At 43.5% G+C, this 144,179-nt stretch overlaps 1 protein-coding gene across 1 annotated transcript; it reads left to right on the top strand.

Annotated features, from left to right (window-relative positions):
* The first annotated feature begins 53,103 nt into the window (after positions 1-53,103).
* On the top strand, positions 53,104-124,471 carry ZC3H6 (zinc finger CCCH-type containing 6). Its single transcript, XM_073639534.1, has 12 exons — positions 53,104-53,436; positions 71,105-71,291; positions 71,436-71,546; positions 75,543-75,759; positions 87,174-87,316; positions 90,449-90,562; positions 91,037-91,148; positions 100,789-100,898; positions 113,887-113,960; positions 115,147-115,481; positions 117,038-117,133; positions 122,919-124,471. The coding sequence occupies exons 1-12, from the start codon at positions 53,351-53,353 to the stop codon at positions 124,340-124,342; spliced, it is 3,009 nt and encodes a 1,002-aa protein (XP_073495635.1). The 5' UTR covers positions 53,104-53,350; the 3' UTR covers positions 124,343-124,471.
* Positions 124,472-144,179: the final 19,708 nt, after the last annotated feature.

The raw sequence follows: 144,179 nt of genomic DNA, 5'->3' as shown, positions 1-144,179 counted from the left end.
ACTGCAACACTACTCACATACAGAAGATATAACTGCAATACTGTACAAATAATACTGCAACACTGCTCACATACAGGAGATATTACTGCAATACTGTACAAATAATAAGCACACACTGCTCACATACAGGAGATATTACTGCAATACTATACAAATAATACTGCAACACTACTCACATACAGGAGATATTACTGCAATACTGTAAAAATAATACTGCTACACTGCTCACATACAGGAGATATTACTGCAATACTGTACAAATAATGCCGCTACACTGCTCACATACAGGAGATATTACTGCAATACTGTACAAATAATACTGCTACACTGCTCACATACAGGAGATATTACTGCAATACTGTACAAATAATACTGCCACACTGCTCACATACAGGAGATATTACTGCTATCCTATACAAATAATACTGCTACACTGCTCACATACAGGAGATATTACTGCAATACTGTACAAATAATGCCGCTACACTGCTCACATACAAGAGATATTACTGCAATATTAATACTATACAAATAATACTGCTACACTGCTCACATACAGGAGATATTACTGCAATACTATACAAATAATACTGCAAAACTACTCACATACAGGAGATATTACTGCTATACTATACAAATAATACTGCAACACTACTCACATACAGGAGATATTACTGCAATACTGTACAAATAATGCCGCTACACTGCTCACATACAGGAGATATTACTGCAATACTGTACAAATAATACTGCTACACTGCTCACATACAAGAGATATTACTGCAATATTAATACTACACAAATAATACTGCTACACTGCTCACATACTGGAGATATTACTGCAATACTATACAAATAATACTGCAAAACTACTCACATACAGGAGATATTACTGCTATATTATACAAATAATACTGCAACACTAATCACATACAGGAGATATTACTGCAATACTATACAAATAATACTGCAAAACTACTCACATACAGAAGATATTACTGCAATACTATACAAATAATAATGCAACACTGCTCACATACAGGAGATATTACTGCAATACTGTACAAATAATGCCGCTACACTGCTCACATACAGGAGATATTACTGCAATACTGTACAAATAATACTGCTACACTGCTCACATACAAGAGATATTACTGCAATATTAATACTATACAAATAATACTGCTACACTGCTCACATACAGGAGATATTACTGCAATACTATACAAATAATACTGCAAAACTACTCACATACAGAAGATATTACTGCAATACTGTACAAATAATAAGCACACACTGCTCAGATACAGGAGATATTACTGCTATACTATACAAATAATACTGCTACACTGCTCACATACAGAAGATATTACTGCAATACTGGACAAAGAATACTGCTACACTGCTCACATACAGAAGATATTACTACAATACTGGACAAAGAATACTGCTACACTGCTCACATAGAGAAGATATTACTGCAATACTGTACAAATAATACTGCTACACTGCTCACATACAGAAGATATTACTGCAATACTGGACAAAGAATACTGCTACACTGCTCACATACAGAAGATATAACTGCAATACTGTACAAATAATACTGCAACACTGCTCACATACAGGAGATATTACTGCAATACTATACAAATAATACTGCAACACTACTTACATACAGGAGATATTACTGCAATACTATACAAATAATACTGCAACACTGCTCACATACAGGAGATATTACTGCAATACTGTACAAATAATAAGCACACACTGCTCACATACAGGAGATATTACTGCAATACTATACAAATAATACTGCAACACTACTCACATACAGGAGATATTACTGCAATACTGTAAAAATAATACTGCTACACTGCTCACATACAGGAGATATTACTGCAATACTGTACAAATAATGCCGCTACACTGCTCACATACAGGAGATATTACTGCAATACTGTACAAATAATACTGCTCACATACAAGAGATATTACTGCAATATTAATACTATACAAATAATACTGCTACACTGCTCACATACAGGAGATATTACTGCAATATTATACAAATAATACTGCAAAACTACTCACATACAGAAGATATTACTGCAATACTGTACAAATAATAATGCAACACTGCTCACATACAGAAGATATTACTGCTATACTATACAAATAATACTGCCACACTGCTCACATACAGGAGATATTACTGCTATACTATACAAATAATACTGCAACACTGCTCACATACAGGAGATATTACTGCAATACTATACAAATAATACTGCAAAACTACTCACATACAGAAGATATTACTGTAATACTATACAAATAATAATGCAACACTGCTCACATACAGGAGATATTACTGCAATACTGTACAAATAATACTGCCACACTGCTCACATAGAGGAGATATTACTGCTATACTATACAAATAATACTGCCACACTGCTCACATACAGGAGATATTACTGCTATACTATACAAATAATACTGCAACACTGCTCACATACAGGAGATATTACTGCAATACTGTACAAATAATACTGCTACACTGCTCACATACAGAAGATATTACTGCAATACTGGACAAAGAATACTGCTACACTGCTCACATACAGGAGATATTACTGCAATACTATACAAATAATACTGCTACACTGCTCACATACAGAAGATATTACTACAATACTGGACAAAGTATACTGCTACACTGCTCACATAGAGAAGATATTACTACAATACTGTACAAATAATACTGCTACACTGCTCACATACAGAAGATATTACTGCAATACTGGACAAAGAATACTGCTACACTGCTCACATACAGAAGATATAACTGCAATACTGTACAAATAATACTGCAACACTACTCACATACAGAAGATATTACTGCAATACTATACAAATAATACTGCAACACAACTCACATACAGGAGATATTACTGCAATACTATACAAATAATACTGCAACACTACTCACATACAGAAGATATAACTGCAATACTGTACAAATAATACTGCAACACTGCTCACATACAGGAGATATTACTGCAATACTGTACAAATAATAAGCACACACTGCTCACATACAGGAGATATTACTGCAATACTATACAAATAATACTACAACACTACTCACATACAGGAGATATTACTGCAATACTGTAAAAATAATACTGCTACACTGCTCACATACAGGAGATATTACTGCAATACTGTACAAATAATGCCGCTACACTGCTCACATACAGGAGATATTACTGCAATACTGTACAAATAATACTGCTACACTGCTCACATACAAGAGATATTACTGCAATATTAATACTATACAAATAATACTGCTACACTGCTCACATACAGCAGATATTACTGCAATACTATACAAATAATACTGCAAAACTACTCACATACAGAAGATATTACTGCAATACTGTACAAATAATAATGCAACACTGCTCACATACAGAAGATATTACTGCTATACTATACAAATAATACTGCTACACTGCTCAAATACAAAATATATTACTGCAATACTATACAAATAATACTGCTACACTACTCACATACAGGAGATATTACTGCAATACTGTACAAATAATACTGCAACACTACTCACATACAGAAGATATAACTGCAATACTGTACAAATAATACTGCAACACTGCTCACATACAGGAGATATTACTGCAATACTGTACAAATAATAAGCACACACTGCTCACATACAGGAGATATTACTGCAATACTATACAAATAATACTGCAACACTACTCACATACAGGAGATATTACTGCAATACTGTAAAAATAATACTGCTACACTGCTCACATACAGGAGATATTACTGCAATACTGTACAAGTAATGCCGCTACACTGCTCACATACAGGAGATATTACTGCAATACTGTACAAATAATACTGCTACACTGCTCACATACAAGAGATATTACTGCAATATTAATACTATACAAATAATACTGCTACACTGCTCACATACAGGAGATATTACTGCAATACTATACAAATAATACTGCAAAACTACTCACATACAGGAGATATTACTGCTATACTATACAAATAATACTGCAACACTACTCACATACAGGAGATATTACTGCAATACTATACAAATAATACTGCAAAACTACTCACATACAGAAGATATTACTGCAATACTATACAAATAATAATGCAACACTTCTCACATACAGGAGATATTACTGCAATACTGTACAAATAATACTGCCACACTGCTCACATACAGGAGATATTACTGCTATACTATACAAATAATACTGCCACACTGCTCACATACAGGAGATATTACTGCTATACTATACAAATAATACTGCAACACTGCTCACATACAGGAGATATTACTGCAATACTTTACAAATAATACTGCAACACTACTCACATACAGGAGATATTACTGCAATACTGTAAAAATAATACTGCTACACTGCTCACATACAGGAGATATTACTGCAATACTGTACAAATAATGCCGCTACACTGCTCACATACAGGAGATATTACTGCAATACTGTACAAATAATACTGCTACACTGCTCACATACAAGAGATATTACTGCAATATTAATACTATACAAATAATACTGCTACACTGCTCACATACAGCAGATATTACTGCTATACTATACAAATAATACTGCCACACTGCTCACATACAGGAGATATTACTGCTATACTATACAAATAATACTGCAACACTGCTCACATACAGGAGATATTACTGCAATACTTTACAAATAATACTGCTACACTGCTCACATACAGAAGATATTACTGCAATACTGGACAAAGAATACTGCTACACTGCTCACATACAGAAGATATTACTACAATACTGGACAAAGAATACTGCTACACTGCTCACATAGAGAAGATATTACTGCAATACTGTACAAATAATACTGCTACACTGCTCACATACAGAAGATATTACTGCAATACTGGACAAAGAATAATGCTACACTGCTCACATACAGAAGATATAACTGCAATACTGTACAAATAATACTGCAACACTGCTCACATACAGGAGATATTACTGCAATACTATACAAATAATACTGCAACACTACTTACATACAGGAGATACTACTGCAATACTATACAAATAATACTGCAACACTGCTCACATACAGGATATATTACTGCAATACTGTACAAATAATAAGCACACACTGCTCACATACAGGAGATATTACTGCAATACTATACAAATAATTCTGCAACACTACACACATACAGGAGATATTACTGCAATACTGTAAAAATAATACTGCTACACTGCTCACATACAGGAGATATTACTGCAATACTGTACAAATAATGCCGCTACACTGCTCACATACAGGAGATATTACTGCAATACTGTACAAATAATACTGCTACACTGCTCACATACAAGAGATATTACTGCAATATTAATACTATACAAATAATACTGCTACACTGCTCACATATAGGAGATATTACTGCAATACTATACAAATAATACTGCAAAACTACTCACATACAGAAGATATTACTGCAATACTGTACAAATAATAATGCAACACTGCTCACATACAGAAGATATTACTGCTATACTAAACAAATAATACTGCCACACTGCTCACATACAGGAGATATTACTGCTATACTATACAAATAATACTGCAACACTACTCACATACAGGAGATATTACTGCAATACTATACAAATAATACTGCAAAACTACTCACATACAGAAGATATTACTGTAATACTATACAAATAATAATGCAACACTGCTCACATACAGGAGATATTACTGCAATACTGTACAAATAATACTGCCACACTGCTCACATAGAGGAGATATTACTGCTATACTATACAAATAATACTGCCACACTGCTCACATACAGGAGATATTACTGCTATACTATACAAATAATACTGCAACACTGCTCACATACAGGAGATATTACTGCAATACTGTACAAATAATACTGCTACACTGCTCACATACAGAAGATATTACTGCAATACTGGACAAAGAATACTGCTACACTGCTCACATACAGAAGATATTACTACAATACTGGACAAAGTATACTGCTACACTGCTCACATAGAGAAGATATTACTACAATACTGTACAAATAATACTGCTACACTGCTCACATACAGAAGATATTACTGCAATACTGGACAAAGAATACTGCTACACTGCTCACATACAGAAGATATAACTGCAATACTGTACAAATAATACTGCAACACTACTCACATACAGAAGATATTACTGCAATACTATACAAATAATACTGCAACACTACTCACATACAGGAGATATTACTGCAATACTATACAAATAATACTGCAACACTACTCACATACAGAAGATATAACTGCAATACTGTACAAATAATACTGCAACACTGCTCACATACAGGAGATATTACTGCAATACTGTACAAATAATAAGCACACACTGCTCACATACAGGAGATATTACTGCAATACTATACAAATAATACTGCAACACTACTCACATACAGGAGATATTACTGCAATACTGTAAAAATAATACTGCTACACTGCTCACATACAGGAGATATTACTGCAATACTGTACAAATAATGCCGCTACACTGCTCACATACAGGAGATATTACTGCAATACTGTACAAATAATACTGCTACACTGCTCACATACAAGAGATATTACTGCAATATTAATACTATACAAATAATACTGCTACACTGCTCACATACAGCAGATATTACTGCAATACTATACAAATAATACTGCAAAACTACTCACATACAGAAGATATTACTGCAATACTGTACAAATAATAATGCAACACTGCTCACATACAGAAGATATTACTGCTATACTATACAAATAATACTGCTACACTGCTCAAATACAGAAGATATTACTGCAATACTATACAAATAATACTGCTACACTACTCACATACAGGAGATATTACTGCAATACTGTACAAATAATACTGCAACACTACTCACATACAGAAGATATAACTGCAATACTGTACAAATAATACTGCAACACTGCTCACATACAGGAGATATTACTGCAATACTGTACAAATAATAAGCACACACTGCTCACATACAGGAGATATTACTGCAATACTATACAAATAATACTGCAACACTACTCACATACAAGAGATATTACTGCAATACTGTAAAAATAATACTGCTACACTGCTCACATACAGGAGATATTACTGCAATACTGTACAAATAATGCCGCTACACTGCTCACATACAGGAGATATTACTGCAATACTGTACAAATAATACTGCTACACTGCTCACATACAAGAGATATTACTGCAATATTAATACTATACAAATAATACTGCTACACTGCTCACATACAGGAGATATTACTGCAATACTATACAAATAATACTGCAAAACTACTCACATACAGGAGATATTACTGCTATACTATACAAATAATACTGCAACACTACTCACATACAGGAGATATTACTGCAATACTATACAAATAATACTGCAAAACTACTCACATACAGAAGATATTACTGCAATACTATACAAATAATAATGCAACACTGCTCACATACAGGAGATATTACTGCAATACTCTACAAATAATACTGCCACACTGCTCACATACAGGAGATATTACTGCTATACTATACAAATAATACTGCCACACTGCTCACATACAGGAGATATTACTGCTATACTATACAAATAATACTGCAACACTGCTCACATACAGGAGATATTACTGCAATACTTTACAAATAATACTGCTACACTGCTCACATACAGAAGATATTACTGCAATACTGGACAAAGAATACTGCTACACTGCTCACATACAGAAGATATTACTACAATACTGGACAAAGAATACTGCTACACTGCTCACATAGAGAAGATATTACTGCAATACTGTACAAATAATACTGCTACACTGCTCACATACAGAAGATATTACTGCAATACTGGACAAAGAATACTGCTACACTGCTCACATACAGAAGATATAACTGCAATACTGTACAAATAATACTGCAACACTGCTCACATACAGGAGATATTACTGCAATACTATACAAATAATACTGCAACACTACTTACATACAGGAGATATTACTGCAATACTATACAAATAATACTGCAACACTGCTCACATACAGGATATATTACTGCAATACTGTACAAATAATAAGCACACACTGCTCACATACAGGAGATATTACTGCAATACTATACAAATAATACTGCAACACTACACACATACAGGAGATATTACTGCAATACTGTAAAAATAATACTGCTACACTGCTCACATACAGGAGATATTACTGCAATACCGTACAAATAATGCCGCTACACTGCTCACATACAGGAGATATTACTGCAATACTGTACAAATAATACTGCTACACTGCTCACATACAAGAGATATTACTGCAATATTAATACTATACAAATAATACTGCTACACTGCTCACATACAGGAGATATTACTGCAATACTATACAAATAATACTGCAAAACTACTCACATACAGAAGATATTACTGCAATACTGTACAAATAATAATGCAACACTGCTCACATACAGAAGATATTACTGCTATACTATACAAATAATACTGCCACACTGCTCACATACAGGAGATATTACTGCTATACTATACAAATATTACTGCAACACTACTCACATACAGGAGATATTACTGCAATACTATACAAATAATACTGCAAAACTACTCACATACAGAAGATATTACTGCAATACTATACAAATAATAATGCAACACTGCTCACATACAGGAGATATTACTGCAATACTGTACAAATAATACTGCCACACTGCTCACATAGAGGAGATATTACTGCTATACTATACAAATAATACTGCCACACTGCTCACATACAGGAGATATTACTGCTATACTATACAAATAATACTGCAACACTGCTCACAAACTGGAGATATTACTGCAATACTGTACAAATAATGCTGCTACACTGCTCACATACAGGAGATATTACTGCAATACTGTACAAATAATACTGCTACACAGCTCACATACAGGACATATTACTACAATACTGTACAAATAATAATGCAACACTACTCACAAACAGGAGATATTACTGCAATACTGTACAAATAATGCTGCTACACTGCTCACATACAGGAGATATTACTGCAATACTGTACAAATAATACTGCAACACTACTCACGTACAGGAGATATTACTACAATACTGTACAAATAATACTGCAACACTAATCACATACAGAAGATATTACTGCAATACTGTACAAATAATACTGCTACACTGCTCACATACAGAAGATATTACTGCAATATTGTACAAAAAATGCTGCTACACTGCTCACATACAGAAGATATTACTGCAATACTGTTCAAATAATACTGCTACACTGCTCACATACAGGAGATATTACTGCAATATTGTACAAAAATGCTGCTACACTGCTCACATACAGGAGATATTACTGCAATACTGTACAAATAATACTGCTACAATGCTGATACAGAAGATATTACTGCAATACTGTACAAATAATGATGCTACACTGCTCACATACAGGAGATATTACTGCAATATTGTACGAATAATACTGCAACGCTCCTCAAATACAGAAGATATTACTGCAATACTGTACAAATAATACTGCTTCACTGGTCACATACAGGAGATATTACTGCAATACTGTACAAATAATACTGCTACACTGCTGACATACAGGAGATATTCCTGCAATACTGTACAAATAATGCTGCTACACTGCTCACATACAGAAGATATTACTGCAATACTGTACAAATAATACTGCTACACTGCTCACATACAGGAGATATTACTGCAATACTGTACAAATAATACTGCAACACTACTCACATACAGGAGATATTACTGCAATACTGTAAAAATAATACTGCTACACTGCTCACATACAGGAGATATTACTGCAATACTGTACAAATAATGCCGCTACACTGCTCACATACAGGAGATATTACTGCAATACTGTACAAATAATACTGCTACACTGCTCACATACAAGAGATATTACTGCAATATTAATACTATACAAATAATACTGCTACACTGCTCACATACAGCAGATATTACTGCAATACTATACAAATAATACTGCAAAACTACTCACATACAGAAGATATTACTGCAATACTGTACAAATAATAATGCAACACTGCTCACATACAGAAGATATTACTGCTATACTATACAAATAATACTGCTACACTGCTCAAATACAGAAGATATTACTGCAATACTATACAAATAATACTGCTACACTACTCACATACAGGAGATATTACTGCAATACTGTACAAATAATACTGCAACACTACTCACATACAGAAGATATAACTGCAATACTGTACAAATAATACTGCAACACTGCTCACATACAGGAGATATTACTGCAATACTGTACAAATAATAAGCACACACTGCTCACATACAGGAGATATTACTGCAATACTACACAAATAATACTGCAACACTACTCACATACAGGAGATATTAGTGCAATACTGTAAAAATAATACTGCTACACTGCTCACATACAGGAGATATTACTGCAATACTGTACAAATAATGCCGCTACACTGCTCACATACAGGAGATATTACTGCAATACTGTACAAATAATACTGCTACACTGCTCACATACAAGAGATATTACTGCAATATTAATACTACACAAATAATACTGCTACACTGCTCACATACAGGAGATATTACTGCAATACTATACAAATAATACTGCAAAACTACTCACATACAGGAGATATTACTGCTATACTATACAAATAATACTGCAACACTACTCACATACAGGAGATATTACTGCAATACTATACAAATAATACTGCAAAACTACTCACATACAGAAGATATTACTGCAATACTATACAAATAATAATGCAACACTGCTCACATACAGGAGATATTACTGCAATACTGTACAAATAATACTGCCACACTGCTCACATACAGGAGATATTACTGCTATACTATACAAATAATACTGCCACACTGCTCACATACAGGAGATATTACTGCTATACTATACAAATAATACTGCAACACTGCTCACATACAGGAGATATTACTGCAATACTTTACAAATAATACTGCTACACTGCTCACATACAGAAGATATTACTGCAATACTGGACAAAGAATACTGCTACACTGCTCACATACAGAAGATATTACTACAATACTGGACAAAGAATACTGCTACACTGCTCACATAGAGAAGATATTACTGCAATACTGTACAAATAATACTGCTACACTGCTCACATACAGAAGATATTACTGCAATACTGGACAAAGAATACTGCTACACTGCTCACATACAGAAGATATAACTGCAATACTGTACAAATAATACTGCAACACTGCTCACATACAGGAGATATTACTGCAATACTATACAAATAATACTGCAACACTACTTACATACAGGAGATATTACTGCAATACTATACAAATAATACTGCAACACTGCTCACATACAGGAGATATTACTGCAATACTGTACAAATAATAAGCACACACTGCTCACATACAGGAGATATTACTGCAATACTATACAAATAATACTGCAACACTACACACATACAGGAGATATTACTGCAATACTGTACAAATAATACTGCTACACTGCTCACATACAAGAGATATTACTGCAATATTAATACTATACAAATAATACTGCTACACTGCTCACATACAGGAGATATTACTGCAATACTAAACAAATAATACTGCAAAACTACTCACATACAGAAGATATTACTGCAATACTGTACAAATAATACTGCTACACTGCTCACATACAGAAGATATTACTGCAATACTGGACAAAGAATACTGCTACACTGCTCACATACAGAAGATATTACTACAATACTGGACAAAGAATACTGCTACACTGCTCACATAGAGAAGATATTACTGCAATACTGTACAAATAATACTGCTACACTGCTCACATACAGAAGATATTACTGCAATACTGGACAAAGAATACTGCTACACTGCTCACATACAGAAGATATAACTGCAATACTGTACAAATAATACTGCAACACTGCTCACATACAGGAGATATTACTGCAATACTATACAAATAATACTGCAACACTACTTACATACAGGAGATATTCCTGCAATACTATACAAATAATACTGCAACACTGCTCACATACAGGAGATATTACTGCAATACTGCACAAATAATAAGCACACACTGCTCACATACAGGAGATATTACTGCAATACTATACAAATTATACTGCAACACTACTCACATACAGGAGATATTACTGCAATACTGTAAAAATAATACTGCTACACTGCTCACATACAGGAGATATTACTGCAATACTGTACAAATAATGCCGCTACACTGCTCACATACAGGAGATATTACTGCAATACTGTACAAATAATACTGCTCACATACAAGAGATATTACTGCAATATTAATACTATACAAATAATACTGCTACACTGCTCACATACAGGAGATATTACTGCAATATTATACAAATAATACTGCAAAACTACTCACATACAGAAGATATTACTGCAATACTGTACAAATAATAATGCAACACTGCTCACATACAGAAGATATTACTGCTATACTATACAAATAATACTGCCACACTGCTCACATACAGGAGATATTACTGCTATACTATACAAATAATACTGCAACACTGCTCACATACAGGAGATATTACTGCAATACTATACAAATAATACTGCAAAACTACTCACATACAGAAGATATTACTGTAATACTATACAAATAATAATGCAACACTGCTCACATACAGGAGATATTACTGCAATACTGTACAAATAATACTGCCACACTGCTCACATAGAGGAGATATTACTGCTATACTATACAAATAATACTGCCACACTGCTCACATACAGGAGATATTACTGCTATACTATACAAATAATACTGCAACACTGCTCACATACAGGAGATATTACTGCAATACTGTACAAATAATACTGCTACACTGCTCACATACAGAAGATATTACTGCAATACTGGACAAAGAATACTGCTACACTGCTCACATACAGGAGATATTACTGCAATACTATACAAATAATACTGCTACACTGCTCGCATACAGAAGATATTACTACAATACTGGACAAAGTATACTGCTACACTGCTCACATAGAGAAGATATTACTACAATACTGTACAAATAATACTGCTACACTGCTCACATACAGAAGATATTACTGCAATACTGGACAAAGAATACTGCTACACTGCTCACATACAGAAGATATAACTGCAATACTGTACAAATAATACTGCAACACTACTCACATACAGAAGATATTACTGCAATACTATACAAATAATACTGCAACACTACTCACATACAGGAGATATTACTGCAATACTATACAAATAATACTGCAACACTACTCACATACAGAAGATATAACTGCAATACTGTACAAATAATACTGCAACACTGCTCACATACAGGAGATATTACTGCAATACTGTACAAATAATAAGCACACACTGCTCACATACAGGAGATATTACTGCAATACTATACAAATAATACTGCAACACTACTCACATACAGGAGATATTACTGCAATACTGTAAAAATAATACTGCTACACTGCTCACATACAGGAGATATTACTGCAATACTGTACAAATAATGCCGCTACACTGCTCACATACAGGAGATATTACTGCAATACTGTACAAATAATACTGCTACACTGCTCACATACAAGAGATATTACTGCAATATTAATACTATACAAATAATACTGCTACACTGCTCACATACAGCAGATATTACTGCAATACTATACAAATAATACTGCAAAACTACTCACATACAGAAGATATTACTGCAATACTGTACAAATAATAATGCAACACTGCTCACATACAGAAGATATTACTGCTATACTATACAAATAATACTGCTACACTGCTCAAATACAAAAGATATTACTGCAATACTATACAAATAATACTGCTACACTACTCACATACAGGAGATATTACTGCAATACTGTACAAATAATACTGCAACACTACTCACATACAGAAGATATAACTGCAATACTGTACAATTATACTGCAACACTGCTCACATACAGGAGATATTACTGCAATACTGTACAAATAATAAGCACATACTGCTCACATACAGGAGATATTACTGCAATACTATACAAATAATACTGCAACACTACTCACATACAGGAGATATTACTGCAATACTGTAAAAATAATACTGCTACACTGCTCACATACAGGAGATATTACTGAAATACTGTACAAGTAATGCCGCTACACTGCTCACATACAGGAGATATTACTGCAATACTGTACAAATAATACTGCTACACTGCTCACATACAAGAGATATTACTGCAATATTAATACTATACAAATAATACTGCTACACTGCTCACATACAGGAGATATTACTGCAATACTATACAAATAATACTGCAAAACTACTCACATACAGGAGATATTACTGCTATACTATACAAATAATACTGCAACACTACTCACATACAGGAGATATTACTGCAATACTATACAAATAATACTGCAAAACTACTCACATACAGAAGATATTACTGCAATACTATACAAATAATAATGCAACACTTCTCACATAGAGGAGATATTACTGCAATACTGTACAAATAATACTGCCACACTGCTCACATACAGGAGATATTACTGCTATACTATACAAATAATACTGCCACACTGCTCACATACAGGAGATATTACTGCTATACTATACAAATAATACTGCAACACTGCTCACATACAGGAGATATTACTGCAATACTTTACAAATAATACTGCAACACTACTCACATACAGGAGATATTACTGCAATACTGTAAAAATAATACTGCTACACTGCTCACATACAGGAGATATTACTGCAATACTGTACAAATAATGCCGCTACACTGCTCACATACAGGAGATATTACTGCAATACTGTACAAATAATACTGCTACACTGCTCACATACAAGAGATATTACTGCAATATTAATACTATACAAATAATACTGCTACACTGCTCACATACAGCAGATATTACTGCAATACTATACAAATAATACTGCAAAACTACTCACATACAGAAGATATTACTGCAATACTGTACAAATAATAATGCAACACTGCTCACATACAGAAGATATTACTGCTATACTATACAAATAATACTGCTACACTGCTCAAATACAGAAGATATTACTGCAATACTATACAAATAATACTGCTACACTACTCACATACAGGAGATATTACTGCAATACTGTACAAATAATACTGCAACACTACTCACATACAGAAGATATAACTGCAATACTGTACAAATAATACTGCAACACTGCTCACATACAGGAGATATTACTGCAATACTGTACAAATAATAAGCACACACTGCTCACATACAGGAGATATTACTGCAATACTATACAAATAATACTGCAACACTACTCACATACAGGAGATATTACTGCAATACTGTAAAAATAATACTGCTACACTGCTCACATACAGGAGATATTACTGCAATACTGTACAAATAATGCCGCTACACTGCTCACATACAGGAGATATTACTGCAATACTGTACAAATAATACTGCTACACTGCTCACATACAAGAGATATTACTGCAATATTAATACTATACAAATAATACTGCTACACTGCTCACATACAGGAGATATTACTGCAATACTATACAAATAATACTGCAAAACTACTCACATACAGGAGATATTACTGCTATACTATAAAAATAATACTGCAACACTACTCACATACAGGAGATATTACTGCAATACTATACAAACAATACTGCAAAACTACTCACATACAGAAGATATTACTGCAATACTATACAAATAATAATGCAACACTGCTCACATACAGGAGATATTACTGCAATACTGTACAAATAATACTGCCACACTGCTCACATACAGGAGATATTACTGCTATACTATACAAATAATACTGCCACACTGCTCACATACAGGAGATATTACTGCTATACTATACAAATAATACTGCAACACTGCTCACATACAGAAGATATTACTGCAATACTGGACAAAGAATACTGCTACACTGCTCACATACAGAAGATATTACTACAATACTGGACAAAGAATACTGCTACACTGCTCACATAGAGAAGATATTACTGCAATACTGTACAAATAATACTGCTACACTGCTCACATACAGAAGATATTACTGCAATACTGGACAAAGAATACTGCTACACTGCTCACATACAGAAGATATAACTGCAATACTGTACAAATAATACTGCAACACTGCTCACATACAGGAGATATTACTGCAATACTATACAAATAATACTGCAACACTACTTACATACAGGAGATACTACTGCAATACTATACAAATAATACTGCAACACTGCTCACATACAGGATATATTACTGCAATACTGTACAAATAATAAGCACACACTGCTCACATACAGGAGATATTACTGCAATACTATACAAATAATTCTGCAACACTACACACATACAGGAGATATTACTGCAATACTGTAAAAATAATACTGCTACACTGCTCACATACAGGAGATATTACTGCAATACTGTACAAATAATGCCGCTACACTGCTCACATACAGGAGATATTACTGCAATACTGTACAAATAATACTGCTACACTGCTCACATACAAGAGATATTACTGCAATATTAATACTATACAAATAATACTGCTACACTGCTCACATACAGGAGATATTACTGCAATACTATACAAATAATACTGCAAAACTACTCACATACAGAAGATATTACTGCAATACTGTACAAATAATAATGCAACACTGCTCACATACAGAAGATATTACTGCTATACTGAACAAATAATACTGCCACACTGCTCACATACAGGAGATATTACTGCTATACTATACAAATAATACTGCAACACTACTCACATACAGGAGATATTACTGCAATACTATACAAATAATACTGCAAAACTACTCACATACAGAAGATATTACTGTAATACTATACAAATAATAATGCAACACTGCTCACATACAGGAGATATTACTGCAATACTGTACAAATAATACTGCCACACTGCTCACATAGAGGAGATATTACTGCTATACTATACAAATAATACTGCCACACTGCTCACATACAGGAGATATTACTGCTATACTATACAAATAATACTGCAACACTGCTCACATACAGGAGATATTACTGCAATACTGTGCAAATAATACTGCTACACTGCTCACATACAGAAGATATTACTGCAATACTGGACAAAGAATACTGCTACACTGCTCACATACAGAAGATATTACTACAATACTGGACAAAATATACTGCTACACTGCTCACATAGAGAAGATATTACTACAATACTGTACAAATAATACTGCTACACTGCTCACATACAGAAGATATTACTGCAATACTGGACAAAGAATACTGCTACACTGCTCACATACAGAAGATATAACTGCAATACTGTACAAATAATACTGCAACACTACTCACATACAGAAGATATTACTGCAATACTATACAAATAATACTGCAACACTACTCACATACAGGAGATATTACTGCAATACTATACAAATAATACTGCAACACTACTCACATACAGAAGATATAACTGCAATACTGTAAAAATAATACTGCAACACTGCTCACATACAGGAGATATTACTGCAATACTGTACAAATAATAAGCACACACTGCTCACATACAGGAGATATTACTGCAATACTATACAAATAATACTGCAACACTACTCACATACAGGAGATATTACTGCAATACTGTAAAAATAATACTGCTACACTGCTCACATACAGGAGATATTACTGCAATACTGTACAAATAATGCCGCTACACTGCTCACATACAGGAGATATTACTGCAATACTGTACAAATAATACTGCTACACTGCTCACATACAAGAGATATTACTGCAATATTAATACTATACAAATAATACTGCTACACTGCTCACATACAGCAGATATTACTGCAATACTATACAAATAATACTGCAAAACTACTCACATACAGAAGATATTACTGCAATACTGTACAAATAATAATGCAACACTGCTCACATACAGAAGATATTACTGCTATACTATACAAATAATACTGCTACACTGCTCAAATACAGAAGATATTACTGCAATACTATACAAATAATACTGCTACACTACTCACATACAGGAGATATTACTGCAATACTGTACAAATAATACTGCAACACTACTCACATACAGAAGATATAACTGCAATACTGTACAAATAATACTGCAACACTGCTCACATACAGGAGATATTACTGCAATACTGTACAAATAATAAGCACACACTGCTCACATACAGGAGATATTACTGCAATACTATACAAATAATACTGCAACACTACTCACATACAGGAGATATTACTGCAATACTGTAAAAATAATACTGCTACACTGCTCACATACAGGAGATATTACTGCAATACTGTACAAATAATGCCGCTACACTGCTCACATACAGGAGATATTACTGCAATACTGTACAAATAATACTGCTACACTGCTCACATACAAGAGATATTACTGCAATATTAATACTATACAAATAATACTGCTACACTGCTCACATACAGGAGATATTACTGCAATACTATACAAATAATACTGCAAAACTACTCACATACAGGAGATATTACTGCTATACTATACAAATAATACTGCAACACTACTCACATACAGGAGATATTACTGCAATACTATACAAATAATACTGCAAAACTACTCACATACAGAAGATATTACTGCAATACTATACAAATAATAATGCAACACTGCTCACATACAGGAGATATTACTGCAATACTGTACAAATAATACTGCCACACTGCTCACATACAGGAGATATTACTGCTATACTATACAAATAATACTGCCACACTGCTCACATACAGGAGATATTACTGCTATACTATACAAATAATACTGCAACACTGCTCACATACAGGAGATATTACTGCAATACTTTACAAATAATACTGCTACACTGCTCACATACAAAAGATATTACTGCAATACTGGACAAAGAATACTGCTACACTGCTCACATACAGAAGATATTACTACAATACTGGACAAAGAATACTGCTACACTGCTCACATAGAGAAGATATTACTGCAATACTGTACAAATAATACTGCTACACTGCTCACATACAGAAGATATTACTGCAATACTGGACAAAGAATACTGCTACACTGCTCACATACAGAAGATATAACTGCAATACTGTACAAATAATACTGCAACACTGCTCACATACAGGAGATATTACCGCAATACTATACAAATAATACTGCAACACTACTTACATACAGGAGATATTACTGCAATACTACACAAATAATACTGCAACACTGCTCACATACAGGATATATTACTGCAATACTGTACAAATAATAAGCACACACTGCTCACATACAGGAGATATTACTGCAATACTATACAAATAATACTGCAACACTACACACATACAGGAGATATTACTGCAATACTGTAAAAATAATACTGCTACACTGCTCACATACAGGAGATATTACTGCAATACCGTACAAATAATGCCGCTACACTGCTCACATACAGGAGATATTACTGCAATACTGTACAAATAATACTGCTACACTGCTCACATACAAGAGATATTACTGCAATATTAATACTATACAAATAATACTGCTACACTGCTCACATACAGGAGATATTACTGCAATACTATACAAATAATACTGCAAAACTACTCACATACAGAAGATATTACTGCAATACTGTACAAATAATAATGCAACACTGCTCACATACAGAAGATATTACTGCTATACTATACAAATAATACTGCCACACTGCTCACATACAGGAGATATTACTGCTATACTATACAAATAATACTGCAACACTACTCACATACAGGAGATATTACTGCAATACTATACAAATAATACTGCAAAACTACTCACATACAGAAGATATTACTGCAATACTATACAAATAATAATGCAACACTGCTCACATACAGGAGATATTACTGCAATACTGTACAAATAATACTGCCACACTGCTCACATAGAGGAGATATTACTGCTATACTATACAAATAATACTGCCACACTGCTCACATACAGGAGATATTACTGCTATACTATACAAATAATACTGCAACACTGCTCACATACAGGAGATATTACTGCAATACTGTACAAATAATACTGCTACACTGCTCACATACAGAAGATATTACTGCAATACTGGACAAAGAATACTGCTACACTGCTCACATACAGAAGATATTACTACAATACTGGACAAAGAATACTGCTACACTGCTCACATAGAGAACATATTACTGCAATACTGTACAAATAATACTGCTACACTGCTCACATACAGAAGATATTACTGCAATACTGGACAAAGAATACTGCTACACTGCTCACATACAGAAGATATAACTGCAATACCGTACAAATAATACTGCAACACTGCTCACATACAGGAGATATTACTGCAATACTATACAAATAATACTGCAAAACTACTCACATACAGGAGATATTACTGCAATACTATACAAATAATACTGCAACACTACACACATACAGGAGATATTACTGCAATACTGTAAAAATAATACTGCTACACTGCTCACATACAGGAGATATTACTGCAATACTGTACAAATAATGCCGCTACACTGCTCACATACAGGAGATATTACTGCAATACTGTACAAATAATACTGCTACACTGCTCACATACAAGAGATATTACTGCAATATTAATACTATACAAATAATACTGCTACACTGCTCACATACAGGAGATATTACTGCAATACTATACAAATAATACTGCAAAACTACTTACATACAGAAGATATTACTGCAATACTGTACAAATAATAATGCAACACTGCTCACATACAGAAGATATTACTGCTATACTATACAAATAATACTGCCACACTGCTCACATACAGGAGATATTACTGCTATACTATACAAATAATACTGCAACACTACTCACATACAGGAGATATTACTGCAATACTATACAAATAATACTGCAAAACTACTCACATACAGAAGATATTACTGCAATACTATACAAATAATAATGCAACACTGCTCACATACAGGAGATATTACTGCAATACTGTACAAATAATACTGCCACACTGCTCACATAGAGGAGATATTACTGCTATACTATACAAATAATACTGCCACACTGCTCACATACAGGAGATATTACTGCTATACTATACAAATAATACTGCAACACTGCTCACATACAGGAGATAATACTGCAATACTGTACAAATAATACTGCTACACTGCTCACATACAGAAGATATTACTGCAATACTGGACAAAGAATACTGCTACACTGCTCACATACAGAAGATATTACTACAATACTGGACAAAGAATACTGCTACACTGCTCACATAGAGAAGATATTACTGCAATACTGTACAAATAATACTGCTACACTGCTCACATACAGAAGATATTACTGCAATACTGGACAAAGAATACTGCTACACTGCTCACATACAGAAGATATAACTGCAATACTGTACAAATAATACTGCAACACTGCTCACATACAGGAGATATTACTGCAATACTATACAAATAATACTGCAACATTACTCACATACAGGAGATATTACTGCAATACTATACAAATAATACTGCAACACTACTCACATACAGAAGATATAACTGCAATACTGTACAAATAATACTGCAACACTGCTCACATACAGGAGATATTACTGCAATACTGTACAAATAATAAGCACACACTGCTCACATACAGGAGATATTACTGCAATACTATACAAATAATACTGCAACACTACTCACATACAGGAGATATTACTGCAATACTGTAAAAATAATACTGCTACACTGCTAACATACAGGAGATATTACTGCAATACTGTACAAATAATGCCGCTACACTGCTCACATACAGGAGATATTACTGCAATACTGTACAAATAATACTGCTACACTGCTCACATACAAGAGATATTACTGCAATATTAATACTATACAAATAATACTGCTACACTGCTCACATACAGGAGATATTACTGGAATACTATACAAATAATACTGCAAAACTACTCACATACAGAAGATATTACTGCAATACTATACAAATAATAATGCAACACTGCTCACATACAGGAGATATTATTGCAATACTGTACAAATAATACTGCCACACTGCTCACATACAGGAGATATTACTGCTATACTATACAAATAATACTGCCACACTGCTCACATACAGGAGATATTACTGCTATACTATACAAATAATACTGCAACACTGCTCACATACAGGAGATATTACTGCAATACTGTACAAATAATACTGCTACACTGCTCACATACAGAAGATATTACTGCAATACTGGACAAAGAATACTGCTACACTGCTCACATACAGAAGATATTACTACAATACTGGACAAAGAATACTGCTACACTGCTCACATAGAGAAGATATTACTGCAATACTGTACAAATAATACTGCTACACTGCTCACATACAGAAGATATTACTGCAATACTGGACAAAAAATACTGCTACACTGCTCACATACAGAAGATATAACTGCAATACTGTACAAATAATACTGCAACACTGCTCACATACAGGAGATATTACTGCAATACTATACAAATAATACTGCAACACTACTCACATACAGGAGATATTACTGCAATACTATACAAATAATACTGCAACACTACTCACATACAGAAGATATAACTGCAATACTGTTCAAATAATACTGCAACACTGCTCACATACAGGAGATATTACTGCAATACTGTACAGGTAATAAGCACACACTGCTCACATACAGGAGATATTACTGCAATACTATACAAATAATACTGCAACACTACTCACATACAGGAAATATTACTGCAATACTGTAAAAATAATACTGCTACACTGCTCACATACAGGAGATATTACTGCAATACTGTACAAATAATGCTGCTACACTGCTCACATACAGGAGATATTACTGCAATACTGTACAAAAAATACTGCTACACTGCTCGCATACAAGGGATATAACTGCAATATTAATACCATACAAATAATACTGCTACACTGCTCACATACAGGAGATATTACTGCAATACTAATACTATACAAATAATACTGCTACACTGCTGACATACAGAAGATATTACTGCAATACTGTACAAATAATACTGCTACACTGCTCACATACAGAAGATATTACTGCAATACTGTACAAATAATACTGCAACACTGCTCACATACAGGAGATATTACTGCTATACTATACAAATAATACTGCCACACTGCTCACATACAGGAGATATTACTGCTATACTATACAAATAATACTGCAACACTACTCACATACAGGAGATATTACTGCAATACTATACAAATAATACTGCAAAACTACTCACATACAGAAGATTTTACTGCAATACTATACAAATAATAATGCAACACTGCTCACATACAGGAGATATTACTGCAATACTGTACAAATAATACTGCCACACTGCTCACATACAGGAGATATTACTGCTATACTATACAAATAATACTGCCACACTGCTCACATACAGGAGATATTACTGCTATACTATACAAATAATACTACAACACTGCTCACATACAGGAGATATTACTGCAATACTGTACAAATAATACTGCAACACTGCTCACATACAGGAGATATTACTGCAATACTGTACAAATAATACTGCTACACTGCTCACATAAAGAAGATATTACTGCAATACTGGACAAAGAATACTGCTACACTGCTCACATACAGAAGATATTACTACAATACTGGACAAAGAATACTGCTACACTGCTCACATAGAGAAGATATTACTGCAATACTGTACAAATAATACTGCTACACTGCTCACATACAGAAGATATTACTGCAATACTGGACAAAGAATACTGCTACACTGCTCACATACAGAAGATATAACTGCAATACTGTACAAATAATACTGCTACACTGCTCACATACAGAAGATATTACTGCAATACTATACAAATAATACTGCTACACTGCTCACATACGGAAGATATTACTGCAATACTGTACAAATAATACTGCTACACTGCTCACATACAGAAGATATTACTGCAATACTGGACAAAGAATACTGCTACACTGCTCACATACAGAAGATATTACTACAATACTGGACAAAGAATACTGCTACACTGCTCACATAGAGAAGATATTACTGCAATACTGTACAAATAATACTGCTACACTGCTCACATACAGAAGATATTACTGCAATACTGGACAAAGAATACTGCTACACTGCTCACATACAGAAGATATAACTGCAATACTGTACAAATAATACTGCAACACTGCTCACATACAGGAGATATTACTGCAATACTATACAAATAATACTGCAACACTACTCACATACAGGAGATATTACTGCAATACTATACAAATAATACTGCAACACTACTCACATACAGAAGATATAACTGCAATACTGTACAAATAATACTGCAACACTGCTCACATACAGGAGATATTACTGCAATACTGTACAAATAATAAGCACACACTGCGTACATACAGGAGATATTACTGCAATACTATACAAATAATACTGCAACACTACTCACATACAGGAGATATTACTGCAATACTGTAAAAATAATACTGCTACACTGCTCACATACAGGAGATATTACTGCAATACTGTACAAATAATGCCGCTACACTGCTCACATACAAGAGATATTACTGCAATATTAATACTATACAAATAATACTGCTACACTGCTCACATACAGGAGATATTACTGCAATACTATACAAATAATACTGCAAAACTACTCACAAACAGAAGATATTACTGCAATACTGTACAAATAATAATGCAACACTGCTCACATAAAGGAGATATTACTGCTATACTATACAAATAATACTGCCACACTGCTCACATACAGGAGATATAACTGCAATACTGTACAAATAATACTGCAACACTGCTCACATACAGGAGATATTACTGCAATACTGTACAAATAATAAGCACACACTGCTCACATACAGGAGATATTACTGCAATACTATACAAATAATACTGCTACACTGCTCACATACAAGAGATATTACTGCAATATTAATACTATACAAATAATACTGCTACACTGCTCACATACAGGAGATATTACTGCAATACTATACAAATAATACTGCAAAACTACTCACAAACAGAAGATATTACTGCAATACTGTACAAATAATAATGCAACACTGCTCACATACAGGAGATATTACTGCTATACTATACAAATAATACTGCCACACTGCTCACATACAGGAGATATTACTGCTATACTATACAAATAATACTGCAACACTACTCACATACAGGAGATATTACTGCAATACTATACAAATAATACTGCAAAACTACTCACATACAGAAGATATTACTGCAATACTATACAAATAATAATGCAACACTGCTCACATACAGGAGATATTACTGCAATACTGTACAAATAATACTGCCACACTGCTCACATACAGGAGATATTACTGCTATACAATACAAATAATACTGCCACACTGCTCACATACAGGAGATATTACTGCTACACTATACAAATAATACTGCAACACTGCTCACATACAGGAGATATTACTGCAATACTGTACAAATAATACTGCTACACTGCTCACATACAGAAGATATTACTGCAATACTGGACAAAGAATATTGCTACACTGCTCACATTCAGAAGATATTACTACAATACTGGACAAAGAATACTGCTACACTGCTCACATAGAGAAGATATTACTGCAATACTGTACAAATAATACTGCTACACTGTTCACATACAGAAGATATTACTGCAATACTGGACAAAGAATACTGCTACACTGCTCACATACAGAAGATATAACTGCAATACTGTCCAAATAATACTGCAACACTGCTCACATACAGAAGATATACCTGCAATACTGTCCAAATAATACTGCTACACTGCTCACATACAGGAGATATTACTGCAATACTATACAAATAATACTGCAACACTACTCACATACAGAAGATATAACTGCAATACTGTACAAATAATACTGCAACACTGCTCACATACAGGAGATATTACTGCAATACTGTACAAATAATAAGCACACACTGCTCACATACAGGAGATATTACTGCAATACTATACAAATAATACTGCAACACTACTCACATAAAGGAGATATTACTGTAATACTGTAAAAATAATACTGCTACACTGCTCACATACAGGAGATATTACTGCAATACTGTACAAATAATGCCGCTACACTGCTCACATACAGGAGATATTACTGCAATACTGTACAAATAATACTGCTACACTGCTCACATACAAGAGATGTTACTGCAATATTAATACTATACAAATAATACTGCTACACTGCTCACATACAGGAGATATTACTGCAATACTATACAAATAATACGCAAAACTACTCACATACAGAAGATATTACTGCAATACTGTACAAATAATAATGCAACACTGCTCACATACAGGAGATATTTCTGCTATACTATACAAATAATACTGCCACACTGCTCACAAACAGGAGATATTACTGCTATACTATACAAGTAATACTGCAGCACTACTCACATACATGAGATATTACTGCAATACTATACAAATAATACTGCAAAACTACTCACATACAGAAGATATTACTGCAATACTATACAAATAATAATGCAACACTGCTCACATACAGGAGATATTACTGCAATACTGTACAAATAATACTGCCACACTGCTCACATACAGGAGATATTACTGCTATACTATACAAATAATACTGCCACACTGCTCACATACAGGAGATATTACTGCTATACTATACAAATAATACTGCAACACTGCTCACATACAGGAGATATTACTGCAATACTGTACAAATAATACTGCTACACTGCTCACATACAGAAGATATTACTGCAATACTGGACAAAGAATACTGCTACACTGCTCACATACAGAAGATATTGCTACAATACTGGACAAAGAATACTGCTACACTGCTCACATAGAGAAGATATTACTGCAATACTGTACAAATAATACTGCTACACTGCTCACATACAGAAGATATTACTGCAATACTGGACAAAGAATACTGCTACACTGCTCACATACAGAAGATATAACTGCAATACTGTACAAATAATACTGCAACACTGCTCACATACAGGAGATATTACTGCAATACTATACAAATAATACTGCAACACTACTCACATACAGGAGATATTACTGCAATACTATACAAATAATCCTGCAACACTACTCACATACAGAAGATATAACTGCAATACTGTACAAATAATACTGCAACACTGCTCACATACAGTAGATATTACTGCAATACTGTACAAATAATAAGCACACACTGCTCACATACAGGAGATATTACTGCAACACTATACAAATAATACTGCAACACTACTCACATACAGGAGATATTACTGCAATACTGTAAAAATAATACTGCTACACTGCTCACATACAGGAGATATTACTGCAATACTGTACAAATAATGCCGCTACACTGCTCACATACAGGAGATATTACTGCAATACTGTACAAATAATACTGCTACACTGCTCACATACAAGAGATATTACTGCAATATTAATACTATACAAATAATACTGCTACACTGCTCACATACAGGAGATATTACTGGAATACTATACAAATAATACTGCAAAACTACTCACATACAGAAGATATTACTGCAATACTGTACAAATAATAATGCAACACTGCTCACATACAGGATATATTACTGCTATACTATACAAATAATACTGCCACACTGCTCACATACAGGAGATATTACTGCTATACTATACAAATAATACTGCAACACTACTCACATACAGGAGATATTACTGCAATACTATACAAATAATACTGCAAAACTACTCACATACAGAAGATATTACTGCAATACTATACAAATAATAATTCAACATTGCTCACATACAGGAGATATTACTGCAATACTGTACAAATAATACTGCCACACTGCTCACATAAAGGAGATATTACTGCTATACTATACAAATAATACTGCCACACTGCTCACATACAGGAGATATTACTGCTTTACTATACAAATAATACTGCAACACTGCTCACATACAGGAGATATTACTGCAATACTGTACAAATAATATTGCTACACTGCTCACATACAGAAGATATTACTGCAATACTGGACAAAGAATACTGCTACACTGCTCACATACAGAAGATATTACTACAATACTGGACAAAGAATACTGCTACACTGCTCACATAGAGAAGATATTACTGCAATACTGTACAAATAATACTGTTACACTGCTTACATACAGAAGATATTACTGCAATACTGGACAAAGAATACTGCTACACTGCTCACATACAGAAGACATAACTGCAATACTGTACAAATAATACTGCAACACTGCTCACATACAGGAGATATTACTGCAATACTATACAAATAATACTGCAACACTACTCACATACAGGAGATATTACTGCAATACTATACAAATAATACTGCAACACTACTCACATACAGAAGATATAACTGCAATACTGTACAAATAATACTGCAACACTGCTCACATACAGGAGATATTACTGCAATACTGTACAAATAATAAGCACACACTGCTCACATACAGGAGATATTACTGCAATACTATAGAAATAATACTGCAACACTACTCACATACAGGAGATATTACTGCAATACTGTAAAAATAATACTGCTACACTGCTCACATACAGGAGATATTACTGCAATACTGTACAAATAATGCCGCTACACTACTCACATACAGGAGATATTACTGCAATACTGTACAAAAAATACTGCTACACTGCTCACATACAAGGGATATAACTGCAATATTAATACCATACAAATAATACTGCTACACTGCTCACATACAGGAGATATTACTTCAATACTAATACTATACAAATAATACTGCTACACTGCTGACATACAGAAGATATTACTGCAATACTGTACAAATAATACTGCTACACTGCTCACATACAGAAGATATTACTGCAATACTGTACAAATAATACTGCAACACTGCTCACATACAGGAGATATTACTGCTATACTATACAAATAATACTGCCACACTGCTCACATACAGGAGATATTACTGCTATACTATACAAATAATACTGCAACACTACTCACATACAGAAGATTTTACTGCAATACTATACAAATAATAATGCAACACTGCTCACATACAGGAGATATTACTGCAATACTGTACAAATAATACTGCCACACTGCTCACATACAGGAGATATTACTGCTATCCTATACAAATAATACTGCCACACTGCTCACATACAGGAGATATTACTGCTATACTATACAAATAATACTGCAACACTGCTCACATACAGGAGATATTACTGCAATACTGTACAAATAATACTGCAACACTGCTCACATACAGGAGATATTACTGCAATACTGTACAAATAATACTGCTACACTGCTCACATACAGAAGATATTACTGCAATACTGGACAAAGAATACTGCTACACTGCTCACATACAGAAGATATTACTACAATACTGGACAAAGAATACTGCTACACTGCTCACATAGAGAAGATATCACTGCAATACTGTACAAATAATACTGCTACACTGCTCACATACAGAAGATATTACTGCAATACTGGACAAAGAATACTGCTACACTGCTCACATACAAAAGATATAACTGCAATACTGTACAAATAATACTGCTACACTGCTCACATACAGAAGATATTACTGCAATACTATACAAATAATACTGCTACACTGCTCACATACAGAAGATATTACTGCAATACTGTACAAATAATACTGCTACACTGCTCACATACAGAAGATATTACTGCAATACTGGACAAAGAATACTGCTACACTGCTCACATACAGAAGATATTACTACAATACTGGACAAAGAATACTGCTACACTGCTCACATAGAGAAGATATTACTGCAATACTGTACAAATAATACTGCTACACTGCTCACATACAGAAGATATTACTGCAATACTGGACAAAGAATACTGCTACACTGCTCACATACAGAAGATATAACTGCAATACTGTACAAATAATACTGCAACACTGCTCACATACAGGAGATATTACTGCAATACTATACAAATAATACTGCAACACTACTCACATACAGGAGATATTACTGCAATACTATACAAATAATACTGCAACACTACTCACATACAGAAGATATAACTGCAATACTGTACAAATAATACAGCAACACTGCTCACATACAGGAGATATTACTGCAATACTGTACAAATAATAAGCACACACTGCTCACATACAGGAGATATTACTGCAATACTATACAAATAATACTGCTACACTGCTCACATACAAGAGATATTACTGCAATATTAATACTATACAAATAATACTGCTACACTGCTCACATACAGGAGATATTACTGCAATACTATACAAATAATACTGCAAAACTACTCACATACAGAAGATATTACTGCAATACTGTACAAATAATAATGCAACACTGCTCACATACAGGAGATATTACTGCTATACTATACAAATAATACTGCCACACTGCTCACATACAGGAGATATTACTGCTATACTATACAAATAATACTGCAACACTACTCACATACAGGAGATATTACTGCAATACTATACAAATAATACTGCAAAACTACTCACATACAGAAGATATTACTGCAATACTATACAAATAATAATGCAACACTGCTCACATACAGGAGATATTACTGCAATACTGTACAAATAATACTGCCACACTGCTCACATACAGGAGATATTACTGCTATACTATACAAATAATACTTCAACACTGCTCACATACAGGAGATATTACTGCAATACTGTACAAATAATACTGCTACACTGCTCACATACAGAAGATATTACTGCAATACTGGACAAAGAATACTGCTACACTGCTCACATTCAGAAGATATTACTACAATACTGGACAAAGAATACTGCTACACTGCTCACATAGAGAAGATATTACTGCAATACTGTACAAATAATACTGCTACACTGCTCACATACAGAAGATATTACTGCAATACTGGACAAAGAATACTGCTACACTGCTCACATACAGAAGATATAACTGCAATACTGTCCAAATAATACTGCAACACTGCTCACATACAGAAGATATAACTGCAATACTGTCCAAATAATACTGCTACACTGCTCACATACAGGAGATATTACTGCAATACTATACAAATAATACTGCAACACTACTCACATACAGGAGATATTACTGCAATACTATACAAATAATACTGCAACACTACTCACATACAGAAGATATAACTGCAATACTGTACAAATAATACTGCAACACTGCTCACATACAGGAGATATTACTGCAATACTGTACAAATAATAAACACACACTGCTCACATACAGGAGATATTACTGCAATACTATACAAATAATACTGCAACACTACTCACATACAGGAGATATTACTGCAATACTGTAAAAATAATACTGCTACACTGCTCACATACAGGAGATATTACTGCAATACTGTACAAATAATGCCGCTACACTGCTCACATACAGGAGATATTACTGCAATACTGTACAAATAATACTGCTACACTGCTCACATACAAGAGATGTTACTGCAATATTAATACTATACAAATAATACTGCTACACTGCTCACATACAGGAGATATTACTGCAATACTATACAAATAATACTGCAAAACTACTCACATACAGAAGATATTACTGCAATACTGTACAAATAATACTGCCACACTGCTCACATACAGGAGATATTACTGCTATACTATACAAATAATACTGCCACACTGCTCACATACAGGAGATATTACTGCTATACTATACAAATAATACTGCAACACTGCTCACATACAGGAGATATTACTGCAATACTGTACAAATAATACTGCTACACTGCTCACATACAGAAGATATTACTGCAATACTGGACAAAGAATACTGCTACACTGCTCACATACAGAAGATATTGCTACAATACTGGACAAAGAATACTGCTACACTGCTCACATAGAGAAGATATTACTGCAATACTGTACAAATAATACTGCTACACTGCTCACATACAGAAGATATTACTGCAATACTGGACAAAGAATACTGCTACACTGCTCACATACAGAAGATATAACTGCAATACTGTACAAATAATACTGCAACACTGCTCACATACAGGAGATATTACTGCAATACTATACAAATAATACTGCAACATTACTCACATACAGGAGATATTACTGCAATACTATACAAATAATACTGCAACACTACTCACATACAGAAGATATAACTGCAATACTGTACAAATAATACTGCAACACTGCTCACATACAGGAGATATTACTGCAATACTGTACAAATAATAAGCACACACTGCTCACATACAGGAGATATTACTGCAATACTATACAAATAATACTGCAACACTATTCACATACAGGAGATATTACTGCAATACTGTAAAAATAATACTGCTACACTGCTCACATACAGGAGATATTACTGCAATACTGTACAAATAATGCGGCTACACTGCTCACATACAGGAGATATTACTGCAATACTGTACAAATAATACTGCTACACTGCTCACATACAAGAGATATTACTGCAATATTAATACTATACAAATAATACTGCTACACTGCTCACATACAGGAGATATTACTGCAATACTAATACTATACAAATAATACTGCTACACTGCTGACACACAGAAGATATTACTGCAATACTGTACAAATACTACTGCTACACTGCTCACATACAGAAGATATTACTGCAATACTGTACAAATAATACTGCAACACTGTTCTCATACAGGAGATATTACTGCAATACTGTACAAATAATACTGCAACACTGCTCACATACAGGAGATATTACTGCAATACGTTACAAATAATATTGCTACACTGCTCACATACAGGAGATATTACTGCAATACTGTACAAATAATACTGCAACACTACTCACAAATAGGAGCTATTATTGCAATACTATACAAATAATACTGCAAAACTACTCACATACAGGAGATATTACTGCAATACTGTACAAATAATAATGCAACACTGCTCACATACAGGAGATATTACTGCAATACTGTACAAATAATACTGCCACACTGCTCACATACAGGAGATATTACTGCTACACTATACAAATAATACTGCAACACTGCTCACATACCTGAGATATTACTGCAATACTGTACAAATAATACTGCTACACTGCTCACATACAGAAGATATTACTGCAATACTGGACAAAGTATACTGCTACACTGCTCACATACAGAAGATATTACTACAATACTGGACAAAGAATACTGCTACACTGCTCACATAGAGAAGATATTACTGCAATACTGTAGAAATAATACTGCTACACTGCTCACATAGAGAAGATATTACTGCAATACTGGACAAAGAATACTGCTACACTGCTCACATACAGAAGATATAACTGCAATACTGTACAAATAATACTGCAACACTGCTCACATACAGGAGATATTACTGCAATACTATACAAATAATACTGCAACACTATTCACATACAGGAGATATTACTGCAATACTGTACAAATAATACTGGTTCACTGGTCACATACAGGAGATATTACTGCAATACTATACAAATAATGCTGCTACACTGCTCACAAACAGGAGATATTACTGCAATACTGTACAAATAATACTGCTACACTGCTCACATACAGGAGATATTACTGCAATACTGTACAAATAATACTGCTACACAGCTGACATACAGAAGATATTACTGCAATACTGTACAAATAATACTACCACACTGCTCACCTACAGGAAATATTACTGCAATACTGGACAAAGAATACTGCTACACTGCTCACATACAGAAGATATTACTGCAATACTGGACAAAGAATACCGCTATACTGCTCACATACAGGAGATATTACTGCAATACTGTACAAATAATACTGCAACACTACTCACATACAGGAGATATTACTGCAATACTATAGAAATAATACTGCAACACTACCCACATAAGGAAATATTACTGCAATACTATACAAATAATACCGCAACATTACTCACATACAGGAGATATTACTGCAATACTGTACAAATAATACTGCTACACTACTCACATACAGAAGATATTACTGCAATACTGTACAAATAATACTGCAACACTGCTCACATACAGGAGATATTACTGCAATACTGTACAAATAATACTGCTACACTGCTCACATACAAGAGATATTACTGCAATATTAATACTATACAAATAATACTGCTACACTGCTGATATACAGAAGATATTACTGCAATACTGTACAAATAATACTGCTACACGGCTCACATACAGGAGATATTACTGCAATACTGTACAAATAATACTGCCACTGCTCACATTCGGGAGTTATTACTGCAATACTATACAAATAATACTGCAACACTGCTCACATACAGGAGATATTACTGCAATAATGTACAAATAATACTGCTACACTACTCACATACAGGAGATATTACTGCAATACTGTACAAATAATACTGCTACACTGCTCACATACAGAAGATATTACTGCAATACTGGACAAAGAATACTGCTACACTGCTCACATGCAGAAGATATTACTGCATTACTAGACAAAGAATACTGCTACACTGCTCACATAGAGAAGATATTACTGCAATACTGTACAAATAATACTGCTACACTGCTCACATACAGAAGATATTACTGCAATACTATGCAAATAATACTGCTACACTGCTCAGGTACAGAAGATATTACTGCAATACTGGACAAAGAATACTGCAACACTGCTCACATACAGGAGATATTACTGCAATACTATACAATTAATACTGCAACACTACTCACATACAGAAGATATTACTGCAATACTGTACAAATAATACTGCAACACTGCTCACATACCGGAGAGAGTACTGCAATACTATACAATTAATACTGCCACACTGCTCACATACAGGAGATATTACTGCAATACTGTACAAATAATACTGCAACACTGCTCACATACCGGAGAGATTACTGCAATACTGTACAAATAATACTGATACACTGCTCACATACAGGAGATATTACTGCAATACTGTACAAATAATACTGCTACACTGCTCAGGTACAGAAGATATTACTGCAATACTGGACAAAGAATACTGCAACACTGCTCACATACAGGAGATATTACTGCAATACTATACAAATAATACTGCAACACTACTCACATACAGAACATATTACTGCAATACTGTACAAATAATACTGCCACACTGCTCACATACAGAAGATATTACTGCAATACTGTACAAATAATACTGCTAAACTGCTCACATTCAGGAGATAAAACTGCAATACTGTACAAATAATACTGCTACACTGCTCACATACAGGGGATATTACTGCAATACTGTACAAATAATATTGCTACACTGCTCACATACAGGCAATATTACTACAATACTGTACAAATAATACTGCTACACTGCTCACATACAGGAGATATTACTGCAATACTAATACTATACAAATAAAACTTCTACACTGCTCACATACAGGAGATATTACTGCAATACTGTACAAATAATACTGCTACACTGGTCACATACAGGAGATATTACTTCAATACTGTACAAATAATACTGCTACACTGCTCACATACAGGAGATATTACTGCAATATTAATACTATACAAATAATACTGCTACACTGCTCACATACAGTAGATATTACTGCAATACTAATACTATACAAATAAAACTGCTACACTGCTGACATACAGAAGATATTACTGCAATACTGTACAAATAATACTGCTACACTGGTCACATACAGGAGATATTACAGCAATATTGTACAAATAATACTGCTACACTGTTCACATACAGGAGATATTACTGCAATTCTGTACAAATAATACTGCTACACTGCTGACAAATAGGAGATATTACTGCAATACTGTACAAATAATACTGCTACACTGCTCACATACAGGAGATATTACTCCAATACTGTACAAATAATACTGCTACACTACTCACATACAGAAGATATTACTGCAATACTGTACAAATAATGCTGCTACACTGCTCACATACAGAAGATATTACTGCAATACTGTACAAATAATACTGCTACACTGCTGACATATAGGAGATATTACTGCAATACTGTACAAATAATACTGCTATACTGCTCACATACAGGAGATATTACTCCAATACTGTACAAATAATACTGCTACACTGCTCACATACAGGAGATATTACGGGAATACTGTACAAATATTACTGCTACACTGCTCACATACAGAAGATATTACTGCAATACTGTACAAATAATGCTGCTACACTGCTCACATACAGAAGATATTACTGCTATACTGAACAAATAATACTGCTACACTGCTGACATATAGGAGATATTATTCCAATACTGTACAAATAATACTGCTACACTGCTCACATACAGGAGATATTACTGGAATACTGTAAAAATAATAAAGCTACACTGCTCACATACAGAAGATATTACTCCAACACTGTACAAATAATACTGCTACACTGCTCACATACAGGATATATTACTGGAATACTGAACAAATAATGCTTCTACACTGGTCACATACAGAAGATATTACTGCAATACTGTACAAATAATACTGCTGCACTGCTCACATACAGGAGATATTACTGGAATACTGTACAAATAATACTGCTACAATGCTCACATAGAGGAGATATTACTGGAATACTGTACAAATAATACGGCAACACTACTCACATACAGAAGATATTACTGCAATACTGGACAAATAATACTGCTACACTGCTCACATACAGGACATATTACTACAATACTGTAAAATAATACTGTAACACTACTCACAAACTGGAGATATTACTGCAATACTGTACAAATAATGCTGCTACACTGCTCACATACAGGAGATATTACTGCAATACTGTACAAATAATACTGCTACACAGCTCACATACAGGACATATTACTACAATACTGTACAAATAATAATGCAACACTACTCACAAACAGGAGATATTACTGCAATACTGTACAAATAATGCTGCTACACTGCTCACATACAGGAGATATTACTGCAATACTGTACAAATAATACTGCAACACTACTCACGTACAGGAGATATTACTACAATACTGTACAAATAATACTGCAACACTAATCACATACAGAAGATATTACTGCAATACTGTACAAATAATACTGCTACACTGCTCACATACAGAAGATATTACTGCAATATTGTACAAAAAATGCTGCTACACTGCTCACATACAGAAGATATTACTGCAATACTGTTCAAATAATACTGCTACACTGCTCACATACAGGAGATATTACTGCAATATTGTACAAAAATGCTGCTACACTGCTCACATACAGGAGATATTACTGCAATACTGTACAAATAATACTGCTACAATGCTGATACAGAAGATATTACTGCAATACTGTACAAATAATGATGCTACACTGCTCACATACAGGAGATATTACTGCAATATTGTACGAATAATACTGCAACGCTCCTCAAATACAGAAGATATTACTGCAATACTGTACAAATAATACTGCTTCACTGGTCACATACAGGAGATATTACTGCAATACTGTACAAATAATACTGCTACACTGCTGACATACAGGAGATATTCCTGCAATACTGTACAAATAATGCTGCTACACTGCTCACATACAGAAGATATTACTGCAATACTGTACAAATAATACTGCTACACTGCTCACATACAGGAGATATTACTGCAATACTGTACAAATAATACTGCTACACTGCTCACATACAGGAGATATTACTGCAATACTAATACTATACAAATAATACTGCTACACTGCTGACATACAGGAGATATTACTGCAATACTGTACAAATAATACTGCTACACTGCACACATAGAGGTGATATTACTTCAATACTATACAAATAATACTGCTACACTGCTCACATACAGAAAATATTACTGCAATACTGTACAAATAATGCTGCTACACTGCTCACATACAGGAGATATTACTGCAATACTGTACAAATAATACTGCTACACTACTCACATACAGGAGATATTACTGCAATACTTTACAAATAATACTGCTACACTACTCACATACAGGAGATATTACTACAATACTGTACAAATAATACTGCAACACTGCTCAGATACAGGAGATATTACTGCAATACTTTACAAATAATACTGCTACACTACTCACATACAGGAGATATTACTACAATACTGTACAAATAATACTGCTACACTGCTCACATACAGGAGATATTACTGCAATACTAATACTATAGAAATAGTACTGCTACACTGCTCACATACAGAAGATATTACTGCAATACTATACAAATAATACTGCTACACTGCTCACATAGAAGAGATATTACTGCAATACTATACAAATAATACTGCTACACTGCTCACATACAGGAAATATTACTGCAATACTGTACAAATAATGCTGCTACACTGCTCACATACAGGAGATATTACTGCAATACTGTACAAATAATACTGCTACACTACTCACATACAGGAGATATTACTGCAATACTGTAACGGGTCTGGGAGTCGGAACCTCTGAGCAACTATACAAGGGGGCGGTCCTTGTAAGGAAGCGGGTGGCTCCCGGGGAAGACGGGCAGATAGTCACGGTAAGTGACAGGGACAGTCTCTGGGTAGAAGGGCAGGTAGTCACAGCAAGTGACAGGGACAGTCTCTGGGTAGAAGGGCAGGTAGTCACGGCAAGTGACAGGGACAGTCTCTGAGTAGAAGGACGGGTACTCACGGCAAGTGACAGGGACAGTCTCTGGGTAGAAGAACAGCAGGCAGGTGGCTGGTGAGCGCTCCCAGGTGAGCGGGCGAGAGTCTTTGGACAGGCAGGTGGTCACGGCAAGTGACGGCAGAGCCTCCAGGTAGGCTAGCAGGCAGGTAGCAGGTGAACGCTCCCAGGTGAGCGGGCAAGAGTCTCTGGACAGGCAGGTGGTCACGGCAAGTGACAGCAGGGCCTCCAGGTAGGCTAGCAGACAGGTAGCAGGTGAGCGCTCCCAGGTGAGCAGGCAAGAGTCTCTGGACAGGCAGGTGGTCACGGCAAGTGACAGCGGAGCCTCCAGGTAGGCTAGCAGGCAGGTAGCAGGTGAGCGCTCCCAGGTGAGCGGGCAGGCTGGTCCATAGACAGACTGACAGGTGTCGGAAGGCAGACCGTCGGACCGCAGGCTTGCAAGCAGGTAAACGGATATCAGGCAGGTATCAAGCAGGAATCTGGCAGGTGACTGGCAGGTAACTGGTAACGGGACCTGAGGGCTGAAGCAGAGTGAAGGCTTTGCAACAACATTGCTCGGGCACCTCCATTTTGGAGGAGGTGCCTTATATATGGTGAGGTCCTCCGGCCATTGGCCGGGGACTCCTTAGGAGGGCGCGCGCGGCCCCTTTAAGAGAGGGGGTGCGCGCGCGCCCTAAGCACAGTGGCCGGGAAGCAGCGCGCGCTGCCAGCAGAGCGGGAGGAGGACGCCTGGCACGGAGTGGAGAGGTGAGGGGAACAGCGTCCCTGCCTAGCAGGAGGCAGGGACACCGACGCTACAGTACCCCCCCTTTAGGCCCCCCTTTTTTAGGCCAGACAGAAATTTATCAAGGATGAGAGGGGCATGGATGTTCTCCCGGGGCTCCCACGTTCTCTCCTCAGGACCAAACCCCTTCCAATCTACCAGAAAAAAGGTTTTTCCTCTTACCCTTTTGGTGGCCAGAATGTTCTCTACCTCAAACTCGTTTTCAGCGGAAACCGGAGCAGGAGGCGTACCTGTAGACTTGGAAAAAGAGTTAAGTACCACGGGTTTGAGGAGATATACATGGAAGGAGTTAGGGATCCGCAAGTTGGCCGGGAGTTTCAATTTATAGGCCACTGGGTTGATTTGTTTGATAACTTCTAGTGGGCCGATGAACCGAGGCCCTAACTTGTAGGAAGGAATCTTGAGCCGGACATACTTGGACGAGAGCCAGACTTTATCTCCAGGACGGAATTGTGGAGGATCCAGGCATTTTTTGTCAGCGTGTTTTTTCATCCGCTCGGACGACTGAAGGAGTGCGGATCGGGTACTCTCCCAAATGGAGGAAAATTTGCTAACGAGAGATTCCGCAGCCGGATTGTCCACCGAGGTGGAGACGGGAAATGGGATCCGAGGATGCTGACCGAAGACTACAAAAAACGGGGATCTGGAGGAAGATTCGCTCTCGTGATTATTGTAAGAGAATTCGGCCCATGGCAGGAGATCCACCCAGTCTGAATGGTGGGCATTAACGAAGTGCCGGAGGTAACTGGTCAGGATCTGATTGATCCGCTCCACCTGACCATTAGACTGTGGGTGGTATGCGGAGGAGAAGTCCAGGGTGACGTCTAGCAGCTTACATGTGGCTCTCCAGAAGTGTGAGGTGAACTGAACCCCACGATCCGACACGATGTGGAGGGGCAGGCCATGGAGACGGAAGATGTGGCGGATAAAGTCTTTAGCCAGCTCGGGTGCAGACGGAAGGCCTGGCAGGGGAATGAAATGAGCCATTTTGGAAAAGCGGTCAGCGACCACCCAAATGACCGTACAACCGGCAGAGACAGGGAGATCTGTTATGAAGTCCATAGCTATATGCTGCCAGGGGGCAGCAGGTACTGGAAGAGGAAGGAGGCGACCGGCTGGCAGGTGTCTCGGAACCTTGTTGCAGGCGCAGGACACACAGGCAGAAACAAAGTCTATTACGTCCTTGTGCAGGGTAGGCCAACAGTAGCGCCGGGTGATAAGCTGGAGGGTCTTTTTCTGACCGGCATGGCCATCTAGCTTAGACGAGTGACCCCAGTGTAGGATCTTCTCCCGATCAGGTACCGTTACGAACATCTTACCGGGAGGGAGACGATTTAGACTCACGGGGGCCACCTGCATTACTCTGGCGGGATCGATGATGTGTTTAGGTTCCTCCTCAAGATCAGACACCAGGAAGGATCGGGACAAGGCGTCAGCTTTGATGTTTTAGTCAGCCGGGCGAAAATGAAGAACAAAATCAAAGCGAGCAAAAAACAAGGACCACCGGGCTTGGCGCGGGTTAAGTCTCTGGGCACTCTGGAGGTAAGCCAAGTTCTTGTGGTCCGTGTAAATTATTACCGGGTGAAGAGCCCCCTCGAGCAGGTAACGCCACTCCTCCAATGCCAGCTTAATGGCCAATAATTCTCGGTCTCCTATAGAATAGTTGCGCTCGGAAGAGGAGAAGAGTTTGGAGAAGAAGCCGCAAGTTACCATTCTCCCGGAAGACGATTTTTGGGTAAGTACCGCTCCGGCTCCAGAGGAGGAGGCGTCAACTTCCAGGAAGAATTGCTTGTTGCCGTCCGGGCGATGCAGCACCGGGGCGGAAGAGAAAGCCTGTTTTAAGGAAAGAAAGGCTTCCTCAGCTTCGGGCGGCCATTCTCTGGGATTAGTGCCCTTACGGGTGAGCGCAGAGATTGGGGCAATCCGGGAAGAGAAGTGCGGTATGAAGAGGCGGTAGTAGTTAGCGAAGCCCAGGAACCGCTGAATAGCCTTCAACCCCTCTGGTCGAGGCCACTTCTCGATGGCAGACAGTTTCTCAGGATCCATTCGTAGGCCGGTCTGAGAAATTATGCAGCCCAAAAACGGAAGCGAGGTCTGCTCAAAGAGGCACTTCTCATATTTAGCGTAGAGGTGGTTCTGCCTGAGCCTGAGCAGAACCTGACGAACATCCCTCCGGTGTGTGGGGAGATCCGGAGAGAAGACCAAGATGTCGTCCAGGTACACCACTACGCAGGAGTAGAGAAGGTCCCGGAAGATGTCATTGACCAACTCTTGAAAGATGGCGGGAGCGTTACAGAGACCGAAGGGCATTACCAGGTATTCATAGTGGCCGTCCCGGGTGTTGAATGCCGTCTTCCATTCATCCCCCTGACGGATACGGACCAGGTTATACGCCCCACGGAGGTCCAGCTTGGTGAAGATTCTAGCCCCCCTCAGACGGTCAAATAATTCCGGAATGAGCGGAAGGGGGTATTTATTCTTCACCGTGATCTGGTTAAGGCCTCTATAGTCTATACAGGGACGGAGTGAGCCATCCTTCTTTTTGACGAAGAAGAAGCCTGCTCCCGCCGGAGAAGTAGATTTCCGGATGAATCCCCGGGCCAGATTCTCCTCAATATATTCTGACATGGATCGGGTCTCAGCAGCGGACAAAGGGTAAATGCGCCCACGGGGAGGAGTAGCACCGGGCATCAGGTCGATTGGGCAGTCGTATGGTCTATGAGGGGGTAATGTCTCTGCCTCCTTTTTATTAAAGACGTCCGCATACGACCAATAAGGAGCCGGAAGACCAGGTAGATTGGCTGGAGTAGGAGAAGGACGGACAGGATGGACGGGAACTAAACAAGTCTTATGGCAGTCCTGTCCCCAGCGAAGGACTTCTCCGGTCTGCCAATCAAGCACGGGTGCATGTTTCTGAAGCCAAGGTAGGCCTAGCAATAGGGCGTGAGAGAGTCCAGGCAGAACATGAAAGAAGATGCTCTCAGAGTGCAGCATTCCCACCTGCATGGTTATGGATTCGGTGATGAGTTGGATGGGATGTGGTAAGAGGCCCCCATCCACGGCAGCGACAGATAAGGGTACGGCTAGAGGTTTGGTGGGAATGCGGTATTTCTCTACCAGAGACTGAGAAATGAGATTTCCGGCAGCTCCAGAGTCAAGTTGGGCTAGTTCAAAATAACGGTTCTCCCCGCAGATGATAGAGACCGACAGCAACAGGGATGGAGAGGGTTTACTCTTGTCTAGGACGACCTCTCTGAGCGATCCTAGACACAGGCGTTTCCCGACCTCTCCGGGCAGGAACGGATCCGGTGCTCCTTACTGCCATCGTAGAAGCAGCTCCCCTCGGCACGGCGTAACTCTTGATGGGTTTTGACCATCTTGGTCTGGTCAACCTGCATAGGCTCGGGTGAGTACGCCTCGGGAGTAGCAGGAGAAGGGACAGGTTTCTGAAAGGTAGGGGCTAGACGTGGAAACCTCCTCTCATGGGTGACCTCTTTGGCGCGTTCCTGGAACCGGATGTCAATCCGGGTGGCAAGAGTTATTAAGTCGTCGAGAGTGGTAGGTATGTCCCGACCGGCGAGTTCATCTTTAATACGGCCGGACAGACCCTCCCAAAAGACAGACACCAGGGCGTCGTTATCCCAGGCCAGCTCCGAAGCAAGGGTACGGAACCGTATGGCATATTGGCCCACGGTGAGATTTCCTTGATGGAGACGTAGCAGAGATGATGCGGATGAGGTCTTCCGTCCGGGTTCGTCGAAGACTTTCCGGAAAGCCGTGAGAAAGGCTGGCAGGTTGGACACCAGGGGGTCTCCTCTCTCCCATAGAGGATTTAGCCAAGCCAGTGCCTCCCCTGTGAGATGGGACATGATGAAGGCTACTTTGGCCCGGTCGGAGATAAACTGGTGGGACAGGAGTTCAAAATGCAGGGTGCACTGGTTTATGAAGCCCCGAGCTTGAGCGGGGTCGCCTCCGAAGCGAGGAGGTGCAGAAAGCCGGGGTCCGGGGCAGGATGCCATGGTATTGGTGGGCAGCGGCGCTGCCGGGCTGCGAGTCATGACACTAGCGGTGGTTGCTGGTGGAGCAGTCAGAGTGTCCAGGCGAGAGTTGACATTCCGCAGATGACTCAGGATGGACTCCTGTTGGGACCTCTGACGGGACAGTTCATGACATAGGTCCGAGAGCGAGGGAGCTTGGGTGCCACCGGGTTCCATGGCCCGAGCAAACTGTAACGGGTCTGGGAGGCGGAACCTCTGAGCAACTATACAAGAGGGCGGTCCTTGTAAGGAAGCGGGTGGCTCCCGGGGAAGACGGGCAGATAGTCACGGTAAGTGACCGGGACAGTCTCTGGGTAGAAGGGCAGGTAGTCACGGCAAGTGACAGGGACAGTCTCTGAGTAGAAGGACGGGAACTCACGGCAAGTGACAGGGACAGTCTCTGGGTAGAAGAACAGCAGGCAGGTGGCTGGTGAGCGCTCCCAGGTGAGCGGGCGAGAGTCTTTGGACAGGCAGGTGGTCACGGCAAGTGACGGCAGAGCCTCCAGGTAGGCTAGCAGGCAGGTAGCAGGTGAGCACTCCCAGGTGAGCGGGAAAGAGTCTCTGGACAGGCAGGTGGTCACGGCAAGTGACAGCAGGGCCTCCAGGTAGGCTAGCAGACAGGTAGCAGGTGAGCGCTCCCAGGTGAGCAGGCAAGAGTCTCTGGACAGGCAGGTGGTCACGGCAAGTGACAGCGGAGCCTCCAAGTAGGCTAGCAGGCAGGTAGCAGGTGAGCGCTCCCAGGTGAGCAGGCAAGAGTCTCTGGACAGGCAGGTGGTCAATGCAAGTGACAGTGGAGCCTCCAGGTAGGCTAGCAGGCAGGTAGCAGATGAGCGCTCCCAGGTGAGCGGGCAGGCTGGTCCATAGACAGACTGACAGGTGTCGGAAGGCAGACCGTCGGACCGCAGGCTTGCAAGCAGGTAAACGGATATCAGGCAGGTATCAAGCAGGAATCTGGCAGGTGACTGGCAGGTAACTGGTAACGGGACCTGAGGGCTGAAGCAGAGTGAAGGCTTTGCAACAACATTGCTCGGGCACCTCCATTTTGGAGGAAGTGCCTTATATACGGTGAGGTCCTCCGGCCATTGGCCGGGGACTCCTTAGGACGGCGCGCGCGGCCCCTTTAAGAGAGGGGGAGCGCCCTAAGCACAGTGGCCAGGAAGCAGCGCGCGCTGCCAGCAGAGCGGTAGGAGGACGCCGGGCACGGAGTGGAGAGGTGAGGGGAACAGCGTCCCTGCCTAGCAGGAGGCAGGGACGCCGACGCTACAAATACTAATACTATACAAATAATACTGCTACACTGCTGACATACAGGAGATATTGCTGCAATACTGTACAAATAATACTGCTACACTGCTCACATACAGGAGATATTACTGCAATACTATACAAATAATACTGCTACACTGCTCACATACAGAAGATATTACTGCAATACTATAGAAATAATACTGCTACACTGCTCACATACAAGAGATATTACTGCAATACTGTACAAATAATACTGCAACACTGCTTACATACAGGAGATATTACTGCAATACTATACAAATAATACTGCTACACTGCTTACATACAGGAGATATTACTGCAATACTGTACAAATAATACTGCTACACTGGTCACATACAGGAGATATTACTGCAATACTATACAAATAATACTGCTACACTGCTCACATACAGGAGATATTACTGCAATACTATACAAATAACACTGCTACACTGCTCACATACAGGAGATATAACTGCAATACTGTACAAATAATGCTGCTACACTGCTCACATACAGGAGATATTACTGCAATACTGTACAAATAATACTGCAACACTACTCACATACAGGAGATATTATTATTATTTATTATTATAGCGCCATTTATTCCATGGCGGTTTACATTTGAAAAAGGGGAATAATACAAGAACAATTACAATAATCTTGAACACAATGTGACAGCGACTGGTACAGGAGGAGTGAGGACCCTGCCCGCGAGGGCTCACAATCTACAAGGGATGGGTGAGGATACAGTAGGTGAGGGTAGAGCTGGTCGTGCAGCGGTATGGTGGAGCGGTGGTTACTGCAGGTTGTAGGCTTGTCGGAAGAGGTGGGTCTTCAGGTTCCTTTTGAAGATTTCCACGGTAGGCGAGAGTCTGATGCGTTGGGGTAGAGAGTTCCAGAGTAGGGGGGAAGCACGGGAGAAATCTTGTATGCGATTGTGGGAGGAGGAGATAAGAGGAGAGTAGAGAAGGAGATCTTGTGAGGATCGGAGGTTGCGTGCGGGTATGTAACGGGAGACTAGGTCAGAGATATATGGAGGAGACAGGTTGTGAATGGCTTTGTATGTCATGGTTATGGTTTTGAACTGGAGTCTCTTGGTAATGGGGAGCCAGTGAAGAGATTGACAGAGAGGAGAGGCCTGGGAATAGCGGGGGGACAGGTGGATTAGTCGAGCAGCAGAGTTTAGGATAGATTGGAGGGGTGCGAGAGTGTTAGAGGGGAGGCCACAGAGCAGCAGGTTGCAGTAGTCAAGGCGGGAGATGATGAGGGCGTACATTAGTGTTTTTGCAGATTCATGGTTGAGGAATGTGCAGATCCGGGAGATATTTTTGAGTTGGAGTCGGCAGAAAGTGGAAAGGGCTTGGATATGTGGTTTGAAGGAGAGTTCAGAGTCCAGGGTTACCCCAAGGCAGCGAGCTTGAGGGACTGGGGAGAGTGGGCAGCCATTGACGTTGATAGATAGGTCAGTTGGGGGGGTTGAATGAGATGGCAGAAAGATGATGAATTCTGTTTTGTCCATGTTAAGTTTTAGAAATCTGGCAGAGAAGAAGGATGAAATAGCAGACAGACATTGTGGGATTCTGGTTAATAAGGAGGTGATAATGAAAGCTGTGAGACTCTATGAGCTGTCCCAGGCCGAAGGTGTAGATGGAGATGGAGAAGAGCAGCGGTCCTAGAACTGAACCTTGGGGGACACCGACAGATAGGGGGCGAGATGAAGAGGTGGTGTGTGAGTGGGAGACACTGAATGTCTGGTCTGTTAGGTATGAGGAGATCCAGGATAGGGCCAAGTCTGTGATGCTGATAGATGAGAGAGTCTGTAGTAAGAGGGAATGGTCCGCTGTGTCAAAGGCAGATGACAGGTCTAGGAGGAGGAGGATAGAGTAATGTCGCTTAGATTTGGCGGTTAGTAGGTCATTGGTGACTTTAGTCAGTGCAGTTTCAGTAGAATGGTGCGGTCGGAAACCAGATTGTAGGCGGTCAAAGAGTGAGCAGGAGGAGAGGTGGGAGGACAGTTCAGAATGGACATGTTGTTCCAATAGTTTTGAGGCATAGGGGAGAAGTGATATGGGGCGATAGCTAGATACAGAGGATCGGTCAAGGGAGGGCTTTTTGAGGATGGGTGTGATTGAGGCATGTTTGAAGCATGAGGGGAAGACACCAGTTGTTAGTGACAGGTTGAAGAGGTGGGCTAGGGCTGGGATGAAGATAGTGGTAAGGTTTGGGATGAGGTGGGACGGGATTTGGTCAAGTTTACAGGTTGTGAGGTGTGATTTGGAGAGTAAGGAGGAAAGTTGATCTTCAGAAATGGTGGAGAATGTGGTTTTGGAGGAAGAGGGTTGAGTAGGTGTTGGGAGGGGCTGTGGGGGCTTTAGGCAAAAGCTTTGTCTGATGGTGTCTATCTTCTGCTTGAAGAATGAGGCAAAGTCTTCGGCTGAAATAAGAGGAGAGGGAGGAGGCACTGGGGGACGGAGGAGAGAATTGAAGGTGTTGAATAGTTGTTTGGGGCTGTGAGACAGGGAGGATATGAGAGATGTGAAGTATGTTTGTTTTGCTGCAGTGAGTGTGGACTTGAAGGTAGTGAGGGACTGTTTGAATGCGATGAAGTGATCATGGGAGTGGGACCTTTTCCATCTACGCTCAGCAACCCTGGAGGCCCGTCGCAGTTCTTTAGTTAGGCTGGTGTGCCAGGGTTGTCTGTTGATTGTGCGAGCCTTGGAATGTGTGAGGGGGGCGACCGAATCGAGAGCTGCAGCGGTTGTGGTGTTGTATAAAGTGGCAGCAACATCTGCATCATGTAAGGAACTAATATCTGTAAGAGGGAGGAGGGATTCAGAGAGTGAGTGTAGGTCAAGGTGTTTGAGATTTCTGCGAGGGTATGCAAGTTTGTGGAGTGGGGATTGTTGCCCCAGGGAGGAGAGAGAAGAGAATGTGAGTAGGTTGTGGTCAGAAAGAGGGAGAGGTGAGTTAGAGAGGTTAGATAGGGAACAGATGCGGGTGAAGATGAGGTCCAGCATGTGGCTGTCTTTGTGGGTGGGTGTGGAAGACCACTGAGTAAGACCAAAGGAGGAAGTGAGGGATAGAAGCTTAGAGGCAGCTGAGAGGGAAGTGTCAATGGGGATGTTAAAGTCGCCCATGAGGATAGTGGGGATGTCAACGGAGAAGAAATGGAGTAGCCAAGTGGTGAAGTGGTCAAAGAAGATGGTGGTTGATCATGGGGGGCGGTAGATGACAGCCAGTTGGAGGTTGGATGGGGAGCAGATGCGCACGCAGTGTACTTCAAAAGAGGGGAGAGTAATTGAGGGCGGCAGTGGGATATGGGTGAAGGAGCAGTTTTCTGAGAGGGGGAAACCTATTCCTCCACCGTGCTTGCCGGTGGGGCGGGGGGTATGGGAGAGGTGGAATCCGCCATACGAAAGTGCAGCAGGAGAGGCTGTGTCGGTGGGGGTGAGCCAGGTTTCAGTGATGCCGAGGAAGGAAAGCTTGTTAGTGATGAAGAGATCGTGAATGTAGGAAAGTTTGTTGCAGACGGAGCGAGCGTTCCATATAGCTCCTGTTAGAGGGACTGGGGAAGTGGGGACTGGGCGGATGGGTATAAGGTTAGAAGGGTTACGAGAGTTTGGGATAGATCGTGGGTAGGAGGTGGAAGTGAGTGTAGGGATGTGGTGAAGAGGACCGGGATGTGGAGAGATGTCGCCGGCAGTAAGGAGGAGCAGAGAAAGCGTTAGTAGGTAGGAGCAGGAGAGGGCATGAGGTGGCTGTCTGTGTTTGGAGGCAAAGGATTGTATGTTGAGGAATAGCTCTGAGGAGGAGGTGAGATGGGTGGGGAGAATGGAGGGAGAGATGAAGAGTTCATTACTAGGTGTAGGGATTAGGGGTGGTTGTAAGAAGTGAAGGATTAAGGGGGTGAGAGTGAAAACAAAGACAAACATTGTTTACTGTGACAAAGTATCCAGTTACCTTCAGTTCATTTCTGGCTCAATTCAGGATTAATTCAAATTTCAGACACTTCAGCTAATGGACACTTAAGGTGATGGACACAGACTCCTGGCCCACAATATATTTGTAACAGAATGCATTCAGCTGTGAACCAGCGGGGAGTGGTCTGTGCTCATCTTGATCAGCTGATTAGATTGAACCAGATGCTGGATACTCAAAGACTGAGTAAATAAATGAAAGTGGGGGGTAGGTGGTGTAAGTTGGGTGACGTACCATTAGAAAGAAGGAACAGAACGGTATAGATAAGACGGCATGGAAGTCAGCATTTGTACTGCAATAGTGTACAAATAATACTGCTACAATGCTGATACAGAAGATATTACTGCAACACTGTACAAATAAATAATAACACTATACACTTCAGCAGGAGCACATCTGTATGATGACTGGAGAGACCCATTTTTTCAAAATACAGCATGAATTGTGGCATAGACTGTGGTATATGGCGGTATTTAGTGTTTATATTCTTTCCATTATTGTAAGTTCCAATGTTCCCATGAGAGAAGCCTCTGAGATTCTCAGTTTGCAAAACTTAAAGGGGATATTCTCATCGGTAATAGTGTAGAGCGCCTGGAAAAAGAAGCAACTTTGCAATTTCCCTTTTGTGAAAAGTTCTTTCCGTTCTCAAGAATGAGGGGGATATATTTCTAATTGTGTACAGCTCTGTCTAGGTTACCGACCACCTCTGCAGTCTCCCAGGTGACCGGTCTCCTATGTAAGGAGCGAATGCTTCTAGCAAGTGCAGCTTTAAATTTGGCTGAATGGCTGGATCCGGCCACCCTAAGTGCCCTGTGCTCCTCCAACCACAACACACACTGACATTGTGCATTCTTCTTTTTTTGTGATTGTTTTGCTGCAATTCTGCATTAGAATCCAGCACCCACCAGCCAGGGGTAATAGGACTGTTTACTGGATAGGAACAGTAGCAACCACAAGGATGCACTGTGCCATCTAGTGTTGCACTGTGCCATCTAGTGTCGGCAAAGCAGTATTGCAGCCTAAAGTAATATTGGAGTATTAAAGACTAAGAAATGAGCGACTTCTCCCACTTGTTCAGTCCACTATATGGTAAAGTTAATGGCGTCATTGAAAAATAGAACTTGTCCCGCAAAAAACAAGCCCTCGTACGGCTATGTGGAAAGAAAAAGCAAAAACGTATGTCTCTTGGAAGAAGGAGAGGTAAAAACAGTCTGCACTCTTAAAGATTTAAAGTCCTTTCCAGATTACTCAGCTTAAAGGGAACATTTCCGGGGTTTACAGGTCCCGCGCTGAGTCTCCACCACTTTTGCCAGTGTCTGTTATTGTCAATCAGTGAGCTCAGCAGCTCGGGCCATCAACTCGAGCAGAGCCGCTCAGCTCAGTGATTGGCTGCAGCGCTGCTGATGAGACATGCAGTAGACTTACGATGATGGCTTGTAGGATGGCTGTCAGCGCAGTACATGGGAGACGTTCTCTGGGGATAAGAGCGCCACCACAAGGCAGCAGATGGGCGGCCACCATCTACTGTTCTGCAGATATCTATTTACACGCAGCTGATTTGGGAATAATCTCTGTTGTCTGTGACTGTGACAGTCGCACTATGAAGCACAGGATGTGGTGGCACATACTGCGGGGGCACATGCTGCGGGGGCCCCACAGTGCACAACACCCACAGTGCACACACACAGTACGATGCCCCACAGTAAACCCACATAATACGATGCCCCACAGTGCACCCACATAGCAAGATGCCCCACAGTGCCTCTCACACAGTACGACATCCCATAGTGCACCCACATATTACAACACCTTCACAGTGCCTCTCACACAGTACGACGCCTCACAGTGTACCCATTTATTACAACCACAGTGCAACGCCCGATAGTGCACCCACAAAGTACACCTACACAGTGCCTCTTACACAGTATGACGCCCCACAGTGCACCCACATAGTATGACACCACAGTGCCTCTCACATAGTATGACACCTCCACAGTGTCCCCCACACAGTACAACACCCCTCAATGCCCCTCACATAGGACCATCTCACCCCATTAGATCCATACAGTATGATGCCCCCCACACAGTATGACACCTCTACGGTACCGCATACACGCAGTATGACGCCCCACAGTGCATCCACACAGTATGTCCCTACAGTGCACCCACACAGTACGATGCCCAACAGTGCACCCACACAGTACAAAGTCCCCACAGTGATCCCACACAGTACAATGTCCCCACAGTGCACCCACAAAGTATGATGTTCCCACAGTGCACCCACACAGTACGACATCCCCACAGCGCACCCACACAGTACAACGTCCCCACAGTGCACCCACACAGTACAACGTCCCCACAGTTCACCCACACAGTGCAACATCCCCACAGTGCCCCCCATATAGGACCATCCCATGACATTACATCCATACGGTATGATGCTCCCCACACATTATGACACCTCTACAGTACCGGACCCACACAGTATGATGCCCCACAGTGTCCCCCACACATTATGACGCCTCCACAGTGCCCCCCATTTAGGACCATCCCACCACATTAGATCCATACGGTATGATGCCCCCCACACAGTATGACACCTCTACAGTACTGCACCCACACAGTATGAAGCCCCGGTGTCCCCTACACAATATGACACCGCAAGAACATGTCTGACTATGGCCTTTATTCCAATGTGATTGTCCGGTCTCTGGGAGCAGCGCTCATCTTCTCTGTCATTGGCCGCCACACATGATGATGGCCCTGCACCCATAGTATCATGCCAAGAAATGAGGCCCCCCGATCACCCCGCCACACAAAGTGCCCCCTCCACAAGACAAAAATACTATTAAATTGTGCCTCGTGCCCCCGATGCTACATGTGAACAGCGCCCTGCTCCACCAGTATATGCTGCAACTGTGTTTCACACACAGATCAATATTGTTTCCATTTATTGGTACGGCAGTCAGCCATAAATAAAAATAAATCTCTTGCTTCGACAAACTACATTTCCCAGCATGCATTGCCAACTTTTTTTAATTAGCAAGAACGGTTTTCAAGTATAAGGATTTCTGGGACTTGTAGTCCTAAAGAACCAAAGAAGAGTAATTGCAGTTTAACATCAATCCGTCCCGATAATAATAACTACAAGAGTCGTAAGAGACTTCAGCTCCTTTCTGCCCCCGTGGACCAGAAAATGAAATCCATTAGACCTCTGTTTATATTATTGTCTATGGCGGAATGTATTTATTTTCGCATAGTAGATATAAATACATCAATATTTACCTCATATCAGACAAATGTACATATCGTTTTAATATTTTACAAATAAACATTTATTTGAGGCATCCATACACAAAAACTACAACACCCACAATCCTTTTCTCTCAAGCCCCACGAATCTTACCAACCAGGAATTCTGGAACTCGTAGTTTTAAGCAGAAACAATAGCGTTTCCTCCCGCCTTCCAGCGCAGCCAATCATAGCTCAGCTCCTCTCACGTAGCGCCACGCCCCTTCTCGTCTCACTTAAAGCCGCTTTCTCATTGGCTAAACTCCAAAGTCGTCGGCTAAGAAAAAGGCGGGAAGTAAACCGGAAGTGGTCATTCTTTCATCTCTCCTCCTCCTCGTAGCTTCCGGCGCACCGTATTCACCCCGTTACACGGCGGCACTGAACGGTGTAGTACCGGCTTCGCAGCTGGGATGTAGGCTGTAAACGCTCACGGTTTCAGTGTAAAAAAAAAAAAGATAAAATAATCTGTATGTAATTAATAGGAAAGAGACAGAGTAGAGAGAGAGTAGAGCAGGCGGGTGCTCCGCGGACATGGCCTTTGAGAGCCTGTTCTCCAGACCCCCCAACCCAGCCCCAGACACCCACATGACAGAGTGTCAGCATGCAGGGGACGAAAGGTCGAGTAATGCCTTCTCTTATTATTTCTTCTTCTCATCTCTCCGCCATCCTGTGTGTCTGCCTCTGTCTCTTCTGTGGGGGGGGGGATGTCTCTGTCTCATGTGCGTCCATCTTCTCATCTCCATGGCTGACAGGGTTCCTTTTCTTATTTTTAGCCCTCACATCTGGGGCTCCATGTTGTGTATGTGAGAAACAGTCCATGAATGTGATGTAAAGCGAAGACAAGGGCGGAAAATTGACAATTTATCCTGAATTTGTTTATTTATTTTTTTTGCACGTGGCGACTCTGGTGCTGAATGTAAAGGGTTAATGGTGTAAAATAACGAGATGTGACCAATTATTAAATCTGTGTGTGATGGCGACGGCCGGGGTGGGGAGGGGATCGTCATAACGATTTACTACTGACCTGTATATAATATAGATGTGATATATATTGCAGTAAAGATGGCCGTTCTGGAGGTGACAGCACTGTATCCCCCATTCATCTGCAGTTTTCCGCTTCCCCCCCCCCCCCCGCAGCCTTAGTGATAAATGCTCAGGTGGGGAGCTGGAGTCGCACATTCGGGGGGAATAGGTGCTCATCTTCTTTTTCACGTTGCGCCTCAGCGCTGCCGCCTCCATTTTTGCTTATTTTTTTGGTTTATCCAGAGGCTTTTCTTGGTTTCGAGCCTTGAAGAGATCGCTCCTCTATCTGTTCTGTGCTATGTATATGAATATATATATATACAAATAATATGTATACATGTTCATATATGTGACCACAGAGGATATATTGTATAGAAATGGTGATGGTGCATCATGTATCGGTGTAGTGATGTATATTACATGCGGAACGGTAGCTGTGATGTGTATAAAGCACAGTAAGGTGTAGATATGTAGTAATATATATAATGTACAGTATAGGGGTAGATCTGTAAGTTTATATAATGTACAGTAAGGCGCGATGTGTAGTAATATATACATACACAATGTACAGGAAGTTATCAGTGTAGTGACATAATGTAATGGATGGTGTAGATGTGCAGTCATCTCTGTAATATACAGGACGGTATAAGGTTATCTAATTATCTAGCAATGTATAGGTGGAGATGTTTAGTGATGTACAGTATAGGGCTATATGTGTAGTGATGAGCGAGTATGCTCGGGCCGAGCTCCGAGTATTTACAGCTGCTCGGTGTTATGTTTGAATCGCTCCCGTGTGCGTGATTTGCAACTGTTTGACAGCTTTATTACATGTGAGGAATTTGTAAGAAATAGACAGTTTTAATACATGGGAGGAATGTCTAACAGTCGCAAATCATGCACACGGGAGCGATTCAAACATCACCGAGCAGCTGTAACTACTCGGAGCTCGGCCCGAGCATACTCGCCGAAAGGGTTAACACAACATACTCGCTCATCACTAGTAGTGATATGTATACTTTATGGTAAGGTGTAGTGACGTATACTGTAGGGGTAGATGTGTAATTCATATAGTGTAATGTAAGGTGTAGGGGTAGATGTGTAATGTATATAGTGTACAGTAAGGTGTAGGGGTAGATGTGCAGTTATATATATATATATATATACACATATATATAGTGTAGGGGTAGATGTGCAGTGATGGATATAGTGTACGGTAAGGTGTAGGGGTAGATGTGCAGTGATGGATATAGTGTAAGGTGTAGGGGTAGATGTGCAGTGATGGATGTAGTGTAAGGTGTAGGGGTAGATGTGCAGTGATGGATATAGTGTAAGGTGTAGGGGTGGATGTGCAGTGATGGATATAGTGTAAGGTGTGGGGGTAGATGTGTAGTGATGGATTTAGTGTAAGGTGTAGGGGTAGATGTGCAGTGATGGATTTAGTGTAAGGTGTAGGGGTAGATGTGCAATGATGGATATAGTGTACGGTAAGGTGTAGGGATAGATGTGCAATGATGGATATAGTGTACGGTAAGGTGTAGGGGTAGATGTGCAGTGATGGATATAGTGTACGGTAAGGTGTAGGGGTAGATGTGCAGTGATGGATATAGTGTAAGGTGTAGGGGTAGATGTGCAGTGATGGATATAGTGTAAGGTGTAGGGGTAGATGTGCAGTGATGGATATAGTGTAGGGGTAGATGTGCAATGATGGATATAGTGTACGGTAAGGTGTAGGGGTAGATGTGCAGTGATGGATATAGTGTACGGTAAGGTGTAGGGGTAGATGTGCAGTGATGGATATAGTGTACGGTAAGGTGTAGGGGTAGATGTGCAGTGATGGATATAGTGTAAGGTGTAGGGGTAGATGTGCAGTGATGGATATAGTGTACGGTGTGGAGGTGGATGTGCAGTGATGGATATAGGGTAAGGTGTGGGGGTGGATGTGCAGTGATGGATATAGGGTAAGGTGTAGGGGTGGATGTGCAGTGATGGATATAGTGTAAGGTGTAGGGGTAGATGTGCAGTGATGGATGTAGTGTAAGGTATAGGGGTAGATGTGCAGTGATGGATATAGTGTAAGGTGTAGGGGTAGATGTGCAGTGATGGATATAGTGTAAGGTGTAGGGGTAGATGTGCAGTGATGGATATAGTGTAAGGTGTAGGGGTAGATGTGCAGTGATGGATATAGTGTAAGGTGTAGGGGTAGATGTGCAGTGATGGATATAGTGTAAGGTGTAGGGGTGGATGTGCAGTGATGGATATAGTGTATGGTAAGGTGTAGGGGTAGATGTGCAGTGATGGATATAGTGTAAGGTGTAGGGGTAGATGTGCAGTGATGGATGTAGTGTAAGGTGTAGGGGTAGATGTGCAGTGATGGATATAGTGTAAGGTGTAGGGGTGGATGTGCAGTGATGGATATAGTGTAAGGTGTGGGGGTAGATGTGTAGTGATGGATTTAGTGTAAGGTGTAGGGGTAGATGTGCAGTGATGGATTTAGTGTAAGGTGTAGGGGTAGATGTGCAGTGATGGATTTAGTGTAAGGTGTAGGGGTAGATGTGCAGTGATGGATATAGTGTAAGGTGTAGGGGTAGATGTGCAGTGATGGATGTAGTGTAAGGTGTAGGGGTAGATGTGCAGTGATGGATATAGTGTAAGGTGTAGGGGTGGATGTGCAGTGATGGATATAGTGTAAGGTGTAGGGGTGGATGTGCAGTGATGGATTTAGTGTAAGGTGTAGGGGTAGATGTGCAGTGATGGATTTAGTGTAAGGTGTAGGGGTAGATGTGCAGTGATGGATTTAGTGTAAGGTGTAGGGGTGGATGTGCAGTGATGGATATAGTGTAAGGTGTAGGGGTAGATGTGCAGTGATGGATATAGTGTAAGGTGTAGGGGTGGATGTGCAGTGATGGATATAGTGTAGGGGTAGATGTGCAATGATGGATATAGTGTACGGTAAGGTGTAGGGGTAGATGTGCAGTGATGGATATAGTGTACGGTAAGGTGTAGGGGTAGATGTGCAGTGATGGATATAGTGTACGGTAAGGTGTAGGGGTAGATGTGCAGTGATGGATATAGTGTAAGGTGTAGGGGTAGATGTGCAGTGATGGATATAGTGTACGGTGTGGAGGTGGATGTTCAGTGATGGATATAGGGTAAGGTGTGGGGGTGGATGTGCAGTGATGGATATAGGGTAAGGTGTAGGGGTGGATGTGCAGTGATGGATATAGTGTAAGGTGTAGGGGTAGATGTGCAGTGATGGATGTAGTGTAAGGTATAGGGGTAGATGTGCAGTGATGGATATAGTGTAAGGTGTAGGGGTAGATGTGCAGTGATGGATATAGTGTAAGGTGTAGGGGTGGATGTGCAGTGATGGATATAGTGTATGGTAAGGTGTAGGGGTAGATGTGCAGTGATGGATATAGTGTAAGGTGTAGGGGTAGATGTGCAGTGATGGATATAGTGTAAGGCGTAGGGGTAGATGTGCAGTGATGGATATAGTGTAAGGTGTGGGGGTAGATGTGTAGTGATGGATATAGTGTACGGTAAGGTGTAGGGGTAAATGTGCAGTGATGGATATAGTGTAAGGTGTAGGGGTGGATGTGCATTGATGGATATAGTGTAAGTTGTGGGGGTGGATGTGCAGTGATGGATATAGTGTAAGGTGTAGGGGTAGATGTGCAGTGACGGATATAGTGTACGGTAAGGTGTAGGGGTGGATGTGCAGTGATGGATATGGTGTAGGGGTAGATGTGCAGTGATGGATATAGTGTAAGGTGCGGGGGTAGATGTGCAGTGATGGATATAGTGTACGGTAAGGTGTATGGGTGGATGTGCAGTGATGGATATAGTGTAGGGGTGGATGTGCAGTGATGGATATAGTGTAAGGTGTAGGGGTAGATGTGCAGTGATGGATATAGTGTACGGTAAGGTGTAGGGGTGGATGTGCAGTGATGGATATAGTGTAAGGTGTAGGGGTAGATGTGCAGTGATGGATATAGTGTAAGGTGTAGGGGTAGATGTGCAGTGATGGATATAGTGTAAGGTGTAGGGGTAGATGTGCAGTGATGGATATAGTGTAAGGTGTAGGGGTAGATGTGCAGTGATGGATATAGTGTAAGGTGTAGGGGTAGATGTGCAGTGATGGATATAGTGTAAGGTGTAGGGGTAGATGTGCAGTGATGGATATCGTGTAAGGTGTAGGGGTAGATGTGCAGTGATGGATATAGTGTAAGGTGTAGGGGTAGATGTGCAGTGATGGATATAGTGTAAGGTGTAGGGGTAGATGTGCAGTGATGGATATAGTGTAAGGTGTAGGGGTAGATGTGCAGTGATGGATATAGTGTAAGGTGTAGGGGTAGATGTGCAGTGATGGATATAGTGTAAGGTTGTGGGGGTGGATGTGCAGTGATGGATATAGTGTAAGGTGTAGGGGTAGATGTGCAGTGATGGATATAGTGTAAGGTGTAGGGGTAAATGTGCAGTGATGGATATAGTGTAAGGTGTAGGGGTAAATGTGCAGTGATGGATATAGTGTAAGGTGTAGGGGTAGATGTGCAGTGATGGATATAGTGTAAGGTGTAGGGGTAGATGTGCAGTGATGGATATAGTGTAAGGTGTAGGGGTAGATGTGCAGTGATGGATATAGTGTAAGGTGTAGGGGTAGATGTGCAGTGATGGATATAGTGTAAGGTGTAGGGGTAGATGTGCAGTGATGGATATAGTGTAAGGTGTAGGGGTAGATGTGCAGTGATGGATATAGTGTAAGGTGTAGGGGTAGATGTGCAGTGATGGATATAGTGTAAGGTGTAGGGGTAGATGTGCAGTGATGGATATAGTGTAAGGTGTAGGGGTGGATGTGCAGTGATGGATATAGTGTAATGTGTAAGGGTGGATGTGTAGTGATGGATATAGTGTACGGTAAGGTGTAGGGGTAGATGTGCAGTGATGGATATAGTGTAAGGTGTAGGGGTGGATGTGCAGTGATGGATATAGTGTAAGTTGTGGGGGTGGATGTGCAGTGATGGATATAGTGTAAGGTGCGGGGGTGGATGTGCAGTGATGGATATAGTGTAAGGTGCGGGGGTGGATGTGCAGTGATGGATATAGTGTAAGGTGTAGGGGTAGATGTGCAGTAACGGATATAGTGTACGGTAAGGTGTAGGGGTGGATGTGCAGTGATGGATATAGTGTAAGGTGCGGGGGTAGATGTGCAGTGATGGATATAGTGTACGGTAAGGTGTATGGGTGGATGTGCAGTGATGGATATAGTGTAGGGGTGGATGTGCAGTGATGGATATAGTGTAAGGTGTAGGGGTAGATGTGCAGTGATGGATATAGTGTACGGTAAGGTGTATGGGTGGATGTGCAATGATGGATATAGTGTATGGTAAGGTGTAGGGGTGGATGTGCAGTTATGGATATAGTGTAAGGTGTAGGGGTAGATGTGCAGTGATGGATATAGTGTACGGTAAGGTGTATGGGTGGATGTGCAGTGATGGATATAGTGTATGGTAAGGTGTAGGGGTAGATGTGCAGTGATGGATATAGTGTACGGTAAGGTGTAGGGGTAGATGTGCAGTGATGGATATAGTGTATGGTAAGGTGTAGGGGTAGATGTGCAGTGATGGATATAGTGTATGGTAAGGTGTAGGGGTAGATGTGCAGTGATGGATATAGTGTACGGTAAGTTGTAGGGGTAGATGTGCAGTGATGGATATAGTGTACGGTAAGGTGTAGGGGTAGATGTGCAGTGATGGATATAGTGTAAGTTGTGGGGGTGGATGTTCAGTGATGGATATAGTTTAAGGTGTAGGGGTGGATGTGCAGTGATGGATATAGTGTAAGGTGTAGGGGTAGATGTGCAGTGATGGATATAGTGTAAGGTGTAGGGGTAGATGTGCAGTGATGGATATAGTGTAAGGTGCGGGGGTGGATGTACAGTGATGGATATAGTGTAAGGTGTAGGGGTAGATGTGCAGTGATGGATATAGTGTACGGTAAGGTGTAGGGGTGGATGTGCAGTGATGGATATGGTGTAGGGGTAGATGTGCAGTGATGGATATAGTGTACGGTAAGGTGTATGGGTGGATGTGCAGTGATGGATATAGTGTATGGTAAGGTGTAGGGGTGGATGTGCAGTGATGGATATAGTGTAAGGTGTAGGGGTAGATGTGCAGTGATGGATATAGTGTACGGTAAGGTGTATGGGTGGATGTGCAGTGATGGATATAGTGTATGGTAAGGTGTAGGAGTAGATGTGCAGTGATGGATATAGTGTACGGTAAGGTGTATGGGTAGATGTGCAGTGATGGATATAGTGTACGGTAAGGTGTAGGGGTAGATGTGCAGTGATGGATATACAGTTAGGTCCATATATATTTGGACAGAGACAACATTTTTCTAATTTTGGTTCTAGACATTACCACAATGAATTTTAAACAAAACAATTCAGATGCAGTTGAAGTTCAGACTTTCGGCTTTCATTTGAGGGTATCCACATTAAAATTGGATGAAGGGTTTAGGAGCTTCAGCTCCTTAACATGTGCCACCCTGTTTTTAAAGGGACCAAAAGTAATTGAACAATTGACTCCAAGGTTATTTCATGGACAGGTGCGGGCAATCCCTTCGTTATGTCATTCTCAATTAAGCAGATAAAAGGCCTGGAGTTGATTTGAGGTGTGGGGCTTGCATTTGGAAGGCTTTGCTGTGAAGTAAACATGCTGTCAAAGGAGCTCTGCATGCAGGTGAAACAAGCCATCCTTAAGCTGCAAAAACAGAAAAAACCCATCCGAGAAATTGCTACAATATTAGGAGTGGCAAAATCTGCAGTTTGGTACATCCTGAGAAAGAAAGAAAGCACTGGTGAACTCATCAATGCAAAAAGACCTGGGCGGCCGCGGAAGACAACAGTGGTGGATGATCGCAGAATAATCTCCATGGTGAAGAGAAACCCCTTCACAACAGCCAACCAAGTGAACAACACTCTCCAGGAGGTAGGGGGGTATCAATATCCAAATCTACCATAAAGAGAAGACTGCATGAAAGTAAATACAGAGGGTTCACTGCACGGTGCAAGCCACTCATAAGCATCAAGAATAAAAAGGCTAGACTGGACTTTGCTAAAAAACATCTAAAAAAGCCAGCACAGTTCTGGAAGAACATTCTTTGGACAGAGGAAACCAAGATCAACCTCTACCAGAATGATGGAACGAGAAAAGTATGGCGAAGGTGCGGTACATCTCATGATCCAAAGCATACCACATCATCTGTAAAACACGGCGGAGGCAGTGTGATGGCGCGGGCATGCATGGCTGCCAGTGGCACTGGGTCACTAGTGTTTATTGATGATGTGACACAGGACAGAAGCAGCCGAATGAATTCTGATGTATTCAGAGCCATACTGTGTGCTCAAATGCAGCCAAACTGATTGGTCGTCGTTTCATACTACAGATTGACAATGACCCAAAACATAAAGCCAAAGCAACCCAGGAGTTTATTAAAGCTAAGAAGTGGAATATTCTTGAATGGCCAAGTCAGTCACCTGATCTCAACCCAATTGAGCATGCATTTCACTTGTTAAAGACTAAACTTCAGACAGAAAGGCCCACAAACAAACAGCAACTGAAAACCACTGCAGTGAAGGCCTGGCAGAGCATCAAAAAGGAGGAAACACAGCGTCTGGTGATGTCCATGAGTTCAAGACTTCAGGCAGTCATTGCCAACAAAGGGTTTTCAACCAAGTACTAGAAATGAACATTTTATTTACAATTATTTAATCTGTCCAATTACTTTTGGTCCCTTTAAAAACAGGGCGGCACATGTTAAGGAGCTGAAACTCCTAAACCCTTCATCCAATTTTAATGTGGATACCCTCAAATGAAAGCTGAAAGTCTGAACTTCAACTGCATCTGAATTGTTTTGTTTAAAATTCATTGTGGTAATGTCTAGAACCAAAATTAGAAAAATGTTGTCTCTGTCCAAATATATATGGACCTAACTGTATAGTGTACGGTAAGGTGTAGGGGTAGATGTGCAGTGATGGATATAGTGTACGGTAAGGTGTAGGGGTAGATGTGCAGTGATGGATATAGTGTACGGTAAGGTGTAGGGGTAGATGTGTAATGTATATAGTGAAGGGGTAGATGTGTATTGATGTAATATATAGGAAGAGATGTCTGTCTGTGATATCTATAATTTATGGTATAGGTGTAGTGGTTTATATAAGGTACAGTATGGTATAGGGTTATATCTAGTGATGTATATACTGTGCAGTAAGGTGTAGATATGTGTAATATGATCTACAGTAAGGTATAGATGTATAGTGATGTATATGTTATGTAGGTGTGTAGTGATGTATGTAATCTATGGAGCGATGTAGGTGCAGATCATTAATATTTTATATAAGGTATAGTAAGGTATAGGGGTATATCTAGTGATAGATATAGTGCAGTAAGGCATAAACATATGTAATTATATATAATGTACTAATTTAAAAAATTCTGAGGTGCCAGAGGATTCACACAGGGATAAAATGTAGCTTTTATTCCAGTCTTAAAATCACATTGTAATGGTACAAAAAATGAAGTACATGCATCTAATTTTTTGCCATGTGATTTTAAAGCACCATTCCAGCGTTTGTTTTTTATTGCACTGCTGGAGTGGTGCTCTAAGGCCACGGCCCCACTATCAGTATTCGGTCAGTATTTTTTCTCAGGAGCCAAAACCAGGAGTGGGTGATAAATGCAGAATTGGTGACTTGTTTCTATTAAACATTTTCTCTGATTGTTCCTTACCTGGTTTTGGCTCCCACTCCTGAGAAAAATACTGACTGAATAGTGATAGTGGGGCCATGGTCTAAATGTAAGTCCCCTGTCTGATACTCACCTGCCGCCGCCTTCATCCTTTTCCAGCGTCGCTCCCGTCAGTCTCCGGTGAAGTGACCTCCCGGCTGCGCCAGTGTTTCATGCAGCGTGCCGGAGGTCACTCTCCAATACAAGTCTATGAGAGCCTCGCTCTGGCCTCGTTCAGACTCTCATACACTTGTATTGAGAGCCTGTGACTTAAGGTCCCGTCACACTAAGCGATGCAGCAGCGATCCCGACAACGATACGACCTGTCAGGGATCGTTGCTGCATCGCTAATACATCGCTGGTGAGCTGTCAAACAGGCAGGCTCACCAGCGATCAGGGGAGCAGCGATATCGTGGAAAGAATCGTTCCACGATGTCCTGCTCCAGTTACCAGCCTGCTGCAAGCAGGAGCAGGCTGGTAACTATGGTAAACATCGTGTTACTAAGTGCGCATGTGCCCCTAGTAACCCGCTGTTTACCATGGATACCACTCTGCTACGGTGCGCGGGAGCCTCCGAGCACCGTAGCAGAGTGGTATCCATGGTAAACAGCGGGTTACTAAGTGCGCGCGTGCCCCTAGTAACCCGCTGTTTACCATAGTTACCAGCCAGATCGTTGGTCCCGCTGGTCACACACAGCGATGTGTGCTGGCCAGCGGGAGGCCAACGACCAAAAAATGGTCCAGGACACTTTGCAGCGATCAGCGACCTCACAGCAGGGGCCTGATTGTTGCAAAGTGTCACACACAGCGACATCGCTGGTGAGGTCACTGGTGAGTCACCAAAACCGTGACTCAGCAGCGATATCGCTATGTGAGACGGGGGCTTTAGCCTTTTGGCCAGTTATAAGCTACTGTCACAAGATGGCGCCACGAGAGAGATCGGTGCCGAAAAAACTGTGAAGACACCGGAGGGTGAGTATATGACCGGGGACAGGGGGCTTACATTTAAAGCTCCACTCCAGTGCTGAAAAATAACCCAGCTGGAGTGGTGCTTTAATGATGAAATAAAAGGCTACGTTTTATCCCTGTGTGAATCCTCTGGGGCCTCGAACTTTTGATATTTGCATTGCTTTGGTCCTTGTGGGGTGTTGTACCAAGCCATTGGTGCATGAGAATCGCTCACTGCCCTCAGTATATATAATGTACAGTAAGGTGTAGTTGTATAGTGATGTATATAGTGTACAGTAAGGTGTAGTTACATAATGTACAGTAAGGTATAAAGATGTAGGTATATACATAGTACAGTAAGATGTAGATGTGCAGTGATGTGTAGGGGTAGCTGTGCAGTGATGTAAATGTATAGGGCTATATGTATAATGTATATAATGTACGGTATAGGGGTGTATCTGTAGTGATATATGATGTTCGGGTAGATATTCAATATATCACATTATGTTACAAAGTTTATTATTTTTATTTCTACGATTTCTGAAAAGAAACATTAATCCACCGGTGACTCTTCATGTGAGGAGGGAATCTGACCATTCTGGACGCTTGGTGCACTTGAGCAGTAAATCTATTCTACGTCTCACTGTAGCCGTTTCCTATCAGATCGGACTCCTGCTATTTATTTATTAGTAGGAATTGTGTTCTTATAGTAGGGCTTTAAGTTTCCTTTATAAGGCAACCACTCTGTTCTGGCCAGTCCGGATTTAGGATCCGGGGTACCATGGACACAATATATGTGAGCCGTGGCCTCTGTGGAGACACTATAGGACTAGAATAGGGATGTTGTGTACAGGCGACTGACCAGCTACCAGCTTTTGATAATAAAATGAGGCCTGTTTTCATTATTTACTGGGGATACTGTGTCCACTATATAATCCTATAACTGGATATCACCCCCTTCCCACTACAGCCAGTTGTTGTTTATTCTTACTCCCATGACAGCACCACGAGAGAGAGGATCCGCCCATCAAGGACAGGAAACCTACAGGTTAAAAATGGCGGCCCCTCTCTCCCGCCTCAGTTTAGGTTTCCTGTCCTTGATGGGAGACCTCTCAGGCTTACCTGCAGGAATGAAGATGGTCTCTTGCCCCAGATGGAATCGACAGGGTGTTTGGAGCGGTGAAGTTTCCTACCCTAGTCGGTCCTGGACCTCTGGAGACGCCACGGCAGGGCTCATTGGGGCACCTCCGTGTGCATTGTGGCGGGCGTGACATTCCCTCTCGTGGAGGTAGATGTCCGCCATGTGTGGAGCTGCATGCGGGCATCCTCCTCCCGGCTACACTACGCAAGAGATCTGGGCCGTGTCGGCGGGGAACGTGACAGGCGCGGCCCTGTGACGTATTTCCGGTGCGTCGAAGACTCCACCGAAAGTGGGCGGAGCTCGCGCGCGATCAGGAAGCCGCATGCGAGCATGGTGACGCCGGAGCAGGGATCTAGGGGCGTTTCGGCAGTACTGCTAACAGCAGTGATTAGCCCACCGAGGGGGGGAGGGGAGGGTGAATTCCTTCCGAAGCCGCCCCCAAAAAAAACACACAGGTACCAGGTATGGCCAGCATAAAAGGTTCCTGGCAACATACAGAGGTGTTTCCCAGCCCATTGTTTTTTTGCCTGGGTAAACATGGAAGATACACAGGAGCAGCTATCACCTCAGCAAGAACAGCTGCTGCAGGAGCAGCCCTCTGGGGAGCCCTCACAACTGGGTGCAACGACGTTCCCAGTCTGGGTCCAACCCTTCAACTAGAAAGTTCACCTCAAAAAGCAGGAAAGAAGGTCCAGTCGTTCGGCGTGATTTTCCGCCGGTCAAGATGGATTCTTCTGCTTCTACGGTACCACATGTTCCAAGGGGTAAGTGGAATCTTCGTGAAAGTTCTACTAATTCTTCCTCCTCCTTCTCTATCTATAACTTTCTTTCAGGGCAAGAAATGTTCATTTAAGACTAAACATAAGGAATGTACCCTATGCAGCAATCTGCTCCCTGATGCATATGTTAAGAAATTGTGCCAACCTTGTATTGACAAGGTAATGACGGAGGAAACCCCGGGGTTTTCCTTAGGCCTAAAGACTTTAATTAAAGAAGAAATAGGCAAGGCTTTGCAAGGGAATTCTGAGTCCAGGCATGTTCCTCGGGACCCTCAGCCAGGCTCGGACTCTGATATCTCAGACATTTCTTCCTCTTCCCTCTCTTCCTCTGATAGCGAGTCGGATAGACAGTGTTTTCCTCTGCAGGAGGTTCATGCCTTGGTGAAAGCTGTCCGGACTACCATGGGCATTGTAGACACGAGACCAGAAAAATCTGTAGAGGATGTAATGTTTCGGGGATTAGGTCAGAAAAAGAAGAGATGTTTCCCCATAAATACAAAAGTCAAAGATCTCATTGATAGAGAGTGGCAAAAGCCAGACAGGAAGGGCAGCATTCCTCCCTCTTTCAAAAGGAGGTATCCATTTGATGATGCCGCATGTACCTCTTGGTCAAAAGCACTAAGGTTAGATGTTGCCATTGCTAAGGCATCAAAAAAGTCTTCTCTCCCCTTTGATGACATGGGAGCATTAAGAGACCCCCTGGACAGATGAGCCGATACCTTCCTGAAAGGTGCATGGGAGACAGCTGCAGGAGCCCTGAAACCAGCAGTGGCAGCCACCTGCACATCCAGAGCCCTGATGGTTTGGCTGGAACAGCTAGACAATCAACTAAAGGAGGGTTTCTCCAGGAAGGAGATTATTTCTTCCCTTCCCCTGGTCCAGGGTGCAGCGGCCTTTCTTGCTGATGCGTCTGCGGACTCGGTTAGATTGGCAGCAAAATCATCAGCTCTATCAAATGCTGCTCGACGAGCCCTATGGCTTAAATGCTGGCCTGGAGATGTACAAACCAAGTCTAGACTTCCCTTGTGAGGGGGAATATCTTTTCGGCCAGACCATGGACGAACTGTTGGAAAAAGCTGGGGATCCTAAGAAGGGATTTCCATCTGTACCTCTACCCTCTTTTAAGAAATCGTTTTGGAAAAAGAAATTTGTCCGAAGAAGATTTTTCAGAGAACAAGAGAAATTCGAAGAGAGGTCGCAAAAGGTAGAGGCCTACTCTTTGGTTCTTCTTCCAAAGATGAGCAGAAGCCAGGGGAATCACAATCGGCCCAGGTGGGAGGGAGATTGTCGTTATTTTTCCCGGCTTGGGAACGTATTTCACATAGTAATTGGATTTTGAGCCTGATTAGATTTGGTCTTAAATTTCAATTTCAAACTCTTCCTTACAGAAGAATAATGATTGTTCCCTCTAGCTCCTACCCAGAGCGGCAGACTGCCCTCGTATCGGAAATTCAAGTCCTAATAAAGAAAAACGTCCTGATTGAGGTTCCGGAATCAGAAGAGGGTCACGGATTCTACTCTCCGCTCTTCCTGGTCCCCAAACCGGATGGGTGTTTCAGGACAATCATAAATTTAAGATCTTTAAATAGCTTTCTTAAAATAGACACCTTTTAAAATGGAATCCTTAAAAACGATAATAAAATTACTTTTTCCCCACTGTTATATGATAGTTCTGGATCTTCAAGACGCATATTACCATGTTCCCATTCATAAGGATTATCAAAAGTATTTGAGGGTGGCCATTGAAATAAGAGGGGTGGTTAAACACTTTCAGTATACCGCACTTCCCTTTGGGTTAGCTATAGCCCCGCAAATTTTTACCAAACTAGTGGCAGAGGTTATGGCCCATATAAGAGAAAAAGACATCTTAATAATCCCTTACCTTGATGATTTCCTAATAGTGAGGAACTCCTTTGTTCAATGCGAGGCCCACCTTCAGGTAACTATTTCTGTCCTAGAAGGACTAGGTTGGTTTCTAAATCTGGAAAAATCTAGGTTGACTCCACTAAAAGCTCAACAGTTCCTAGGTGTCTTTTTAGATTCTGAAAGACAGTTATGCTATTTATCAGAAGAAAAGATTGCAAAAATCCAGGGCCTAGTAAAACATTGTATGTATAGACCCTCTATGTCACTCCGTCAAGCCATGTCATTACTAGGGTCCCTGACTTCAAGTTTTACCGCAGTGCGTTGGTCCCAATTTCACTCAAGGGCACTTCAATGGGATATATTGTATAACGACTCAATCCTAGATGGACATCTAGACCGGGAGTTTACCTTGGCCCCTCGCTCCTTACAATCCCTTCATTGGTGGTTGGTGCACACTAATCTTTCTAGGGGAGTCCCTTGGGAATGTAAGCCTACTGCAGTCTTGACTACAGATGCAAGTGCTACAGGTTGGGGAGCTCATTTTGAAGGTAACTTAATTCAGGGGACCTGATCAGAAAATGAGGTACGGTTTTCCTCAAATGTTAAGGAACTTTTGGCAGTTGATTATGCGTTCAATAAGTTCCTTGTATATTTACAGGGCCAGGATGTCCATATACTCTCGGACAATCAAGTCTCGGTAGCATATATAAATCATCAACGGGGAACCCGTTCAAAACACTTAATGAGAGTAGCGGACAGACTTCTTCAGAATACAGAGGATCATTGTCTCTCCCTTTCTGCTGTTCATCTAAGAGGGAAAGAAAACGTCACAGCAGATTTTCTCAGCCGTACTTCCATAAAAGAAGGAGAATGGTCCTTGAACCATCAAATATTCTCCAGGATTGTGGCAATGTGGGGTCTTCCAACAGTGGACTTGTTTGCAACAAAATCCAATCGAAAGGTGGCAACGTTTTGTTCCCTAAACCCCAGGGAAAGGCCCCTGGTCTGTGGACGCCTTCATGATTCCCTGGTAGTTTCCTTTGGCATATGCATTCCCTCCCATGATCCTACTTCCGTCAGTCATAAGGAAGATCAGAGCAGACAAAGCCAGAATGATCCTCATATGCCCTTTTTGGCCCAAGAGACCGTGGTTCTCTTGTCTCTGGAGAATGTCAATATCAGACCCCTGGGTTCTTCCGGAGATTCCGGACCTTCTCACTCAGGGTCCGGTTTCCCATCCTCCAGCCTCAAATTTCCATTTAACGGCGTGGAATTTGAAAGGGCGCTGTTAACCAGCAAAGGTTTTTCCACAAATGTAGTAAACACTCTCTTATGTAGCAGAAAACCCGTTACTACCCGCATCTACGCTAGGACTTGGAGGAAGTTTCTGTCCTTTTCGAAATTTAAACCAGAGGATGGGCCCCCTATTGGGAAAATACTAGAATTTCTACAGCGGGGTTTAGAACGGGGCCTTACCACTAGTACATTGAAAGTACAAGTTTCGGCTTTAGGAGCTTTGTTTTCTTCCGATATAGCGGCTAATTATTGGGTAGCACGATTTATAAAAGCCTCTTTTAGGTGTAGACCCATTATTAAAACTAAATCCTCTTCCTGGGATTTAAATCTAGTCCTAAATGCCTTAACTAACCCTTCCTTCGAGCGCCTGGATTCAGCCTCCCATAAAATTATTCTCCTTAAAACAGCCCTGTTAGTTGCCCTGACTTCAGCCAGAAGAGTAAGTGACATACGGGCTCTTTCTATATCCCCACCATTTACTCAAATTCTGGATGATAGAATTATATTAAAGCCTGACCCAGCCTTTCTTCCAAAGGTAGTCTCACGATTCCATAGGACTCATGAGATTAATCTTCCAACTTTTTGTTTCCCCCCTAAAAATCAGAAAGGGGAGAAACTACACACATTGGATGTTAGGAGGTGCTTACTTAAATACCTGGAGGTTTCACACAGTTTTAGGAAAGATAGTTCTCTATTCATATGCCATCAGGGGCTAGGAAAGGTTGTAAAGCTTCAAAATCTACGATTGCGAGGTGGATTAGAGAGGCCATCGCCCTCGCCTACTCTTCAGGGGATAAGGAAGTACCGGAGGGGTTGAGGGCTCACTCCACCAGAGCAGTAGCAACCTCCTGGGCAGAGAAGACGGGGGTTTCCATCGAAGACATATGTAAAGCTGCCACCTGGTCTTCTCCCTCCACCTTCTATAGGCATTATAGATTGGATTTAGGTGTCTTTTCTGATCTCACCTTTGGGAGAAGGGTGCTTCAAGCTGTGGTCCCTCCCTAATTTCCTTTCGTCTCTGTAATTCTCTCGTGCTGCTGTCATCGGAGTACGAATAAAGCCTTAGTTACTTATCGGTAACGGGATTTTTCGGAGCCCATGACAGCACCCTTATATTCCCTCCCTACACTGGTGTTTTCGCACTCCCATAGAGTTAATTTCCTTTTTTGCACCCTCGGGGGAAGTTAGTTAAAGTAATTGGCTTAAAATGAATTTGTTTTGTTGTAATTAACCTTGGCGGTCCTCTCATGCTCCGTTAACTAAACTGAGGCGGGAGAGAGGTGCCGCCATTTTTAAACTGTAGGTTTCCTGTCCTTGATGGGCGGAGAAATATACAGCCAGACTCAGGCTCATGCTCATTGATGGAACGGTTCGAGAGAAGGGTTTTTACTTTTTCGTTAGACACCCTTTTACATTTTACGTACGTTTTTATACCTCCCCGTGGTATTAGTTTGCCTATAACACTAATTGTATTTTCGCATTAGGTCACTATACAGGTATGTGACAGGACTGTAACCCTGGATCGAGGTTTGTGGGGTTGTCACTGATGGAACCGGTATGTGACAGGGCTATAACCCTGGATTGAGGTTTGTGGGGTTGTCCCTGATGGAACCGGTATGTGACAGGGCTATAACCCTGGATCGAGGTTTGTGGGGTTGTCACTGATGGGGCGGGTATGTGACAAGACTGTAACCCTGGATCGAGGTTTGTGGGGTTGTCACTGATGGGACGGGTATGTGACAGGACTGTAACCCTGGATCGAGGTTTGTGGGGTTGTCACTGATGGGACGGGTATGTGACAGGACTGTAACCCTGGATCGAGGTTTGTGGGGTTGTCACTGATGGAACGGGTATGTGACAGGACTGTAACCCTGGATCGAGGTTTGTGGGGTTGTCACTGATGGAACCGGTATGTGACAGGGCTATAACCCTGGATCGAGGTTTGTGGGGTTGTCACTGATGGGACGGGTATGTGACAGGGCTATAACCCTGGATCGAGGTTTGTGGGGTTGTCATTGATGGGACGGGTATGTGACCGGGCTATAACCCTGGGCCGAGGTTTGTGGGGTTGTCACTGATGGGACGGGTATGTGACCGGGCTATAACCCTGGATCGAGGTTTGTGGGGTTGTCACTGATGGGACGGGTATGTGACCGGGCTATAACCCTGGATCGAGGTTTGTGGGGTTGTCACTGATGGGACGGGTATGTGACCGGGCTATAACCCTGGATCGAGGTTTGTGGGGTTGTCACTGATGGGACGGGTATGTGACCGGGCTATAACCCTGGGCCGAGGTTTGTGGGGTTGTCACTGATGGTACGGGTATGTGACACGACTAAAACCCTAGGCCGAAGTCTGTTCTTAATGCAAACCCCACTTTGCAGCCACGGCGTCTATCTATACCTCATACTTCTGTATATTGATCTCCCCCTGTGTTTCTTTACAGAAAGGAGGGCGAGTTGGAAGACGGTGAAATAGACGATGCCGGGTTTGAGGAGGAAAAGCTGGAAGAAATAAAGGAAGAGGCCAAAGATGAAGAAGAGGAGCCGCAAGAAAAGTCTCATAAAAAGTCAAAAAAGCAGAAAAAGAAAATAAAAGCCAAGAAAAAACGGCGCCATAGAACCAAACACAAGGTGAGTGTTTTTTAGCTCTTTGCATTTTGTTTTTTCTTGGTGGGGAGGAGGGGTTGTTTCCATTATATATACGTCTTCTTCCTTCCTGGACTTCCAGCCTTTTCTGGTTGTATGTAAATGCTTGTCTCTGTGTTGTGTCTCCAGCACAGCGCACCATCCAGCGATGACAGCTCCGACTACAGCTCAGAGGACGACCACACTGAGCGGCCGCGCAAACCTCCCGCATACCGAGATTACGACTCCCATTATAAACATGTAAGCTCTCGGTCACACCCAGTGTGCACTTATAGGACCCCACAGTCACTAGGCAGGGGCTGCCAGCCCTGCTCTTATTCCTAGGCTGTAGAACTGATGGAGGACGCCGTGAGCAGCGTTCAGCTCTGTCCATCAGCACCAGAGGCTGGGAATGGATTTTTCACAATCCCAGTTTTTGTGATTGTTTTGTGATTGTTGGAGTCCCAGTGATGATAAAGTTAACACATGTTCTATGGATTTTGTTGTCATCTTGGTACAAATATTTTGTTAGATTTGATGACCCCCTAATTGTTTGTGCTAACATCAGAGTTATTCCCATCTTCATATATGAATATTGTCAGATAATGCTTAGGGGGACACCGGTATACGCCCTGCCGAGATGCTCTCTCCCATGATGGCGCTACTCCATGCCCACGGGGGGCAATCAGTCCTTATCTGGACAATCTGTAGGTAAAGGTCTCATCCATAGATTAACATTTTCTGGTCTTCAAAACACTTGGAGCTTTTTGGTTGGATCGTCAACCGACAGAAGTCATGTGTGAGGCTATTCAGTGACTGGATTCTCTGAGCGTGACCTCAGACACCTGGTTTGTTCTGGTTTGTTCTGGTCTTTCTTCCACCGGACGAGCTCTCCTTTCATTGAGCCAGAGCACCATGTTTCAGAAGGAGACCTTGTGCCCCGTCCATTTGTGCATGAGGGTCTTAGTCTTGTACCCTTCGTCCAATTTTACACACGCCCCTTGAAGCAATCCATTGTGCCTCTTAGGAAAAGTCAGGGTTACATCTATCTCCCTTTTAAGTCCACAGAGACCTTTTTTTGGTGGTTGAAGCCCTGGCTCTGCTTCCTACAGATCCTTCCTCTACTATGGCAGGTGTTGTTGACCGATGCCAGTTTTTCTGACAAAGGACCAAACTTCACCCATCTCCTCGTTCATGCTGTCTGGTCTCTGGAGGAATCAACCTTCTGGAACTAAGAGACATTTTTTTAGACTTTCTTCCACTTGAGTCTCTCTGTTCAGGGACCACCTGCTTCCAGTGCAGACAGAAAACTCGACTATGGTGGTCTCCCTGAATAATCAGTGTCGCACCAGGAGCCCTTCAGCTGGAGGTCCACATTCCGACTCTACATTTCCGGTATGCAAAATTAGGCCACAGACTTTCTCAGCAGAGAAACTCTGGATCTGGAAGAATGTGTTTTCCTCACAGAGGTCTTTAGTCAGCTCTGCCGTCACTGGGGCACTCCTTACTTGAACCTCTTTGTGTCCTGTCTCAATTACAAGGTTAACAGCCCTTGTCCTCCTCTTCCAGCGACCTTTGCTTTAGAGCCTCGGTCCCTCCTTGGGTAGACTTTACTGGTCATTAAGGGATTCCTGTGAAAGACATCCTGCAACTGGCATCCATAGACCATTACTTCTGCTATAGATACCAATGTTGTAGTACTGCTGTGTATACAGTGGGTACGGAAAGTATTCAGACCCCTTTACATTTTTCACTCTTTGTTTCATTGCAGCCATTTGGTAAATTCCACAAAGTTCATTTTTTTCTCATTAATGTCCACTCTGCCCCCATCTTAACTGAAAAAAACAGAAATGTAGAAAATTTTGCAAAATTATTAAAAAAGAAAAACTGAAATATCACATGGTCATAAGTATTCAGACCCTTTGCTCAGTATTGAGTAGAAGCCCCCTTTTGAGCTAGTACAGCCATGAGTCTTCTTGGGAATGATGCAACAAGTTTTTCACACCTGGATTTGGGGATCCTCTGCCATTCTTCCTTGCAGATCCTCTCCAGTTCCGTCAGGTTGGATGGTGAACGTTGGTGGACAGCCATTTTCGGGTCTCTCCAGAGATGCTCAATTGGGTTTAGGTCAGGGCTCTGGCTGGGCCAGTCAAGAATGGTCAGAGTTGTTCTGAAGCCACTTCTTTGTTATTTTAGCTGTGTGCTTAGGGTCATTGTCTTGTTGGAAGGTGAACCTTCGGCCAAGTCTCAGGTCCAGAGCGCTCTGGAAGACGATTTCATCCAGGATATCTCTGTACTTGGCCACATTCATGTTTCCTTCAGTTGCAACCAGTCGTTCTGTCCCTGCAGCTGAAAAACACCCCCATAGCATGATGCTGCCACCACCATGTTTCACTGTTGGGATTGTATTGGGCAGGTGACGAGCAGTGCCTGTTTTTCTCCACACATACCGCTTAGAATTATCACCAAAAAGTTTTATCTTCGCCTCATCAGACCAGAGACTCTTATTTATTATAGTCTGCGAGGCCTTCATGTGTTTTTGAGCAAATTCTATGCGGGCTTTCATATGTCTTTCACTGAGGAGAGGCTTCCGTCGGGCCACTCTGCCATAAAGGCACGACTGGTGGAAGGCTGCAGTGATAGTTGACTTTGTAGAACTTTCTCCCATCTCCCTACTGCATCTCTGGAGCTCAGCCACAGTGATCTTGGGGTTCTTCTTTACCTCTCTCTCCAAGGCTCTTCTCCCACGATTGCTCAGTTTGGCTGAACGGCCAGGTCTAGTAAGGGTTATGGTGGTCCCAAACTTCTTCCATTTAAGGATTATGGAGGCCACTGTGCTCTTAGGAACCTTGAGTAATGCAGAAATTCTTTTGTAGCCTTGGCCAGATCTGTGCCTTGCCACAATTCTGTCAATGAGCTCCTTGGGCAGTTCCTTTGAGCTCATGATTCTCATTTGGTCTGACATGCACTGTGAGCTGTGAGGTCTCATATAGACAGGTGTGTGCCTTTCCAAATCAAGTCCTATCAGTTTAATTAAACACAGCTGGACTCCAATGAAGGAGTAGAACCATCTCAAGGAGGATCACAAGGAAATGGACAGCATGTGACTTAAATATGAGTGTCTGAGCAAAGGGTCTGAATACTTATGACCATGTGATATTTCAGTTTTTCTTTTTTAATAAATTTGCAAACATTTCTACATTTCTGTTTTTTCAGTCAAGATGGGGGTAGAGTGTACTTTAATGAGAAAAAAATGCACTTTTTAGAATTTACCAAATGGCTGCAATGAAACAAAGAGTGAAAAATGTAAAGGGGTCTGAATACTTTCCGTACCCACTGTAGCACAAGCGGTCAGACAATCGCAGCTTCAAGCCCCCTAAGGGGACTAACAAATACAGTGAAAGGTAAAATATATGTTTAAATCACACCCCTTTTGCCCCATTAAAAATAATGCAATAAAAAATACACATATTTGGTATTGCTGCGTCCGTAAAAGTCCAATCTATTAAAATATAAAGTAAATGAATCCAGTCGGTAAACGGCATAAAAAAAAAAAATGGAAACGCCAGAATCAGGGTTTTTTTTGTCTGCCGCGACATAGGAATAATATGTAATAAGAGGTGATCAAACCATTATATCTACCCCAAAATGGTGTCAGTAAAAAGGGGTCAGCTCAGGGCACACAAAATAAGCTCTCACCCTGCCCCAGTTCCCGAAAAATGAAAACGGCCTTGAAAAACGGTGACAGGCAAAAATTTTTTTTTACAAGTTTCTGATTTTTTTTTTCACAACTTAAATAGAAAAAAAAAAAAGAACTATCATGTTTGGTATCTGTGAACTCGTACTGGAGAATCATATTGCCAGGCAGGTCAGTTTTACCATATAGTGAACATGGTAAATAAACACTAAAAATAATTGTAGAATTGCACTGTTTTTTGCTATTTTGCAGCACTTGGTCTTTTTTTCCCGCTTTCCAGTGCACTGTATGGTAAAATCAATGGTGGTATTCAAAAGCACAACTCCTCCCGCAGTAAACAAGCCCTCATACAGCTATGTGGACTGAAAAATAAAAAGTTATGTCTCATGGAAGAAGTGAAGAAAAAAACAGAAAGTTGCCTTGGTTAAAAAAAATGGATAAAAGAAAATATAAAAATTTGACTCACCCCTTATTTTCTCCCAATTTAAAATAATAATAAAATATAAATGAAAAAAATAAAGAAAAGTATGAAATGTCCAACTTCTCCTCTTATCTCACAGCACGGACACGGCAATTACATGGGCTCCTCAAAATTTTCGCACAGCAAGAAAACACCACCGGACTATGACAGCTACAGCAACTACAGCGACGGCAATTACAATGAGGAGGAGGAAGAGGATTTTGCGGAACAGCTGAAACACTACAGGCAGGCGAAGGAGAACCCGGACATGACCGAAGCAGCTTATAAAAAGGCCGTCATGAAAGGGATGACAGCAGGTAACCACTGCGTGCAAGCACCTATTACTCTACAGTTCTGTGAGGGCCACGTGCAGGTAACCACTGCGTGCAAGCACCTATTACTCTACTGTTCTGTGAGGGCCACGTGCAGGTAACCACTGCGTGCAAGCACCTATTACTCTACTGTTCTGTGAGGGCCTCGTGCAGGTAACCACTGCGTGCAAGCACCTATTACTCTACTGTTCTGTGAGGGCCACGTGCAGGTAACCACTGCGTGCAAGCACCTATTACTCTACTGTTCTGTGAGGGCCACGTGCAGGTAACCACTGCGTGCAAGCACCTATTACTCTACTGTTCTGTGAGGGCCTCGTGCAGGTAACCACTGCGTGCAAGCACCTATTACTCTACTGTTCTGTGAGGGCCACGTGCAGGTAACCACTGCGTGCAAGCACCTATTACTCTACTGTTCTGTGAGGGCCACGTGCAGGTAACCACTGCGTGCAAGCACCTATTACTCTACTGTTCTGTGAGGGCCTCGTGCAGGTAACCACTGCGTGCAAGCACCTATTACTCTACTGTTCTGTGAGGGCCACGTGCAGGTAACCACTGCGTGCAAGCACCTATTACTCTACTGTTCTGTGAGGGCCACGTGCAGGTAACCACTGCGTGCAAGCACCTATTACTCTACAGTTCTGTGAGGGCCACGTGCAGGTAACCACTGCGTGCAAGCACCTATTACTCTACTGTTCTGTGAGGGCCACGTGCAGGTAACCACTACGTGCAAGCACCTATTACTCTACTGTTCTGTGAGGGCCACGTGCAGGTAACCACTGCGTGCAAGCACCTATTACTCTACTGTTCTGTGAGGGCCTCGTGCAGGTAACCACTGCGTGCAAGCACCTATTACTCTACTGTTCTGTGAGGGCCACGCGCAGGTAACCACTGCGTGCAAGCACCTATTACTCTACTGTTCTGTGAGGGCCACGTGCAGTTAACTACTGCGTGCAAGCACCTATTACTCCACTGTTCTGTGAGGGCCACGTGCAGGTAACCACTGCGTGCAAGCACCTATTACACTACTGTTCTGTCAGGGCCGCGTGCAGGTAACCACTGCGTGCAAGCACCTATTACTGTACTGTTCTGTGAGGGCCACGTGCAGGTAACCACTGCGTGCAAGCACCTATTACTCTACTGTTCTATGAGGGCCGCGTGCAGGTAACCACTGCGTGCAAGCACCTATTACTCTACTGTTCTGTGAGGGCCACGTGCAGGTAACCACTGCGTGCAAGCACCTATTACTCTACTGTTCTGTGAGGGCCACGTGCAGGTAACCACTGCGTGCAAGCACCTATTACTCTACTGTTCTGTCAGGGCCGCGTGCAGGTAACCACTGCGTGCAAGCACCTATTACTGTACTGTTCTGTGAGGGCCACGTGCAGGTAATCACTGCGTGCAAGCACCTATTACTCTACTGTTCTGTGAGGGCCTCGTGCAGGTAACCACTGCGTGCAAGCACCTATTACTCTACTGTTCTGTGAGGGCCACGTGCAGGTAACCACTGCGTGCAAGCACCTATTACTCTACTGTTCTGTCAGGGCCACGTGCAGGTAACCACTGTGTGCAAGCACCTATTGCTCCACTGTTCTGTGAGGGCCACGTGCAGGTAACCACTGCGTGCAAGCACCTATTACTCTACTGTTCTGTCAGGGCCGCGTGCAGGTAACCACTGCGTGCAAGCACCTATTACTGTACCGTTCTGTGAGGGCCACGTGCAGGTAACCACTGCGTGCAAGCACCTATTACTCTACTGTTCTGTGAGGGCCACGTGCATGTAACCACTGCGTGCAAGCACCTATTACTCTACTGTTCTGTGAGGGCCACGTGCAGGTAACCACTGAGTGCAAGCACCTATTACTCTACTGTTCTGTGAGGGCCACGTGAAGGTAACCACTGCGTGCAAGCACCTATTACTCTGCTGTTCTGTGAGGGCCATGTGCTGGTAATCACTGCGTGCAAGCACCTATTACTCTACTGTTCTGTGAGGGCCACGTGCAGGTAACAACTGCGTGCAAGCACCTATTACTCTACTGTTCTGTGAGGGCCACGTGCATGTAACCACTGCGTGCAAGCACCTATTACTCTACTGTTCTGTGAGGGCCACGTGCAGGTAACCACTGAGTGCAAGCACCTATTACTCTACTGTTCTGTGAGGGCCACGTGAAGGTAACCACTGCGTGCAAGCACCTATTACTCTACTGTTCTGTGAGGGCCATGTGCTGGTAATCACTGCGTGCAAGCACCTATTACTCTACTGTTCTGTGAGGGCCACGTGCAGGTAACAACTGCGTGCAAGCACCTATTACTCTACTGTTCTGTGAGGGCCACGTGCAGGTAACAACTGCGTGCAAGCACCTATTACTCTACTGTTCTGTCAGGGCCTCGTGCAGGTAACCACTGTGTGCAAGCACCTATTACTGTACTGTTCTGTCAGGGCCACGTGCTGGTAACCACTGCGTGCAAGCACCTATTACTCTACTGTTCTGTCAGAGCCACGTGCTGGTAACCACTGCGTGCAAGCACCTATTACTCTACTGTTCTGTCAGGGCCACGTGCTGGTAACCACTGCGTGCAAGCACCTATTACTCTACTGTTCTGTGAGGGCCTCGTGCAGGTAACCACTGCGTGCAAGCACCTATTACTCTACTGTTCTGTGAGGGCCACGTGCAGGTAACCACTGCGTGCAAGCACCTATTACTCTGCTGTTCTGTGAGGGCCTCGTGCAGGTAACCACTGCGTGCAAGCACCTATTACTCTACTGTTCTGTCAGGGCCGCGTGCAGGTAACCACTGCGTGCAAGCACCTATTACTCTGCTGTTCTGTGAGGGCCACGTGCAGGTAACCACTGCGTGCAAGCACCTATTACTCTACTGTTCTGTGAGGGCCATGTGCAGGTAACCACTGCGTGCAAGCACCTATTACTCTGCTGTTCTGTGAGGGCCACGTACAGGTAACCACTGCGTGCAAGCACCTATTACTCTGCTGTTCTGTGAGGGCCACGTGCAGGTAACCACTGCGTGCAAGCACCTATTACTCTACTGTTCTGTGAGGGCCTCGTGCAGGTAACTACTTCGTGCAAGCACCTATTACTCTGCTGTTCTGTCAGGGCCACGTGCTGGTAACCACTGCGTGCAAGCACCTATTACTCTACTGTTCTGTGAGGGCCACGTGCAGGTAACCACTGCGTGCAAGCACCTATTACTGTACTGTTCTGTGAGGGCCACGTGCTGGTAATCACTGCTTGCAAGCACCTATTACTCTACTGTTCTGTGAGGGCCACGTGCAGGTAACCAATGCGTGCATGCACCTAGTACTGTTCTGTGAGGGCCACATGCTGGTAATCACTGCTTGCAAGCACCTATTACTCTGCTGTTCTGTCAGGGCCACGTGCAGGTAACCACTGCGTGCAAGCACCTATTACTCTGCTGTTCTGTCAGGGCCACGTGCAGGTAACCACTGCGTGCAAGCACCTATTACTGTACTGTTCTGTGAGGGCCACGTGATGGTAATCACTGCTTGCAAGCACCTATTAATCCACTGTTCTGTGAGGGCCATGTGCTGGTAACCACTGCGTGCAAGCACCTATTACTCTACTGTTCTGTGAGGGCCACGTGCTGGTAATCACTGCTTGCAAGCACCTATTACTCTGCTGTTCTGTCAGGGCCACGTGCAGGTAACCACTGCGTGCAAGCACCTATTACTGTACTGTTCTGTGAGGGCCACGTGCAGGTAACCACTGCGTGCAAGCACCTATTACTCTGCTGTTCTCTGAGGGTCACGTGCAGGTAACCACTGCGTGCAAGCACCTATTACTCTGCTGTTCTGTGAGGGCCATGTGCTGGTAATCACTGCGTGCAAGCACCTATTACTCTACTGTTCTGTGAGTGCCATGTGCTGGTAACCACTGCGTGCAAGCACCTATTACTCTACTGTTCTGTGAGGGCCATGTGCTGGTAATCACTGCGTGCAAGCACCTATTACTCTGCTGTTCTGTGAGGGCCATGTGCTGGTAACCACTGAGTGCAAGCACCTATTACTCTACTGTTCTGTGAGGGCCACGTGCAGGTAACCACTGTGTGCAAGCACCTATTACTCTGCTGTTCTGTCAGGGCCACGTGCAGGTAACCACTGCGTGCAAGCACCTATTACTCTGCTGTTCTGTCAGGGCCACGTGCAGGTAACCACTGCGTGCAAGCACCTATTACTCTGCTGTTCTGTGAGGGCCATGTGCTGGTAATCACTGTGTGCAAGCACCTATTACTCTGCTGTTCTGTGAGGGCCATGTGCTGGTAATCACTGCGTGCAAGCACCTATTACTCTACTGTTCTGTGAGGGCCATGTGCTGGTAACCACTGCGTGCAAGCACCTATTACTCTACTGTTCTGTGAGGGCCATGTGCTGGTAATCACTGCGTGCAAGCACCTATTACTCTACTGTTCTGTGAGGGCCACGTGCAGGTAACCACTGTGTGCAAGCACCTATTACTCTGCTGTTCTGTCAGGGCCACGTGCAGGTAACCACTGCGTGCAAGCACCTATTACTCTACTGTTCTGTGAGGGCCTCGTGCAGGTAACCACTGCGTGCAAGCACCTATTACTCTACTGTTCTGTGAGGGCCACGTGCAGGTAACCACTGCGTGCAAGCACCTATTACTCTACTGTTCTGTGAGGGCCACGTGCAGGTAACCACTGCGTGCAAGCACCTATTACTCTACTGTTCTGTGAGGGCCTCGTGCAGGTAACCACTGCGTGCAAGCACCTATTACTCTACTGTTCTGTGAGGGCCACGTGCAGGTAACCACTGCGTGCAAGCACCTATTACTCTACTGTTCTGTGAGGGCCACGTGCAGGTAACCACTGCGTGCAAGCACCTATTACTCTACAGTTCTGTGAGGGCCACGTGCAGGTAACCACTGCGTGCAAGCACCTATTACTCTACTGTTCTGTGAGGGCCACGTGCAGGTAACCACTACGTGCAAGCACCTATTACTCTACTGTTCTGTGAGGGCCACGTGCAGGTAACCACTGCGTGCAAGCACCTATTACTCTACTGTTCTGTGAGGGCCTCGTGCAGGTAACCACTGCGTGCAAGCACCTATTACTCTACTGTTCTGTGAGGGCCACGCGCAGGTAACCACTGCGTGCAAGCACCTATTACTCTACTGTTCTGTGAGGGCCACGTGCAGTTAACTACTGCGTGCAAGCACCTATTACTCCACTGTTCTGTGAGGGCCACGTGCAGGTAACCACTGCGTGCAAGCACCTATTACACTACTGTTCTGTCAGGGCCGCGTGCAGGTAACCACTGCGTGCAAGCACCTATTACTGTACTGTTCTGTGAGGGCCACGTGCAGGTAACCACTGCGTGCAAGCACCTATTACTCTACTGTTCTATGAGGGCCGCGTGCAGGTAACCACTGCGTGCAAGCACCTATTACTCTACTGTTCTGTGAGGGCCACGTGCAGGTAACCACTGCGTGCAAGCACCTATTACTCTACTGTTCTGTGAGGGCCACGTGCAGGTAACCACTGCGTGCAAGCACCTATTACTCTACTGTTCTGTCAGGGCCGCGTGCAGGTAACCACTGCGTGCAAGCACCTATTACTGTACTGTTCTGTGAGGGCCACGTGCAGGTAATCACTGCGTGCAAGCACCTATTACTCTACTGTTCTGTGAGGGCCTCGTGCAGGTAACCACTGCGTGCAAGCACCTATTACTCTACTGTTCTGTGAGGGCCACGTGCAGGTAACCACTGCGTGCAAGCACCTATTACTCTACTGTTCTGTCAGGGCCACGTGCAGGTAACCACTGTGTGCAAGCACCTATTGCTCCACTGTTCTGTGAGGGCCACGTGCAGGTAACCACTGCGTGCAAGCACCTATTACTCTACTGTTCTGTCAGGGCCGCGTGCAGGTAACCACTGCGTGCAAGCACCTATTACTGTACTGTTCTGTGAGGGCCACGTGCAGGTAACCACTGCGTGCAAGCACCTATTACTCTACTGTTCTGTGAGGGCCACGTGCATGTAACCACTGCGTGCAAGCACCTATTACTCTACTGTTCTGTGAGGGCCACGTGCAGGTAACCACTGAGTGCAAGCACCTATTACTCTACTGTTCTGTGAGGGCCACGTGAAGGTAACCACTGCGTGCAAGCACCTATTACTCTGCTGTTCTGTGAGGGCCATGTGCTGGTAATCACTGCGTGCAAGCACCTATTACTCTACTGTTCTGTGAGGGCCACGTGCAGGTAACAACTGCGTGCAAGCACCTATTACTCTACTGTTCTGTGAGGGCCACGTGCATGTAACCACTGCGTGCAAGCACCTATTACTCTACTGTTCTGTGAGGGCCACGTGCAGGTAACCACTGAGTGCAAGCACCTATTACTCTACTGTTCTGTGAGGGCCACGTGAAGGTAACCACTGCGTGCAAGCACCTATTACTCTACTGTTCTGTGAGGGCCATGTGCTGGTAATCACTGCGTGCAAGCACCTATTACTCTACTGTTCTGTGAGGGCCACGTGCAGGTAACAACTGCGTGCAAGCACCTATTACTCTACTGTTCTGTGAGGGCCACGTGCAGGTAACAACTGCGTGCAAGCACCTATTACTCTACTGTTCTGTCAGGGCCTCGTGCAGGTAACCACTGTGTGCAAGCACCTATTACTGTACTGTTCTGTCAGGGCCACGTGCTGGTAACCACTGCGTGCAAGCACCTATTACTCTACTGTTCTGTCAGAGCCACGTGCTGGTAACCACTGCGTGCAAGCACCTATTACTCTACTGTTCTGTCAGGGCCACGTGCTGGTAACCACTGCGTGCAAGCACCTATTACTCTACTGTTCTGTGAGGGCCTCGTGCAGGTAACCACTGCGTGCAAGCACCTATTACTCTACTGTTCTGTGAGGGCCACGTGCAGGTAACCACTGCGTGCAAGCACCTATTACTCTGCTGTTCTGTGAGGGCCTCGTGCAGGTAACCACTGCGTGCAAGCACCTATTACTCTACTGTTCTGTCAGGGCCGCGTGCAGGTAACCACTGCGTGCAAGCACCTATTACTCTGCTGTTCTGTGAGGGCCACGTGCAGGTAACCACTGCGTGCAAGCACCTATTACTCTACTGTTCTGTGAGGGCCATGTGCAGGTAACCACTGCGTGCAAGCACCTATTACTCTGCTGTTCTGTGAGGGCCACGTACAGGTAACCACTGCGTGCAAGCACCTATTACTCTGCTGTTCTGTGAGGGCCACGTGCAGGTAACCACTGCGTGCAAGCACCTATTACTCTACTGTTCTGTGAGGGCCTCGTGCAGGTAACTACTTCGTGCAAGCACCTATTACTCTGCTGTTCTGTCAGGGCCACGTGCTGGTAACCACTGCGTGCAAGCACCTATTACTCTACTGTTCTGTGAGGGCCACGTGCAGGTAACCACTGCGTGCAAGCACCTATTACTGTACTGTTCTGTGAGGGCCACGTGCTGGTAATCACTGCTTGCAAGCACCTATTACTCTACTGTTCTGTGAGGGCCACGTGCAGGTAACCAATGCGTGCATGCACCTAGTACTGTTCTGTGAGGGCCACATGCTGGTAATCACTGCTTGCAAGCACCTATTACTCTGCTGTTCTGTCAGGGCCACGTGCAGGTAACCACTGCGTGCAAGCACCTATTACTCTGCTGTTCTGTCAGGGCCACGTGCAGGTAACCACTGCGTGCAAGCACCTATTACTGTACTGTTCTGTGAGGGCCACGTGATGGTAATCACTGCTTGCAAGCACCTATTAATCCACTGTTCTGTGAGGGCCATGTGCTGGTAACCACTGCGTGCAAGCACCTATTACTCTACTGTTCTGTGAGGGCCACGTGCTGGTAATCACTGCTTGCAAGCACCTATTACTCTGCTGTTCTGTCAGGGCCACGTGCAGGTAACCACTGCGTGCAAGCACCTATTACTGTACTGTTCTGTGAGGGCCACGTGCAGGTAACCACTGCGTGCAAGCACCTATTACTCTGCTGTTCTCTGAGGGTCACGTGCAGGTAACCACTGCGTGCAAGCACCTATTACTCTGCTGTTCTGTGAGGGCCATGTGCTGGTAATCACTGCGTGCAAGCACCTATTACTCTACTGTTCTGTGAGTGCCATGTGCTGGTAACCACTGCGTGCAAGCACCTATTACTCTACTGTTCTGTGAGGGCCATGTGCTGGTAATCACTGCGTGCAAGCACCTATTACTCTGCTGTTCTGTGAGGGCCATGTGCTGGTAACCACTGAGTGCAAGCACCTATTACTCTACTGTTCTGTGAGGGCCACGTGCAGGTAACCACTGTGTGCAAGCACCTATTACTCTGCTGTTCTGTCAGGGCCACGTGCAGGTAACCACTGCGTGCAAGCACCTATTACTCTGCTGTTCTGTGAGGGCCATGTGCTGGTAATCACTGTGTGCAAGCACCTATTACTCTGCTGTTCTGTGAGGGCCATGTGCTGGTAATCACTGCGTGCAAGCACCTATTACTCTACTGTTCTGTGAGGGCCATGTGCTGGTAACCACTGCGTGCAAGCACCTATTACTCTACTGTTCTGTGAGGGCCATGTGCTGGTAATCACTGCGTGCAAGCACCTATTACTCTACTGTTCTGTGAGGGCCACGTGCAGGTAACCACTGTGTGCAAGCACCTATTACTCTGCTGTTCTGTCAGGGCCACGTGCAGGTAACCACTGCGTGCAAGCACCTATTACTCTGCTGTTCTGGGAGGGCCATGTGCTGGTAATCACTGTGTGCAAGCACCTATTACTCTGCTGTTCTGTGAGGGCCATGTGCTGGTAATCACTGCGTGCAAGCACCTATTACTCTACTGTTCTGTGAGGGCCATGTGCTGGTAACCACTGCGTGCAAGCACCTATTACTCTACTGTTCTGTGAGGGCCATGTGCTGGTAACCACTGCGTGCAAGCACCTATTACTCTACTGTTCTGTGAGGGCCACGTGCTGGTAACCACTGCGTGCAAGCACCTATTACTCTACTGTTCTGTGAGGGCCACGTGCAGGTAACCACTGCGTGCAAGCACCTATTACTCTACTGTTCTGTGAGGGCCTCGTGCAGGTAACCACTGCGTGCAAGCACCTATTACTCTACAGTTCTGTGAGGGCCACGTGCAGGTAACCACTGCGTACAAGCACCTATTACTCTGCTGTTCTGTCAGGGCCACGTGCAGGTAATCACTGCGTGCAAGCACCTATTACTCTGCTGTTCTGTCAGGGCCACGTGCAGGTAACCACTGCGTGCAAGCACCTATTACTCTACTGTTCTGTGAGGGCCATGTGCTGGTAACCACTGCGTGCAAGCACCTATTACTCTACTGTTCTGTGAGGGCCACGTGCAGGGAACCACTGTGTGCAAGCACCTATTACTCTGCTGTACTGTCAGGGCCACGTGCAGGTAACCACTGCGTGCAAGCACCTATTACTCTGCTGTTCTGTGAGGGCCACGTGCAGGTAACCACTGTGTGCAAGCACCTATTACTCTGCTGTTCTGTGAGGGCCATGTGCTGGTAATCACTGCGTGCAAGCACCTATTACTCTACTGTTCTGTGAGGGCCTCGTGCAGGTAACCACTGCGTGCAAGCACCTATTACTCTACTGTTCTGTGAGGGCCACGTGCAGGTAACCACTGCGTGCAAGCACCTATTACTCTACTGTTCTGTGAGGGCCATGTGCTGGTAATCACTGTGTGCAAGCACCTATTACTCTGCTGTTCTGTGAGGGCCATGTGCTGGTAATCACTGCGTGCAAGCACCTATTACTCTACTGTTCTGTGAGGGCCTCGTGCAGGTAACCACTGCGTGCAAGCACCTATTACTCTACTGTTCTGTGAGGGCCACGTGCAGGTAACCACTGCGTGCAAGCACCTATTACTCTACTGTTCTGTGAGGGCCTCGTGCAGGTAACCACTGCGTGCAAGCACCTATTACTCTACCGTTCTGTGAGGGCCACGTGCAGGTAACCACTGCGTACAAGCACCTATTACTCTGCTGTTCTGTCAGGGCCACGTGCAGGTAATCACTGCGTGCAAGCACCTATTACTCTGCTGTTCTGTCAGGGCCACGTGCAGGTAACCACTGCGTGCAAGCACCTATTACTCTACTGTTCTGTGAGGGCCATGTGCTGGTAACCACTGCGTGCAAGCACCTATTACTCTACTGTTCTGTGAGGGCCACGTGCAGGGAACCACTGTGTGCAAGCACCTATTACTCTGCTGTACTGTCAGGGCCACGTGCAGGTAACCACTGCGTGCAAGCACCTATTACTCTGCTGTTCTGTGAGGGCCATGTGCTGGTAATCACTGTGTGCAAGCACCTATTACTCTGCTGTTCTGTGAGGGCCATGTGCTGGTAATCACTGCGTGCAAGCACCTATTACTCTACTGTTCTGTGAGGGCCTCGTGCAGGTAACCACTGCGTGCAAGCACCTATTACTCTGCTGTTCTGTGAGGGCCTCGTGCAGGTAACCACTGCGTGCAAGCACCTATTACTCTGCTGTTCTGTCAGGGCCACGTGCAGGTAATCACTGCGTGCAAGCACCTATTACTCTACTGTTCTGTGAGGGCCTCGTGCAGGTAACCACTGCGTGCAAGCACCTATTACTCTGCTGTTCTGTGAGGGCCTCGTGCAGGTAACCACTGCGTGCAAGCACCTATTACTCTACAGTTCTATGAGGGCCTCGTGCAGGTAACCACTGCGTACAAGCACCTATTACTCTGCTGTTCTGTCAGGGCCACGTGCAGGTAATCACTGCGTGCAAGCACCTATTACTCTACTGTTCTGTCAGGGCCACGTGCTGCCGTATGATACAGCATGACTTTTACCGAGGCCGGAAGACACTACAGCCCTTGGTTTTGTGGGCAATGTGATTTCTTATTTTATTATTCAGTTCCTATTTGCGTAAAGCATTAAACAAAGTTGCATTTCTTCCAAAGTTAATGAGGGGTGTCCAACTTTGGGGACTTCTTTATTTTATGTATATTTTTTACTTAATGCATTTATTTATAGCTAAGTAAAAATAATTTTTGACAATTGGGCTTTATTAAACATTTTGCTTTTACGGACTTTGTTTCCCTACACATTCAGCTTTGACTTGTTCTGTGGTCATAAACTGGCTGAGAGGAGCATAAAAAAAGACAGATAAAAGAGCAACAAACTTCCCGTCATTTAGCTTCACTGACAGATTCTCAGATAACTCATGTATCTGGCCAGAAATACACAGGCTATAGAAGGCAAATGGTGCAAAATTTGTAATTTAACTTAATTGAAAAAATATTTTTTTTAGCCCCAAATACATGCATTTACGTTAAATAAGAAGAACAAAAAAAAAAAACCCTTTAATAACATGATATTTTCCAGGAGCAGAACAGAAAGGGTATTACTATGCACGAGGCCTCGGCCCCAGCCCCGGCCCGCACAAGAAAACGATTCATAAAGATCGAGGCAGAGGAAGAGGTTCACATAAAGGTCTGAACCCTTATTACCAAGACTGCTTCCAAGAGGTGAGGAGCACAGATAACGCTGACGACATGTACATTTTACTACTTTAACCCCTTCTCAGTGAGCGTTTGTTTAGTTATTTTCCCATAATTACTATTTTTTTATTTTTTTTTATTTGTTTACGTTTTTCCCCTCCTTTTTTTTCCCAATAGCCATACGTTTATATTTCTATTGACATGAGGACTTGTTTTTTGCAGGACGAGTTGTAGCTTTAAATGTCCTAATTTCCTTTACCACACGTACTGAAAAATGGACTGAAATGGTGAAAAAAGAGGATTTTTGTTAATAACTATACAGGGAAAAAAATATATATATACAGTACAGACCAAAAGTTTGGACACAATTTCTCATTTAAAGATTTTTCTGTATTTTCATGACTATGAAAATTGTACATTCACACTGAAGGCATCAAAACTATGAATTAACACATGTGGAATTATATACTTAACAAAAAAGTGTGAAACAACTGAAAATATGTCTTATATTCTAGGTTCTTCAAAGTAGCCACCTTTTGCTTTGATGACTGCTTTGCACACTCTTGGCATTCTCTTGATGAGCTTCAAGAGGTAGTCACCGGAAATGGTCTTCCAACAATCTTGAAGGAGTTCCCAGAAATGCTTAGCACTTGTTGGCCCTTTCGCCTTCACTCTGCGGTCCAGCTCACCCCAAACCATCTCGATTGGGTTCAGGTCTGGTGACTGTGGAGGCCAGGTCATCTGGCGCAGCACCCCATCACTCTCCTTCTTGGTCAAATAGCCCTTACACAGCCTGGAGGTGTGTTTGGGGTCATTGTCCTGTTGAAAAATAAATGATGGTCCAACTAAACGCAAACCGGATGGAATAGCATGCCGCTGCAAGATGCTGTGGTAGCCATGCTGGTTCAGTATGCCTTCAATTTTGAATAAATCCCCAACAGTGTCACCAGCAAAGCACCCCCACACCATCACACCTCCTCCTCCATGCTTCACGGTGGGAACCAGGCATGTAGAGTCCATCCGTTCACCTTTTCTGCGTCGCACAAAGACACGGTGGTTGGAACCAAAGATCTCAAATTTGGACTCGTCAGACCAAAGCACAGATTTCCACTGGTCTGATGTCCATTCCTTGTGTTCTTTAGCCCAAACAAGTCTCTTCTGCTCGTTGCCTGTCCTTATCAGTGGTTTCCTAGCAGCTATTTTACCATGAAGGCCGGATGCACAAAGTCTCCTTTTAACAGTTGTTGTAGAGATGTGTCTGCTGCTAGAACTCTGTGTGGCATTGACCTGGTCTCTAACCTGAGCTGCTGTTAACCTGTGATTTCTGAGGCTGGTGACTTGGATAAACTTATCCTCAGAAGCAGAGGTGACTCTTGGTCTTCCTTTCCTGGGGTAGTCCTCATGTGAGCCAGTTTCTTTGTAGCACTTGATGGTCTTTGCAACTGCACTTGGGGACACTTTCAAAGTTTTCCCAATTTTTCACACTGACTGATCTTCATTTCTTAAAGTAATGATGGCCACTCGTTTTTTTTTTACTTAGCTGCTTTTTTCTTGCCATAATACAAATTCTAACAGTCTATTCAGTAGGACTATCAGCTGTGTATCAACCAGACTTATGCACAACACAACTGATGGTCCCAACCCCATTTATAAGGCAAGAAATCCCACTTATTAAACCTGACAGGGCACACCTGTGAAGTGAATACCATTTCCAGTGACTACCTCTTGAAGCTCATCAAGAGAATGCCAAGAGTGTGCAAAGCAGTCATCAAAGCAAAAGGTGGCTACTTTGAAGAACCTAGAATATAAGACATATTTTCAGTTGTTTCACACTTTTTTGTTAAGTATATAATTCCACATGTGGTAATTCATAGTTTTGATGCCTTCAGTGTGAATGTACAATTTTCAAAGTCATGAAAATACAGAAAAATCTTCAAATGAGAAGGTGTGTCCAAACTTTTGGTCTGTACTATATATATATATATATATATATATATATATATATATATATATATATATATATATATATATAATATATTTTTTTTTGTACCGTGTTAGCCAGTAGATAGAAATATATTTCGATTTGAGAGTCCTCAGTGGTTGATAGCATGTTTTCAGTTAGGTAACAGGTTGCGAGCTTTCGAGGCTACTCAGGCCTCTTCATCAGGCTAGTATAACCCGATATCTGATGAGTCACATATTTATACACATTAGGACACAGAAATAATGCAATAGATGAGACAGGTAATGTTAAGCAGAGCTATTACTGTGGGAGAAAGGTAAACAGTTCTGGCTGTAAATATTGGATTGGTTCCTAGATAAGGACTGTTATGATGACCCCAAAGCTCTGAGGAGCACATTCCTTAGTTGATGTGGAATGACATGAATCCATGCGACCCATTCATTCCTGTTCTGAAGGTGTCAAAGTTCACCATTAGTTTATATTCTGAGACTCTTCTGTCTCTCTGAGATTTGAAGTTACCTTTTAATACCAATAATTTCATGTCTGTGATGTTGTGATCAGGGAAACAAAAATGCTTGGCTACAGGTAGATCTATTATTCTTCTTTTATTGTGCGGTGAAGATGATTCATCCTTGTCCTCTAAGTTTTTTCCCTACATACAGAACCCCAGATGTGTCCTTATTCTGTGTCCTAATGTGTATAAATATGTGACTCTTCAGATTTTGTGGTATACTATGCCTGATGAAGAGGCCTGAGTAGTCTGGAAAGCTTGCTATGTTTACCATCTTTTCAGTTAGCCATTAAAAGGTATCAACGACTGAGGACTCTCACATCTAAATATTTTTCTTGTTACTAACTATAAAATCCCTTTCGTGTAGCTTTCTTTGGGGGATACAAGAAACCAAAGGGACAGCACCTAGTGGCAGCAGCATACATCCCTGATCTCCTCTGTTCCCAAAAAAAGAGGATTTTTGTTACTAACTCTAAAATCCCTTTCTCTATAGCTTCATTTGGGGACACAGGATCCATGGGTGTAAGCTGCTGCCATCAGGAGGCTGACACTAAGAACTACACTATCCCATGAACTCGTTGTTCTGGCTTTTTCTTCTGTTTCTCACCCTTGCGACGTGCTGTGGTTTCGTGTGAGAATTTCCTAGTATTGCTGCTCTAACAATATTCACTTTAATCCCCAACAGGACAATAAACAGAAGAAATGGGTGACTATGAGTCAGGAGTTCATTAACCAGCATACGGTGGAACGCAAGGGCAAACAGATCTGCAAGTATTTCCTAGAGGCGCGTTGTATCAAGGTAAGAAAAAAATGTCAGAACTACCGGTTAGCAAAAACATTGAAGGGGTCCTGTGGCTACATCTGTAGTCTGGTGGTCAGACAAGTGCCCTGAAAACCTCGTGAGTCCTTGCCCAGCTTATTAATCAGGATGCCGGTAGGTAGGAGGAGGTCGCAGGGCTCTGATCTGATGGCCCGGGCTACTGATATACTGCTGAACTGTAGAGAAGCAGCGGGACTCGTTATTACAGAAGAGATTGCCGTGATGTGTATGAAGGGGTCTAGCTCAGATCATTAGCTTTCCCCCTGAAAAAACATCCCCAGCACAGAAAAGGGGAGAAAGTAAAGATTCGTGTTGTAACGATGGCGCTCCCTAGAGCAATCGCTCTAACCTTTATCCCCGTGTATGATCAAGATTTCTTAATTTCCCTTTTTATAAAGTGTCTGCAGACGGTCCCTATTAATGGAAACTGATGGCGCTGTTGTCTTATTTCAGGGAGATCAGTGCAAGTTTGATCACGATGCCGAAATAGAAAAGAAGAAGGAAATCTGCAAGTTTTACATACAAGGATTTTGCACCCGCGGAGAGAACTGCATCTACATGCACGATATCCTTTATGTACAGCCTCGTGTGACGATCGCGGGCCAGTAACCAGCAGCACTCAGCTGTATTTGATAAGTCGGTCATTACCGTCGTGTTTACACAGCATGACGAGCAACGCTGGCTAATGTGGCCCCCCCCCCATACAGCAGCAGGGTGTCGGCAGCACATGTCCTGTCTACAGCGGGTGACGTGCTGCCGGTAATGCTGAACTTCACGCCGACATAAAGGAGTTAATCACCTGTTATGCTCGTTCCTCATGTAATTTTGTGGGAAGTCTCGTTCCTGATTATCAGCTCTACTAAAAGATTCTTTAAGGTCTTCCACCAAAGTATTCATCTAGAAGAAGGTCCCTTCAGTGCTGAAAAAGTGGTAATTAGACTTACCGGTAATTGTGTTTCCAGGAGTCCATTCTGACAGCACCATGGAGGACGTTCTCCTAATCCTTCCAGGGACAGGAAACACAAGAGGTTAAAAGCCCTCACCCCTCTCCACCCACCAGTGTTTTTTCTAAGTACCATAACAGGATGGATGCAACACATTTGTTAATCTCTATATACACTGCTCAAAAAAATAAAGGGAACACTGAAATAACACATCCTAGAGCTGAATGAATGAAATATTCTCATTGAATACTTTGTTCTGTACAAAGTTGAATGTGCTGACAACAAAATCACACAAAAATCATCAATGGAAATCACATTTATTAACCAATGGAGGCCTGGATTTGGAGTCACCCCCAAAATAAAAGTGGAAAAACACACTACAGGCTGATCCAACTTTGATGTAATGTCCTTAAAACAAGTCAAAATGAGGCTCAGTATTGTGTGTGGCCTCCACGTGCCTGTATGACCTCCCTACAACGCCTGGGCATGCTCCTGATGAGGTTGAGTATTGTGTGTGGCCTCCACGTGCCTGTATGACCTCCCTACAATGCCTGGACATGCTCCTGATGAGGCTGAGTATTGTGTGTGGCCTCCACGTGCCTGTATGACCTCCCTACAATGCCTGGGCATGCTCCTGATGAGGCTCAGTATTGTGTGTGGCCTCCACGTGCCTGTATGACCTCCCTACAACGCCTGGGCATGCTCCTGATGAGGCTCAGTATTGTGTGTGGCCTCCACGTGCCTGTATGACCTCCCTACAACGCCTGGGCATGCTCCTGATGAGGCTGAGTATTGTGTGTAGCCTCCACGTGCCTGTATGACCTCCCTACAACGCCTGGGCATGCTCCTGATGAGGCTGAGTATTGTGTGTGGCCTCCACGTGCCTGTATGACCTCCCTACAACGCCTGGGCATGCTCCTGATGAGGTTGCTGATGGTCTCCTGTGGGATCTCCTACCAGACCTGGACTAAAGCATCCGCCAAATCCTGGACAGTCTGTGGTGCAATGTGACGTTGGTGAATGGAGCGAGACATGATGTCCCAGATGTGCTCAATCGGATTCAGGTCTGGGGAATGGGCGGCCTGTCCATAGCTTCAATGCCTTCATCTTGCAGGAACTGCTGACACACTCCAGCCACATGAGGTCTGGCATTGTCCTGTATTAGGAGGAACCCAGGGCCAACCGCACCAGCATATGGTCTCACAAGGGGTCTGAGGATCTCATCTCGGTACCTAATGGCAGTCAGGCTACCTCATGTGAGCACGTGGAGGGCTGTGCGGCCCTCCAAAGAAATGCCACCCCACACCATTACTGACCCACTGCCAAACCGGTCATGCTGAAGGATGTTGCAGGCAGTAGATCGCTCTCCACGGCGTCTGCAGACTCTGTCACGTCTGTTACATGTGCTCAGTGTGAACCTGCTTTCATCTGTGAGGGGCACAGGGCGCCAGTGGCGACTTTGCCAATCCTGGTGTTCTGTGGCAAATGCCAAGCGTCCTGCACGGTGTTGGGCTGTGAGCACAACCCCCATCTGTGGACGTCGGGCCCTCATACCACCCTCATGGAGTCGGTTTCTAACCGTTTGTGCAGACACATGCACATTTGTGGCCTGCTGGAGGTCATTTTGCAGGGCTCTGGCAGTGCTCCTCCTGTTCCTCCTTGCACAAAGGCGAAGGTAGCGGTCCTGCTGCTGGGTTGTTGCCCTCCTTTAGTACAGACCAAAAGTTTGGACACACCTTCTCATTTTAAAGATTTTTCTGTATTTTCCTGGCTATGAAAATTGTACATTCACACTGAAGGCATCAAAACTATGAATTAACATATGTGGAATTATATACTTAACAAAAAAGTGTGAAACAACTGAAAATATGTCTTATATTCTAGGTTCTTCAAAGTAGCCACCTTTTGCTTTGATGACTACTTTGCACACTCTTGGCATTCTCTTGATGAGCTTCAAGTGGTAGTCACCGGAAATGGTTTTCACTTCACAGGTGTGCCCTGTCAGGTTTAATAAGTGGGATTTCTTGCCTTATAAATGGGGTTGGGACCATCATTTGTGTTGTGCAGAAGTCAGGTGGATACACAGCTGATAGTCCTACTGAATAGACTGTTAGAATTTGTATTATGGCAAGAAAAAAGCAGCTAAGTAAAGAAAAACGAGTGGCCATCATTACTTTAAGAAATGAAGGTCAGTCAGTCTGAAAAATTGGGCAAACTTTGAAAGTGTCCCCAAGTGCAATTGCAAAAACCATCAAGCGCTACAAAGAAACTGGCTCACATGAGGACCGCCCCAGGAAAGGAAGACCAAGAGTCACCTCTGCTTCTGAGGATAAGTTTATCCGAGTCACCAGCCTCAGAAATCGCAGGTTAACAGCAGCGCAGATTAGAGACCAGGTCAATGCCACACAGAGTTCTAGCAGCAGACACATCTCTTCAACAACTGTTAAGAGGAGACTTTGTGCAGCAGGCCTTCATGGTAAAATAGCTGCTAGGAAACCACTGCTAAGGACAGGCAACAAGCAGAAGAGACTTGTTTGGGCTAAAGAACACAAGGAATGAACATTAGACCAGTGGAAATCTGTGCTTTGGTCTGATGAGTCCAAATTTGAGATCTTTGGTTCCAACCACCGTGTCTTTGTGCGACGCAGAAAAGGTGAACGGATGGACTCTACATGCCTGGTTCCCACCGTGAAGCATGGAGGAGGAGGTGTGATGGTATGGGGGTGCTTTGCTGGTGACACTGTTGGGGATTTATTCAAAATTGAAGGCATATTGAACCAGCATGGCTACCACAGCATCTTGCAGCGGCATGCTATTCCATCCGGTTTGCGTTTAGTTGGACCATCATTTATTTTTCAACAGGACAATGACCCCAAACACACCTCCAGGCTGTGTAAGGGCTATTTGACCAAGAAGGAGAGTGATGGGGTGCTACGCCAGATGACCTGGCCTCCACAGTCACCAGACCTGAACCCAATCGAGATGGTTTGGGGTGAGCTGGACCGCAGAGTGAAGGTAAAAGGGCCAACAAGTGCTAAGCATCTCTGGGAACTCCTTCAAGATTGTTGGAAGACCATTTCCGGTGACTACCTCTTGAAGCTCATCAAGAGAATGCCAGGAGTGTGCAAAGCAGTCATCAAAGCAAAAGGTGGCTACTGTGAAGAACCTAGAATATAAGACATATTTTCAGTTGTTTCACACTTTTTTGTTAAGTATATAATTCCACATGTGATAATTCATAGTTTTGATGCCTTTAGTGTGAATGTACAATTTTCATAGTCATGAAAATACAGAAAAATCTTTAAATGAGAAGGTGTGTCCAAACTTTTGGTCTGTACTGTATGGCTCCCTCCACATCTCCTGGTATCTGCTCCATGCTCTGGACACTGTGTTGACAGACACAGCTATCCTTCTTGCCACAGTTCGCACTGATGTGCCATCCTAGATGAGCTGCACTACCTGAGCAACTTCTGTGGGTTGTACTGTAGACACCGCCTCATGCTACTGTATCTCTAGAGGTGAGCGCAATGGCAAAATGAAAAAGTGACCAAAACAACAGCCAAAAAGAATGAGAATAGAGAAATGGTCTGTGGTCACCACCTGCAGAACCGCTCCTTTTTAGGGGGTATCTTGCTAATTGCCTATCATTTCTACCACTTGTCTCTTCCATTTGCACAAAAGCCGGAGAAATTGATTCACAATCAGTGTTGCTTCATAACTGGACAGGTAGATTTCTCAGACGTGTTATTGACTTTGAATTACATTGTGTTGTTTAAGTGTTCCCTGTATTTTTTTGAGCAGTGTATATATGTTATTTCACAATGCATAGATATCAATGAGGGAGGGAAAGTAATTGTGCTGTCAGGATGGACTCCTGGAAACACAATTACCGTTAAGTCTTAAGTACCGCTTTCCAGAACGTCCCCCTAACAGCACCATGGAGAATACCAAAGTATTTCCCCCTAGGGTGGGACTACCGCATAGAGAACCTTCCTGCCAAAAGCTACTCCCTGCCCTGCCAGGACATCTAATTTATAGTGCCTAGAAAAGGTACTCCGACTTGTCCAAGTCGCTGCAGTGCATATCTGTTCTGCAGGGGCTCCACCTCTCTCTGCCCAAGACGTAGAAACTGCGCAGGTAGAGTGGGCTTTCATCCCAACCGGGGGACTCTTCCCCTCTGCTGAATAAGCAAGACCTATCAAGGATCTAATCCACCTGGCGATGGTCTTCTTAGATGCTCTTTTCCCCTTATTCTTACCTGCATACTGGATAAACAGGTTATGATCTATTCTCCAATCATGAGTGGCCTCAAGATAATTTATGACCGACTGTCTCACATCCAAGGAATGAAAAAACTGTTCTTTCGGATTTTTTGGGACCTGGCAAAATGATGGCAGGACAATCTCCTGATTGATATTTTTTGTAGAGACTACCTTAGGTAGAAAACCTGGTTTTAACCTTATCGCGATCCTATCATCATAAATCTGAAGGTATGGATCTTCTATGAATAAGTTCCCCCACCCTCTTAGCAGTGGTGATAGCAGCTAGAAAGACTGTCTTGAGGGTAAGCTTACTGATATTAATTTCCTTGGCTGGCTCGTATGGCTGCTTGCATAGGGCATTAAGCACCAAATTAAGATCCCACGGAGGAACTGATCTTTTTACCCAAGGCCTTAGTCTCTGAATTGCCTTTGCAAACTTGGCTATCCATGGATGGGAGACTAGAGGGGTGTCAAGTAATGCACTTAGATCTGAACTCTTAGAGTGCTTGGCCTCCGACCTTTGTTAAACCCCGCCTGTAAAAAATCTAGGATCTTTGAGATTTTAGGATTTGTTATATCCACTATAGCACCTCCACTTTCTGAACAGAACCTCTTCCAGATTCTTCTATAAATAGCCTGGTTGACTGGTTTTCGACTCGCCTGTAACATAGTTATAACCTGATCTGACAGCCATCAGTATTTCAGAAGCTGCCTCTCAGGATCCAAGCCGAGAGGTGTAGTCAGTCCACATTCTGGTATAAGACCGGCCCTTGGAGAAGAAGCTCCTTCCTTAAGGGAAGTAGTATTGGATCCTCTAGGGTCATCCTGGACAAAAGGTAAACCAACTCCTTCTTGGCCAGGAGGGAACTATCAGAATTATTTTTAGCTGATGCTCCTGTATTTTCCTTAGGACCCTCGGAATCTATGGTAAGGGAGGGAAGGCGTAAGAAAGACTTTATGACCATGCCTGGGATAACGCATCGATACCCGTTGGGTTGTCCCGGGGATTTAGGGAGTAAAAGTTTTTGTCCTTCGCATTTTTCCTTGTTGCGAACAGGTCTATCTGTGGGACACTCCACCGGCGACACAAAGTGTGGAAAACCTCCTCATTTAGTTCCCATTCTGAAGGTAGAACTTCTTGTCTGCTCAGAAAATCTGCTACCTGATTGTGAGCCCCTTTTAAATGGACTGCCGAGACTGATAGGGACAGCTTTACCACCCAGACAAATATTTTTGATGCCAGACCCTGAAGTATTGTGTGTCTCGGGCCCCCCTGATGACGCAGAAAAGACCCCGTCGTCGTATTGTCCAACAGTATCTTTGTGTTTGTTCTGCACCAGGTGAATATTGCGCCAAAGAACTTTACACCCGGCATGGAGTTCCTGGTAGTTTGATGACATAGCCTGAACCTCCAGGGACTAAGCCCCTTGAAAATATTTTTCATCTATGTGGCCACCCCAGCCTGACTGACTTGCATCGGTCGTGATGATTACAACCGGAGAGAAAACCCAGTCTACACTTATCTGAAGATTTTCCGGCACTGTCCACCACCCCAGACTCTCTTTTGTTATCCGAGATAGGGGCATTAACTTGTCTAGGGACAGTTGCTCTTTGTCTCAAAAAGACAGGATTGCTTTCTGCAGCTCCATTGAATGAAATAGACTCCACCTCACACAAGGAATGCAAGCCGTCATCAATCCGAGAATCTTCATTGCTGACCTGATCGAGCAACGACTATTCGAGAATTGAAGTACTTTATTATCGTTTTTTGTTTTACCGTGGGTAGAAACGAGGTTCTTAGACGGGAGTCTAAAGTGACCCCCAAGAAGACCACCTGGTTCCCGGGTTTAGGTCCGACTTTTCCCAATTTATCAACCAACCTAGATATTTGAGAGTGGACACCGTAAAATCTATGTTTTTCTGCAGCTCTAGCTGAGAACAGGCCACAAGTAAAAAGTTGTCTAGGTAAGGGACTACGATGACTCCTGTTTTCCTTAGGTAGGCTACAATTTCTGCTACTAACTTGGTAAAGACCCGGGGGGCAGAGGCTAGGTTGAAGGGTAGGCAACAGAACTAGAAATGATAAATCTGATTGCCGGTTTTGATGGCGAAGCAAAGGTATTTTTGATATTGTTGAATAATGGGGACATGATAGTATGCCTTTTTTAGATCCAGTGTGCATATCACTGCGTATTTGTCTTATAACAGGTATGGTTTACTTGATCGACTCCATTTTGAAGCGCTTGTGTGTTACCCACCGATTTAACGGCTTCAGGTTTATAATTACCCGCTTTTCTCCTGATGGCTTCTTTATGGAAAACAGTCTCGAGTAGTGACCCTGAAACGGTTTGTTCCGGGGAACTGCTACTATCGCTCCTATTTGCCGAAGGTTCTGAATCTGACCACATGGAAATTTTTACTGGTAGGCTGGGACTCGGTCAAAATTAATCTTTCGGGTGGGGACTGGCAAAGTTCTATCCTGTACATTGAACTCAAGAGTTTTTAACACCCACTGATTTTGAGTTATGGCCTGCCAGCCTGAGATGAACTGACTCGGTCTCCCCCCTACACGCATGGTGTCATTGTTTCCCAGAGCCATAGCCCCTACCTCCTCTGGGGTTACTCCATCTACCAACCTTTCCTTTCCCTTTATGCTCTTGCTGATAGGACGAGAAGGGACGAGTTCTACAAAAGGGTTGATATTTGCTCTATTTCTCCTCGGGAAACCCTTTCTTTTTGTTTGATGCCTTTTCCAGAATATCATCCAGAACAGGCCCAAACACTAGCTCCTGAGAAGAGGATTGAACATAGTTTGTTTTTAGATTGACTATCCCCTGACCATGTCTTTAACCATATGGCTCTTCTAGTTGCGTTTGATAACGCACCATTCCTGGCTGCAAAACTGATGGATTCTGCTGAAGCGTCAGCCATGAACTCTATCGCCAGTCTCAGTAAGGGAAGTGATTTTAGGATAGTATTCCTAGGAGTCTTAGATCTTAATTGTTCTTCAAGATCGTCGACCTACATGAACATAGATCTCGCAACGGATGTTGCCGCAATATTAGCCTTAATGATTATTATTAATTATAGAAAGCCTTAATTAGCTGAAGTCTCCCAGGACCTTATTAAAAGGCCATCCGCCTTTCTGTTCAACGGATCCTTCAGACTAGAAGAGTCTTCAAGTGGAATTGAAGATTTTTTTTGCTATCTTAGCTACCGAGACATCAATCTTGGCAATCTCCTCCCATGTTTTAATGTCCTCAGGGTTGAATGGTAGGTGGAGTCTAAAGTCCCTTGGGATGACTAGTCTTTTTTTGGCGTCTTCCCACCCTTCTAGGATCATAGCGCAGATATGGTTATTAACCAGGAAAACTTTGTTTCTCTGTGATCTGAGGCCTCTGAACATCTCATCCTGTATGGAATGAGATTTCGGAGTCTCTTCCACCTGCATGGTGTTTCAAGAGTTCGTCCGTATCTTCTGACGAAAGCTGGTATCTCTTTCCTTCTTCTGGCGGGTTGGAAGCCATGTCGTCTTAATTGTCGGCCTTCAGACTCGTAGGATTGTGGTTCATCCTCTGAACTAAGTTCTATCTCCCACCTCGACCTCTTTGCCTAGGGCCCAGGTAGGACTGCCTGGAATGAAACTAGGCCAGAAATGGAAGCTTGGACCTCTTCCCTGATCATGCATCTCATGTCTGCCAGGATGGACGGCTGTTCCTCCCGAACAATCCTGGAAGTACAATTCTAACACAAGTATTTTCCATAGGCTAGGGGCAACTTGGTGTTACAAATGGCACATCTCTTAGGCTTCCCCGTATACTTTTGTTATCCTTTTTAACTGTCGGATTAGTGGAAACCTTGTCCTATGAGACATAGAAGCATATGGCGGAATATATCATTTAATTATTGGGGAGACTATAGCCAGAATCACCCAGACAACCCCCTGCTCCATAGGCTCATTCCTACTCACGTGCACCACGGAAGGCTCAGATGGGGTCTCAGTTTTACCAGAGTCCTCCATCCTTACAGTCACCAGCACAGCAGATATACAGGACAAAGGCAAGCCTTTTATACTACCTGTTCCCGCAGTCTTCTCTGCTTCATGCTTTCCACCTGGAACGCACACCGACTGTGCCTTTTAAATTTTCAAAAAGCGCGGGCTCCCGTGCATACCTTAGCTCGTCACCGGAAGTACGTCACCATAGGTCCTGGAGGCTTCTTGCTTAGGAGAGCTGCGCTGGAGCCGAGAGCCCTTGCCCGAGGGAAGCGGCTCCCAGGCCAGGAGCAGCGCTACACTGGCCTAGGCTGAGGAACCCCCCTTGGGGGGGGGGGGGGAGTCGGCCTGCGGACATCTTCTCAGGGGTAAGGAGAAGCTGGGCCGCCCTATCCCCCTGGGTCCGCATCCAGTAAGATCTTCTGGTCCACGGACCACTTGCTCCTCTCCTGTTCCTATCCTCCCAGGGACAGGAAAAACACTGGAGGGGGGGAGGGCTTTTAACCTCTCGTGTTTCCTGTCCCTGGAAGGATTAGGAGGACGTCGTCCATGGTGCTGTCAGGGGAACATCCTGTAAAGTCTAGTTTTGTTTTGTTTTTTTGTCATGGGCTTTTTTACGTGGTCTTTTTTTCTTCTTTAGTTGGAAATAAACTCAGCGAGTTGTTTTTGTTGTGTCCTTTGACCGGAGGTCATATGCAGCACGCAAAGGATCGTGGAAAGGAGAAGCCGCAGGGGAGATCTTCACGCTTGTCATCCAAGGCACAAGTGATGCAGAAACCTCGCCAGTGTCTGATGTATGGTGCCTATGGTCTGTACTGTAAGAACTCTGTGCCAGCTTCCCTTTATGCTGTTGTTTATGACCTTGTTTATGTCTTCTCATGAGACGGACCCGTCTTCTCATGAGACGGACCCGTCTTCTCATGAGACGGACCCGTCTTCTCATGAGACGGACTTATCCAAGTTGTGCCCTCATTGTTCAGTTGCCCTTAACACTTCATGCCATACGTGAATTTCCTTGTAAGTTTCACCATACGGGTGCAAAATGCTACCAAAGAGACAACTGCAAGTTCTCTCACGACCCTCTCACCGACGAAAGCCGGGAGTTGCTGCACAAGGTGAGTGTCTCTGGCCGAATAAGAAAGAAGCTGACAGACCTCCCCATAGTCCTGACGTGCCAACATGGCTGTGATTAGTTGTTACATCAATGAGTAGAGTTATTGGGACCTGTCCGCTAAGCAGTAACATTGTTTACCTGCATACACGGTGGTAATCTGTGGGTAAATTGCATTTCACCATGTGTGGCCGGTTTGATCATGTTATATTCTGTCTGCTTCCATTGGGTCGGCGATGGATCAGTGATGGCTGGGCCCGCTCCATGCACGCTGGGTGCCGGCTGTGTTATACAGCTGCCTCTAATAGCAGTGATCAGAGCCGACTCCCATTACTGCTGGTTATATAAATGCTACTGTACATCTCCGACATCCTTATGTAAGTGACTTGTGCTTGCATCTGTTCAGAATACCGATGGGTCCACATGGCAGTAGGGTGGCCTCATAAAAGGCTTAATAGGAGGCCGTGACCTGTACTATCTACAGAAATACACCTTTATTATAGTACAAACCATCGTAGGTTCAAGTCACCTAAAAAAAAATTAAAATGTATCAAAAAGTGTTTTTTTTTTTCTTCCTTTTCCTTCATGCAAAAGTAACAAAATTAATAAATTAAACCTCTTCAAAGTATGAAACTTTTTAACCCCAAAAGAAAATTGAAATTCAAGAATTACTCATTTATTGGTCGCTTCATTGGGGACACAGGAAACCACAGAGAGGCAGCGTACACCCATGGCTTCCGGTGTCAGCAGCGTACACCCATGGCTTCCGGTGTCAGCAGCGTACACCCATGGCTTCCGGTGTCAGCAGCGTACACCCATGGCTTCCGGTGTCAGCAGCGTACACCCATGGCTTCCGGTGTCAGCAGCGAACACCCATGGCTTCCGGTGTCAGCAGCGAACACCCATGGCTTCCGGTGTCAGCAGCGAACACCCATGGCTTCCGGTGTCAGCAGCGTTCACCCATGGCTTCCGGTGTCAGCAGCGTTCACCCATGGCTTCCGGTGTCAGCAGCGTACACCCATGGCTTCCGGTGTCAGCAGCGTACACCCATGGCTTCCGGTGTCAGCAGCGTACACCCATGGCTTCCGGTGTCAGCAGCGTACACCCATGGCTTCCGGTGTCAGCAGCGTACACCCATGGCTTCCGGTGTCCTCCAATGGAGCAACAGAGAAAGGGGTTTTACGGTTAGTACCAAAAATCCTCTTTTCTCAATCGCTTCATTAAGAGACCCAGGAAATCAGGGGTGTACGCCAATGCCCACAGGGGCCTCTTCTGTGTCCCCCAATGAAGCAACCAAGAAAGAGATTTTAAGGTAAGTAACAAAAATCCTCTTTTTTTCAGTTGCTCTATCTCCCTTAAAAAGCAACGCAATAAAAGGCCATGAGTAGCCTAAAATGGTATTGCCTTTGTACTGACTAAACAAGACCCAGGATTGTGGGAGTTCTTTTTTTAACCATTTCACCACACTTAAAAGTTTTTTTTTCAGTTCCTTAAATGGTAAAACACTAAATTACTTACCGATAATGTGATTTTCCTGAGCCCATGTCCGCACCACGAGAGAGGGGATCCGCCCTTCAAGGACTGGAAACCTACGGAATAAAAGGGCGGCACCTCTCCACCATCTCAGTTGTTTGCAGAGGACACTACTTAATAGTTATATATCCCATGATTTTTCCTTCTACACACCGTGTGAATCAAACACCACAAAGGAAATTAAGTGATCACCCTCTACCAGTGATGGGAGGGAATATAAGGGTGCTTTCATGGGCTCAGGAAAATCATGTTACGGCTGTGTGCCCACTATGCGTTTTTTAAGTGTTTCCGCAGCAGCAATTCCGCTGCAAAAACGCATGGTAGAAGTCCTGCTATGTTCCCCAATGATAATCCGCATGTGCTGTGCACATGCTGCAGAAATTTCCGCTGCGGATTATCATTGCGTAAAAATCCTCAGCACTACCAATTATTTTGCGGAATCGTGGCGTTTTCGCCGTCATTGACTTGCATTGGAACGCATGATATCTGCATCACTGGATCTGTACGTTCGGATATCATTCAGTTCAATGTGCGGATGGTACCCGGGTGTGGAGAAGAGGAGACTCTCCTCCGGACCCGGGTACCATAGAACCTGTAAAAAAAAAAAAGAATAAAATAAAAAATCTACATTATGCTTACCTTCTGATGGCCCCCGTTCTCCTTAGCGATCCGTCCTGGCTTCCCGGCAGCTCGCGATGGTCTGAAAAGGACCTGCCATGACGTCATTTAGTCACGTGACGGGCCACGCGACCGCTGACATGACTAAATGATGTCATGGCAGGTCCTTTTTGACCACCGCGAGCTGCCGGGAAGCCAGGACGGATCGCTAAGGACACCGGGGGCCATGAGAGGGTTAGTATAATATTTATTTTTTACCATTCTTTTACCGTCACACTATATTTCGCCGTTTGCATGGATTTATATAGTGTGACCAAGTTGTGAAGCACTTTCCAAGTGATGCTAAAATCTCTTGGAAAGCGCTTGTCAACCCGCAGGAAACATGCGGAAATGCATGTGAAGAACGCTTCACATCCGCTTGTCCCTGGCAGGAAAACGCATGCACAATCCGCATGCACAATCCGCATGTACAATCCACATGCATTTTTTCTGCCAGGGAGATGCAGAAACGCTCAGGAAAAATCCGGAGCATTTCTGCATCATGGGCACATATGAAAACACTAACTAACCAGTAGGCTATCACCCATGACAGCACAACAATGAGAAATTTACAGAGAAACTTTAAAGTTTGGGGTGGGACCACAGCCTGTAGAACTCTTTTCCTAAAGGAAAGGACAGCAGAAGATCCAAGATCAAGCCTATAGTGTCTATAGAAGGTGCAAGGTGAAGACTGAATCGCAACCTTACATAATGCTTGATGGGGACATCTGCTTTCTTATTGTTCTGCCTCGGATTCCCCGGATTAGCACCGAAATTAGGGAGCACATTCTCCTGACTTCTATGGAAATTGGAAGCCATCTTGGCAAGATAGGGTAGCTCCGGAACCAGCCCATCTTCTAGGATCTGTATAAACAGAGGATTAACCGACAAAGCTTGAATGTCACTAACTTACCATGCTGAAGTCAGGGCCACCAGGATAATAGTCTTTAACCCAGGGGTCTAAACATGCGGGCCGCATGCGGCCCCTCCGGCTGCTCCTTGCGGCCCGCAGGCACAGACCACGTAATGATCGCGGTTCTCCAGCAGCCGCCGACATCAGTGCTGTAATGCAGTGTATTGCTGCGCAGAAACCGGCTCTCTGCACAGCAATACCAGTGTCAGCCGCCGGCCTATCAGAGGCCAGCAGCTGACATCTGCGTCCCAGCGCAGTGGCATATGACGTCACTGCCATGCGCAGAGGTCAGCTGCTGGCCTCTGATAGGCCGGCGGCTGACACTGGTATTGCTGTGCAGAGAGCCGGTCTCTGCGCAGCAATACACTGCATTACAGCGCTGATGGCGGCTGCTGGAGAGAGCCGCGATAGTTACAGGGTCTATGTGCCTGCGGGCCACAGGTGCAGAAAGGACGCCGAGGGAACTTAGGACAGGTGAGAATCCTTTTTTTTTTTTCTCTGCCATGTGAAATACAGCACAGGGGACCTGTGCGCAGTATGGGGGACGGGGGCACTGTGCGCAGTATGGGGGGGGGGGACCCTGAGCTCTGTATGAGGGGGGGGACCCTGAGCGCTGTATGGGGGGGGCGGACCCTGAGCACAGTATGGGGGGGGTGGCCTGGGGGACCTGGATGGGGGACCATGTCTACAATATGGGGGACCATGTCTGCAATATGGGGGACCTGGATGGGTGACCATGTCTGCAATATGGGGGACCTGAGGGGAGACCATGTCTGCAATATGGGGGACTGGAAGGGGAGACCATGTCTGCAAGATGGGGGACTGGAAGGGGAGACCATGTCTGCAAGATGAGGACCAGTTCAAAAGGTGTATAGAAAATAAAATGGTATCACTAAAAATGTCACTTTGTCATGCAAATAATTATGCCCCCCAAATTAAATGTTATTCCGTGTACGGCCCATATGCCCAGCTGAGTTTGAGACCCCTGCTTTAACCCCTTTACAACCCAAGGTGGTTTGCATTTTAATGACCGGGCCAATTTTTACAATTCTGACCACTGTCACTTTATGAGGTAATTACTCTGGAACGCTTCAACGGATCCCACTGATTCTGAGACTGTTTTTTCGTGACATATTGTACTTCACGATTGTGGTAAAAATTTCTTCGATATCACTTCCGTTTATTTGTGAAAAAAAACGAAAATTTGGCAATTTTCAAAATTTGAATTTTCCTGCCCTTAAATCAGAGAAATATGTCACACAAAAAGTTAATAAATAACATTTCCCACATGTCTACTTTACATCAGCACAATTTTGGCACCAAATTTTTTTTTGTTATGGAGCTATAAGGGTTAAAAGATGACCAGCGATTTCTCATTTTTCCAACAAAATTTACAAAACCATTTTTTAGGGACCACATCATATTTGAAGTTACGTTCAGGGGTCTTTATGACAGAAAATACCCAAAAGTGACACCATTCTAAAAACTGCACCCCTCAAGGTGCTCAAAACCACATTCAAGAACTTTATTAACCCTTCAGGTGCTTCACAGGAATTTTTGGAATGTGGAAGAAAAAAATGAGCATTTAACTTTTTTCACAAAAATGTTACTTTAGACCCAATTTTTTTTCATTTTCGCAGGGGTAACAAGAAAAAATGGACCCCAAAATTTGTTGTGCAATTTCCCCTGAGCACACAGATTCCCCATATGTGAGGAAAAACCACTGTTTGGGCGCACGGCAGGGTTCGGAAGGGACGGAGCGCCATCTGACTTTTTGAATGTAAAATTTGCTTGAATAATTAGCGGACGCCATGTTGCGTTTGGAGAGCCCCTGATGTGCCTAAACGGTGGAAACCCCCACAAGTGACACCATCTTGGAAGCTAGACCCCTCAGAGAACTTATCTTGATGTGTGGTGAGCACCTTGAACCCCCAGGTGCTTCACAGAAGTTTATAACATTGAACCGTAAAAATAAGATTTTCACATTTTTCCCACAAAAATGTTTTTCAGCCCCCAATTTTGCATTTTCATAAGGGTAACAGGAGAAATTGCACCATGCAGTTTGATGTGCAATTTCTCCTGAGCACGCAGATACCCCATTTGTGCTTGTGCGGGAAAACCACTGTTTGGGCGCATGGCAGGGTTCGGAAGGGAAGGAGCACCATTTGACTTTTTGAATGTAAAATTTGCTTGAATAATTAGCGGACGCCATGTTGCGTTTGGGGAGCCCCTGATGTGCCTAAACAGTGGAAACCCCCCACAAGTGACACCATTTTGGAAACTAGACCCCTCAGGGAACTTATCTAGATGTGTGGTGAGCACCCTGAACCCCCAAGTGTTTTACAGAAGAGTTGTGAAAATAAAAAAATCAAACTTTTTCCACAAAAATGATGTTTTAGCACCAATTTTTTTATTTTCACAAGGGTAAGAGGAGAAAATGGACCCCAAAAACTTTTGTGCAATTTCTCCTGAGTACGCCAATACCCCATATGTGGGGAAAATACACTGTTTGGGCGCACGGCAGAGTTCAGAAGGGAGGAAGCACTGTGTGACTTTTTGAACGCAAAATTGGCTGGAATCGAGAGCGGACGCCATGTCGCGTTTGGAGAGCCCCTGATGTGCCTAAATAGTAGAAACCACCCCACAAGTGCCCCCATTTTGGAAACTCTACCCCTCAAGGATTTTATCAAGGGGTATAGTGAACATTTTGAACCCAGAGGTAAGACACAGAATTTGATAACATTAGGTCATCATATTGAGTAAGTTGTCATTGGTCTTGAGCGCAAGTGCTCGCTACTTGAGTTTGCATCGGGTACTCAGGTATGCACCATGTATCGCGCATGCTCGAGTGACATGCTCAGTCCCCGCCTGCATGTTTCACGGTTATTAAACACCCCAAAAAAAAATGCGGGGATCGCTTGTGCATGGCAGGCAATCCCTGCAAGGTTTTTTTGGCCGCGAAGCATATGGGGCGGAGACTCAAGCATGTCACTCGAGCACCTGCGATACTCTGTGCATACCCAAGCACCCCATGCAAACTCAAGTAGCGAGCGCTTGCGCTCAACACTAGTCGCCATATCGTCATCTTTTTTTCTTACTTTTGAAAAAAATCACAGCCCCAACCCCAACCCTAGCCCAACCCTAACCCGAGAGTTTATTTTTTACGCCGTTCCTCGTGTGGTATAAGTGATTAGATGACTTTATTCTTCGGGTCAGTGCGATTACAGCGATACCAGAATCATATTGGGTTTTTATGATTGACAGCTGTCACACACTAAAAAACGCATTTTTTGTAAAATCTAGTTTTTGCATCGCCATATTTTGGCTGACAGTCATGTGACAGCTTGTTTTTTGCGGGATGAGTTGATGTTTTTATTAGTGCTATTTTCAGGCACGTGACATTTTTTGATCGCTTTCTATTCCAATTTTTGGGAGGCTGAATAAATAAAAACCAATTCAGGAATTGTTTGTTTTTATTATTTTTTTATGCTCTTCCACGTGTGGTAAAATTGATAAGGCAGCTTTATTCTTCGGGTCAGTACGTTTACAGCGGTACCACATTTGTATCTATTTTCTATGTTTTGGCGCTTTTACACAATGAAAGCAATTTTCTAGAAAAAAAATTTTTTTTGCATCGCTTTATGCTGAGAGCTATAACTTTTTTTATTTTTCGGCTGATGGAGCTGTATGGTGGCTTGTTTTTTTGCTACGTTTTTTATTTTTTTACCATGTTCACTAAAGGGGTTAACTAGTGGGACAGTTTTATAGATCAGGTCGTTCCCGATGCGGCGATACCAAATATGTGTACTTTTATTGTTTTTTTTCATAATATTTATTGATGGGTACATTATATTTTTATTTTTGGTGGATTCTTTTTTTTATATATATATTTTTTTAGATTTTTACAATTTTTTTTTTTTTTTTTTTTTACTTTTATCCCCTTTATATGAGGTGCTGTTAAAGATAAAAGGTGGGACTTCACCATCTGAACTGATTAGACAGTGTCATTAGGGATCTTGGCTGAGTTCCTCCATAGTGGTCTAAAGCTACTCTGTTGTATGACAAGACCTTTACATGGTGACCATGTATGTATGAATGGAGCTTTCTTATATACTGCCTAAAGCTTTTTTAGGTTAGAGGAGCCGGATCTTTAGAGGCAACACCCAGTTACACAGTTGTGTACCTGTGACCATGCTTCTACTGGAATGTAGGAGATTAGAGTTATTAACAGCAATATTGTTACAGCAATATTAGAGCTGGGACCAGACTGCTTATTAATTTTGACATATAGCAGGACTCCTTATTCTGCCTTAGGAGACCACAACTCTTACTCACTGCCCAGTGAGTTCTGCAGCGCTCAATGGATCTGCCCATAATCCCAAAATAATTGCGGTAAACTATTGTAAGTGCCTCTTCCTGCGATATGAGAGTTGTCCAAACTACTATAAGTCTCCATAAAGCCTTAAGGCTCATTGACATCTGAAGGGAAGGACACAAACTGAAACCCTAAATCCTCATTTTATGCCAAGAGCTATTCTCAGAAAATGTGATGTTTCATGTGAATTGGAACCTGATTGTATACCTCCTTTAACTCCTAGACTACTATATAGCAATCTGGAACTGCATATTTAATAGCGGATTTTAGAGTCCATTTAAAATTTTCTAACTCTCAGGAATCTACAGCCCCTTCGGGTTGTATCAAACCCAGGTAGGCCTGGGTTAAATAATAGCTTTACATGTCTTGATTAGGGCACCTGGAGAGCTAGGCACCAGAGCAGGCTAGGCATTCACCTTAGTCAGACTGCTGGAGAGGAGAGCAGAGCAGACTGTGTTTGTCTTGGAGCTTATCAGAAACACAGGCCAGACTCCACCTGAGCTGAGTGTGCAAGTATCAGTGGTTGCCCTGGATAAATGCTGTTTTGATTGATCAAGCTGGGTTGGCTGAGCTGTATATGAGTAGTCAGGGTCTGTCCTATTTAGTCAGCACTTGGACAAGGCCATAAATATTATGTTTATTACTTCTGTGCAACCTGTAGACAACAATAAAACTGCACTTGTTTGGACCAAACCCACAATGACTGTATGAGCACTACGTGATGTTACAAGGTTTATTAACCTGCAAAACTAAGGAAGCGCTCTTATTGTCACCTGCCTTTCCCAAAACATCATCCAACCTTCATTCTACTCAGTCAACTGAGAATCAGCCAGGAATACTGCCACCCTCTGTCTCAAATAGAGGCTAGGATATTTTTCCCCCTGAATTCGGTAAGCTTGCCATGCACAGTTAACAGTCGCTGAACTTGGTTTTGCCAGACATAAACTTAGTTGTGCTAGCTGTTTCTTTACAATGAGGGACTATGAGGCACAAGGGCGCTACAAGGCACAGGGGCACTATGAAGCACCATGAGACAATATGAGGCCCCATGAGGTACTAACAGGCACTGTGAAGTACGAACAGGCACTACGAATGCACCATGATATTCTGTGCTATGAGGAGCCATGAGGCGCTATGAAGAGTCATGAGGTGCCATGAGGCACTTTGAAGCACTATGAGGCATTGTGAAGCACAAATGAGGTGCTATGATGTGCCATGAGGCACTGTGATGTGCTATGAAGCGCTATGTTATGAGGCACTGTGAAGCGCAATGATGTACTATGAGGTACTGTGATGTGCTGTGAAGCATTGTGAAGAGCTATGAGGCACTCTGAAGCGCTATAAAGCACTATGATGTGCTATGAGGAATTGTGAAGCACAGTGAGGCGCTATGATGTGCCATGAGGCACTATGATGTGCTATGAAGCACTATGCTTCTAAATTTATTAGATTATAGTTTATTTAGAAGGGACCGGAAACAGGGGAAAGGCGGAGGAGTCTGCTTATATGTAAAGTCATGTCTAAAACCCAGACTAAGGGAAGATATAGGAGAGGGAGAAGAGGGGGTCGAGTCCATGTGGGTAGAGATAGAGGGGGGCAAAAAATAATAATAAAATATTACTGGGGGTCTGCTATAAGCCACCCAATATAACAGAGGAGAATGAGAAACTGCTATTAGGACAAGTAGACAAAGTAGCAAAACATAATGAAGTGATTGTAATGGGGGATTTCAACTACCCGGATATTGACTGGGAAACAGAAACCTGTAGATCTCAGAAAGGAAAAAGGTTCTTGACAAATATTAAGGATAATTATCTCTCCCAACTAGTGCAGGAACCAACGAGAGGGAAGGCTGTGTTGGACTTAATATTGACTAATAGGCCTGATAGAATAACTGAGGTACAGATAGGGGGGCACCTAGGTAATAGCGACCATAATATTATCGACTTCAAAATGCCCTTCAGTAGGGTTATCAATAAGGGAACAACTAAAACATTAAACTTTAGGAGGGCGAAGTTTGATCAGCTGAAAGAAAGCCTTCAACTTATTGACTGGGACAAAGTTCTTAATCAATGGAATACGAATAGTAAATGGGAAACCTTCAAAAGAATTCTGAATACTCAGTGCGAGAGGTATATACCGTATGGGAATAAAAGGGCCAGAAATAAGAGGAAACCAATATGGTTGAACAAGAACGTAAAAGGGGCGTTAAATAGCAAAAAAGAGGCATTCAAGAGATTAAAACAGGAAAACAGCAAGGAGGCACTAATGTGTTACAAGGAAAAAACGAGAACCTGTAAAAAACAAATAAAAATAGCGAAGGAGGAAACAGAGAGACGTATTGCTAGGGAAAGTAGATCAAATCCCAAACTGTTCTTTACGTATATAAATAGTAAAAGGATTAAATCGGATAATATTGGACCGATAAAAAGTGAGGAAGGCAAAATCATAGAGGAAGATGAGGATAAAGCTAATCTATTAAATATTTTTTTTTCGACAACTTTCACAAAGGAAATCGAACTAACAGGAGAAATGAGAAGTGACAAGCTTAATCCTCCACTAAGTATGACAAATCTAACCCAAGCTGGGGTACAGAAACGCCTCAGTAACATTAAAATAACCAAATCACCAGGACCTGATGGCATACACCCACGGGTACTAAGGGAACTAAGTAATGTGATAGACAGACCGTTATATCTTATATTTAAGGACTCTGTTGAGACTGGGTCTGTACCACTTGATTGGCGACAGGCGAATGTAGTGCCAATATTCAAAAAGGGAGCAAAAAGTGACGCCGGAAACTATCGGCCGGTGAGTCTGACGTCCGTTGTGGGCAAAATTTTTGAAAGCTTCATTAAAGAGGCAATCATGGAGCATCTTGATGCTAATAATCTTTTAATCCCGAACCAACATGGATTCATGAGGAATCGCTCCTGCCAAACAAACCTGATTGACTTCTACGAGGAGGTTAGCTCTCGAGTAGATCAGGGGGAACCAGTGGATGTCGTGTATCTCGACTTCTCAAAAGCGTTCGATAGCGTGCCACATAATAGGTTGGTATACAAAATGAGAATGATGGGGCTGGGGGAAAATGTCTGCAAGTGGGTAGCTAACTGGCTAAAGGATAGAAGGCAGAGGGTGGTTATAAATGGAATATGCTCAGATTGGGTAAGCGTCACTAGTGGGGTACCACAGGGGTCTGTACTAGGCCCAATGTTATTTAATATCTTTATTAACGACATAGTCAACGGGATAAATAGTAAAATATCAATATTTGCAGATGACACAAAGTTATGTAAAACAATTAATACAAAAGAGGATAGTGAAGACCTACAGAGGGATTTGGATAAGCTGGGTAGGTGGAGCATTAAATGGCAAATGAGGTTTAATGAGGAGAAATGTAAGGTCATACATATGGGAAGGAAAAATGGAAGTCACCAGTACTCACTGAATGGGAAATCATTGGGGAATTCAGAGATGGAGAAGGACTTGGGCATCTTGATTGATAGCAAACTAAATTGGAGTGCCCAAAGTCAGGCCGCTGCTGTAAGGGCAAACAGGGTAATGGGATGTATCAGAAGAGGTATAGCTGCAAAGGATGAGAACATTGTTCTTCCACTGTACAAAGCTCTGGTCAGACCACACTTGGAATACTGTGCTCAGTTATGGGCCCCAATATATAGAAAGGATATAAATGAGCTTGAAAAGGTACAAAGGAGGGCAACAAAATTAATAAGGGGAATGGAGGGACTGCAATACCCAGAGAGGTTGGCAAAACTAGGACTATTCAGCCTGGAAAAGAGAAGGTTGAGGGGGGACATAATAAATGTGTACAAATATGTTAGGGGACAGTATAGAGACCTTGCCCGGGATTTGTTCAAAAGGAGGAATATTACGGTATCAAGAGGGCATTCACTAAGACTGGAAGAGAAAAGGTTTCAGCACCAGCATAGGAAGGGGTTCTTTACGGTAAGAGCAGTGAGAATATGGAATTCACTGAGTGAGGAGACTGTAATGTCGGATTCACTACACCAGTTCAAGCGGGGACTGGATGCATTTCTAGATACCAGGCAGATTTCAGCATATACTTAAAAATAAAATAAAATAGTAGGTTGATACAGGGATTTATTCTGACTGCTGGTTTCAGAGTCGGGAGGGAATTTTTCCTCAGGTGAAGATTGGCCAAATCATTTGGGGTTTTTTGCCCTCCTCTGGATCAACTTTAGCAATTACAGAACTAACAGGTCGAACTTGATGGACGCAAGTCTTTATTCGGCTTTACAAACTATGTTACTATGCTATGAGGCACTGTGAAGTGCAATTTTCATTTAAAAGAGTAATGCATCTGAATGAAGGATAAACCTTTACTTTGGGTGGTAAATCTCAATTGTCAGAGTAGCCCCACCCGAAGGAGCCAACTGATGAGAGGCAGCTAGACAGCAGACCTTCACAGAGACCATGTGCTGGTTTTAACACCATGTGCAGCCCTATGGATGGAGTAAACAGACTGGAGAACAACAGTAAAAACTCTGAGTGTTACTTTAACATTTACTGAGCAGATTGATGCTCATTTTTGTGGTAAACTCTGAAGCCTGATCATGAGACTCTGTGTGGCCCAGACATGTGTCTAACTTTAGCCTAGAGGTCCAAGGTCCAGCTTTCGTCCTGAAGCCAAATTTAAGCACAAGGCCCTTGGCTCAGATGGGGTCTTAAAGAGCGCGCACACCCATTTTTGAGTTTTTGAGTTAACTTCCTTAAGCTTTTCCTAGTAACCATAACAAGGAAAGGTCCCCATAAACAAGGTGAACATTCACGAAGATCACTCTCCAGCTGTACCGGATTCGGAGGCTGGACCAAGTCACAGGCCTGTTCCTCTCTGGAGGCTCATGCGACTGCCCGCTGCTGTTCCTCCCTCATACACTGGAAGGAGAGCCGGAGCAAAAGACTGCGGGATGCGTGGCCGCCAAGCCACCATAAGGTAATGGTGCGGCTGCTGCTCACGCCTGTCCGACAGAACAGGCCCCCTTGGAGCCACTGCAGTGCTTCCAGGTCCCTGGCGCTGGCCGCAGCAGATACTGTGCCCTGTTGGAAACCGACTGGCCCAGGTCTGGGAATAATCTTCTCTTCTTTCTTCTGCCGCCGTTTTAACAAGGTTCCCCCTCAAGGACAGGAAACCAACTGAGGTGGTGGAGAGGCGCCGCCCTTTTATTCTGTAGGTTTCCTGTCCTTGATGGCCGGATCCCCTCTCTCGTTGTGGTGCTGTCATGGGTAATAGGAAGATAAATGGTGTCATGCAAAACTACAGCTCATCCCCCCCAAGAAAAACAAGCCCTCATAGGGTAATGTGTATTGCAAACATTTCAAAAGTGATCACTCTTGGAAGAAGGGGACGAAATAAAAAAAAATTAGAAAAGGGCAAAAACAGAAAAATCTATGGTCTAAGGACATTCATAGCACGTGGTGTGAATACATCTCAGCCATAGTCTTATAGATCTCTCCCTGTGTTTTCTGCAGGTGCTGAACACTGAAGAAGAAGAAGAGGAGGAGGAGGAGATGGATGAGGAGCCGGAAGAAGTGCCCCAACATGGGTGAGTTTGTCATTAACGCCGGACATAACCTGGAGAAAACCTAAACCACAAGGTGAATTCTTCCCATGTCGTACAATCCTTGCAGAGGGTTCTTGCTGCTAAATAATAATAATAATGTTCTGATAGATCTGGCTGTCGTGCTACCAGGTGAGTTGGAAAGTTGCAGTGCTTTTTGTAGCAAAATCTGCAGTAAGGGTGTGTTCATATGACATTACAAAATGGTCCGCTCCGAGAACAGGCACCTGAAAGAACATGTGAGCATACCCCAAGAGTGCAGAGAGGAAACCCTTCCCCAGCTATCTGTAAGGTCAAAAAATAATAATTCAGGAGCAGCTTTTTTTTTTCTGAAACCTACCATTCCTCTGTAACTCCTGAATATTTATCAATAAGCGGCCAGCAGCGATCCACCTAATCACTAAAAATTGCTTCAGTTACTCACTGACAGAAGCATTTACGTGGCCCAATTGCACAGTGACACCTCCACCACACATCCGGGTTGCTGTGGCCAGCAGCGGCCTACTAAAGGCCATCTTTGTGCCCCCCATGAAGCCCGGCCCTGGGTTGTGTTTCACTGGCGATCATAATTTTCTACTAGATACTGCAAGGCAATATATAGGAAAGTGATCACACAGGTACAAGTCACCCAGGATGACTGAGAAATAAGGTGAAAAAAGGGGTTTAAAAAATGTAATCTCCTCCCTTTTCCCAGTTAAAAATAAGCAGATTTGATATTGGCGCCTCCATAAAAGTCTGAGCTATCAAGCTATGAAATAAGTTAACCCCTGAGATAAAAAATTGAAATGTCAGTTTTCAGACACCTTCCAAAAAAAAATGCAATACAACACAAACATAAAACACTTACCATATGTACTCGACAATGGTAAAAACTACAGCTTGGCCCTCCAAAGACAAGCCCTCATACAGCTACAATGCCAGAAATTGCTAAGATATAAAATAATAAACAGGTTTGGTGCTGCCATAATAGCACCGATCTGTTTCATCTCTAGAACTATAGGATTATGTTGTCAGACCCCTGGGCCAGCTCTGGTGACACCCTGCCAACTGACATAGTGGGTTTTTTCTCTTTTGGATAGGGACATGTTGTAGTGTTGGGACTTACAGGGGAAGTACCTAATCTCTAACTGTCTGAGATCTGATGCTTATTGTTATTTAACCTACAATGCAGGTCAATGTTTTACAACCAGCCGTATACGGGAATGCCGTACCAAGGAAACCACCCATCTATGTACAACTCCGAGCCACTGCCTGAGCCGGGCCCCCCACCCCCAATGTACGGGAACTCTTCCATGAGCGCTTCCTTTAGCCCTCCTATGCCTCCTGTCGGGCACGGCATGAACCATCAGAGAGAGGGTCCCATTGTACACGCAGCCCCCTACCACCACAGTGCAGACGAGCCCCAGCAAAACAGTTATCAGCCTTCACACAGCACTCCTGGATACTACGAGAACTACTACTCCCAGCAGGCTGTGCACAATGTCAAGACTTCTAGCGTACCTGAGGGTAAGTGTAGTATGTGTATATATATATATAATATACTGCTCAAAAAAATAAAGGGAACACTTAACCAACAGAATATAACTCCAAGTAGATCAAACTTCTATGAAATCAAACTGTTCACTTAGGGAGCAACACTGATTGACAATCAATTTCACATGCTGTTGTGCAAATGGAATAGACAATAGATGGAAATTATTGGCAATTATCAAGACACCCTCAATAAAGGAGTGGTTCTGCAGGTGGGGACCACAGACCACATCTCAGTACCAATGCTTTCTGGTGGATGGAGCGAGACATGATGTCCCAGATGTGCTCAGTCGGATTCAGGTCTGGGGAACGGGCGGGCCAGTCCATAGCTTCAATGCCTTCATCTTGTAGGAACTGCTGACACACTCCAGCCACATGAGGTCTGGCATTGTCCTGCATTAGGAGGAACCCAGGGCCAACCGCACCATCATATGGTCTCACAACGGGTCTGAGGATCTCATCTCGGTACCTAATGGCAGTCAGGCTACCTCTGGCGAGCACATGGAGGGCTGTGCGGCCCTCCAAAGAAATGCCACCCCACACCATTACTGACCCACTGCCAAACCGGTCATGCTGAAGGATGTTGCAGGCAGCAGATCGCTCTCCACGGCGTCTCCAGACTCTGTCACGTCTGTCACATGTGCTCAGTGTGAACCTGCTTTCATCTGTGAAGAGAACAGGGCGCCAGTGGCGACTTTACCAATCCTGGTGTTCTGTGGCAAATGCCAAGCGTCCTGCACGGTGTTGGGCTGTGAGCACAACCCCCATCTGTGGACGTCGGGCCCTCATACCATCCTCATGGAGTCGGTTTCTAACCGTTTGTGCAGACACATGCACATTTGTGGCCTGCTGGAGGTCATTTTGCAGGGCTCTGGCAGTGCTCCTCCTGTTCCTCCTTGCCCAAAGGCGGAGGTAGTTGTCCTGCTGCTGGGTTGTTGCCCTGCTACGGCCCCCTCCACGTTTCCTGGTGTACTGGCCTGTCTCCTGGTAGCGCCTCCAGCCTCTGGACACTACGCTGACAGACACAGCAAACCTTCTTGCCACAGCTCGCATTGATGTGCCATCTGGATGAGCTGCACTACCTGAGCAACTTCTGTGGGTTGTAGAGTCCGTCTCATGCTACCACGAGTGTGAAAGCACAACCAACATTCAAAAGTGGCCAAAACATCAGCCATAAAGCATTGGTACTGAGATGTGGTCTGTGGTCCCCACCTGCAGAACCACTCCTTTATTGAGGGTGTCTTGATAATTGCCAATAATTTCCATCTATTGTCTATTCCATTTGCACAACAGCATGTGAAATTGATTGTCAATCAGTGTTGCTTCCTAAGTGAACAGTTTGATTTCACAGAAGTTTGATTCACTTGGAGTTATATTCTGTTGTTTAAGTGTTCCCTTTATTTTTTTGAGCAGTGTGTATATATATATATATATATATATATATATATATATATGCGAATCTGAAGACTTTGATACCGAGTGATGACGTCATGAACAAACCGCATTTACCTCTTTGTCTGTTTGACTTTCAGCTATGCATAAAGTTTTATTCTCAAGAATCGGCAAAGCCATGGACGGTGCGGACAAAAGCCAACCTCCCCCGCAGAGGTCCATGAGCAGAGAGGAAGGTGTGTATGCCATCTACAGAACTATGGAATAGCCTCTTCACTTTTCTTGGGACTTGGTGGAGGTGGGGGGTGATGGTGAAAATGGGCACATGTAACAGCGCGGTACCCGGACTGCATGTTGTAAATGCCACTGATGTCAAAGATTTTCAGCGGCATGTAGGGGTAATCGGCACCACTCACTGCTGTTAGGGGCAGATGCTGGCTGACAAACACAGCCATCTTCGGCCGGGTATGCTGCGGGCTCAGCTACCAACTGGGACCCCACATTGAATGTACTATTACTTACTATGCTAGGGAGTGACCAGTCTTCTGAATATGCAGTCCTATGTAAGGGCACATTACTGCTTCAGGCTTATACTTCTATTAGCCAGAATAACAGGATTACCGTTTGGATTCAGCGAACAATAATAGCCTTGGAACTTGGAATCCGAAAGGCCTTTATGCGCACCCTCAGGGATGACAAAAAAAGTGTCTGTCTTCTGGAAGGGTGTGGTCCAAACCAGGTAAACGCAAATCGCCCCGACCAGGTCTAACCTATTCAGTAAACTCTCCAAAGGGTGAGCCGGAGATGGACAAAAAGAAGGGAGGACAATGTTCTCATTGAGATAAAATGCGGAAACAACCTTGGAAAGGAAGGAAGGCATTGGCCGCAAAACCACCTTATTCTGGCAGAGGACAAAGAAAGGTGGGCAACAAGAAAGAGCCACCAGCTCCGAGATGCACCTGATGGAAGTGATGGCCACAAGAAATGACACCTTCCAAGAAAGAAAAGGAAGAGAGACTTCTCTTAGCGGTTCTAAGGGGGATCTTCTGAGGGCCTCCAAAACTAAGTTGAGATCCCAAGGATCGACTGGCGTTCGGTACGGAGGAACTGCGTGAGCCATTCTCTGAAGAAAGCTTCTGACCTGTGAATGAAAGGCTAAATTCTTTTGGAAAAGAATTGATAGCGCGGAAACTTGGCGCTTCAGAGAGCTAAGAGCTAGACCTGCGTCATGAAGAAAGGCCAGAATAGAGGGAAGAGAGAAAGCCATTGGTGTGGTTAGCCTCACACCAACGAAAGAAAACTTTGCAGGTCCAATAGTAGACTCGAGACAATGCCTGCTTCCGAGCCCGGATCATCGTCTGAATCACTCGCCCTGAGAACCCGGAGACTCTTAGAATCGCTGTTTCAACAGCCACTCTTGTCAAATCGAGCGACTGAGAATTCAGGTGGAAGATGGGGCCCTGGGAAAGCAGATCTGGTGAAGATTGATGACTTCTGCATACCAGGACCTCCTTGGCCAATCAGGTGCTATTAGAATGACAGGCACCTCTTCTGCTTTGATCTTCAACAGCCTGGGAAGAACGGGGAGAGGCAGGAACAGATAAGGAAGAGCAAACTGTGACCAGGGTATCGCTAGAGTGTCTTTTTCCCACCACGAGAAGATCGCAGGACTTGGATACGACCTGCGGGACCTTTCTGTTCAACCGGGACGCCATGAGGTCTACATCCGTAGTGTCCCACCAGAGGCAAATCTGATGGATGACGTCCTGATGTATAGACCATTCTACTGCTGCGAGACCCTCGTGATTGAGAAAGTCGGCTGTCCAGCTGTCCACGCCAGATATATGCACTGCGGATATCACCGGAACCTTGTTTTCTGCTCATAGGAGAATCTTGGAGACTTCAGACAAAGCCAAAGGCATCACAGTTCTTCCCTGGTGGTTGATATATGCCACCGCTGTGGCATTGTCTGTCTGAACTCTGATGGACTGACATGCCCCTGAGAAGATACTGCCAGTGGAGAAGAGACAGAAGAATGGCTCTTATCTTGAGGATGTTGATCGACAGGGAAGACTCCACCCGTGACCAACGGCCCAGGACCTTAAAGTTGCCGAAAAGTGCTCCACAGCCGAGGAGACTGCCATTCGTTGTTACCACTTGCCAGTGAATGGGAAGAAAGGACCGTCCCTGAAGAATGAGCAGAGAGGACAGCCAAAGGCTTAGGGAAGTATTGACCCGAGACGAGATCCAAACTAGGCGGTCCAGAGAGAACAGATCTGTTCCACTGGGATGGCATGGTTTGCTAAAGCGGCCTGGTGCGGAATTGCGCAAAGGGAATCAGGCGATGGGTAGGGACAAGACAGAATTTTTACCTGTTTACTATCTAGCCAAGCCGAGACAGGGTATCGAGAGTGATGGACAGGCTTTCCTGGGCAAGGGAAAAGGACGGAGCCTTGACGAGGATATCGGCGTGGTGAGGTATAACCACTAGACCCCTGATCCGTAGGATGGCCATCACCACTGGCATTATCTTTGTAAAGACCATGGGAGCGGTTGCGTGACTAAACGGCAGGGCAACAAACTGAAAGTGGTCCTGCCGTACTGCAAAGCGCAGGAATCTCTGATGCCCTTGGAAAATAGGGACATGGAGATAGGTGGCTTGGATATCTACCGTGCACAGGAACACTGGCAACTCCATGGAAGCTATTACTGAACAAAGGGATTCCCTCCTGAAACGGCAAAACAAACTCTTCTGTTCAGTAATTTCAGATCCAGGATGGGTCGAACCGACCCGTCCTTCTTTGAAACCACAAAGAGGTTCAAATAAAAACCCGTGGAATGTTCCTGGGATGGAACCGGAATGCCTGATCTGAGGAGAGAGGCAATGGCTGCCTAAAAATCTGGAACCAGAGAGGGATCCCTTGAGGTACGGGATTCAAAGAAACTATCTTGGGTCCGTGAAACAAACTCTATTTCGTATCCTGAAGATACAGCAGCTCTGACCCAGACATCCTCGACAGAGGAGAGCCAAGCATCCCTGAAAAACGGGAGACGACCGCCCACCCCAGGAGAATCCCTAGGGTGACGAAGAAGCGTCATTTGGAGGAGAACCTGCCAGGTGGTTTCCTGGGGAATCTACATTGTGCATTGTGGGGCCGCTATGAGGGAGTAGGTTTGAAGGAGCCCCTTTTCCTTTCCTGAGGTGCCTGCCGCCTCTCTCGGCAGGAGGAAACTTCCACTGACGAGAAGCACCAAAAAGGATGAAAGGACCGAAACTTACACTTAAGAGGAGGAATTTTGAGGTTTTGGAGAAAACTCGTCCCTCCAGTGGTTTCCTTAATAATCTAGTCCAGCTTGGTTCCAAATAGCATGTATCCCTGGAAAGGCAAGTTGGTAAGGGACTTCTTAGAAGACAAGTCGTCCTGTCACGCCTTTAGCCAAATGGTTCTGCGGAAGACGACTATACTGGCCGCTTGAGCAGCACATGAAGCGGCATACAGGGAGACAGAAACTACTCACTTTCCCGCATGAGAGATCTGGTCCACTAAGTCAGCTAACTGCTCAGGCTGTGCTCCAACGAGGATGCCTTGACAGAGTTCCTTAGCCCATGCAGATATGGACTTTGACACCCATGTCGTGGCAAAGACTGCATAATGTGGAAGCAGCCGCTTCAAAAACTTGATTTGGCAAACGACCCTGAGTCTGTCATTGGAGTCCTTGAGGGATACTCCGTCCGTAAGGGGAAGGACCGTGTTGGTGGATAGCCTGAAAACTTGAGGGTCCACAGTCGGTGAAGTGGTCCAGTTTTCAGTAAGCTATAAGGCGAAGGGATATAGGATGCTGAGACACTTCCCTCTCTGGAAGCATCTGGTCGGGTTTTCCCGTTCTCTGGAGAGAACCTACTTAAAGTCCTTATGGGGGGGGCAAAAACCCTAGGAGTTGGTCTAGTCTGACTGAAATAAACCGCCTGTTCTGCGGGTTCCTTAGCGGTATCCTTGATGTTAAAGGTGTGGTTGACCGCCACAATGAGGCTCTGAACCATGTCTCTCATATTAGAGGCCTGGTCAGAGTCCAGGTCTGAGTCAGCCTTGGAAGCCACATCCGAGTGCAGCTCAGCAGGCCAATCGGGATGAGGACCGGGAAGAAGCTGCCCACCGAGAGGGGCCAGGGGGAGAGAGGGAGCGAGAGTAGGACCGACTCTCTTACCTAAATCTCTAAGGCCACGGCCCCACTATAAGTATTTGGTCAGTATTCAGTCAGTATTTTTTCTCAGAAGTGGGAGACAAAACCAGGAGTGGATGATAAATGCAGAATTGGTGCACTTGTTTCTATTATACCTTTTCTCTGATTGTTCCTCACCTGGTTTTGGCTCCCACTTCTGAGAAAAAATACTGACCAAATACTGATAGTTGGGCCGTGGCCTTACGACCAATGATGGTAGGCTTTGCCGTTGGGTCCTAAGATCCACAGGCTACAGCGGAGGGAGGGATAGGTAATCTGTCTAGCACAGATATCAGGGTCTGAGCCACACTTGGTGAGATCTGCTACAGATTGCGACAGAGAAGTCACCCACTCTGGGATAAGAGGAGCACTCTCTCCGGAAGCGGTAGAGGACTCCTGGGTAGCAGAAGCGGGGATATTGCTGCAGTCCTGACAGAGGGAAGACGACTTACCTGAAGGGAGTCTGCATTTACAAGAGGAGCAAACAAAGTGTTTGACAAGAGCAGAAGAAGTTGGAGGGCGAGTGCTCTCCTCTAGCATTAGACATGATAGAGGATAAGCAGATACCCTAACTAACACCAGAGGTTAGGGGACAGGAAAAGATTTGCTAAGGAAAGTGTAAGTCTGCACAGATTACCCAAATGAGAGCTGAGGTCTTGAAGTTATGTTCCCAGGAGTTTGTGGGAAGGATGGCTCAGGAAAGCTGTTAGAGATGCTCCTGGTGGAAACAAGGGCACAGGGAGGCAGCTTTAGGAGCATTTGTATAAGGAGTCTGGACACTGGCAAATGGCGACTGCAGGGAGGAAGGGCCTCCTGTGAGAAAAGGGGCGCAGATTCCGTGCCACTGAGGGAGGAAGAGGGGGTGTGTCTGCGACGGGCGTTAGAAAAGCCCGCTCAATTAAGGGTCAGAGCTAACCACCGCGACTAGGCCTAAATTAGTGAGTGAGGACAGCGAAATGGGGGGCGGGTGGTGGGCGACGCAGAGGCCTATAAAAAAAAATGCCCAACCGAACATGCTCAGGCACACACTGTACACATAAAGGTAGGGCCCGATGGAGATCTATTAATGGAGCTTTCCATTCTGCTCTTTATTCTTCATCATCTTCTTCTTGATCTTTGTCTTCTCTGGAATGGGGACTGATGGTGAAAGAAAAAAGAAGCACCTCTCCATCTCTGAGGATGTGATAGAATCAATAGACATCCGAGCCTCTTCGGTTTGTGGGACGTCCATTCCTCCTGAAACCGTCAGGCTCTGGTGGGCGAGCAGGCTGGAGAGGGGACCAGGACCGTACTTCGGATCACCTAAACACTCCATGTCTTGGGGGCTAGGGTCTCGCCGGATAGACATACCTCTTGAAGCTCATCAAGAGAATGCCAAGAGTGTGCAAAGCAGTCATCAAAGCAAAAGGTGGCTACTGTGAAGAACCTAGAATATAAGACATATTTTCAGTTGTTTCACACTTTTTTGTTAAGTATATAATTCCACATGTGTTAATTCATAGTTTTGATGCCTTCAGTGTGAATGTACAATTTTCAAAGTCATGAAAATACAGAAAAATCTTTAAATGAGAAGGTGTGTCCAAACTTTTGGTCTGTACTGTACATATATCAAAATTAAATCTGTATTTGGTAACCACCCGTTGCCTCCATACACTTGTATGGATAGGGGCAGTGCAGCGAGTTCAGCTTTCTCCCTCAGTCCCACAGAAGTCGAGTTGTGGGGTGACGCACGTGGCCACCGCTCCATTGTGATGCTACGTTTCCGAGCTCCATGTTAACCATGCTTGTGATTATTTTCAGATGAATTTGCAAACTGGTACAGCAGCGAGGAAGAAGACGGGAGTGGCGTTAGTTCCATCTTAAAAACGCTGCGCAACCAAACCAAACTGGCCAGGAACAATTCCAGCGAGCAGCCATGTCCCCCTCAAAGTTGCGACCCAAGGTTGGCAAAAGACAGGGTCGCTCCCAGTGGTGGTCAGTCATATGATCCGAGGCTAAGACTGAACCCAGGCCTGAGCCCTGCACGTCACACCGAGAGCTGCATATCTGACCCCAGAGTGGCACGTGACCCCAGGAAGAGTAAACTTGAGCCTCCACCAGTCAGTCACCTTCCTCATTCTGGAGGCAGCATCAAGCAGAAAGGGATGGATGACGAGGACGAAGACGCCGAAAGGGAGCTAAGAGAGAAGACTGCCATCATACCATTAGATATGTTACCTGGGGTGTCTTTGAGGGACCCGCGTTGTAAGCTAAGACAGTTCAGCCATATTAAAATGGACGTCTTACTGTCCAAACCGAACTTTGCTAAACTTGTTGTCTGGGCACCTGAAGATCTGCTTCCAGTTCCCCCTCCAAAACCTGACTTTGTTTCATCCATAAATTTGCCATTACCCCCACTTATCGCTGACCAGAGACTTAATAAAAGCAGGTCGCTGTCCACTGAGGTGCATCATTCAGGTGCCGACCCCAGACTGGAAAGGGTGGATCCCCGACTGGAGCACAAAGCAAAACAATCGAGCATTTCATCTAAAGGCAGCTACACCGATCCATCAGATTCACATGTGACGATCAACAAGATGAATGACCCTCGGCTCCAAAAAACCCTCCAGTCCAGACTCCATAGATCCCCCAGCTCTGACAGCCAGCACGGCGCAGCAAAAGAACCACTGTCACCCAAAGGGGATCCTCGCTTGGCAGCCAGAACATCGATAGGCTCACCACCGACATCCATTAAACCCGCCCAAGACGTCCTTTCATCTTACGCTCCAAAAGTGTCGCCTGCCAGTGGTAGATTGACCAGTCCTGGGTCTATCCTGAAAAATATCAGTCTGTACAGTCAAAGTGACGACACCACAGGGTCAACAGAGACTGTCTTGCTCACTGTAGGAGAGAATGGAGATCACCAGAAAAAGACTGTCGATACAGCCAAGATGGAGGACGTGCAGCAGCCAACAGTAGGTCAGGAGGACTCTGTGGACAAGACTGACTGTCCTGAAAAAATGGAGATAACAAGTAAAACCACAGCAGCACCAGCTGTTCACAACCTTCCTGTCTCGGCTTTGGCAGGACTCATACGACCTCAGTACAGCGATCCCAGGCAGATCAAACCAGCAGCCCCCGCCAACCAAGCCCAAGACGCTAACGCCGAGGGAGAAGGCGACGATGACAAGCCTCTGAAAGACGTTTTCAAAACCTTCGACCCCACAGCTTCTCCGTTCTGTTAGCGGCACTCCTGTCTCTTTACTCCATTTTGTATTTTGTTTCCCGTCGTGGCCTGCCTGTATCTAGCTTCAGCCCTTCTCTATTTATTTGTACATTAAACCACACACCGCCGCCATCGTAGGTCTCCGCTACGCCAGCTGCATCTTCTGTGGTATTATTTTTTTTTCTCTTATGTAATAGTGATCATGCGATAGAGAACCCATCGGCTACAATAAAGCACTTTCGTTGTAATTAGGACATAATGTGAAGATTATCCACGTATACGGGATGTGTGACACTCATGGACTCATCGTGTTACGGAGCAGTGTGGTTTCTATCATGGCTGGTCAGCTTCCATTCTGTCTACAGGGGGCTTCGCTTTGCTTTACTACATACAGGACTTCACCTAGAAAATCAAGTTGGGCAAAAATTTTTTAAAAGAAGTTATATTAACCTTACCGCTCCCAGCTCCGACCATTACCAGTCCTGAGACATTTCACTGTCAGCAAGAAGACGGGTAGATTCATCCATTATTTATTATCTTTACTTTTTAATCCCCTTTTGCTTTGCCGTTATTTGTGCCAAATTTATGACTCTTGGTGCATCTTTGAAAATTGCACCCCCCAATAGAAATGAATTTACATTTTTTTAGCCCCGCAATTTGTAAATGTAAGCTGCATGCCAAAATTTGCTCTTTTTATTTATTCATTTTTAAGTCTGTTAGAAAGCTTCCGAATCATTAGGCTTTATATATTAGAAAGCTTTGCTGACTGCTTAGACTCCTATACACCTATTTCATGAGGTCTCTCCAGCTCCTGTGGCTGATGATCGAGTGTCTTCTGAGCTGAGCAGTCGTATCTCGCCTCCGGCTTCACAGAGCTGCTCCTGATCTATGGCCGGCTGAGCCCAGGGCTGTAGTGTACAGCGTATAGACTATATGTAGTAACGCAAAAGCAATTATGTTAGTGGAGTTCAGCCTTTATGGCCTCTGAGGGTAATTGAGTTATGAGTTCACTCTGTATTAAGAAACGGCTATAACCAGGTAACAGGAGATCAGCAGTAAAAAAAAAAAAATGCAAGGTACCAAGAAGACGTCTTCGGGCAGCTGTCGCTGCTCCCTCTCCGTTACCCAGATCAGTGTATGTTAGTAAATCATTTATCATGCAAAAAAAATAAGCTCACATCCGTTAAAATGGCTGTTCAAGATGGCACATCACTGCAAGTCCTATATAAGAATCCCGCTCATTTATTCTTCTAGGTGAATGACGGTTTAAGCAATTTTATGATATACATGTAAAGCAAACAGAAATTTCTGGCTATAAAGAGAAAGTTTTTTTTTTTTCTATTACATTTGTTTGTTTTTTTTCACCTTGTATTGTATAGTATAGATAATGATGATGTATTTTGCATGGCATTTTGTACTCGCATATTTCTTTTGTTTTTTTTGTGTATTTTCAGTACTCAATGATGAATTTTGATGTTTTAACTGAATATTTAAGCTGCGATATTTCCCGGTTTTAGCGCACCACTTGTTTTTCTTTCTTTTTTGTTTACTGCTTGTAGAACCATTATTGGAAATATATGTCGTACTATTATTTTGTATGTGCTTCTTTTTTTACTTGTGCATGGAATATATATATATGCTTGTAAAATGTAGAGACATTTAAAGGACTTTTCTCTTGTTTCATTTTTATTTCTGAATATTCTTCCAAGTTTTATATAGGAGCTCAGCTACTGTGTCCCCAAAATGTGAATTTTCTTTAAGTGCTTTTGTCACTTCCTGTGGGCGGGCAGCAGTGATTATCATGTGACCAGGAAGTGGGTGAATCCCCAGCAATGATTTGCACTTGGCTCTTCCTAGTCCCGCCCACCAGGTGCCAGAGTTGTGACCTCTTGTTTTTCCTCCCCAGACCCACACACAGCCTCAGGAGCCCAAGTAACAAATGTTCTGTCATGACTTTCTATTACCTCATAGTATCTATTGAGTAAGGAGAGCACAGACACTGCAGGCTGCACGTAGAACAAGTAATCTTATTAACTTCAGCCTTTAGCCAGAGGCCACGGCTTTGGTGTTTTTGAACTATAATGCATGAGTATACCTTGTCTTACTCCTCAGCAGCACACAGGATCAGAGTACTCGAGTCAGCAATGTTAGTACCTAGAACAATAATATCTGCAGGAGAGTCTCAGGACAGTACATACTCGATGGAGTGGGAGGAATGTTAGGAAGGAGAAACTATACAATGATTTAAACATCTTGAGACTATTGAAGTCTCAAGATAGTGCTTTGTACATCCAATGGGAAATGTAGCCTACAGACACAGAGGGAGATCTGGCAGGAAGTTAAGGATGTAAATAATAACAAACCTCAATGATGGTCGCTGTGGAGCTAGGAAAAAAAAAAAAGAATATGGGGAGTGAAAGTTTGGAAACCTATGACAGAAGAGTTGGATCATTTTTTTTTTTTTTTTTTTTTGTGCCTGATAAAATTTAAGGCAACGTAGAGATAACTACCATTGTAAGAAGAATCACTAAAGGGTGGTACACTCTCTTTTAAGAGAACCAGTACTTCGCTCACATTGCCTCGAGGTTGTCCTATTCAGTCAGCCAGGCTATGCTCTACACCAGACTAGGGCAATGTAAGGCCACACTCGGCCCTTTGGTTGTTCCTGTCCAGCCACATGACTGGAAATAATGTTGTCACGCACCCAACATCTCAATGTCACAGGCTGCAGCGCCCTCTTCTGCCGTTGAGCCTGTGCGTCTGAGTGCAATTGGTGCAATGATGTCACTACTTTGCGACGCTGTATACTGAACACACCGGAGCAGCACATCGAGCGGACGGGGTTAGGTGAGTAGTTTTATTTTTTTTAAATAGTGGGGTACTTGAGTGCTGTGTGGGGCACCTTTTGCATACTATGAGGGTGGTCTTTGTGGGGACATCACACTATAGGGGAGGGTTTTTTTTTTTTTACATGGAACATGTCTGCTAAAACTACACTTTTTTCATGATCTCTGTTGAGCAAAACAAGGGCCTATCATTGACCATTTCCAAATAGCCTAGCGAGTATATTAGAACCTCAGCAGATGACGAACATGGTCTTTTTGAAAATCTGTACTAAAACCAATATAACTGCCAAATGATGACATCTAGTGGTAGACACCAGTACTGCAGAACATATAAGAGATTACTGTACTGTTATAGATAGTGACTTACAGCTGATGTTCTTTCTGATAGTCGTTCACTTTTTCTGTGTTTTCCATCTGGCCCAGACCGAGATGACAATTTTTCCAGCCACAACTCGTCTGCAGGGTTTACAACACAGACGCATATGACCTCTCCCACATTCAGCTCCATCTTCATACTGTTATCACCCCAATGCTGAGGCGCTGCTGCCGTATGTGTCCCTATTTTGCACCTGCTGTGGCACAAAAATAGTGCCCCACATAATAATGACCACCACTGTGCCTCTTAAAGCGCACCTGTCAGCAGGATTGTGCTCAGTAAACTACATACACTGTCTGGTGGGTGACATTACACTGATAAATATGATACCTTGGTTGATGAAATCCGTCCTGTGGTTCTTGTGTAATCTTTACTTTCAGTTTGGAGATGATATGGTCGTGCTCCGGGGCAGCCTGTGGGGGGCGCTCTATCTGGTGATCTGCTTACATATTCATCTGTATGCTCTAATGGCAGATCACTGTGCCTTCACTGACCTGCCTCCTATTTTACATAATGCATCTAGTAGTGCGGGGCTAGGTAAAATAGGAGGCAGGTCAGTGAAGGCACAGTGATCTGCCATTAGAGCATACAGATGAATATGTAAGCAGATCACCAGATAGAGCGCCCCCCACAGGCTGCCCCGGAGCACGACCATATCATCTCCAAACTGAAAGTAAAGATTACATAAGAACCACAGGACTTATTTCATCAACCAAGGTATCATATTAATCAGTGTAATGTCGCCCACCTGACAGTGTATGAAGTTTACTGAGCATAATCCTGCTGACCGGTGCGCTTTAATTATAATGCCTCCTTTGTGTGCTCTACATGGTAAAACTGCCCTCTAGAAAATATTCCCTGTGCAAGTGTCCTAGTACGTAATAATTCCCCTTTGTGCCCCTTGATGATCAGAATACCGAGTGCTTCTATAATAATAATGCTAAAGTGCCCATTTAACCTTTAATAATGTCCCCTGAGTACCCCCCCCCCCCATGTTCAGCTCCTCTATACACGGTGTGGTGCGGTGTGATAGGCCCACTGCTCCCCTACATGTGGTGTGGTGTAATCGGCCCACAGCTTTCCTACGTGTGGTGCAGTGTGATCGGCCCACAGCTTTTCTATGTGTGGTGCGGTGTGTTAGGCCTACAGCTCCCCTACCCTACGTGTGGTATGGTGTTATCGGCCCACAGCTCATCTACATGTGGTGTGATCGTCCCACAGCTCCCCTACGTGTGGTGTGGTGTGATCGTCCTACAGTTCCCCTATGAGCGGTGTGGTGGGATCGGCCCACAGCTCCCCTATGAGCAGTATGATGTGCCCATAGCTCTTCTCCACACAGTATGATTGGTCTACAGTTCCCCTCTACACAGTATAATGCCCCCCCAAACTGTATGATGGCGCCACATTCCTCCCACCAGTACTATTAAAATAAAAACATCACCTAACTCCGGGTCCTGACTAGTCCGCTGGCAATCAGGCAGTGGCAGAGCTCGGGTGAATGAACTCAGTCATTGTGCTGGGGCATGCATCGGCTAGGCTGCTGATCAATAAGTCTTATAAATTAGTAATTTTTATTATTTATTTATATTGATTCTATGGTGCTGTACATAAGAAGGGGTTACATACCAGATACAGACAGCACTTACAGTAAACACAACTAACTATGATAGACTGATAGAGAGGGAAGAGGAACCTGCCCTGGCGGGCTTACATTCTACAGGAACGGGGAAGGAGACAGTAGGTTGGGGGGGGTTGCAATAGCGCCAGTGTTGAGGTGGCAGCAAGCAAGGTCATGGCAGGGTGTAGGCTTGTTTGAAGAGATGGGTTTTCAGGTTCCCTCTGAAGGATGAAAATGTGGCGGATAATCGGACGGGTTGAGGCACAGAATTCCATGGGATGGGGGATATTCGGGAAAAGTCTTGAATACGAGGAACGAATAAGTGTGGAGGAGAGAAGGAGGTCTTGTGAGGAAATATATCGGGAGATTAGTTCAGAGATGTATGGAGGGGAAAGGTTATGGATGGCTTTGTAGGTCAGTGTTAGTAGTTTGAACTGGATACGCTGGGCAATTGGGAGCTGGTGAAGGGATTTGCAAAGGGGGGTAGCAGAGGAGTAGCGAGTCGAGAGATGAACCAGTCGCATAGCAGAGTTAAGGATGGACTGGAGGGGTGCGAGAGTGTAAGCAGGTAGGCCACAAAGGAGGATGTTGCAGTAGTCAATGCGGGAGATGATGAGGACATGCACAAGCAGTTTAGAAGATTGAGGGTTGAGGAAAGGACGTATTCTGGAAATATTTTTGAGTTGGAGGCGACAGGAGGTGGCGAGAGCTTGGATGTGGGGTTTGAAGGACAAGACAGAGTCGAGGGTTACTCCGAGGAAGCGGATTGCCGGTAATGGGGAAAGCGTGGTGTCATTTATTGTGATAGAAAGATCAGGTGAGGAAGATATGCGAGGTGGGGGAAAGATGATGAGTTCAGTTTTGTGCACATTGAGCTTGAGGAAGCGAGAGGAGAAGAAGGATATGGCTGACAGACATGCTGGAAATCTGGACAGCAGAGAGGTGACATCTGAGCCAATGAGGTAGATCTGGGTGTCATCAGCGTACAGATGGTATTGTAAGCCATGGGATTTTATGAGTTGTCCCAGGCCAAGGGTATAGCTTGAGAAGAGTAGGGGTCCTAGGACAGAGCCTTGAGGGACTCCATCAGAGAGGGGGCGGGATGAGGAGGTAGAGTGGGAGGCGCTAAATGTGCAGTTGGAAAGGTATTTGGAGATCCAAGATAGGGCAAGGTCTTTGACACCAAAGGAAGAGAGGATCTGTAGTAGGAAGCAGTGGTCAATTGTGTCAAAGACAGAGGACTGGTCAAGAAGAAGGAGTACAGAGAATTGTCTGTTAGCTTTGGCTGTAAGTAAGTCATTAGTAATTTTGGTAAGGGCAGTTTCGGTGGAATGTTGGGGGCGGAAGCCGGATTGTCGGTTGTCGAAGAGAGAGTTAGATGAGAATTGAGAGGAAAGTTTAGCGTGAACGTGTTGCTCAAGGAGTTTGGAGGCAAATGGGAGCAGAGATATGGGGCAATAGCTGGACAAGGCGGTTGGGTCGAGGGATGGCTTTTTGAGGATGGGTGTGATTGTGGCATGTTTGAAGGCAGCAGGGAAGGTAAGAGAAGTTAGTGATAGGTTGAACAGATGGGTTAGGGATGGGATGAGTGTGGGGAGGAGGTGGGATGGGATGGGGTCGAGTGCACAAGTGGTGAGGTGTGATTTGGAGAGGAGATGAGTGAGGTCTTCTTCCATGATGTTGTAAAGGGAGGTTATGGGGGAAGGGCAATGGTCTGGGAAACAAAGGGGTTGTGGTGGTCGGACAGTAAAGACTTGCTGTGTTTGGTCAATCTTGTTTTTGAAGTGTGTGGCAAACTCCTCAGCAGAGATAACGGAGGTTGGAGGGCGGAGGAGAGAGTTGAAAGTGTTGAATAACTGTTTGGGGTTGTAAGATAAGGAAGATATGAGGCTTGTGAAGTAGGCCTGTTTAACAGAGGTGAGGGCTGATTTGAATGCAAGTGTTGCTTGTTTGAATGCAGTGAAGTCATCTTGCGAAAGTGTTTCTTCCAACGCCGCTCGGCCGCCCTGGACGCTTGCTGAAGCTGTTTAGTGAGGTTGTTGTGCCAGAGTTGCCTATTGACTCGCCGCGCTCTGCCATGCATAAGAGGGGGGACCAAGTCAATAGCTGATGCGAGAGTGGCATTGTAGAAAGCAGTGGCGCTGTCTGTGTCGTGGAGTGAGGATATGGATGGCAGTGGTAGAATAGTCAGTGTGTGCGTGTCTAGATGTGCAAGGTTTCTGCAGGGGTGTGCTACTTGCTGCACATGGGTGACAGGTGAGGAGGACAGGGATGAGAAAGAGTAGATGGTGGTCAGATAAGGGTAAGGGGGAGGTTGTGAGGTTAGATAGGGAGCAGAGTCGGATGAAGATGAGGTCTAGTGTGTGTCCGTCTGTGTGGGTGGCTGATGAGGACCACTGAGTAAGTCCAAAGGATGAAGTAAGCGACAGGAATTTGGATGCTGTTGACTGGCGAATGTCAGTGGCGATGTGAAATCGCCCATGATGATTGTGGGAATGTCAATATAGAGAAAGTAAAGAAGCCAGGAGGAGAATTGGTCAATAAAAGCAGTGACCGGGCCTGTAGGTCTGTATATGACAGCTACTTGGAGATTGGAGGGAGGGTAGATGGGGATAGAGTGGAATTCAAAAGAAGGGAGGGTAGAGGTGGGATAGGGCTAAGGCTGTGTGCCCACTATGCGTTTTTCAAGCGTTTTTGCTGCGGAATTTCCGCAGCGAAAACGCTTGGTAGTACGTGCCCCATGGTCCCCAATGATAATCCGCATGTGCTGTGTACATGCTGCGGAAATTTCTGCTGCTTATTATCATTGCGGAAAAATCCGCAGCATGTCCATTAATTTTGCGGACACGCAGCGTAATTGCTGCCATTGACTTGTATTGAAACGCTTCATAACCGCATCACTACATGTGCACACGCGAATATGAAGCGTTTCAATGTGCGGATGGTACCCAGGCCTGGTGGACAGGAGACTCTCCTCCAGACCCGGATACCATAGAAACTGTAAAAAAAAGAATTTAAAATAAAAAATAAAGATTATATTTACCTTCCGATGTCCCCCGGTCTCCATAGCGATGCGTGCGGTGTGTTGGGCGGCTCGCGGTGGTGTGAGGACCTGACATGACGTCATTGAGTCATGTGACAGGTCACGCGACCGCTGACGTCGGCGGTCGCGTGACCTGTCACATGACTCCATGACGTCATCGAAGGTCCTTCACACCACCGCGAGACACCAGGGAGACCGGACGGAGCGGAGGAGACCAGGGGCCATCGGAAGGTGAGTATAATCTTTATTTTTCACCATTCTTATTCTTTTTTTTTTTTTTTTAACTATTACTTGGTCACACTATATATGCCGGTTGCATGGATTTATATAGTGTGACCAAGTTGTCAAGCACTTTTCCAAGTGATGCTAAAATCACCTGGAAAGCGCTTGATAACCCGCATGCAGAAATGCATGTGAAGAACGCTTGACAAACGCTTCTACCTGGCGGGAAAAACGCATGTAAAATCCACATGTGTTTTTCCTGCCAGGGAGAAGCGGAAAAAATATTCAGCATTTCTGCAGCGTGGGCACATAGCCTAAAGGTGCAGTTGGTAGAAAGGAGAAGGCCCTCTCCTCCACCATGTCTGTTACCAGGAGGAGGAATTGGTGGGAGGTGTGAGTTGTGCGGGTCCAGGGTTGGGAGATATGTCGCCAGCAGTGAGGAGAAGCAAAGAGAGGCAGAGTAGGTGGGAGAAGGAGAGTGGCCGGCTTGTTTTAGGTTTTGCTAGGATCAATCTGAGGTTGAGGAGCAGGTCTACAGATGAGGTCAGGTGGGTAGGTAAGAGGGAAGAAGAGATGATGATTTGGTTAGAGGGTGCTGGGGTTTGAGGACAGCTAAGGAGAGTAAGGATTATTGGAGCTAAGACAGTAAGGGTGTATGTAAGCATAATGAAGGTTTAAGTGTGAATGAGAAAGTGAAACTAAGCACAATTAGTAAATAGTTCCTCCTACCTTCTGCCACATTTCAGATAAGACCCTTGAATGCGTATCTCATAAGGATTTGTGCACACAATGTCTTTTTTAGGAGGATTCGGCTAGGAACCCCCATATGAATAGTGCTAAAAAGAATGAACATAATGCCCGTTGATATGAAGAATTTGACTTGCTGTGCTATGTTCCACTCCACAAAAGACTTTTGAAAAGATGTCAAAAAAGTTGTTTCAGCACAAACTCCCCCTATCTTTTGTAGGAAAACCATGTGCACAAAAAACGTTTTGAGGTTTTGGAGCAGAAACAGCGGAAATTCTCCAAATGTTCCTCAAAACTCTTCAAAAAACCTGGAGGTTCTGATCAGTTTCTGCTGTGAAATCTCATTTAAAAGGCTAAAGGTGTGTTCACACGTTGCATTTTAGCAGCGATTTTCTTTTTTTTAATGCACCAAAGACCAGGATGGTGGCCGGGAAAATGGGAACAATGCACATATTACTCTGAGTGTTTTTTTGCAGCATTTTTCATTTATTTGAGTGTGTGAAAAGCGCTGCAAAAATTCTGAATTGACGTGCTGCATCTTGGCAAAAACGCAGCAGGGCTCAAAATACGTCCGGGAAAAAAAACAACAACCGTGCGCATGAGATTTCAAAAACCTCATTGATTATGCTGATGCTATGAAACGCTGCTTAAAAAAACTTGGCAAAACACTACCTAAGGGGATGTTCACACATGGTGTTTCTGCAGCATTTTTTTGGGCTGCATTTTCTTCTGGAGCAAAACACTGTGTTTTACAGGCCCAGCAAAGTGAGTGAGATTTCTTTTGCGTCTTTTTGCTGTGCAATTTTGGAAATCTGCAGCATGTCAATACTTTCTGCGTTTTTGACCCATTCTAAGAAATGTGAATAAATGTGAATAAAAAACTCACATATTTTATACAGTTTTTCCTGCCGGCAATCTTTTTTTTGCTGTAGATTAAAAAAGCTGCAAAAACACCACGTGTGTGAACATACCCAAAAACTGTTCTCCTGCCGACACTTGGATTTTTGCTGTAGGAAAAAATGTTGCAAAAATAGCACATATGAACCTACCCTAGGCGTGCACGTAGCCTTATACCCATTTTGAAGAAATTTTCTTTTCCTGTTTTCTTTTTTTGCAGCCTTTTGATTGCCTCTTTTGGAGAGATTTCTTTCAGATGACTTGCACTTTCTTTTTTTCCTCTCAAGGAGTTTTATTTTATTTTTTTTTTTTTACAACCTCTCCAGGAAATAAAAAAGCTCCTTATATGAACAGATAAATCGATTTCCCACAAAAATGAATTGCATGAGTTTTTGAAGAGGATTTTAAGGAGGATTTTGGAGATGATCTGCTCCAAAAAAAATCCTGATAAAAAAAAAAAAAAAAAAAACTCAGTGTGAACATAGGCTGAGGCTAAGTGCACACACGTTTTTTTGAGCAGAAAATGTGCGGAGAGGCAGTGGGAACTCTCCAAATCTAAATACTTTTTAAAAACTTTGTTTCTGCTCTGAAAAATCAGCAAAAAGACTGAGTGTGAACATATAGCTTTCTTAGGCTAAGGAGAGGGGACTGGTCTAGGCAAGAGCTGCTTCCTCAGTGATGGCAACACCAGTGCAGACTAATTAATCACTTCTCTTGTGCTGCAGTTCGGTTGGTTTTAGTGTATTGATCACTTGTGAGAGGACTCAGGACCTAGTAGAAACATGTCAGTGAGCTCCATGTAACTCCAAGCACTTCTAGCAGAACATCAGTTATGGATGATGACTATATCAGAGGGGCTAAATCTCATGATCGGATGGATTGCGTCACATCGGCCATTGTGCAGACCAGGGGTCCTGGACCTTGGACACTATCTGGGAATAACAGGAGGAACGTAAGTGACGACTTCAGGATTTCCTGCTAATCTCTGTAGACACTTTCTGCTCCAGGTAGTTGGTGGAGGTCAGAGCTGAGACACATCCTCTGACCACTCACAATATATCCAGCTCTGCTACCACCATGAGGATGTTGCAGCATTAGGTTCCTAGTGTTTTTTTCCCACATGTTTTTTCTTTATCATGGTTTTGACGCTGCGGTTTTTGTCTTTTTATTATGTTGTATTTTAAATAAAGCTGCTTTCTTTTTTACATAATTTTATTGACACAGTCATGTGCGGATTACAGATGATTTCTACCTGCAGATTTTACGTAGCACTACCAATTACAGTATTTTGCGGAAGCGCTGCATTTTCGCCTCCATTGACTTTTATTGGAACGCATGGATTCCGCATCACTTTGATCTGTAGATGCGGAATCTATGCGTTTCACTGTGCGGATGGTACCCGGGTGTGGAGGACAGGAGATTCTTCTCCGGGACCCGGGTAACATAGAACCTGTAAAAAAAAAAGAAGAAAATATAAAAAATACATTATACTTACCTTCTGATGCCCCCCGGTCTCCTTAGCGATGCGTCCTGGCTTGCCGGCAGCTCGCGATGGTCCTTTAGTGTACCGCGAGCTGCCGGCAAGCCAGGACGCATCGAATAAAGATACCGGGGGCCATCAGAAGGCAAGTATATATTTATTTTTTACCATTCTTTCGGTCACACTATATAAATCCATGCCGGTTGCATGGATTTATATAGTGTGACCAAGTTGAGAAGCACTTTCCAAGTGATGATAAAATCGTTTGGAAAGTGCTTGTCAACCCGCATGCGGAAATGCATGTGAAGAACGCTTCACATCCGCATGTCCCTGGCAGGAAAACGCATGTACAATCCGCATGTACAATCCTCATGTACAATCCTCATGTACAATCCTCATGTACAATCCCCATGCACAATCCCCATGCACAATCCCCATGCACAATCCCCATGCACAATCCCCATGCACAATCCCCATGCACAATCCGCATGTACAATCCGCATGCACAATCCGCATGCACAATCCACATGCGTTTTTTCTGCCAGGGAGATGCAGAAACGCTCAGGAAAAAATCCGGAACATTTCTACATCGTTGGCACATAGCCTCACATGGGCATCTCGTGGATAATTGCACATGTACAGCCGGTATAACCTGGGCATCTCATGGATAATAATTGCACATATACAGCCGGTATAACCTGGGCATCTCGTGGATAATAATTGCACATGTACAGCCGGTATAACCTGGGCATCTCGTGGATAATAATTGCACATGTACAGCCGGTATAACCTGGGCATCTCGTGGATAATAATTGCACATATACAGCCGGTATAACCTGGGCATCTCGTGGATAATAATTGCACACGTACAGCCGGTATAACCTGGGCATCTCGTGGATAATAATTGCACACGTACAGCCGGTATAACCTGGGCATCTCGTGGATAATAATTGCACACGTACAGCCGGTATAACCTGGGCATCTCGTGGATAATAATTGCACACGTACAGCCGGTATAACCTGGGCATCTCGTGGATAATAATTGCACACGTACAGCCGGTGTAACCTGGGCATCCCCTGTCTATGATTACACATGTACAGCTGGTATAACCTGGGTGTATTTGTTCTTTAACCCCTTTACCGTTGAAGGCTGTTTGCACGTTAATGACCAGTCCAATTTGTACAATTCTGACCACTGTCACTTTATGAGGTGAAAACTCTGGAACGCTTCAACCGATCCTGGTGATTCTGAGAATGTTTTCTTCGTGTTATATTGCACTTCTTGATAGTGGTAACATTTATTTGATATGACTGACGTTTATTTGTGAAAAAAATCAGAAATTTGGCGAAAATTTTGAAAATTTTGCAATTTATGGTCAACATTTGAATTTTCATGCTCTTCAATCAGAGAGATCACAAAATAGTTAATAAATAACATTTCCCACATGTTTACTTTACATCAGCACAATTTTGGAAGCAAAATTTTAAATTTTGTTTTGTTACGAAGTTAAGGGTTAAAAATTGACCAGCAATTTCTAATTTTTCCAACAACATTTACAAAACCATTTTTTAGGGACCGCATCACATTTGAAGTGACTTTAAGGGGCTTTTATAACAGAAAATACCCAAAAGTGACACCATTCTAAAAACTGCACCCCTCAAGGTGCTCAAAACCACATTCAAGAAGTTTATTAACCCTTCAGGTGCTTCACAGGAATTTTTGGAACGTGGAAGAAAACAATGAACATTTAACTTTTTTTTCACAAAAATGTTACTTTAGACCCAATTTTTTTTTTTTTTCGCAGGGGTAACAGGAAAAAATGAACCGTAAAATTTGTTGTGCAATTTCTTCTGTGCACGCCGATACCCCATATGTGAGGGAAAACCATTGTGTGGGCGCACGGCAGGGTTCAGAAGGGAAGGAGCGCCATTTGACTTTTTGAATGTAAAATTTGTTTGAATAATTAGGGGATGCTATGTCACATTTGGGGAGCCCCTAATGTGCCTAAACAGTGGCAACCCCCCACAAGTGACACCATTTTGGAAACTATACCCCTCAAATTAATCTAGGGGTGCAGTGAGCATATTGACACCACAGATGGATCACAGACTTTTGATGCCATTGATCAGTGAAGAAAACAGTGGCTCTTTAGAACTGAACAGCCAATCACAGCATTTCTCACTGTTTCCGGCAATCAGATTGCCGGAAACAGTGATGTGCAGCCTAGGATCGGTGCTCCTAAGACCACCGATCCTAGGCTGTTGCTAGGAGACCCCAGCCCTGGCCCCAACTCACTATGATTGGTGCAATCGCCAATCACATCGATCGCACCGCTCATAGCGCGACAGGGCGGTGACCGGCTTGTGACCTGCCTGTCACCGCCCCATGAGCCCCTGCAGTGTATGTCCAGGCCCCATCCACCTCTGATTGGAGCGGTCGATGATGACATCGATCTCTCCAATCAGAGTACCTGAACACAGTTGACAGGGTGGTGACCGGCTTGTCACCTGCCAGTCACCTCCCTGTGACCCCTTGTTGTGTGTGCCCAGGCCCCAGCCATCTCTAATTGGTGACCTGGCTGTCACCACCCTATCACCCCCTGTGACCGCCCTGCAGATCCTCACACTTGGTGAGGATTTCTACAGAGCGGTCACGTCTGATCTGCACTGTGCTGGGCCTTGTAGTGCCACAGGATTTTCTGTGACACTACAAGACGTTTCTCCTACCTGCTCCGGTGTTCGGTCTTCTGGATCTGCTTCTCCAGTGTCCTGCTGCTGCTCCGGTGTCCTGCTCCAGTCCTGCTGCGGTGTCCTGGATCTCCTGCTCCGGTCTGCTCGGGTCTTCGGTCTCCTGCTGCTGATCCTGCTACTGACCCTGCTCCTGCTCCTGAACCTGCTGAAAAAAGAACAGAGAAGCCTTTGATAAGTCCATCTCTGTTCTCACCTCAACCCCCCCTCATTTTATCCCCCTCTCTTTTTCCCGCCCTCGCCATCCCCTTTTTCTGCCACCGAGCGCGTTTTTTTTTCGTGCATCCTGCAGCAGCTGAGCGCTGACCAGGACTGACTATGTCACTGGTCAACGTCCGTGCTCGCTGTTTTCCAGGACTTTTTTTTGTCACTGTCCATTTCCCACCCCCTCCCACTTTGCACCACCTCCATACGTGCATCCAGCGGCCGCTGAACGTTGATCGGTGACCCAAATCACCAATCAGCACTCGCGCTCGCTACTTTACACTTTTTTTCCCCACTAACCTTTTTTTTTGTAGAGGGCGGTTGCACTGTCCGATTGTGTGCCGCCGTGCTGGGCCTTGCACTGCCACAGAAGCCTGAGATACCACAATCGCCGCTCCTGCTACAGAAGACATCTAACAGAAGACAACTGTAAGTAGGATTTTTTGATCCGTCCTCATCCACCCCAATCCCCCTCTCACACCAAGCACAGACACACACACACTAAATAAAGTACTGACACACACGTACCACATACACAACAAAAAATGTCCCACTCATTCCAAACTCGCTATTCAGCGGAGGGGGCATACGCTTTCCTTGCCTCTGACACAGACAGCGAGGGCGAGGATCCCATATTTCTTTACTTTTCTGATTCCTCGTCGTCTTCCTCTTCTTCTTCCTCCTTTTTCCTCCTCAGGTGCTGCTGAACCGCCACGCAGTCGCCCCAGGAGAGAAGATGAACTAGCGCCCCCCACTACTGACCCCGTATGGACCTCGCCCCCCGAAAATTATGAGCCACTGATTCCTGATTTCGTGGCGGAAAAGTTCTATCTCTGAGAATTTTATAAACCTCATGGTGGCCAAACTAATTTGTACGCTCATCAATTTTTGTAACAAAACCCCTCTTTATCATTTTCTAACTGGTCTCCTGCAGACACAGAAGAAATGATGAAGCTTTGGGGCCTGGTCCTTTATATGGGGATCCTGAGAAGCCAGAACTTCGGCAATACTGGAGTGTTGACATTTTGTATAACACTCCAGTGTTACAAATGGTCATGACCCGTTTTGAGGCCATCCACAAGTTCTTGCATTACAACGATAATGCAAGGTGTCCTGCAAGCGATGACCCGAACTTTGATCGTCTTTTCAAAGTTCGGCCGGTCATCGAGCACTTCAACAATAAGTTTGCTGAAGTGTATGTGCCCCAAAGGAACATCTGCGTGGATGAGACCTTAATCCATTTTAAGGAGTGGCTTAGATTCCGGCTGTACCTGCCCAGTAGAAGGTCCAGGTACGGAATCAAGCTGTATAAACTTTGTGAGAGTACCTCAGGGTACACTCACAAGTTTAGAATTTATGAAGGGAAGGACTCCCGGATTGAACCCCTGAATGCCCCCCTGTCCTGGGAGTGAGTGGGAAAATTGTGTGGGACTTGGTGCACCCACTGCTGGATAAAGGTTATCACCTGTACGTGGATAACTTTTATACAAGTATCCCACTCTTCAAGTCCCTCTCTGCGCGACGTACCGCAGCCTGCGGTACTGTCCGCAAAAATCAAAGAGGCCTCCCAAAGACGCTAATTGGGCAGCTGCTCAGAAGGGGTGAGAGCAGAGTCCAATGTAGCGACCACCTGTTGGTGGCCAAGTACAAAGACGAGGCATGTCCTTCTCTTGACCACCATACATGGTGATGGCAGCACCCTCAGCACTGTACGAGGTTCCACTACACAGGTCGTCAAACCAGACTGTGTAGTGGAGTACAAGTACATGGGGGGAGTTGATCTCTCTGATCAAGTCCTCCAGCCGTACAGTGTTTTGAAAAAGGTCAAGGTATGGTATAAAAAGCTGGCCGTGCACATTGTACAGATGGCAATGCACGCTTTCCTTTAGTCACAATGTGCAGGCCAGACTTCTACATCGTACCTTCCCTCATAGGAGACAGTTATCAAGGCCCTTATATTTGGCAGCGGTGACGGAGCGGGCCCCAGTACTTCCGGAACTGAAGGACCTCGAATTGTACCAGGCCAGCATTTCCCGGGAGAAGTCCCTCAAACAGGAAAAAAGGTAAGTCACAAAAGAGGTGCCGAGTGTGTTCCAAAAGGGGAATACGCCAGAACACCACTTACCAATGCGACACCTGTCCTGACAAACCTGGCCTGTGCATGAAAGACTGCTTCAAAAGGTACCATACCTCCATGCACTACTAAATTAATTTCTGACGTATGACAACCTGACGAACACTACACAACTGACGTAGTGTTCGTCAGGTTGTCATACGTCAGTTGTGTAGTGTTCGTCAGGTTGTCCTACACAACTGACGTATAACACTACATTATAAGATTCACAAATCGGGTATCAGTTCCTAAAAGGGGGCACTTATTGGGCATTTTCACTGTTTAGGCACATCAGTGGCTCTGAGAACGTGACATGACGCCCACAGACCATTCCATCAAAGTCTGCATTCCAAATCGTCACTCCTTCCCTTCCGAGCCCTGACGTGCGCCCAAACAGTAGTTTTCTCCAACACATGGGGTATCAGTGTACTCAGGAAGAATTGGACAACAGATTTTGAGGTCCACTTTCTCCTGTTACCCTTGTGAAAATATTTTTTTCTCCAATAACCCCCCCACGACAGCACCAAAGAAGGAGGATGTCACCCCACCCTAATAGGAACAGGTAACACAAAGAGGTCATATAGCCCCTCCCTCCAGTGTTTTTCCTGTCCCTATTAGGATGAAGAGGTCATCCAGGGTGCTCTGTGCCGGCGGCAGACACCTGACCATACTTTTAAGCCTGGCAGTTGGGATCAAGCGGTCTTTCTCCTCCTTCCTGTAAGCTGCTTCCATCTCCTCCGGGACTCGGGACCCCCCCTCCCACAGAGTCCGCACCTGCGGGTAAGGTCCGGTGGGTGCCGTACTGGAGGCCTCCTCGAGCTCTCCAGCTCAGCTCCTCTCCCCTCTCAGTCCAACCCCCGGAGCGGCTTAGTCTCCATAGCGGAGGAGACGCGCACGCTGGATCCTGGAAGTGATGCTGACCGCTAAGTTAAGTCACTTCCGGTCTGCGTTCCACCCTGGAACGCAAGAGACTATTAATGGCCGGAAAGTGACGTGGGACGCCGGAACAAGGTCCCTGACATCACTGCCGGTCCATATTCCACGGTGCGCACACATTAAGAGGCCATCCATAAAAAAAAAAAAGCTGCAGGTGATCGCAGGTTTTCCTGCTTCACTCTTGGACCAGGGGGGACGGGACTCCCCCCCCCCCCCCCTCCAGGGAAAGGAGGGGGAGTGCTGAGTCCAGTCGCCTATATAAGAGCCCTGGACAGAAGACATCTTAAAGTAGGACCTAATCCTTCTTGTATGCCATACACTGGATGGTTGAGAATCTATCTTCTCCATGTCTGCGGAGCCCAGCGCGATTCCAGTCCCAGTAAGATGCTGGCACTGGGGGTCCTTTTCCTAGGTGCCGGTAAATTTTAAACTATTAATTTACCCTTCTCCCTCTTTTTTAGGGGGACAAGGATCCTGTACTAGGAAATAAGCCTAGCTGAAAATGTGCAATATGTGCAAAGAAGCTATCTTCTTCAAACAAAAAATATCTATGGAAAAAATTATTAGGGAAGAGCAGCCGTCTCTCATAGACGAAATCAAGGGGATAGTCCGTCAAGAGGTTCAATCCTCATTGGCCTCCTCCCGATCCACTTCTGATTCACCTCCAAAGGCTAAGAAGAGGAAGATTTCCCTGGAAGAAAGAAGAGACTCTGACTCTCAGGACGAGATATCCCTTCCAGAAGACCTCATAGAGGAACGTGAACTTAGCCCGGCAGAGGAAGGTCTGGAAAATAAGAAATATTATTTCTCAGCGGAATTTATGGAAGACCTCCTCACAGGGGTAAGAAGAACGATGGTAGTGGAAGAAGAGAGGCCCACTAGAACGGTCCAAGAAGAGATGTTTGGTGGTCTCCGTTCAAAGAAAAAGATGGTGTTTCCAATACATAAAAACATTCAGGACTTAATCCTGGACAATGGGAAAATCCGGAAAGACGGCTGAATATACCAACAGAGTTAAAAGATCGGTTTCCAGTAGATGAAGAAACCTCAAAATGTTGGACCGAAATACCTAAGGTCGATATTCAAGTGGCAAGAGTTGCAAAAAAGACAACATTGCCATTCGAGGATTCTTCACAGCTGAAGGATCCTCTGGACCGCAAAATGGACAGCCTTCTCAAAAAATCCTGGGAAACATCAGCAGCCCTTCTGAAGACCAATGTAGTCTCCACGTGTATTGCACGATCCATGTCAAGGTGGCTCAACCAACTTGAAGAGCATCTGGCCATGGGCATACCCAGAGAAGAGCTACAAGCTTCCCTACCTCTACTGCAGGAAGCCACTGACTTCCTTGCAGGTGCTTCAGCAGAATCTGTGAGAGTAGCCGCCAGGGCAGCAGTCCTCTCAAACTCCACAAGGTGAGCACTGTGGCTGAAATCTTGGAACGGTGATGTGGCCTCCAAAATAAAACTCTGTTCTATTCCCTTCCAGGGAGAATATATGTTTTGCCAGGCCCTTGACTACCTCCTGGAGAAGGCGGCTGATAAAAATAAATCCTTGCCAGAACCTAGGCACTACAAGAAGACTCCCTTTCGCCCCCTTGTGAGCAGAATCCTCAGTACAAGGGGAAAGGGAATTCCAGTCGATGGAGTTACCCCAAAGGGGGAAAGATAGAAATATTTTTTTCTCGAAAGGACAGCGACAACAGAAGCGGTGACGCCAGAGCAATAGGGGGACGAATCACGAAATACCTTCCCCGATGGCGAAAGATTTGCTCCAGTCAATGGATCTTGAAAGCTATTCAAGAAGGGGTGAAGATTGAATTCTCCTCATATCCACCAAGGAAAGTAAGAATAACTCGTCTAGCCTCCCCGAGATTAGAGACCGCCTTGATGTCCGGCCTAAGAAACCTGCTATCCTTGGGAGTTATTTCACCGATCCCAAGAATGGAAAGAAACACAGGCCACTATTCACATCTGTTTAAGGTAAAAAAAAAAAAAAAAAAACGGCACTTACAGAATAATAATAAATCTGAAGCCTTTAAACCAATACATCATCTATCGGAAATTCAAGATGGAGTCCATTGTGATGAAAGCCGGCCGGTGGGTGCAGCTATCTGGCGCCCCCTTACCTCTCAGGTCAGTCAAGGTACTGCACCTAGAGAAAGTAGTGCCAGGTAGCTGCAACCAGCGCAGGGAACACGGTAGTGTGTTATCCCTTCAACGTCACTAAACCGTAACGTCACTACACAGCACAACTCGCTAGCGCCCTCTTAGCCTCAGGTCAGTCAAGGAACTGCACCTAGGATAAGCGGTCGCCAGAGAGACTGTCCTGTAACCTACTGGGTATCGGGGCCCTCTGTAGTGAGGGCGGTATATATATCTTCCTTGGCCGCGCCAGGAATATATATATCTGAACCTCCGACCGTCACTACCAGCCTTCCCCAATCCCCAGTTGGTATGCTGCCACCAGTCCCTATTTTAGATATACGCCCAGTCCGTGAATGGGCCTATATCGGGTCAGGAACCAACCCTGGGTAGCGTTTTTGGCTTGAGCCGAGCTCACACGGACGTGCGTTCGTTATGCAGAATAAAAGGCAGGCCCACAATTACTTGAGGTAATTGATTAT

The sequence above is a fragment of the Phyllobates terribilis genome, unplaced genomic scaffold (assembly GCF_046119375.1).
Source record: "Phyllobates terribilis strain yellow unplaced genomic scaffold, ASM4611937v1 Scaffold_7__3_contigs__length_470593459, whole genome shotgun sequence".
Classification (NCBI taxonomy): domain Eukaryota; kingdom Metazoa; phylum Chordata; class Amphibia; order Anura; family Dendrobatidae; genus Phyllobates; species Phyllobates terribilis.
This window is presented reverse-complemented; position numbering and strand designations above follow the sequence as displayed.

Excerpts from the sequence above, each read along its gene's own strand:
- ZC3H6 (XM_073639534.1), top strand. The coding sequence starts at position 53,351 with ATGGCCTTTGAGAGCCTGTTCTCCAGACCCCCCAACCCAGCCCCAGAC. Across the intron at positions 100,899-113,886 it reads GCCGGGAGTTGCTGCACAAG|GTGCTGAACACTGAAGAAGA; the intron begins GTGAGTGTCTCT and ends TGTTTTCTGCAG. Across the intron at positions 117,134-122,918 it reads GTCCATGAGCAGAGAGGAAG|ATGAATTTGCAAACTGGTAC; the intron begins GTGTGTATGCCA and ends GATTATTTTCAG.